A 144179-nucleotide genomic window follows, 5' to 3' on the forward strand; every position below is an offset into this window, starting at 1 on the left:
CCTCAACGACGTTAAAATAACTTATAATGTTTAATAATGCAATCTTTAAGATATGAACTGTTTAATTACAGGAGTGACCTAATGTAGTTTTTATTGTGCAAGTTATACTGCATTTGTTAACTAGAGTTAAAGCCAATAAAATATGATCCAAATCTTATAGGCAATTTAAAAATTCCGCACTTAATAAAGCAGTTAACATCATCTTAGGTAATAAACTAAAAATAGATTCCTTAGTTTTTATAGTAGCACCTAACAGTACAGTTAACATACTCAGGATAATTGGAAATTTATGCAATTATTAAATGGTTTGCGGTTACCTATAAAAAAAAAAATTACGTAAAGTTTTTATAACAGAGAAAAAAACTACGCATATCAAACAAGTGTTTCTAAAATTAGTGCCGCATCTAACTCAGGCCATTCTTAGAAAAAAAATGATCCAAAAAAAAGGTTGATCTATAAAGTACAGGTGGGTAAGGTGCGCGCGCGCCGCTCAGCGCTCTACGCCACTCTGACGGGCGGCGCACGGTCAAGCAGGTGCCGCCTTTGGAGGGGAGCACCTTACTATACACCTTACAAACTTGCATTTACATTCCTATATACCTTACTACATTTATAATAAGGTTGAAAATTGTGTAGCTAAGTCTTGCTACTTGTTGTAGGGCCCAACTCCTCTCCTTTTTATCGAACAAAAAATGAACTGTAAACGCGATCACGGCCGCGGCTAAGGTCAATGTTAGCGCTTCCTTCAGTGCACGTTCAGAGAAGAGCGCGTGCGCATCCTACCGCGCATGCGCCGTACACTACCCGCCCAGAGCCGTAATGTAATATTGTACCGAATTACCGCACTAACAACTTGAGACACTTCGATTCGTTCGCGCATTTTTTTGTGGACTATGAACAATTTTTTTTTCGAGTGTGTGCCTACACTAAACAAACTCACGCGCAGTGATTAATACATAACGACATTTCACCGGACGATCGATCACGCACAGCCGATATTTCGTTGGCGACATCACCGACCGATAATCGAACCGACGTCCCGACATTTTTTTTCTTATACTAATTTATTTATCCTCATTAAGTGTGATGGACGAGACCGGTCACATTTTTAAATATAACTCATTTATGTCGTGACTGTGGAACTTTGAAGAAAGACTGTGTTATTTTTTGAAAAAATGGAGACTTTGGTGTTGATTCCCCAAGACTTGAGCCTGGCTTTGAGGCCTGGTGGTGCGAGAGGCCGTGAGGCTTCTGTCAGCGTGTGGACTTCGGCTGAGCTGCCTCGAGGGTCACTGTTGTATCCCTTCCAGGGTACAATAAGGATCGATAAGCTACATGTTTACACATACGTGCCGGATCATGACGTAAGTTATAGAATTTAAGTTAAAAGAGTAACCATTTTGGTATCTTCTTTTAAAGACAACTTGAATGCATCATGTTTGGTAATGTAATCATTGCAATGTACGCTAGACAATATGCTTTAATTATTTCAGGATTACTTTGAAATGAACGGCAAGATAAAGTTATCATATCTGATGATATTTTTATAAATTTATTATTGCTTAATCATTAATTAAGTTGCGTTGCATTCTCAAGGAAAGTAAATATTTTCCCCGTATCACATTAACAAATTGAATGGTATGTAAGTTGTATCAATTATACGGTCAGTGGTTTTGAAGGGTTGATTCTATCACCATTTACGTGTAATTTATATGAATATGAGTGTACTACCCCATTTAAGAAAGTGGGAATTGTGCGGCTGCTGTAATATAAATTAAGTGTTTATTTAATTAGTCTTATTTCAATAAGTAAGTACACTTGACATTGATTTAACTTACTTATTTTTGTTATCATCTAAAGCAAGGGATTATTTCGTTTTTATTGAAGTTTTATTAATATAATACTCACCGTCTATCCATTAATCAACGATTGTTTACTTGTTGTGGCAAAAGGTATTTTTATTAAAATTCCGAAATACATAGTTTACTACCTAGAATATAGAATCACTGAAAATATCGGGCTTAAATTAAATTATCTAAAATTGCAAATTATCTGAATCTATAATGTTATAAAAGCCTTAAATGCGTGATCAAAAAATCTTCCTTATTGCCATCAACTGGAAATATCTAAGAAGTTGGTCCACTTCTCACAAGAAAATAAAGATAGCAGGAAGCCGTTCCTAATTAATCGATAATCAGATTACTAATATCTAACTGTTTAAAATGTCTTACAACACATTAAAATTATCGTTCTCAGCCTACTGTAGACTTTTCATTCATTCATAATAATATTTTGAATTTCTAGATATATTCGTTCTACTAATCACACACTTAATTTCTTGAACTATTAATTTGTTACCATATTAATATTAATGAAGTCAATAAAATCAGTTCCTTTATAATAATTAATATTGCTATCACAGGTGGTATCCTGTGGCTAAGATAAAATAATATAATTTGCAATGATAAATTCTCTCAAAGCAAGAAATATGCGCTTTGGTAACAGTTTTACATTTTAAATCTCCATTGATAGAAAAACATGTCGGTATTTCTTTTAATTTATAAATATGGTTTCCTTTTACGTAACCCAGGTAGATGTTTTTTTTTTTTTAATTTTATGCGTACGTATTTCATTAATAAAATTCTTATGGACCAAGTTAAGTATTTAGATATAATGGTACCTACTGAAAGAGCATTATTGAAAACTTATCAAAATATTTTACGAATAAGATTTTCCAAAATGCCTTAAAAAGGACATAATTAATTTTTTGAATCTTTTGTGTACCATATAAAACCGTCATGGTAACTTAAACGTGTTTATCACAAATTTGTATAATAAAACAATGTAAAAATTTAATTTATTTATATGGGAAAATAAATATACTAATAAATACATACATTATAATAGACAGTGATGACGTCTTTAGCATATTAAATGAAACCTAAACTTTATGTTAAGAGTTTCGTCTCTATTGTTATGGTAATTTTAGAAGTTTTTTAATGCTGAGAAATATTACATAGTTAGGTATGTTTCTTGTTCTTTACTCTGTATTCTGGTTTAGTTATTTTCAATTACGTAATGTTTAGGTAGATTTCTTTTTCCGGACATACAACAAAAATGAAAAAAAATATATACATGAAAGAAAAAAAAACTTAACCGTGCGCTAGGGGGCTACGCAACAATATACTTAAGATGATCAATTTATTTTCAGGATTTGAGAATTTAACGTCACACGCTGCATAATATACAGTTTTCTTAAAAATAATACCTGATATAAAATGATGCAAAACTGTATTGAATATTTTTCAAAATATGCAAATCAATATAATCAATGTTATATTTGTATTAATAGAACTTTATCCTAAAATAGGCAGATATAAAATTTTAATATTCAAAACTGCATATCTATGCGATTTACTTCAATTACCATAAAAGGCTTTGCATATTAACTTCTAGATAACGCTGAGCTCTATGGATGCAATCTGTAATGAACTCTGCTTGACTATAAACGCAAATAGTTTATAAATACGTTTATTTAAATAAGAATGATAACATTGATAGCTGCTAAAAGTGAAGAGAAAAATCGTAAAATCTTTGAGCATAGATTAAAAATGGATAGAATTAGAAGATTAACGGGTTCTATCTGATACAACTGAGTACCTTATCTATTACTTAGGTCTCTTACCTAACGCGATTTACTGAATTATTAGAAACAAAACTAATTTTTATTTAATACTTGATCATTACTTTTGAGAAGATTTAGTTCCTGTTTGAATCAAATTCTATTCTACAAACAATGAGTAAAGCTAGAGCAATAAGCCTATTAATTATTATACGAGGGATTATCGTTATAGTTACATACAAGATGCAACCCACTTTTAATAAGATTTGCTCCTTCTACTACTGTTTTTAAACTTTCTACGGTATTTCACAAAAAAAGTTATTTTGTTACCATTTTATTTTTTGCAAAGAACGTAAAAAGAGTTTTTCTGATCGCTGAATCGCTATGGGCAATGGGCATCATGATCAATACTCCAGCTTTCACGGTTCTTTCGTCAGCCGATCTTTAACCTCACACGTTCATGGCTCCGTGAACGCACTTTGCGTTACAGTTTTACAAGGAAAAACCATTAACAATACACCTTGATATAATGTGCTAGCTTGTATAGGAAGATGCCTCAAGTTTCTGTTTAGCTGTGTTATAAATGTATGCTTTATTTGAGGGTGCGTTTAAAATTATCGACAAAAGCACAGTCTTTGCCCACTTGTCAAGTTCTTTTAGCAAGAAAAATAAAATGAAAACTGCATCTGCTGGTTGTAGTTAATGTTTCTTTAAACTAAAGTCTTACTATAGTTCATTATTTTGAAGTCCAAACACGTCATAAGGAGCTAAACAAGTAAACAGATTTGAGCGGTAAGCGGTCGTATTCAGTTGTTTTTATTTGACAACATCAGAATAATGTTTTGAACTTAAAATTCTTTTTAGTCAATAAGTTTTCTTTCAGTGAAAATTGATTCTAAATGAATTTACAAGTGAAATATATATTGACTCCTACACACAAAATTAACATCAGTAATTAACGAAACAGAAGTAAACCAAGCTTTTCATTAACTTTACATGTTTGTCAAGCAATTTAGTGACGAAAAAAACTTAATTGAGGATGTAACCAAAATTGATGCTCTAGTTTAAATTAAAATATTTTAACAGCTTAAACATGAATAGAATTTTAGATCAATCTATTTGCCTCATTTTTATTGCTCGTTAGTGTTCATTAATACTAAGTGTATTGATTTCCCGCTGAGAACAGACTTCTCGTTTTGACGAAAACATACAAATCAAAGCTAAAATAGATTTTGCTTTAGGCATTACTAAAGTGATTTGATTTTCCTTAATACCTATGTTTGTTTTTCTTACGTAACTTTTAAATGTTTTTTTTTTCGTTTATTGTAGGTAAGGAAAATGTCTAGGAATATATTATAAAAGGTAGGTAAATAGGTAGGTATACGATATTGTTTTTAAAACAGGTGGTAGGTCATACCTACTTATCGTGATTTTATTGTAATACAATACGTATTAAGACTAACAGTCTGGTTTGCCGTTAGCAATATGTCAGTATTGTTATAAAGAACTTAGATATTGACTTAGGTTTTTTACCGATCTCTTTTTCCAAGTGTCTAAATAGAAATCTAGAATGATCAACTATGACAAAACTATACTGGCCATAGACAGATAATTTCTATATCTATCGCCGTATTTGAATCAACAGTAACCAATAAAACAAATAAACATCAAAATAGCACCACCAAAAAATGACTTCATACCTAAACAAATACCAATACAAAAATAACTATATCATCTACATAAACGTAGTTACAAAACCACCAAGTATGCAGTTAGAAGCAATACCGGATAGTCACGAACGGCGGTTACTCGATAATAGTTTTTACAAACAATTGTACAAAAACTGAATCATAGGATAACCGCATGATTGAAGCTTTCCCTGTAGTAGGGCTGTTAGTACGTGATAAAGTATTCGCAGTTATAAATAACTTGTTTGGTTTGAAATACTGGAGTAGTTTATTTAGAACGTCATTGACAATCTTCCGTATCTTTTGATTGTCTTCAAATATCGTCCACAGACTATCTTCTAGATCATTTTTGAATAGCAACGTTGTCAGGACTAAACCTTAAATCTGATGAAAACTAATGTCATTAGGATAGGTACTTTGCAATATATATTTACTTCAATTTCTTTAATAACGACATAAGCCGTATGGCGCTATTATAAACTTCTAAGGGCAGACATAGTTCGGTAAATCATTTGTCACGTATGGTACACATGTATCGATGGTCATATACCTACAGTCTGATGACATGTCCCTTCATAATCAACACTTCGAACTCAACCAAATCCGGGAAATTACCCAACCACGCCCTTCAAAAACCTCAACCAACCAGATCAATTAACGACATAATTAATCGCATTACATTCGGCGATTCCGGCATCAAGCATGTAATAGAAAATTATTTTATATCTGTAATTATATAGAAAAATACCTCGAGGCTTGGGCCGGAAGCTTTCGCACTTGGCACAGGTGTTAGAATGCACAAATGTTAACTTTCACTATGAACTGGTTTGTTCGGACCGTGCCGTGTATTGTAAAAAAGCAATTGCAGCGTTTGTTGTTTGTGTATGTTTGAGCTGGTAGAACTGGTAAAAAAACTAAACAGGGTGTATAAACTCAGGTGATAAAAACCGCTCATACAGTGCCTTAAGATTTTTCCAGAATTAATGTTAAGTGAAGGAAGAAAATTGAAACTAAACTGAACATAGAAAAGAGAACCAGTGCAGAAAAATCAAAAATGATAATCAAAGATTTGAATAATACTAAAACTCTAACATTCAAAGATGTAATTAGTATATAAGACAAAGATTTCCAAGAAGGAGTAGCTGCAAAAGCTGGAGACAAAATAATTAACATACCATACAATGTATTTAAGGAAGGAGATTGTACCAGTAGGGTGGGAACATTCAAGGAAGCATGTAGTTCTAGTACCTACAAGCTAAAGTATATCCAATATAATCTGGTTTAACTGTAGTAATGGCAGATGTAAGTATTGATAACAGCATTGTGTTTATAATTAATTTAACTTCGTTAGCGTTCATTGAGCTCTCTGTATGGGAATGTGGTTTAACTTAAAAGAGGGCGCACTTCTTCCTGATACAACTTTACGACTTTATGAGAAGAAGATCATATAAGGTTAGGTTAGTTTAATAATGAAATGTTCAGTACCAGATTTACTCATCAATCAAATAAGTATCAAAAAAAAAACAACAAGTCACTTTAATCAAATATACAGTTCTCAATATCTGCTAGAATTAATATAAGGCTACAATGCATAGGTACATGAAAACTAACATAAAACCTGCATGATTTTTAATATGGAAAAGAAACAATCTGCTCCTAACTTGGACCACACAAACTAGTAGCTTTTTGTGTCTTTCAACGCACGCGCCTTTATTAACCACACCACTTTTGTTCGTTACAAGAGTCTAATTAGGACTGTTTCATACATTTTGACAACACCAATTTATAACAGCGTTTATACCAAACTTATTGGAGCATGAAACTTCTAAATTATACCAAATCGACTTCTAATAAGTGTATAGTTGTGTATAGTTAGGTGTTGATTACTTGAACGATGGACTGCTTAATTGCGGAGTTAACGGTATAATTATAGATGAAGGAAAGGTGGTTGCTGATTCATGAATCGGTATGATCAATATGCCAGGTGGTTTGTGCAATGTGTGTTTTGTGGTAGGTCCTATATAATGGTATAGTGATGATAAAGCCATTCGTCAATCAAAAGAAGATTACGAATAGTCATACGAATACACAGAATTTTATAAAGTTCAAAATGATATCAGATTAAATAAAATTCTAACAAAGAAAATCAACGTAAATCATAGCACACGAGGAAACGAATTTGATTCGCTTCGTTATTGCAACAATGATAAAAGACAAAAGACGAGCGAGCCGTGGGAACAACGTCTGTATTCATGTAGTGACAAAAATGAAGCAATTACGTACGGCCGTTGACATTGCATGAGTAACCTTACGACTTGTGACCAAGGCAGTTGAGGTAACAGACTTGTTGTAATTAATCCTTGTATTGTGAGCAATATTTACTTCATTTATAATAAAAAAGATGATGGCGTTGTTAAAGGAATGTGTAAGAATGAGGAAGTTGTGTACAGAATGAACATTACTGATTCTCAGTGTGTCGAAGATTAGAATTTCTGGTAGAAGTGGTAGACTTTTAATTTAAGGGAAGATATAGACGACATATAAATTCAAGGTAGCATGACAATACAGGATTGGAATGTAGATTGAAGCCCACATGAACTTAATTTAGGAAGTTCAGTCTCCGAAAGCATAGAACTTCAAAACGAAAGACAAACAACTACAGACAGCAGTCATATTGACAGTTCCTACCAGTACCGAGGCGTCAACATCTGATCATTAGAAAAAAAAAACTTCCGACAAATCACACAACAATGGCACGCGTGGCAATTTTTTCCATACACACAAGTTCAGTGTCCAAACAATCGGTGAAAAACTGGCGTGTGACGCAATAAGGTGAAACACCTAATTATCTCATAACGAATGAATGAATGAACTTTCGCTTTTGTGTTCGAACAATGAGCTCAACACTCTCTTCTAGTGTGGTAATGCTGTTTTTACTTCGTATTATGTGTGCAAGCTATGATAAAACATAGTTCGCAATAGGCAATTGTCTTACCTTAATTTCCGTGTAAGGTCAGTTTGAAGTTACATGTGAAGATGGGAAAATTTTGAATGCATAATTTGGTATTTAAAGTGAAATTGGGATAAAAGAAATGGCTGTCAGAGAAAATAAAAATGATGGCAATCATGCAATTAACATTAGCCACAGACAAAAAAATACTCAAGGGGAAGCCAGTGAAAAAGTTCCACCATAATTAATTGGAAAGGCTAGACCTAAAAATATAGACATTAAAACTAATAATCCACAAAAAAATCCTTAAGCCCGTCAATCATGATTAAATGATAGATTATCCACATAAAATAAGTTTTACTAATACGAACATCATTCAAGCATTCTCATTAGAAATTCATATTCATATTATAATTAAAAGTGCCCATAAACACAGCCATATAATTATTGACGTACATCTAATTGATAGACCAAGGCGAAGTGATTTGTTTGAAATGTATGTATGTATTTTGAATGGTCTAGAGACCATAGAAATAGAAAATAGTTCGTGCGTGGCAGAAGCCAATCAATTTTGATGTGTAACTTATGAAGAGGCTGGTAATGCATTTGGCGATACGGATTCTTTAGTTAATGGAGTGAGAGTCGGAATATCGGTTAATATGTATTTGGAAGTTTTAATTAACCAGGCACTCAGAAAGGAAAACGATATGGATGGTCTCATTAAGGATGGTCCAAATACGACTAACCAAAATTCAAAATGTTTCGTTTGTTGCATCTGTACCTTTAGCGTTATTATTATTGAAGATTTTGCTTTTATTTATATGATTACATTCTACTGGATAATCAACCTTTATGTGGCAGAATAAACCTATCAAATCCATTAAATGGTCGGCCTTTGAATATACTCAAAGATTCATCACTGTTAACCTGCCCACTACAGCTAATCTTTTAATCATGGCATGACCTATTATTATGTAGCTATTTCTAGAAATAACTTTAAAATTTTCATTAAAACCGTGACCACCTTTACTACTTATTACAATTTGCAAAAATGAAAAACTGGTTTAACTCATACCGTCCTTCAAGGTAAATTATAACTTAAAGCTTTAAAAATAAAGTGTATAATCGTATGTTGGACAGTGACAGATGCCGGTCACCACTGCGTCTTGTGACTAAGTCTTCAGCTTGCCCCATTGTCAAGCTATGACTGATTTATGCGAAGTACAAGATTCATTTCATTCACATTTATTTAAATGTCCCTGGACGATTTACGTTGTCTTGGTGAAATTTCAATATTACAATGAGACTACCCCTCACTACTAGACGTTTGTGCTTTTGAATATACATGTCTTCACGGTAGGTCTCGGAATTTATCTAGGGTTTCACGTTACGGGTCTTCTTCAAAAACATGTCAATCACAATGAATTGAATATTATCGAATATTTTTTATTCATCAACTGCCAACCGAGATAGATGTTATTAAACACACCCATCTCGTTGCGCTGAAAATACAATAGCGAGATTACTCTAACGACTTTCAGAAGCGTTGTTTATCAAAAAGATACATTATTTACATTAATATCGATCCCAATTACGGAAAGCACTCACCGCGAAAATATTACATACCAATAAAACTTAGAGTTATTTTATAAGATTTCAAAATTATTCAACGCTTTCAAGCCGCGAGCGGCGATAAAATTTAATTAAAAAATCAACTACCAGTCTAGTATTTAAAATTGTAATGTTATATCGAAATCCATAAACTGCTATCTATAAACAAGTCCGTTTTGCATATTACAATAACACATCAAACTAAGTTTATGGCACGGGCTTTCAGAATGGAAAGCGTTATGCGAAAAGAAGCCAGGAGCGGTGCAAGTGTCCACTTCTTAGTATTCATGAGGATGGCGTTATGCTAGACATAACCATTAACATTTAGATCACGCAAGATGAATAAAATTCAAATTATACGGAAGCCTACATATTCATAGTTCGATAAAAGTCGATGGAATAAACAAAATCGGATGTGTAAAATGAATAGAATTTGGAATCGATCCATTATTAAACGTGGGAATTGTCGTTTAGATAGTAATTAACAAGCTTGTTATGTCGTTAATCTTATGGGTTTATTCTTAGCTGTTAATTTATGATAATAGATTCATAAGTCACGAGGGCGATGGTCTTAAATTTGTTTGCTGCGGAAACTGCGTCGGAAACTGTCTTCCTGGTAAACTGATGGCATCCCAAATAACTGTCAAAGTAAAAAATTAATGACGTTAATGTGATATCTATTAATGAGTATAAGACAGATAAGCAGCGCCGGCGCCTGCAAGATTAACTGATGTGTGACCGTTAAAATTTTATGCAAAATACAATAAAGAAAGTTGCTAATAAAAGTTCTATTTTTCTCTCAATACATACCTACTTAAGTAAGTATGCCCAGCAGATTTTGGAATACATTATTTGAATATCAGGTATTCATATAATGAAAGGAAGAAAAATACATAATAACAGTAAATTTAAGTCATTTCCTTCTATCATTCCTCATTTCATTAAATTCTTCAAATTATTCCCTTCAAATCCTACGATATTCAAAGAAAAAATTAATTGTTTTGCTTTCGCATAAAACATCGACATCCCCGCAGGATATTCAAACATTTGAATAACCAATCGTTCGCTGGTTAGTGATTAGATGTTCGCTGATAGGTGTCCATGGTCATACGCTGTTGTTATCATGTATTTTATGGCTATTCATAATAACTACCCCCATGAAATATTCCTATGGTTTGTTTATTTTAGAAGTTGTTAACAAGGAATTTTATTTTTAGAATAAAAAAAAATACTTCCATACTTTTTATACCACGTTAAAAAAAAAACTATCATCAAATTGACAAAAGCTGGTCATCACTATTGAATGGATAAATTAATGACAAGTACAAAAAGCTGAAATGGTTGACACAATTTAGTCCAGTTTTATCAAATTATTCAAAAAACTTTACTCATTCACATTTTACAAAAAAATGCACAGTGGGTCAACCACTTTTTAAACCTGGACAAAAAAAAAACATTTTACCAAATTTTTTTCTCGAATCCATCCATCGCTTCCTAGACTAGTTTCGCGTTATACCGTAGAGTGAGCATGTCCATCCTGTACCAGACTACATTATCATTTTATGTTTACGATCCAATACATTCACTTGTTTATACCTGCGTTTTCATATTCAGTTTACTCGGCTGCCTGCATAACGTACGTAGATTAGATATTAGACTGTGAATCCATTTATTGGTGCATTAAGAATGGTGGACGCAATTAGTTGTAATAAATAAAGTATTTACCTATGATATAGTAACTACTTAACGGTTTTTTAAATGCTTAGTAACTCGAAAAATCAGATAATATGTGGTAGAACGATTTGAGAATAAAACGTAGTTTTTAAGCCCAACATTTACAGATGCCTTCTAGCCTTCTACTGAGTACCTTGTCAAAGAGCTTCCTCAATGAGCTATTGAAATGGACCACCCATAGTTTAAAATATACACCTACCACTTTATAGGTAATTAAAACCTAACACAGCTATAACTAAAACAGAACCAGCATAATTCTATGTAGACAGTCATAAATGCACACTGTTACGACTGGCTCAATTAATCGCTCACAAATGACAGTTGCACAAAACGGTTTAATAATCATCCATCTAGCCTTTACATTCAATTACAAAAACACTTAACGATTAACTTGCATTGATCAGCTTTTATTCGTACTTTAATTAATTGAAAACAGATGGTTCCTTGTTAGCCTGCCTATAATACGGTATCGATATATTTAATTGAAAAGATTGTGGATCCATCGATAACTTGGCCCCGTCGAACAAATACAATGATAGCCCCGTGGTGCTCACCGCTTTCTATATGCCATAATCACCTATTGTTCGTTAAGTCACAAATAAGGACAATTAAAAATCTTGTAAGCATCATGTGTTAATATAGTGTTATTTCGCTTTTGTTATAAGAGCGCGAGAGTAGCAACAGGAGAAATTATACTTATGTATGAAGGGAAAATAAAATTATTTGGAGAAAGGCTTTTGATTAGGTACTTCTGCGATTTCCAAAAAATCTAATCATCGATAGTTTTACCTCCATTTTCATAATATTAACATAAATCTCCAAAAATTATTTTGAAATTTTGCGCTTTAAAAGAGGCAAAACTATTTTCCCATACATAAAACTTATTTATGGTCTTAGTGTCTAGTGTCTAATTGAATTGAACACTATAGCGGTAAAAGTTGAGACAGATGTCAAGGCATCGTAAATTCCGCATCATTAATATTTGCAAAGACTTTATTAATCCAATTCCCACTGGTCAAACACTTAAAACTTGTAGAAAAAAATTCAAACTAGAATTAATGAAATCTGACTTTTATTGGTCCTATTTCATATACCCTCAATTTTGATGCTATAAAAATTAAAACAAAGCAATTTCGCGATAGACCTATCAAACATCGTAAATCGGATGAAACAAATAACTCTTTATAGCGTTCATTTTATATGAAAATTCATTGGAATCATATAAATTTTAGTCATTATGTCTCAGTTTTAGAAGTTCTTAGAACGTTTAGATCACGATTTGTATTTCATTATCGAAGATTACAGTGTTTTATTTATATTGGTTAAATATCATAAGCTATTAAAGTCGGCTCATCGAGGTATATGGCTTATAAAATAGAAAATCTCTTGCGGTAGTCATGGATTGTTCACCAATGTTTGTTTAGATGATTTATTGGTGGTTTTTATGTTTATGAATATATGAAAGGAAGTATTTATCATTGTTGGATATTTAATCCAACTGGTTGCGGCAGATCAGCTCCAAACAGTTACTTAGTCACGCACGTACGTTGCTCTGTTTTAGACAAGAATATGATTTGAATTCTCTGTTTTAAATGATTAAAATATCAATATCAACCGGAGCATATTCAATCGATATCGACTTAATGATATTCATAAATAGGCGGACTCAAAGACAAATGGCGACCAATGACGTATCGTTCTAAAAAGAACTAATAACAAATGCTTTATGGCCATTTTTTCCTACATTGCAAATAACTTGTTTCTATTATTAATGAGAAAGCAGTAAAAATAACAGATTAAGACGCGTGGGAACGTTATAGTACGGATATTGGTTAACTAAAAGTCGCTCGAAGCCAAACACAGTGTTCCATTATACCTTATTTATGGCCAAAAACTTGGAACGTTTTGTTGTATTGTAAATTAAATCCCTCTTAGGCGCGGTTGGATTTAAAAATTATCACGTCATCAATCAGTAAGCGTTAATATGTCTTCTAGTTTATAATGGAGCAGTAAATGTAAAGTTCAAATTTAATTTGAAACAACTTATTACTGGTTGTCCGACTGATTTACAGTGTTATTTCGTTTTGTTTTATTTTATGTCCTCTGTCTCCACACCAGTTTATTGTGACATTAATGATGTTGACACATATACGTGGACACCAATTTTTAACTTATAAAATTAACCACCTAAAAATTTTACAAAAGATAAAATAATTCGATCGCTATGGAGATTTAAAAGATTAAAGCTAATTGCTATTCTTGGCTAGCATAAAATCAAATTATAGCTCGGTCATTGTAGTGAATGCTTCATTAGTGCTATAAAATAGATAATATACTACGGGTCATATAGGCCCCATGACGGGCAAAACCTTGCCAATTTCTATAACAAAAAATATTGCTCATAATATTATTATTGCTCATGATTGTTGTTAATTAGATCAGAGAGCACTTTGATCTTAGTCGATTGAAATACTATATTTTGTCAGTATTTATTAAAAGAAAATATATATAAAGAAAAAGGGACAGCTGTCTTTTTAAACTAGGTCTTCAAAATGGCAAAAAGCTTTCTTCCTATAACAATTTATTTTACAAGTTAATACAATTCCAAACAGATTCTTCTTACAATTTCAAAAGCTTGTTTATTATGAATTTAACAATAAACAAACACAAAGACATACCTCACACGTACAGTTTACTCGTTAGACTAGTTAGTTAGTTCCGTAGAGTTATGTTCGCGTTGCTATCGGTAGAAATGTTTGCAATAAAATATAATTATTTGCTGGAAACCAATTTGTTCTTTGCACTATTGAAATTGTGATTTGTGGTCATCAGAAACGGCGTACCGGAGCACTGTTATAAATGTTTAATGCCGAGAGCGGAACACACTAATTCAAGTTTTGTTTTGTAGCTATAAAGTTGATTTTCCTATAAACTTATTTAAGTAGCTAAATAAAAATTAAATTAAGTAAGCAATCGTTTATTAGGAATTACATTATCGATACTCTTTTTGATGTTCAAAAATGAGTTATTAAGCTCCATAGCTCAATCAACTGTTATAGTGAGATCATGTGCAAACATAATCGAAATACGAATCGATATCAATTTTATTTTGAAAAGAACTGTTCTATCGATTATTATCCTTGTTACTTTGTAACATATGGGGCTAAAAAAATACCATAGTGAACAGGTTTCACAAAGGTGCCCGGAAGTGTACAATCAAACGCATCGTTAGTGGAATTGCGTTAAAACCCATAAAAAAGGTGCATTATGTGAAGGTGCAAATTTGAAAAAGTTACCTCAAGAATTACCTGCTTAGTGGACAAAAAATTATATCAATGGCGAAATAAATTGACATGTGGATACAAAAAAAAAAAAACTTCCTAATGCGCGATATTGGGGTCGGTGAATAGTTTTTTTTTGTCCAGAAAAAAGGAACACTCGGAACAATGTGCAGTATTTTTATTAAAAGCTCAAAGAAAGGAAGAGTAATTAGTAAAACTATACTAAAATGCATTGCTAATGGAAGCAATATATCTATGTTAATTTATTGAGAATAATTTCAGATAGTTATACCAGCTTTCTCATTCATCACTTAGAATAACTGGGAGATTACTAAGTAGCTCATATGGAGTTTTTGCGCTTATTACAAACCATGTTTGACTGATCATCTCATTCGTAGCATGTTGATTAATTTATTGACGCAGAGTTTCTTTAGACAAATGTACTAAATACTTATTGTTAGAAAATAATATTCTTTCTTGTAGGCATACCTAACTGCATTTAGATACGGTTAAAGTAGATAACTTTTAAATTGAATAAAACAGTATTTTTGAAAACCTTATTCACACTTGGAATTTTCCTATAGAGTCCTCCTCTGTTACGTAATCAAAGTTATTTACTAATCATAATCATATTTTTTATGCCCTACTGAAGGGCTCAGGCCTTTTCTCAAACAGAGAAGGCCAGTCGCAGTTAGCGAATCCTTAGCAACTATGAAATTCATGCCGTATAAATCCTACATTAAACAAAACCAGTTATACAACCCGTACATCCAACATCACATTTTTATTCAGCCCTAAATCCCACAGAGCGTAAAACACGTAGACATCCAAACCGTTAGCCTATATTTTTAAAAACACATCACCGTTGAAAAGGTATCACAATTCATATATTTTCATTCACTTGCTATATGATACGTTGAATCTATATTGATACGTTTGATGGGAAAGCTATGGCAAGCTGACCGTGACGGTTTGAGTTACAGTCTCGGGGATATCGAGTCTCATGTCATATCTGTATGGGATGATACGGTCTGTGAAAAATGTTCTGTTGTTTTGAAGTAGGCGAATCTTTGAATGTTTTGATTATTTGATATTTGTATTTGAGTAAGTTATATATGTTTCTTCTACATGACTTCTATGTAATATTGAACTGCGAAACACAACACAATTGAAGTACTCCGAAGTATTTTGCGAAAGGATGAAAGTCGTATTCATACCCAAACTATCAAAAGAACAATACTTCAATAGGCTGTCGTTAGACAGCTGGACTGATTTATGTAGTCGGTAGTACTCTGACCACTGACACGGCACGGAGGTTTCGGCCTCAAGCACATAATGAGTCAATAAATTGAACTTTTCGATATAAGAGGACTCTTTGATATAAGCATGTGTTTCTAATAGAATAATAGACGATGTAGTTTCTGTGATTATATTCGACGCAATAAATCTGCCATTTCCTCCTTTCAAAATGCTTCAATTATGTCAATTATTTACGAAATAACCTCAAAACAATTCATCAACCTGCTTGATTGTTTGTAAATACTAATTTATTATTGCTCTCAAAATTTTGTAATAAAGAATGCAGTTACACAAATACTACTTAACGACGTTTACTTTAATTACGCAACATAAAATATATCATTATTTACTGCCTGATTTACTTAATGACGTTCTGCAGGCCATTGATAAGTTTTTGATAAATGATCCGACCAATCTATTTTGACGTAGATGACACTTTATAATCAAACATTTCCAAACTGCCAATCTACAGCTTTAATACGAAAATTAAATATTTATATCACAAAGTCGTGTTCATCTATAGAAATTACGAAAATAAATGAACTGTTTTCAAACGATGACTATAAAAGAGTGATAGAATATGAGCGGGCCCTTTCATATCGAAGCGCCTCATGATTCAACAAACTCAACTAGTCTATAATAGTCGACATCCAATATGCAAATATATTCATATAAATTATATATTTAGTAATTTATGTTAATATCCCTTGTGAACTAATAGAGGACGTCCGTTCCAATGGTTCTGAATCAAGAATCAAGTAGAGCCAAGTTGTTAAATTCTATGGGAACATATCGACGTGAATTTGGGCCCGTCTTTATCGAATCAAATCAAACTATTTAAAGGTATTTATTGGTGTAATTTTGCTTACGGTAGGTTTCCATCGGAAGTCGCGTAATTTGAAAATAATAATTAATTGGTCATTTACATTTTTAATTGTGAGAGAAAATGTTGCTCCTTTTACCAAAGACACAGTAATTATTGTTTGTTTTTGGCATGATAGGCAATATTGATATTATATGCAATGCTTTTAAATGATAAGTTTAGGAAACGAAAAAAATGGACCGTAAATATTTAATAAAGTAATCATAAATTAAACAAAATGTTCAATAGCATTTTTATTACCATATGTATATATATTATCAATCAACTCGTTAAAATACATTACGTGTAAGTGAATAAAATGTGAGTGTGATGGTAAATAACTTGGCTCAAATTAATGATTTTCATTTTAATTGAGCCAGTAGGTACGTGGCAAATACCCACACTGTTTATTGATATGCTTGATTGATTTCCTATCATTTTGACATCAAGTTAGCGTGAAAATAAGGCCACTTACTTTTTAAAAGATTCACCACTATCAACTTTCATATTTGATACATCATCTACACCACATCTCACCATTTATATTTTAACACCATCATATATAAAAAAGCGTTTTATAATCAATTTGATAATTCGATTTATGTTGTTACTATATAAAATTGACGCAAATATATTCAAATATAGCCTGTTAATTGTGAAACAACGAACGATTTTATAGACAGCTGTTTATACATCACACGGGCCTACACTGGCTATCAATCATGATAACGACTGCAACTATTAGATTTGTTACCAATAACCTGTAGTAAGTGTTGGAGTATTCCTCTGAGCAAACAAAAACGGTAATGGATGTTGTGTGTAGAAAGAATGTACGTGTCAATTGATAGATAGTTGTTAATTCTAATACGATTTGTCGTGACTATCGGGTGATGGGAAAAGGTTGAGAGGTGATTTGTGGCTGAGCATTAGGAGTTCAAAAGCTAACACGAGTATATGTGGGGTCAAATACATTAGCCACCTAGCGGGTATGAGTACATTTGTGTAAACCTTTATTAATCAAACTTATTTGGTGTTTGTTGGCCGGGTTCTGGTAGCCAGAGAACTATTATTGGTAGCGAATTTTTCGAAGCTCATTTGTAATATTAATTTTGCATATTATTTTCAGAGATTTTTATCTTTTAATACTACAATTTAGAGTATCATTTTTACACAACTGTCAAGAGTTGATATCTTCATTAATGTCGACGATCTCAATTAGCGGATTGTATCAGGTAAACAAGTCATAAAAAGCAAGTAATAATATCAATTTTATAGTCCATTAAAGCTGCAATAGAGCTACAACCAGAAAATATTTATCGTTCAACCAAAAAAGATGAACGAAAACGTTATTTTGTCGCCATTAAAAGAATAATTAATAAGAATTTATCTCGACAAAAATATATCGAACTTTTACTTTTTACTATCAAATTAATTGCTTTTCTTATATTTTCCGTACGTCGGAAGCTGGGATCTCGTTTTAACTTGATATATGTGTGAATTTTGGCATTTTACCGCAATGTATAAGTGTTAAATGACAGCATGGGACCCCATAAATTAAAGGTATTCTGTTCACATGTTATCAAACTGGCAGACATACTAATTAGCATAGGTTGTCAAAAATACAAGTTTTTGGGAGAAAAAATATGGTTGCTTCCATTAATAAATTAGTTTAATTAATATTTTTTGGCTTGAAATGTGGTCAATTATTTGTGTTGCTTGTTTTTTTAATATCATAATCAATTTTCTGAACATTAGTGTCACTAAATGTAACATTAGTGTCTTTTAATAACATGCGTCTTTTTCACTAACTCATCTGCAATTTCCAGCTTACTTAATGGTTTCCGCCTAACTTACGATCCACCATAAAGCAGTAAATACACACCATGATCCAGATTTTTCAGAACAAAACTAGTCCACGTTAATTATAGATTAAAAATAAAACATTTACTCAATCAACTTTACAAAACCAGATCAAATTGAGAGCAAAAATCTACCGATATCTAAACCCTACGGAAATCGACCGGCCGAGCATTACCAGTACTCGATCCAGTTAAGCGTTTATTACCCACACACATCCTCACTTATGGACGAGAACGCCAATAGGCATCGGAATTTATCGATAACTAGCTTGCACACCCGGCGTTGTCTGCTATTTTTTTAGTTGGATTCTTGTTTTTGTTGGTAAGTATGGCGTTTAGTATGTTTTAGTTAGATATAGACCAGTAATTGTTTATAGAAAAAGAAAATTAATAATTATTAAAATTGATTCGTCGTGGCGATTATCGCCCAATCCTTCTCCGTATGAGAGGAGGCCTGTGCCCAGCATTGGGACGATAAGAAGGCTGTAACGTTGGTAATGATATAAAATAGAAAGATTTCTTTTTTTCTCTTTTATGTCTCAAAATTTGTCGACAGTACAAACAGATACACTAATTTATTCAAAATAGATACTCTCGAAGCGCCGTCGCCATGTTCGAAATCTTCGCGGCGGTGCCAAAACGTTTGTTTTACGACCCGTTTTGGCAATTAAGAGAAATCTTACGAGTAGTAACAAGCTAACTACGACCAATTAGTAGTGTTACCAGCCGTTGGTATGCCCAGATGAATGGTTCGGCTTGATAGTTGCACCTGAATGAATGTTTATTGATCTTTACAATGAATTTGTGAGTGCTGTTTGTGATTGGTTATTTTCTCGCTTAGACTGAGTGTTTGTAGCGGTTTTGGAATTGGTTTGCAAATTATATTGTATTTGATGTGACTTTATAGGGTTTACTAGGAACTTTTTTGTAATACTTTTTGGTATCATATTTTTAAGGCGTCTGCTTACAGTGATACAGACGGTTAATATTTTTCGTTTATGTTAAGATAATTTATCACCTGTCTATCTTTTCCTCAACTATGATAGGGTCAGCTTCTAGTCTAATTTAATACAGCTAATGCGGCTAAGTAGAAGTACCAGTGTTTCGCATGGAGGGGCTGCCTAACTAATCTGAAAGTCTTCGTTCAAAGTTACCTTTTACAAACCCGAGTTATATTTTCAACTACTAAATGAATAATAAATCAACATATTCCCACAAACAGTTCCTCTTTTTGTCCACAATCAAGTAAAACACGATAGCAAGTCTCATCCTCGCGCAACCGTCTCGTTTTCATATCCCACCGCAGATGAGCACTCGAGTTGCACCGCAGAACTATACTAGTGACACATGACACTTTGTAATTACTCGACGAACATCTGGTTGGTGCGTGTACGATATTGATTTGCTTGTTTTTAAAGGTGTACCATGGTATAAGTATAATATGGATTATGACCTATAAGGAATAAGGATTTTGTGCAATACATTGATGAATGATGAATGTTTAGGATTCGAATTCAGATGCTCTTTTGTTTTTGGATTAGTATATCTTTGTCCTCTCAAGCCAGCGGTTTGAGGCCTTAGACATACACAGTAGTATATTTCTCTGACCCTTGAAGTAACTAATAGCCAATTTTAGTATCATAATGTTTGACGATCATGTATAATGTCCGATATAAAACAACCTGCAAATGTGCCTTAAGCCTAAAATCTACGTATTTTATTACACCAACCAGGTGTAAGAGCGAAACAAAAAACTCTAAATAGAGAATCGAAAGCATACTTATTAACCTAGTTACTTTTCTAGACTTAACACATAAATTGTTCATCAACCCGCCTATCAAACACTTGTAAACTCTTACGCATTGACGTAAACGCCCCCTAATGTGTTGTTTTCGATTGATTCGCCTTCGAACATGATCAGAATTACCGGAGTTTCAATATTGTAAATCAAACGTTGACCTAGTAACAATAAAACGATATCCTTACATATTTAGGTCATTAAAAAAATATAAGTATTTATGTCTTAATATTCGTAAACTGTAATCATCATGAAATACCTATGTATTTTTATTGGGTAAAAATAGTTTACTACACTAAATATCATTTTAATAAGTAAGTTGTGATATAAAGCCTTTTAAAATATAGTTCCTTACATAAGCACTCTAAAAACAAATTTCCAAAGGAAACCACAAAAATAGCTTCAATAGGTAAAATCCTATTATTAGAACACGTAGTAAATATATACAAGAACTATATACCTGTCAGTGTTTTTGTTTCACCTCTAAACGGTTTCATAACAGATTTTTTTGTCTTAACTAAAAACTGTAAACATGATTTACAATTGACAGGAGAAGTCAGCGGTTTGTAGTATGTAAAATATTGTTTTAAATTTTATTTTTATTCGTACTTTTAGTAGGTGTAAAAGCAGCTGTGTATTATAATCATAAAACAAATATTGACATGTATGCAAATAACAATAAGTTTCAATGACCAAATCAATTTCATTCTCGTTTAAAATTTTTTAAATGATTTCCCAATCCCTTGAAAGCTCAAAATGTCGTCATCCAAAGACAACGATACCTATGATTAGTGCAAAGTTTTTCTTTTTCTAAAGTATAAGAAATATTTATTGTGAAATAAAAAAAAAGAATTTTTCATTCTTATTAAATAAAAATAAATTTTTATTGTGAAAAAGTTTTAAAAAACCATATTTCTTCTATTTTTTACTTATATTACCATGTTTCTATGTGTATTTGCTTGTTCTGTTTTATGTTTTTATGCGTCACATACTATTTTTTATCACCACCAAAAACAACCACTGTCCAAATAAAACATTCTTACAAACCAATAAGCTTATTACCTACTAATGAAACAAAATGTACAATGATTCTAACTTACTAAGTAACAAAATAACTTAACCCAACAAACGAACGAACACGTTTTAAACATAACCTCTAACTGAATATTCAACTGGCAATAAAATAGCTTTTAAAAACTAGTAATTTTCAATAGACGTTAGTCGTGACGTGCCCGACCGTAAATATTGCGGCCGGTAATCGAACCTGGTACCGAACGCATCTAACTACCGGTTAATGTAATACGCTCCGTGCAGCATTACTTCTGATAAGAATTTCTGAAGCAAGCAAACACCTTTTTTCAATTAATAGCTTTGATGAAAATGTGTTTGTATTAGTTTGTAATTATTTTTGCTGTAAGTCTTAAGTTTCTTTGCAAAATAGATAAAGAAAAACTTTTAAAAGTGCATGTTTTGGTTAAAACAAACTTGTTCTTGTTTTATTCTTGTCACATCAGTTTTCGGCCTTGAATGTGCGAATCTAACCAAGGCGTCAAATAGGGCATCGGGGCAAAAATTTGCCATTAACTGTATATGTCAATAAAATAAAAAATAAAAATCAATGTATATTTGGCACAAAAAAAAAAAACTGGAAAAAGAATGTTGCGTGTTCCTAAAAGATAAATCTAAACTGTTGAAATTAAACTGAATTTAGACGAAGTAACTAATATGACGATATAAATAACACTAATTACTTCCCACTTCCTCCCAGCCTATCGATTTCACTTTTCCAATTAAATTGCCGATTGCCGAAATCAACACTTTTACATCAATACCAAATACGTAGAACATTAATCCTACTAATATTGTAAACGCGAAAGTTTGTATGTATGGATGTATGGATGTTTGTTACTCTTTCACGCAAAAACTACTGAATGGATTTTAATGAAACTTTACAATAATATAGCTTATACATCAGAATAACACATAGGCTACAATTCGTAAACATATTAGCTAGTAAAGTATAAATATATCTGGAGATACTTTTCAATACATTTCGCTATATTTAATCATTTAATAGTTAAATGATTATGCAAACCAGATTTTATATAAAGCATAGCCAATTTGGCAATATAGTCATTTGGTAAAATAAATGTCGATATCATAAATTTAGTCATAAATAAGTTGGAGACTAAATCGTCGGTGACATAAAAGAAATGATGTTGGTGTTATACAGGTGAGATTTAGAAGTCTAGGTTAGATAGGTTTTAAAAATACATCTCTGTAAGCGTTCGTTTCGATAAAGCGTAAGTGTACGTTTATTGTCTTGTGAAACTTGCCAATGACCTGAAGAATTAGTTTATGACAAAATTCAAAACCATTATAAATTCAGGAAACTATTAACACACTATTTAACATTTACTAGTTGAAACAGTGCTTAAAAAATGTGACTAAAATTGGTTTCTAATCTTAGGATATCCCTAATCTTCATAAATAAGATAAAGTTATCTGTAAAAATATACCGCAGTAAGTCCTATATCACACCTACTTACCCTTTAAAAATCTTACAGCCGACAGCTTAACAGATAAACAGAAAAAATGATAGTGTGATACAGATAAAAAATAAAACCATTTAAAAATTATCGCAGCGTTGACATTTCAAGAATTTGAAAAGTTGACTTACTGCTGCTCAATCTATGTCGTGGGCGACTTTTAGATAAAATAATTTATCAATTTCCTCTGTGTTTTATCGTGGTGTAAGTCGGTGGGATTGATCAAGTTTTTTATTAATTATTTTCTAGTTTAAATTCGGCGTTAGAAAACGCTTTTGGATACAATGAATTATTGACACAGATCGTCTGGTTGACGATTTATTATCTCGAACATAAAAAAGGCGACTTTTGTCATTTATTTTGTGTGAAAGGTGATTATTGAATATTAAAATACTTTATTTGCTTTTACAACTATATCGATTTTATTTTTTAATAATTGGTTTCCGCGTGGGAATTTGTGTAAAGCTCATATAAAGGTATTATTATTTTATAATCTCCGTTGACTAAGTAATTTGTTTTCACAAAACAAACAATAAAAACCTTTTGGATTTTTATGACTATCTAACTTAATTAATGAATGAAATTAGTTTTGTCATAAAAGAGATTAAAATAGATAAATGCCCTGTTAAATTAGCTTTATCTTCAACGGGAAACATTAATTGTAAAGTAGCTAAAAACGAGAAATGTTAGTTTTGACAGACAGCCAGACAGTTAAAGGTTGCAAGTTTTCTATTTTTTCCGTTAAGATTTTTCTTTTGTGTGTCACCTTGATAATATATCAGATACAATAAGATGTAATGTCCTATTAAAATATGTTGTCTGAATGTTGTAGTCTGAATAATTCCTAAAACATTGTTCTTTTATTTTGATGGGACCTTAAAATTATAATTTTGTTTAAGTTTCGCAATAAGTTACTAAGCCGATTAATTATACTTATATTTTACCAGCTATTCCCAGTTGTTCAATAAGATAAAATATAATGTAGCCGATATCCTTTCTCAGGCTCCAGTTCTTTCTTAAAAATTGATTCATTAGTTTTGGTATAAAAGCTGAATAGACTAGCTACTTTCGCATTCATAATAGTAAGGATTTTAATGCGTGAGAAAGCATTAACGAATACGTCAATGGCGTATCGTTATAATATTTTAACCACAAAAAAACTGGCTTCTGTTCACATAGAACTAACGAATGTATACTAATTTGATTATTTTAAGATCGACATCTGTTAATTAGCTTCCTGATATTAATGGTGAATAAGAAAATATTGACCAAGTCATAGGTACAAAAATATTTTTATTACCATATTAAATGGCGTTTAATTAATATTTTACAGGTTTTTAAAGCAAATATAAGTCAATTATGCGCATAATATCTTTATGGATAAAACTACAGAATCCAGTACGGTGGAATTTGGATATTTTTGATAGCAAAAAACCGTGGAAAATTGCAAGAATTTCTGAAAAGCTTTCTCAATCAAAAATCATCTCAGGCACACTTGAAATCAAAAACTCTGTACTATCAATTAAATCATTAAGTAAAAAGTCAAGTGATTTTTCTCTAAAGATAGTATCAAGCAATGCAAACAGTAGTTTAGGAATTTAACCCAACAAAAACGGCCATTAACTAAACGAGCTGATAAAATTGATTACTATTTTGACGGTATTCGGATTTCGTTTATCTGTTACCGACATCTAAGGAGCCGCGTAACTGCATTAAAGTAAACAATTTATTGGTACAGTCGCGGACTGAGGTGTTTTGACTTTCTTTTAAGTTAGTAAAATTTTTAATTTTATTTATAGTTAATTTTTTTAATGTTACTGTGATTAATTTCAGATTTAAATTGTTGTAATAATTGTTTTAGTGGATATCTATACCTATTTTTAAGCTGCTTAAACAAACAATCATGAGTCTGAAATTAGACTTTTAAAGAGTGTACCTTTGCTTTGTAGCCATCTTTCCGCCATCCCGGCTATATACAGAAAGAGCATTCAATATATACCAACATCTCTTACACCAAGGTAACATAAAATAAATACAAATTATATATTTACGGCCCTAATATTACAAACCCAAATAAAACCTCTGTGATCACCAGTAAAAACGCTATCAAAGTTATTTGTTGTTTCACATTAACTCTCTGTCACACAGACTTAACTGAATCGGTAGCTTAATCGCTTGTTAATTTGTTAGATCCGAACTTAAAAGTGCCGCTTTCTTGAATTTATGACTTCATTCTGGTCACCTGGTTAAATCCGATTCTTATTTTTGTCTAAGAGCCTATCATTTATGCTCTGTTAGTAAAGTTTCTGATAACGACGCTATTAAAGCTGTTTTTTTCTTTTTGTGTTTTTTGTTTGTGTTTTGGAAGTCGAAAATAGATTTTTCTAGTGTTAGCAATTTGTCTTCTATTTAAATGTCAGTGTTTTATGCATCTCGTTTTTATTTAATCCAATTCACTTATTTTAATAAATTCGTCATTAATCACTACGATATTTTCTTCACATTCAATTAAATTTGAATATACCGACTGCATTGATATATAAAAACTATATTTTTTATATTTTCGAAATTAATTAAGTCGGATAGATTAAGACAGGATTACAAAGAGAAACTACCACTAAAATTGATCGCAATTGATTAAAATTCCGTGTTAATTATGAACGCATAAACAGACAACGTATTAAGGCATGCACCACTTGTTTAGGCATGCGTCTGCTTACAACAGGGTTGTCATACTCAAAATTTAATATTTTTGACAAACGCCGAAAGAAAACTGAGAAGTTATTTTTATTAAAGTTTTAAGAATAGCATTAAAAGATACCAGCGCATTTAAAAGACTGTACAGGTTACATATAGTACATAGTCACATAGGACTTTTCGTACGTGATTTTGCTATGCACTAAAAATATCAGGTAATGATTTCCTAAATCAATAATCGTTTTAAGTTTTACCCGACTGTCGAGAAGGGTTATGTTTTATTATTTAAAATACAATGCTTAGTGGTATTAAATTATTTTATTGTAACATAAAAATAATTGTTTTCTAACTCGATGTTGTTTCTGACTTAATCCCCACATGTGCCAACCCTACTTAAGATAAAGTTTGCCCGATGTACCGATTGGATTAGCATATATAATACCGTTATCCGTTACGAATTCTTTGTCGGTCTTATTAATAAGCAAATCTATGAAACTAGTATCAGTAAGTGTCCAGTTTTATCTTGAAGCCTTCTTTGGATGGTGACGTAAGGAGTTGTTACCGAAGAAAGAAATAGAAGAAAATAATTTACTTATTTATTTATTATTTCAATGATACGAAAGTTTACCTTATTTTTTTGTTGATAAAGGTATAGAGAGGGGTTGTTTTTTTTTACATAAATAATTTTCTAATCTCCAGTTTGTGAAATAATAAATGAAACACAAATCAACATAAACGGTGCATTTTAAACAAATAAATTTAAATCAACAAAGCTCAAGTTTGATACAAAAAGTGAGATGCATAATTTTTATTTTTCATATTTTTTTGCATAACAATATTATTCTGGGTCACAAAACTAAAACTACTTACTACTGAGGTTTTAGTTTTTAAACAAGTAAAAATAAACTGTTAGCTACACAAAGTATGTAATTTCGTAAATATTAACACCAATTTTGATAGTTTTTTTACCACTTAGCAATTACGGTCGTTATGACAACCTAAATAATTTATAAGACTTATTCTTTTTTTGTTACCTGCACATCGATCTACCTCATAGGTAACACCTACCTACTTTATTATATTAGGATTATTAAAACGATACCCAAATTATATTTTTTTGTCTATAGATAACCACAATTTAATTTTCGGTAGCAGCTTATGATTTATTCTTAGTGTTATTAATTTTTCTAATTGGTTTTCGGTCGGAACTTTTTTTACAAAATGCAATGGATATTCTTGTAATAATACAGTATGCTTAGGAGACAAATAAAAAGTATTTTCTGAAATATGACATATTGCAAAAACTATACAAAACCTAACACGAAAGTTTTGCAATATTTTTTTTATTAATCACCATTTGTTATATATTTTTTACCAATAATTATATAGTGCAACAATGTTATATACGTCACATTAAATAACAATATTGAAACAAAATAAGTTCCTTTACAAGCTCTTCTATCAGGACTAAAAGAGAAACCAATAAAGTCCCGGTTTAATCCTCCGTGTACCAGATTTGGTTCATGTTATACGTCCTTTAACCAATATAACGACTGTTCTTTGCACTACATGGTTTTATACAAAAGTCATCTTAAATTCCTTGATGGTGAGCAGATAACAAGATATTTCTATTTATTTTAAAATAAAAACCTGCATGTATGATAAAATTCTAGATTCGAATGAAGCGATAGTACTTTACTATTAGTATTTTTATCATCGATCACATTTTGTTTTTTTTTTGGATCTATCGGGAACAACCCACTGTGCTCTGTATAGTGTCATAAATTAATTTCATCATCACCTCGGCCATAGGACGTCCACTGCTGAACATAGGCCTACCCCTTAGATCTCCACAAGTACCGGTTGGAAGCGACCTGCATCCAGCGTCTTCCTGCAACCTTTATAAGGTCGTCTGTCCATCTTGTTGGTGGACTTCCTACGCTGACAAATGACTTTGCCAAACTATAATTAGTTACCTTTGCCTATCTCGACAGGAAAAACAGTTGTAAGATTTATTTTTATTTTTAATACGCTTGTAAAACCTGTAGTTCGTCCACTAAAGTGATCTAACGAGGCCCGACTATCCGACAAGTAATTACTTCATGTAATGTCTATATTGTTTATTAAAAAGTAACGGTTCTTACACTAACCGGCGCGGACGCACTTTTTTATGCACGCCACATGAAATTCTGATGGGCGATAATGTTTTTAAAAATCGTTTCCTATTATACATATATCACGTTTAGTTATTTTTTTATTAGCAAAAAGATTAATACTCTTTGCTAGTGGTTATTTTTTAGCAATTTAGTAGTAGGTACAGTTATATTTAAAGTAGGTGGTTAGACAATGTCTAAGTTGATGAAAGAGGTGGAGCAGTACTGGATTGAAGTGTCTAGACTAGAGATTAACTCGGGTCTGTACGTTATCGATTGAATTACAAAATTAAAGCCAAAGGTATAACATAACAATATGAAGATCTGTGGTTCTTTTAATGCATTCATCTTTTTGCTAAACTGTAAGAAAAAGTTTCTAAATTCTACTATTTTAGGACAACCTCTCAGTTCAATTGACTAGATGTTCGCTGACTAAAAGAACGATTTTAACATAAACATTTTTTTCAAATAAAAAGTGATTCTAGATTTAAAATTAAAGTTTTAATGGCTTCACAGTCTACTCCAGTTTAATCCTAAGGCTCATCCCGTGATATATCTGCTACCGGCCGAGTTCGGCCCAGCAATTACGGGATAATTACAAACCTTACGGCTTCGGACGGAATTAAAATACTCGGACGATGTATACTTTTTGCTGTTGCATATTTAACGATTGCACATTCCTTTACACTCATATGTTGCGGAAAAAAAGTTTTTAATGCACTTAGGGACCCTTTGATTACTTCAAAATAAAGACGAGCATTTTGATAATTTTGAGAACGGGAAAGGATCTCCCTTAGACCTTCTTAGACGAAATTCTATTCGAAATGTAGCTGAAGAAATTTTTGACCTATTTAGGATCGATCATTTTAACAGGCTGCTTATCCCTCGTCCACAAAATCCTCATCATCATCATCCTAGGTTCATCAATTCCCTACCAAAAAGACGATCAAATTTTATAGACGGTACCAACATAAAGCTACACTCGAACAACATCCAAAGCCAGTGATTTGGCGCAATTATTACGTCGAAAGGGAATCCAAAAGTGAAAAAAGCGATAGAATTCGCCGAGGCTCTGATTAAAATTGTGACAGCTTGATTGTTCGGCTCCTGCGTTCCCTTTTTTGGGTGAAATGCTTCCAGTAGTTGAGATAAGATCAAATTGGACCATATATTACTGATTTGGACCTGGAACTTTATGATTGTGGTCGGCTTTTTTGGATTACCTGTTTGGTGTTGTGTGGTTTCGTGTGGATGTTGAAATAATTGGAGAGTGTAAGAAAGGTTGCTGAAGGACGGTTTTTACTATCAAATAATGGATATTAGAAACATTTTCGTAGAATATCAGGATAAAGAGATCCTGGTACATTTTCAGTTGGAGACAAGTAGCAGTTAGTTCTCATACTTACATGCTCTAAGTAAAGATCAACCAGCTTTTGCAACTACAACTTTAATGTTGCACCGAAATTGAGTGAACCATTTACTCCAAACCATATACGTACCTAAAGAATTCCTCAACAATAGTAGTTAATACCCAATAACTGAAACCGTTTCCAGTGACAGCTATATTTAATTAAATTCCAACAAGTCTTTATACGTTTTTGTGTATGCGCACCCAGACTGAATCACGACTGGACGAAACGTGAGACCACAAATAGATTTACTTGTAACACAATTTTAACGGTCTTCAGTAGATAATGTTTCCTAGATGTCTGTAGGGGGTGGAAGAAAAACTTTAATAGGTTCGTCTGTGATTTGGTGCCTATAGTTATGCTGAAATTATTAAGGAAAATATGTAATAGATTTTTGATACATTTTAGTGGAATAAATGCATTTGCGCATATATTGATGAGACAGGCACTTTTTTCTTTAGTTTTAGCTTTGTAGCTTGTCCTGTAGTCATCTTTGAGTTTTCGGATAGCCTATAGACTTAAAAGGCTAAAGAAACTTCCACTTGTATACAAATTCACAAATTGATGCTACGTTTACCGAAATACGTCACGACCTCAAGTGATAATGAAAATCCTGCAACACCAAAGACTTTAATAAACTCTACTACCTCAACCCATCAATCAAAGACCCCCTTACAAGAATCAACAGTAGCATCAACAAAGTGTTTATTTAATTAACCACCGTCGACAGGTGTGACATGGTCTAATGCCTACCCTCAACAATATCACACGTGGTATATCAGACCGTGACATATGTTTGCGTTTTGTCACGGTTGGCTATTTTTGCAGGAGGTGCTTTATGGCAGGTTTTTTGGAACCTTCTGTATGTGCTCTCAGGTTATCTAGTAAGTCCTTTTCTGCTGCAAAGCCATCTTCATCTTTGAGAAGACATTAATTTTGGAATCGTTTGGATTAGTTTTAGTGCAACGTTTAGAATAGCACGACCAATTCATACTTTGAAAGCAATAAATATAAAATAGCGTATTCTGTTTGGGCTTTGGCCATATACTTTAGCAGCTCTCTGGTTTTAAGAATATCTATAGTTGTCTTCGAAACAAAAATGTTCAACACAGACGGAATTAATCATTTGTTTGCTTCATCCACTTTCCTTATCTTTGTGTCCTTTCCAACCACCCTTACGACCTTTAATTGACCGTCCTTTACCTCCACAGGTGTGATATGGTCTACTGACTACCCCACAAGTACTGCACGTGGTATTCCCAACCGTGACATATGAGCATCGTCACGGTATACCACGCTACTTATTGTGTTCGGATTAGGAGCAATTTTATGGCTCGTTGCATGTGTAGGATATAATAAAACTATTGCCACTGTTTTATTGACGTGTGTTGTTTCTAAGAAGCTTTCAGTTGTGTCAAAGTTCTGAAAGCCTTCTTTTTATAATGAGTATCTATAACATACACATATGAAACTTGCTGCAATTTTTATGTGCTGTCTTTTATTTACATATTTTTTATGTAAACATGAATGCAATTATACCTCTATACAAATATATGTGAAGATGCAAAACGTTTTAATTTATCAAATCACTTTTGATTATTACACACCTTCTAAATATCTCACCACTTTCAACTTGCTATTAATTACTAAAAAACACGCTAATATAATCACCGATGACATCAATGACATGGTCCGACGCCCACCCCAGTAGAGCACGTGACGCTACCGTACCGTACCGTCATGCGTGCGGTACCGTCACGGTATTTATCACGCGATTACCGTGTAAACGTCGGTAAACGTGTTAACAAGCAAATTGCATGTTTTATAGTCACTTAATTGAATTATTGGGTTTATGATACGGTGTATTTTTTTTGGGATATAAAATATGGCTCGTGCTTCTGTTGAACTATCATGATGTAGCTTCTGGTATTTGAATCGTATTTTAGGTAGCTGGCTACTTAGTTTAAACTTCTAAGATACACAAATCATTTTCTAATCTGACACTGGAGAGACCAAATCAAGATTCACCAGTAATAAACACTAAAAAACATTGACTTCAAGCACATTCAGCCGATAATTTACTAAATAAAGCCGTTTACATTTCCCCCAGATTACCAGAATCAAGGTGTAGATTATAATATTGCTACAAAGATTACACGGTACACCGTAATGGGTACTATCAATCTCAATCTTCCTTCCTTCTGTACCGTACACTTTCCGCAGTTGCTAGTATCATTCATATCAGAGACAGGTCATTTTAAAACTGTCGAAAGTGGTGCATACAAAGTGGCAAGCTCACAATCATTGCAACCGGTGGTACTGACGAAATGAGATGCAATTTGAGACCATGACTGTAACATTTGGGACCTCAGTGCTAGCCTTTAGGCTATGTGTGGGGTAAGGCATAAACTTCAAAGGAGATATGCAAAAAAGAGGGGCCATGAGGTGAAGTCCATTTTATTCTCAAAATGTCATATCCTTAATGTCATAAATTATTTTTCTAATAATAATAACTGCCTTCCTGTCTGATCTTGGCACAGCAGCTGTAGACTACCTTTACTTAAATGAAAACACCATTGCCAATTACCATATTTCAGGCCTTTTAGAGAGTTTTTCGGACTCCGAGAGGCTCCATTAGGAGTTTTTCACAGAGGTTCACAGTAGTTGTTCCTTGCTAATACAAGACGTCCTGCACCACAAAGAGGCATTTTTCCCACCACTTCTAACAAGCTCCGGTCTGTCCCAGAACACCCATAGAAGCGTAAATCTCTTTCACATTTGAAATTAAACTAATAATGCTATTAAAATCGCTCCCTCTAACGCTTATAACATGTACCACAAGCAATCCCTATGTCCAGTTGCAGTAATACGCTGTTATTACAGTGCACCCGCGGCCTTCACGAACTTGTACCATTTTCGCAAATTGTTTCCAGCGCTAGGCACGTGCTCTATCCGTTGTTCAATTGTAGTTTTCCTTGAAATGCTACGTATGTAAGTACTGTTTGAAGTTTGAAGTTTTTGAAGGCTTTACTGAATGAGTAAGCTTTGGGATTATGGTGCTTATAGTTTGCTGAAAATATAATAAAATACATGTGTTCAATGTTTTGAATTGCCCAACCATGTCATGAAGTAGGAAGGTATACTTTCTCAAAATCACCTTCGCTACAGGATTTAGTCAGCATCAACTATGGATAAATATACCGTATACTTTTCTCATTATGTATCTTGTAGAAGCAAACTGGTAAGAATTGGGTCTCAGTAAATTAGAACTCTTGCAGATAAGCACTATTAGTGGCTCACCTGTTTTGGACTTAAGTACCTACGAAGTTTTCAACACATATTTTTTTTCTTCCACAATACTTAATAGCCGCCTAATTTTTTTTAGCCTACTCATCTAACACCTACACCTAAGAGTATATACTCAAAAAAACTAAGCATAGACACATGCTAAGTGGCAGACAAAAGACTATTAGGCTAGACTTATAGTAAAAAACAGGTTCTAGATAATTTGAGTCCTACTTTGCTATTAAGTAACAAAAGTTTATCTAAGTTTCAATTCGAAGAGCCATTGTGTTTTTGCAGCATTCTCAAAGATGGTTGTATCATGAATTGGCTGTATTATACAGGTATATAATAGGAACACTTGCTTACTTTTTTGGGGCCTTATATACCTATACAATTAAGAGATGCGGTACGATATAATAAAGGTATAAAAAGTTAGGTCTTATGTACTGGAGTCGCCATCTTGATTTAGGTGCCTAGTTTTTGTCAAAGTAATCTTTGCCTATGACCTGAATGTATGAGTTAAAAGTAAGTGATTATTCGTGCATCTGTATTTTTTACATACGAGTACCTGTCTCAAACAAAACCTCAAATGTGAAACAGCCGCTGCCCAAAAAATAACCTACCACAAAGAAAAACCGCGTGAACGTAATCCATTAAGTTCAAAAATTTTGAAATTTAAATCATTTGATAGTCTAACGAGCTTTTTTACGTGCTTTCTTTAGATATAATGACTTGTGCGCACGAACGCATTGGCGTGCAATTTGGTCGGCGTGCGGCAAATAATCGCTACGGGCGACCGCGCGTGCAATCATGCCTTTATTTAAGGTTGGTTCTTACTGAGTGTGTGGGTAATAAATTCGGAATTTATGCGCGTATAGCTTTAGGATGTGAGCTATATTGCCATGGTCTGTTAGTGTAAGACTGGAATATATTATTATGCTACCGTTTATTACAGTTGTCTTACGTACTTATTTTATGGTTTAATATCAGATAACTGGGCAGTTAGACCGATACCTTTAGAAGCGTCGTTATTTTGATTAGGTAAACTCAAATAACTTGAACAGGTTTTATTTTATTTGTGAGTTCACTTTCCTATGATTAACTTAATACTGGATTTGTAAAGTTATTTCTTAATACCTCAGAATTCCTCTGGTAGTTCGCCAACCAACATTGTTGGTCCCAAAATATGCTCGGTTAGTAGAACCAAACCTTTATCCCAAGTGCTGAACATGTGCCGTCAAAATGCGCGCCCGAGGCACGGACGCGCGTTTTGGCTTCTGTTTAAGAACTCTTTTGAAATTAGTGTATTATTTTTGATATATGCACTTCATGAATATATTTATATATTGGAGTGGCTTACCAATAACAAAAATGCCGTGAGCTACTGGAAGTAATTACTCATTGGCTTGGAGAATGAATTTAAATTTTACAATAGGTTCTCAAGACGAGACCTGTATTATTTTTCTCTCTCTTTCTTGTTATCTTTTTAATATTTAGGAACATACTAACATTAACTCAATTTGATAATTTTCTACCATCCTTTCTATCTACCCATCCGATATTATAACATCTGAAATGCAATATCTAAGTACAACTACCTAATGAACTTTCAAAACATCTAATTTTGAAATACAAACACACTAATCCTTAATATTCCCATAACTATTAACAACAACTACATTCTCAATATCTCAACCCATAAACAAAAACAAAAACCAATTTTCATGAAAGTCGTGATAGTCTCATTCTTACGCTAAAAGGTTCACAGTTAGCAATACCATCGTTTAATTTGAAATTTAAAACAGTAGTGGATGAGTGAGACTCGTTACGGAGATAAGAATTCAGTACAAGCGGCCGGTATGCCTGACACAACTGACGTTACACATCTGTTTTACTATTTATTTGTTAGGGAACTTGTAGAATACCTGTTTTGGCTGTGAGCGGTATTGTTGTTACTTATTATTTAAGACAGAGATATTATGTGTGAATGTTGTGTGTTATCATTTATATCGTAAAATATAGCATTAGGTGCATTTTTGTATACGTTCTGGCCAGTTAAGATTATCCGGAATTCTCGGGCTATTTAGGCAATACATTACTATTGAAGAAATCAAACTCAAAGGTATTAACTTAGGTTGGTAGGTATACTTCACATAAGTCTTTACAAGTTTTTATGGAAAGCCAGGCTCCAGTTGCACAGAGGTAGGATTGCCAAAAATACATATCGCGCAATCAACATTTTAAATGTAACAAATAAACACTCAGCATCTTGCCTTCCTAAATTCATTAGGTACTATAAAACTCATAAAAATCATTTACATAGAAATTAAAAAATATGCAAAAAATATCAACCCATTTAAAATTCATCTTCACCGATAAAATCGCAGCTACCGTCTGATCCAATGTGCAGGTCCCATCATACTGAGCGTGCGCAAAGCGAGCGATTTGACGCCTCAGGCGCAACCGCTTCTGTAGATCCGATCGTGATCGCTAGCGGTGCGCCGGCGCTGCCAAGCGAAGTGAGAATGGCTCTGGGTTATGTGACAGCGAAATTATGATATTGTTTATTGAGGATTAGGGAAGTATTGGTACGTATGGTAAGAAAGAAAGAAACGAGGAAAGGAACATTTATTTGCATAGAACATAGGTGGTACCAGTTTTTACGTACTTCAAGTAGCATACTTCAAGGGTAGTAAGTGGATTTAACATAAGTTACTTAAAATTGTAATGATTCATACAAGTATAGTCGTATAAGTAAAGAAGTAATTTTAATCAACAAATTCTTTTAATATAAAAAAATTGAGATAAGATGAAACCGTACAGCACATATTATGTTCGACAAGTTACGTAAAACGAATTGGATTATATATGTTGGATAGTTCAAAAGAGCTTTGAATTGTATAAATTATTTTTCTAGTAAAAATTGCACTAAAATTATTTTGTATAATTTATTAGTAAATTTTTAGCTCAATTTGTATTGTATAACATTCTCAGGACTAGATAGAAAACTGTATGTTTGTAATTATTTTTCTTTTCTTTTTAAAAGAGTGTCCATGGAGTTTCTTGCCGGTTCTTCTCCATGAGACCAACTCTTTGGAACCGTGCACCTAACTTTGACGTTTCGAAAGAGCTTTAATAGGCCTATTTGAAATAAAAAAATTTGAGTTTGAGTTTGAGCCAAAATTGTTTAGCAAAAAAACAAAACTGATTACATTACATCTGCTATGATTGTAATCAATTCAGAATGTCACCGAGACATAATAATCGGTGCTTTCAATACTTTCTCAATGACCATTCCTGGCCGATCAATATACGAACGCTTTTTAACTCCCTCACGATTGACGTCAATTAAATTTGATAGAGACCATTTAGGAGATTGATTAAAAATCGATACAGCAATCGATTGCGGCAATCGGTAATGAATTCGGATCGACTGACGACGAGACGTACGGAATTTTAAGTTGCTCTATAACGACTTGTAGGGCGTAGTTTATTAATAAAGTTTATTTTATAGCCATAACGAAGGTTTATAGTTCCAAGTAACTAACAGTATTTATCATAATTCACGAGGAAAAAATAAAATTGTAGTTTACTAATTGATATGGCGAAGAAATCGATTTGGATCGTAACCTTGTTTTTTTAGAGTTAATCGAGTTAGTAGCTTGTATCGAATACTTGAAGCAAGTTAATGGCGATTTCTATTTTCCATTGAAGCCCTTGCTTGCGAGTGAGAAGTAATATTTCTTATTGATAAATGTATTGCATTTGGCTGTTGATAAATATTCATACGTTTTTTAACATAAATTAGTAAAGCAATTAACTTAATCATCTTCACTTAGACTTGTGACATGGTAATTAATGATCATCGATTAACGAGCTTTTTAAAATTGCCAAAACTGTTATATTACACAAGATACTTATACTGATTTCTTTTATATCTTAACTGTAATAGAACAACAAATAACTAACATAAAAAGTACTAAATAGGTACATACTAGTCTTTAAAATCTACGGTTAAAATTGCTATTACAATCTGCCTGCACAGTGAGTCAGATCGAAAAACTGTGTCCAAAATTTCACCCTGTATTTATTTGGTTCCCATACACAGTGGTTAGGCGTGCATCATATGGATAAAAACCCGCCGTCACAAAGGACTGCAGACGGTTGCAATTTATTCTAAATAACGGGATCACAGATTTATGGGGACCACTATGCGAAACTGAGACAAAAAATCCGATTGATGTTTTGTTTTCCAACTGTATTCCGGTGTTTAATAAGTCGTTTTTTTGTATTGTTTTTTGTCGAAATACTGTAGGAGTTACTAGTATTTTTCATTGTTTTAATAAATTAAGATGATGTAATAATTAAACTGTGTATCGGAAATTAAAGGCAGGCTTGTGAGTCTGCCTTTAATTTCCATTTTAATTTTTGTAAAGACAAGGATCATAAAATAAATATATGTATCATTTTTTATATCGCAGTCTACCAACAAACAATAAAAATCTCATAAATCGATTTATTATCATTTTTCCATAAAAAAGTCAACACCAATCAATTTTTGATAGACGTTATTAAAAACCAACAGTTGTCGTTTTGATCAGATTTATATACAAAATCATATATTAAATATTAATAGACCGATCCGCGTACAATATCAGAATAAATTTGCATATTTATTGTACTTAAGCATAATTAGTTTGTAGCCATATCCAATTTAAGTACTATCTATTGAATATTCATACTTATTAACGTCGCTATGTGTTATCTAAGTTAGATAAGTATGTGGTATAAAACGATATTTACGTCTGTTATTTGTATTTTTAAGATTTGTTTATTTATGTAATTTTAATTAATGGCGTGTGATAAAGTTACTTTAAAAAAAAAGTTTCTTATAACATACTGATAAAAATCACTACCTTCAGAAAATTACTAGTTAAAACATATTATCAAAAACTTACCTACTAAATTATTTGGCAAAATTGCCTAATTCAGATGGTTCATATCCAAATTCAAGCGAGTCCTTCTATTTAAAATGCCTACAAATTAATCCTCACTTAAAGACTCAACACATCAAAATATAAGTACCTATTCAATTAACCAATTTCTCGAAAATAGCTGTACTTTATCTCATTGGCTATATCAGGCCCGTTAATTGCAGCATGGCGGATTGAATCTTGCGGCTCGGCGCACGTTCATATTTGTTGTAATTTTCACGTCATTACGCATAACGCAGCGGCGGCGGTTTGTTGAAAGCGAACATAGAACAAATAGAGCAGATACGACAGTGTGAAAGTAGTTTGTTTGCGCGCGATTATCGTGCTGTTGATTTAAGATTGTGTCTGGTTGTTTTGCGCTGTTGGTGTAAGAGTTATGCTGACGTTGTGTTGGTATTAAGCTTTTATACTACTAAATTAATACTAAAGCTTTTAATAAATTGCTTATTTTTATAATTTTGAAGACATGCAGAAAGTTTTCTTACAAAATGGTTTTACAATGCATTAATAACCAATATACAAAAAAGTAAAATGTCCGTTTTAAACCTACATTTCTTACGAGTAACCATAAACTTTTTAGACGCCAATCAAATCCAACTCAAACTTTTAATTAAGTCGCAGACTGTAAATATCTATTTTAGGCCGCAGTCTTAATTAATTTGGTCACGATTGAACTTATGATAATTTATCAAATAGTTACGGCAGTTATTAATCATATCGCGTAGGCATCTTTCTCTTCTATTTATCGTCTGTCATAATTTTGAATCTAGAAATCATTTTCGCTTGGGTATGATTTAAGTTCTCTTGATAATCAACATTTTTACTATACTTTTATATTGTCATAAAAATATATTCAACAGGTTATTTTTGTTACCCCATCGGCTTCAGTTTACAGGTCCAAAGATAATGCAGAAACTAATCTAAAGCATCTACATCGAGTCTTTAACGACAGTCGTATCTGCACCAACTAGTTTTAATCTATGACATTCAGGATTAGAGAAATGCACGGGCAATTTTCATCGCTTTATGATAATGTGGTTACGAGTATTGCGCTCAGAACATTTTACTACTAATGCCTTCTGATATGAACGACTGCTATCTTAAATTGAAATCCAGGCTAGATGCGAAGAAAGTTTAATATAATGTTCTAGGATTTTTGTTCTGGAAGCCTGGTAGTGTCTGGTTTGTGTTTCACGCTTGCTTGATTTGTGAGGGCGTTCAAGCCTTTTCATATTTTATGGAATTGTAGGTTTATAGAATTGATTGTATCACTGGTAGTTGCGGTAGTGTTGGGCAGATAATGAGATAGTGAATTTTGCTCTCTCGTATTCTTTGATGGCCATGAAAAAAGAAAGACAGAAAAATAAACAATAGCGAGTTGGCAGAAGTAATGGGATAAGGGATAACCCTTTCTTTGTTAATTTTAGGATCGTCAGGAAATTGTTAATTAAATACCTGTTCTAATAAATTGTTTTCTTTGTCTCCAGATCCGGCATCGTTTCGGGTTGTTTGACGAAGTATGCACGTCTGGTGGTGTGCAAGTCCGACACTGTAACTGGGTTCGGTTCCTGCGAGTGTCAGATAACTATGGACCACAAGTAAGGATACCACGCTTTAGCACAATGTCAATTCGCTGAATTAAATATAGATAGAGATTTCTAAAGAAATAATAAAAATTTTGCAATGTGATCTTTTTTTAGAGATTAGACAGTGAAATTATTCTCATATAATAAGTTATTTGATAAAAAAAAAACACTTGAGGTATCTAATTTTCTATATTCTCTGACTAAATCAATTATTGTACTATCAGGTAAACCTAGTCTGCACGAAGGTCAAGGGTGAACCGGTCTACGAGGCGGTGAAGCCCGTGTCTGCGCACACAGAGCTGGTGGTCTACTACCTTCCTGAAAGACCTGAGGAGATGTTCTTCGTGAAGATGAGGAATAACCTGTATAGACAAACGATGGACTCAATATTAGAAGGTAAAACTATGTCTACTCTACTATCATGTTTATTTTGCCCTTTTCAAAGTATGCTGAAGAGAAAAATATGATTGTGCTCCAATTCCTCTGTTATCTGTGATACTATTTTTCATGATGCTCTTATGTATTTGCTTCATATTCATAATAATTTTCAAGCAATCCGTCCATTGCTTCTTTTTATTAATCTTAGGTAAGGATATTTCTCGTTTCATCTAACATTATTAAATTCCTGAAACTCTGAAAATCGTGTTCGACAATTTGACAATCGCTAAATAGATGACCGACATTCAACCTCGTTGGGGCATTAAACCCAACTCTATTACATTATAAAACTTAACTAAAAAAAAAACCGCAGAAATCTTTAATACTGAATGACTATTTTATAGTTTTTTTTTCCTCAATTTTAAATAGCAATAGCAACATAATTTACCGTAGTCGGAGTATATTGAAAAGAAATTGAAAGTAATGTAGTGGATATGTGTAAAGCGGTATACACATGATGGGCACTATAAATCATGGTGAGACAGTTATTATGACGGACGAAGTATAAAAATATTAAATTAATCCGATAACTTTTTTCTCACCATTTGAGCGAAGCGACTAGTGATACTGTGGAGATTCGCAAACGATAAAAAAAAATTGTTTTGCAAATTCGTTGAAGAGCTTATTTTTTTTTTAAGTAAAATGTCGTTATCAGAAAAAATCTCTCCTTTTACCTTCCCTACTATTTTTACAAGCTAAAATACTAAGTTGTGCTTAGAATATTTTAAAAGCTGTGATTATAATATCCACGTTTCGTATGAAAACAAATTATGCAATAAAATGATAAGCATCAACAAATATAAATTATTTTTATTCTTTCTCTCATAAATAACACTGCATCTGTGTTATATCTGCCTTATCTACAATATCTATCCGAAGAACTGCATCTAAAATTAACAGTCTCGCTCATTAGTTAAACCGGCCCCTATTTTAATTCTCAATCACGGAGAACAAAATGACTCTTGGAGGTGCCATAACGAAAAATATCCTAGAAAGTAGCGTAGCGTGGACGTTACTGACTTTGGCCTTATAAGCTTTCTTTGGACTCGACCATTTTTTGTAATAACAAAAATCGTTGATTAATGTTTCAAAGAACTAGAACGCCTCGTTAGTTCCCTCGTAACTGGTGGTTTTGGTCATGCCCATCGTACCTATTTGACCTAGAAGAAAGATCCTGACCTGCCTGCATTATGGCATCTCCGCTCATCTTTCCTTACTCTGTGTTCCCAACCCATTTTTAATCCAAACAGCTATATTAACCAGATTAACCCTTCAATGCTACTTAGTTTATGCAATAATAATAATTATACGACACTATTAAATAAACATAAAACTGAATACCTGATATTGACGATTATGTTATCAAATCGATAAATAGTAAAATATTATTGCTTTTATAATTAGTTTCTTTATGAAGCAGAACTTAATTTTGTACTTAAGTTCTAAGTTGTAGTGTACGCATTAAGATTTAGCAAACTAGTTAATATATGTATGTAGGTTTACCATGAGGTATGGTTAAAAATCATGGGAATATTCATAAACTCCATCGTTAATATTTTTTTGTTGATATTCAATTACTTTTATCTAGTTCAATTAAAATCGGAACGATATTTTACACGTTAAATTAATTTAATTATAAACGCCAGATGAATTAATTTTGGAATATTAATTTAAATGTCAAAACAGAATAATAAAATAATGGGAATAATTATGTAAACTAAGTTTTCAATTTATTTAATATTTTTTTGTATAAATATTTCATAAGCTTCGTAATAACAAAAATACGGTTTATCATTTTATGTTATAACTAGCTGTTGCCCGCAACTTCGTCTGCGTGGGCAATATAGAATAGTCAAAATACTACTTATCCCGTAGGTGCATTCTTTCACGTGACAGTATAATTAGGATTAGCACTTAGCAGTCGCATAGATTCATTGATCAAGGTTGTGTTGTGGATGTGACCATTTATCTAAACAAAAGAAGTAAAGTTTGTGACGTTGTGAATATCTCTGGATCTAGTCAGCCAATTTGGAAAATTATTACCTATGGTGCGTAAGTAATTTTCACAGGAAACAGTTATAATCTATGTCTATATGCTTTGATCTCAGTGGCGTGCACTTGGAGAGGCCTATGTCCAGCAGTGGACTGCGATAGGCTGATGATGATGATGATGATGATATGCTTTGAGTCTGACAAAGCTGTCATTTGTACATTTTCTGCAGCTGCTGCGACTAATCAGAAGCCAGAAAGTCTGTCAGTCTTACCATGGATATCGGCTTGTGTAGTTGACTGGATTGAAGATAGGTAGATAGGTAGTCGCTCCAAGCAAAATATTGGTACTCAAACAGATTCGGTGACTGGAAGCCAACACCAACATAGTTGGGGAATAGCCGGATGGATGATAAAATGAGTCATCATCATCAGCAGGCGCATAGGGTAGGATAGTTTCACTACTGTACTGGCGTGTGAGTAGCGCGGGCGTCGCGAGCACGCTGCATGAACGTCGCGTTTTGCTGCCCTGCGGCATGTGTGAAGAGTGCAAGCGACGCGGCGCTCGAGTTGCGTTCTTACCCCTTCGCCTGCTATCCCCGCCACCCGCTAAACGCCTTAGCAGTTAAACATCAAGGAGAGCGGCGCGTGCGCGCCGCGACCTCGCTGTAGGTAGATGCCGCAGGGCAGCAAAACGCGACGTTCATGCAGCGTGCTCGCGACGCCCGCGCTACTCACATGCCCAAGGATCGCGCACGCCTAATGTGGGGGAGGCCTAAGCCGGGACTCCACCGAAATGTTTGCATTAGTTCACGAATAGGCAAAATGTACGTATCTGTGAGAGTCCACTTCATGTGTTCGTACTTGAAACCTGCAGTTTTGCCAAGATTTTCAAAATGTACGCTCTCAATTTGTCATTTCTTGGTGGAGCCAGCAAATCAAAAGAAACATAAGTGTTGTATACTGGGCGTCACTACCGCACACCAGGAAAATTTCGCTCTTGCGTTTATATACCATATTTTGTGCCACACGTAAACAGGACGACAGTAAGTAAAAAAAGTCCACCGAAAAACTTTCAAAGATCTGATGAACGAACAAATCAGACCTGACTTGGTCAACTGGGGCCAATCAGAGCTCTATGAAGCGATCATATGCTTTGGCTCCTACTGTTATTGTGGTTTCTGAAAATTTATTCACCTCATTCAACGATGAATGTAATTCTGATGGTACTATTAAGAACACTTGCTTAGCGCAGAAGCTGACGTTGGCAGGTCGACTCTTTTGACTTCTCGAATAGGATACCATTGGTTTTTGTGCAATGCACACCTGCAATGCATGCTGGATTAGGATAGGATACAGGTGGATAGGATTTGCAACAGAAAACAATTCTGTCTTTGTGATTGAATGACATCAAACGTAGTTTTATATAAAAGGTGTTTTTTTAGACTTGGCTCGGGTCTTACTGAGACTGTTCGTAATCGTGACCAGTGTATTTGCGATCAGAAGTTGAAAGTAAGCATGTCTCTGGTATGCGACGCGCAATTTGTACGTTTTCAGACGCATAATGCATTTTACGTGTGTATGGTATTAAATCGAGAAAGCTCCCATTTCTTATCTGCACTTTGTATCTGAGCTTGTTCTTAAAGCTACAGAATCCTACATTACCTACCTACCTCACGCTTAGCAGCGCTTGCGAAAGACAGATCCTCCTTTCTTCTAGGATTAAGTTTACATACTTTGCATCAGAAAAATAATGAAGGTCTACTTAATACTATTCACTCAAAGTAATTTGTTTTAAGGCCACCACATTAGTGGAAGAGAAGCTAAACTATGTTTATGAAAAAATCCTGATATAAACTCCATCTGTAACTTTAAAGGATAATTAATTGTTATACTAAAGTCATCATTTTTGACATAATATTCAAAAAATAATTTAGATGGCACCGTTTTAAATTTGGCTGAGAACTATTATTTTCCTTTCGTCAAGGTAATAATTATAATTGGATTTTGATGTGGCACGGCAAACTGACAAACACTATTGAAATGTCTATCGAAAAATTACACTACGTGTTAAAATATGGTGAATTACGGAAAATACACAACTCCATCTGTTGAAATAATAATCCTCTATAAAGAATGTATGGTAATTTATTGTCATTTAACACCTCGCTCCTTTGACAAATTTTATGTATTTTATTTAACACAGATTACCACAGATGGAGCTACTTTAACCTTGGCTAAACACAATTTTCATTTTTTTTTTCTTCCGAAGTTACTTATGAAGGTGTGATTTTCTATGTAAAGGTTAATAATAGGCCGATCAACTAATATAAGTATAACATTCAAATGTACAGTTTTGACATACAGATTGCGTGTCGTAATATTTTACATCTTGAATTCACAAAATTAATCATATCTTTTGATAGAGTGAATCGATTTCGATGAAACAAACACTAAGTAATACCCCAAGTTACGTAGAATTTTTGTATATAAGCATTGTCTGCATTGAATTCGTAGATTTTACGTGAATCCCGAACGAACAAACAGATAAACAGACAAACAGACAAACAGACAAACAGACAAAAATGATGGAAATGGGTTCTGTTAGTTATCCTTTAACATGCTGGCTATTTTTTTTTGCCAATTTCTTCAATGTACAAAAATTACTTTTCTACAGATTTATTATATGTATAGATTATTAATAATTCAATGATATAGATTAAGTAATAAATTCGATTTTTTTACTTCAGATTTTCATAATATCAGAATTTACAGTGTCAAATTGTTAATTGTGCAATAGAATAAAAACTGTAAGTTATTTTCAAGTATACGTAAATGACATTTAATTTTATTTAAAATAAAATCATGAAGTGGATAATTAAAGTAATAAAAATGAATATAATGTATTTAAGTGAACTGAAAAACTATAAATTACTTTATTATTAAGTTGTTGATAGTTACATTAGCACAAGTCTATTATAATTTATATTTTTTGTTTTCATATAAATTATTGCAGTTAATCTCTTTTTGTTTTACTTAAATCCTGTATAATAGTAATAATATCATACACATTTTTAGTACGTCGGATAGGTAAAGAAGACTTTATAAACAGAAATAGATTTTACTTTTGTCATTTTAAAATTAATTCTCAAGTATTTTCATAAAATTTAACCCTCAACCGCATGCATATTTTTCTGTACTATACCATCGTTTTTCTACACTTAGCAAGTATACCTAACTATGCATATTAACATGATGCATAGTTTCTTAGGTCAACGTCCGAATGACGTTATTACACCGTGCGAACTATCAGCCCAATAAATCAATATACATACATACATACATTTTACATCTATCAGCAATCTTCACAGAAACACGTCAAAGTGAAATGCTTAGTTCTAACTTAATTAAACAGTACTAAGTCACTTAAGTGGTTGATTTCACACGATTGTAAATTTACTCGTGTCGGTCGATTTAACGCTTTTAATTTAAGTAATAAAATTAGTACTGTTACTGTTGGTCACTTAAAGCTAAATTACACTTATGTGTAACAGGCCTTATTTGTAAATAGATGATACCAACTCAATTCTTCTTCTTATCGAGTGAGCAGCAGGTTTAATCACCTAACAAGCCCTAGTGTCAGAGTATTCTCAAATCCGCCTGACGGCCTCTGACGTGGAATTATAACAACGACTGCTACTGAGTAGGATACGCCGGCTTTACGTGTACTGATACTAACTCTCCTAGCAATGTGAATAATTTCAAAAACAAAACAGCATCAAAAACAAAATCCCAATTAATTTAATTCCACAATCACAGAACTATTCAATAATCATCGCATCAACTAAACACGCGATTATTCCAAAAACACACATTATACCATAAAACACACACACACACACACACAAGATATCGCGACATTATTCCAAAGCACGATACAGTCGGCACATCAAAGAGAATTCCTACTTGGATCGCGTCGCGGTTCGGTAGTCGGCGCTCCTGATCGCTTTTTTATAGTTAAGCTGTGCACATTGTGCTGAAATAAGTTGCTTGAGTATAAAAGTTAAGGGTTAAGTTATATAGCCCATATTGGTCAATTGAGACGAATGTAGGTTGGTCACTTTTGTTTACTAATTGAAAAACCTATTCTTCTATCATTTACCACTACTAAAATGATAGATAAATCGTACTTACAAAGAAGCTTTTCTAGACTATAATAAATCAAACGATTTTATTACCCAAGTTAAACTGTTTTCAAAAACGTCTTTTTACAGGGCTGACAATAAAAAAATGCCCATTTGTTTGTCTAACAAGACTAACTGTAGGCTATGCAAAAATCTACAGTTACACTTTAAACGTTTTCGAACACTATCAATATGAGCACAGCCTAACAGACCAGTTAAGTTACACACAGTTTGATAACGCGGCGGCTTCGTTTGTCCCTATATTGATCAGATCGCACAAGACCGTATTATGAATACTGATCTAAATAAAATCTTCGAATATACACAATAATATTTGTATTTTAAAAAGCCTTAGTTTTTAACAAAGAACTGAAAAAACTGGGTGATTTTCTAGAGCACATTAGTGATAGTCAACTAATATTTTTTGTGCCAATATCATTAATCTAAAATTTGAAGATTATTCAGTACTAAATCGACAACAAAGAATGGGGAAAGTCTTTTTTATGCTCCAAAGTAAAATATGAACATTCCCGGAGATATGAAATCTTTCTCTACTCATTTCATTATCAGTTTTCTATACCAGGTTTGTCATTTATAAAATTCTTTTCACAAGTCGTCTCACCATCTTCCACGATTTGTTTTATATTCACACAGTATCTTACTCTACAAAAACGTTCAATTTTCTATCTCAGGCCACGTAATTGAATAAATAAATTAAAATCCTATAAGGTTGTACATCACTACGCAAATAAAGTAGGCAAAACGAAGCGTAGACAGTCGACTAGCGAGAGATATTATCGTCCCCCATCTGTCCAGTCGCCGCTCCATATCTAGCATTTTCTATCCTCCCATCTTGAAATACACCTACCCTTACAACGGATAAAGAAACAACCTATCCTTGATCTAGAACACAAACACGCCGCTAATTAATCCATGCCATTCGACGTCACTATCCGAGATTTATTGCAATCCATTATAATTCCGCGGAAACTTCAATGCGAACAACTGAAGATCAACCTTCAATAGTAAAAGTCGGAATTGGGGACGCCAATTAAATCGTAGCAAAGAAATTTTGAGACGGGTCTCCATAAACATAAACTGTCCAAAGATCCATAGCGAAATTTACGGTTGTCAATAAAATTGGTTCATTAAAAATTTTTGCTTGATTGGAATTGTATAAAAACATTTGATCTGAATTATAAAAAGCGCCCACTGGCCGTCTAATCACCGTAAAATTCGGTTCGGAATTTTATCGTAGTAGACTTTGAGAAACTAATATCAATAAAGTGAAAATATTCAATTTTGAAGAATGATAATTATGATGTTGTGTGTTGACGGCGGGGAATTTATGAATTATGACGTGAACTGTCTTAAGGAAGCCGAATCTAAAAGATTTGTGGCTTGTTAGCATAAAAATATATTTTAATATCTGATAATGAAGCCTGATTGAGTGATATCTATAAAATTGATTGTTGTTGATGTTTCAACCTGTTTAATGCGTTCACCCTTCGTGAGAAAAATAAAGCTCTTTAAATATAGCGGCATTCGTCTGTGGAGTTGGAATAATTTTCAATTCAACAGATAGCTGTCGATAAAGACGGTTGAAAAAGTATTGGTGGGTTAATTCTTTTGATCGACAGATGATGGAGAGATCGTTAGTTAAAATTGCGCTGTTCTTATTCTTTGTATTTATAATTTTGTTTCTAACTGATCATTTTCTTCCACAGATTCACCGTTAGATCTATCCACATCCCTCCTTTCGAGGGTCCTCCTCCCAATTTCCCCTCCTTCTGGTGCAGAAGATGAACACAAGTCTGTATCGGGAGACTCCTTAACGTCATCATCAGCCGGTTCATCAAATGAACTCCTGGATATGACTCCAAAAATCCAAAGAAGACCAGCGAAGTCTGAGAGAGCGTTGCTACCTTGTGAAGTGTGTGGGAAAGCATTTGATAGACCTTCCTTATTGAAACGGCATATGAGAACGCATACTGGTAAGACATTTGCATAATCAAAAATATTTAATAGTAACTAACATTTTTTTTTCTTAATATCTGACCACAATAAAATTTACTTGTTCAAGCAACATTTTTGCATGTTTTTTTCCTGTATAATGAATATTAATTCGCATTAAAATAAATAACGAGTCGATCACCAGTAATTCGGGCACATCATTTAAAAATATTGATTTAATTTGCTCCTGATTAAATGAATTGGTATTACAGGTCTCAAGTCATGAGATAAAGCGATTTTATAAAAATGATTTTTTTTTAAGAAAAAAATATTAATCTCAGAAATATTACTTTGAAAATGCTTATTTATTTGTGACATACAAATTCAAAGAAAAAAAAACACCAGTAATGTCCTTGCTAATAAATATTTAAATTTATTTATAATTGCAAATTGAAAATAAATATTTTCTCAACTAGAACAGATTCTAAGTCCAGTGTAGAAATTAAATTAATTAATATTTTATCGCTAACTTTTTGCGTTTCTTAATTAAAGTAATCAAATCAATATGGGTTTATCGTAAATAATTTTTAACGAAGGAATGGACTACCGTAATATAGTATCTTGTCATTTCTTGTTACATTAACATCGACTAGATTTGTAGGATTTTATTGCTTTAAAATTTTATTATTTATATGTTCGTTTAGAAAACTTGTATTACAAACTTTATTGCTGTTTGTAAAATTGCGTCCAAACGCAAATCTATCAGGATCAGCATATAATCTCCTTGGCCACCAACTTCATCACTTAGCTTTGAAATTATCTTATTTAGAACTCTTTCGAAAAAAGTCAAAAACAACAAAGTTGTCAATCCTTCTAACTTTAGGTACGCCCAGAGTCACTTTACCAATGTGATACTTTTACCCTGCCCATACAAATAAGCAATTCGCTTAACATTTCAAATATCCCCAGGTGAAAAACCCCACGTGTGCATGGTCTGCAACAAGGGTTTCAGCACATCAAGTAGCCTGAACACCCACAGACGCATACACTCCGGGGAGAAACCACATCAGTGCCAGCACTGCGGGAAGAGGTTCACTGCCAGCTCCAACCTGTATTACCATCGAATGACGCATATAAAGGTAAGTTAGCTGATAAAAAACTATAGAAAAATTATGGTAAATTAAGAAAAAAATATTTATGTAAAGCTGAAGATTTTGTTACTTGAACGTGATAAAATCAGGAACTTTGGTCCGATTTTAAAAAAAAAATTCAGTGTTAGCTCATTAGTCGAGGAAGGCTATAGGATACTTTTTATCAGGGTTTGTGGAGAAGTTCCCACGAAACGAGTATAAAACCAGTAAATCAATTTTTGCTTATGCTTTACCATCTTGTTCAGGACATAAGTAATCAGCGTATATTTGATCCAATTACTTTTCATTTTCTGTCTGTTACCTGCACCAAAATACTTGATTTAGTCAAAATATCGCTGTAAAATTATCAAACTTAAATACCAGAAAGATTTTGTAAATTATACTTAATTTCTCCCAAAACTGGCCCCACCAGCCACCACAATATGATTTTATTCCACCATCAAAGAACTCTATTCCCAGATCAGTATACCTCCTTTGTTTTGGTCTCAAGTTATATAGTTCACACACAGTTCTGCGTGTGCGCAACCGGCCGTAGAAGTCATGCCCACCGGACCATAGACGTGGGAATAGGTCGTAGGTTGCGTTGAATCACTCCATGGATATCACTCCAGTTTTTTTTTTTTTTCTAATATGTTTGCACGTTTGATTTTTGCTTAGGGATCGGTATGAAGGACTGTATGGTCCATTTGGCTGAGTGTTGCATATTGAAACTATCTATTGGCTTTATCGGATGAAGATAGTTTGAAAAGCTTAGTAATTAACAAACATGTAGGTACACTTTTTCATATTTTTTAGTATTGCATCATAAAAGGGGTTTGCCTTTAAAAAATGCTGCATTAATTGATGAAGTAATTTTCTAAGGTTAAGGAACTATTAAGTTCAAAATATACCTCCGGAACTATATTATTCAATTGTTTAGGAATAATTTGATGATATCAAAAGTAATCTTTGTTTCTTGTGATGGCAGATAAATTATATTTTGGTATACAGTAGGTGTCTCATTTTCAAAATTTATTTGATTTCAACAATGGAGCTGTTTATTCAGAATTTGCATATTTTTTGTTTTAATTGACGTCAAATGGTATTGTTTGTGTCAAGAATTATGTATTATGGTTTTCAGGTTTTTGAAGACATTATTATTATTTTTATTCCCATTCAAAAATTAGGTGCATGAAAACCAGAATTATCTATACATATAATAAATCTGTAGAAAAGTAATTTTTGTACATTGAAGAAATTGGCAAAAAAAATAGCCAGCATGTTAAAGGATAACTAACAGAACCCATTTCCATCATTTTTGTCTGTTTGTCTGTTTGTCTGTTTGTCTGTTTATCTGTTTGTTCGTTCGGGATTCACGTAAAATCTACGAATTCAATGCAGACAATGCTTATATACAAAAATTCTACGTAACTTGGGGTATTACTTAGTGTTTGTTTCATCGAAATCGATTCACTCTATCAAAAGATATGATTAATTTTGTGAATTCAAGATGTAAAATATTACGACACGCAATCTGTATGTCAAAACTGTACATTTGAATGTTATACTTATATTAGTTGATCGGCCTATTATTAACCTTTACATAGAAAATCACACCTTCATAAGTAACTTCGGAAGAAAAAAAAAATGAAAATTGTGTTTAGCCAAGGTTAAAGTAGCTCCATCTGTGGTAATCTGTGTTAAATAAAATACATAAAATTTGTCAAAGGAGCGAGGTGTTAAATGACAATAAATTACCATACATTCTTTATAGAGGATTATTATTTCAACAGATGGAGTTGTGTATTTTCCGTAATTCACCATATTTTAACACGTAGTGTAATTTTTCGATAGACATTTCAATAGTGTTTGTCAGTTTGCCGTGCCACATCAAAATCCAATTATAATTATTACCTTGACGAAAGGAAAATAATAGTTCTCAGCCAAATTTAAAACGGTGCCATCTAAATTATTTTTTGAATATTATGTCAAAAATGATGACTTTAGTATAACAATTAATTATCCTTTAAAGTTACAGATGGAGTTTATATCAGGATTTTTTCATAAACATAGTTTAGCTTCTCTTCCACTAATGTGGTGGCCTTAAAACAAATTACTTTGAGTGAATAGTATTAAGTAGACCTTCATTATTTTTTCTGATGCAAAGTATGTAAACTTAATCCTAGAAGAAAGGAGGATCTGTCTTTCGCAAGCGCTGCTAAGCGTGAGGTAGGTAGGTAATGTAGGATTCTGTAGCTTTAAGAACAAGCTCAGATACAAAGTGCAGATAAGAAATGGGAGCTTTCTCGATTTAATACCATACACACGTAAAATGCATTATGCGTCTGAAAACGTACAAATTGCGCGTCGCATACCAGAGACATGCTTACTTTCAACTTCTGATCGCAAATACACTGGTCACGATTACGAACAGTCTCAGTAAGACCCGAGCCAAGTCTAAAAAAACACCTTTTATATAAAACTACGTTTGATGTCATTCAATCACAAAGACAGAATTGTTTTCTGTTGCAAATCCTATCCACCTGTATCCTATCCTAATCCAGCATGCATTGCAGGTGTGCATTGCACAAAAACCAATGGTATCCTATTCGAGAAGTCAAAGAGTCGACCTGCCAACGTCAGCTTCTGCGCTAAGCAAGTGTTCTTAATAGTACCATCAGAATTACATTCATCGTTGAATGAGGTGAATAAATTTTCAGAAACCACAATAACAGTAGGAGCCAAAGCATATGATCGCTTCATAGAGCTCTGATTGGCCCCAGTTGACCAAGTCAGGTCTGATTTGTTCGTTCATCAGATCTTTGAAAGTTTTCGGTGGACTTTTTACTTACTGTCGTCCTGTTTACGTGTGGCACAAAATATGGTATATAAACGCAAGAGCGAAATTTTCCTGGTGTGCGGTAGTGACGCCCAGTATACAACACTTATGTTTCTTTTGATTTGCTGGCTCCACCAAGAAATGACAAATTGAGAGCGTACATTTTGAAAATCTTGGCAAAACTGCAGGTTTCAAGTACGAACACATGAAGTGGACTCTCACAGATACGTACATTTTGCCTATTCGTGAACTAATGCAAACATTTCGGTGGAGTCCCGGCTTAGGCCTCCCCCACATTAGGCGTGCGCGATCCTTGGGCATGTGAGTAGCGCGGGCGTCGCGAGCACGCTGCATGAACGTCGCGTTTTGCTGCCCTGCGGCATCTACCTACAGCGAGGTCGCGGCGCGCACGCGCCGCTCTCCTTGATGTTTAACTGCTAAGGCGTTTAGCGGGTGGCGGGGATAGCAGGCGAAGGGGTAAGAACGCAACTCGAGCGCCGCGTCGCTTGCACTCTTCACACATGCCGCAGGGCAGCAAAACGCGACGTTCATGCAGCGTGCTCGCGACGCCCGCGCTACTCACACGCCAGTACAGTAGTGAAACTATCCTACCCTATGCGCCTGCTGATGATGATGACTCATTTTATCATCCATCCGGCTATTCCCCAACTATGTTGGTGTTGGCTTCCAGTCACCGAATCTGTTTGAGTACCAATATTTTGCTTGGAGCGACTACCTATCTACCTATATTCAATCCAGTCAACTACACAAGCCGATATCCATGGTAAGACTGACAGACTTTCTGGCTTCTGATTAGTCGCAGCAGCTGCAGAAAATGTACAAATGACAGCTTTGTCAGACTCAAAGCATATCATCATCATCATCATCATCAGCCTATCGCAGTCCACTGCTGGACATAGGCCTCTCCAAGTGCACGCCACTGAGATCAAAGCATATAGACATAGATTATAACTGTTTCCTGTGAAAATTACTTACGCACCATAGGTAATAATTTTCCAAATTGGCTGACTAGATCCAGAGATATTCACAACGTCACAAACTTTACTTCTTTTGTTTAGATAAATGGTCACATCCACAACACAACCTTGATCAATGAATCTATGCGACTGCTAAGTGCTAATCCTAATTATACTGTCACGTGAAAGAATGCACCTACGGGATAAGTAGTATTTTGACTATTCTATATTGCCCACGCAGACGAAGTTGCGGGCAACAGCTAGTATTACATAAAATGTAATAATAAATACGTTGACCATAATTTAATAGGTATATAATATTAATAATTTAATATTTAATAGGTATATCTAAAAAATAAGCATATAAAATAACCCCCTAACATACTGCCGGCCATAGTGCCCATCTCCAAGTAAGGCGTTTGATACCCCACTTCCATTTTCATTGTTAAAATGACATATGTCACTTCCTAAATAATCATGAAATTTAAATTATAAACTTTTCAGTACCTACTGGAAAACATGTCTTAGATAAAACACTGAAACAGATAAACAAGCATAATGAATAAGTAAGGTAACTATTATTACCTACCCAGTAATTATGGAATTCTAAATCGATTGCAAAAACATTCGCAAGATCCAATAAAAAAAAACGCTTTATCCTTGAGATCTAAACAATGAGGTCCATTACAGTTTTTTTTAAAGATAATTCACATGAATGCATCCTTTTTCATAGCTGTGACTTGTCTATGGTTATAATTGTTGTTTTTTTTTCTAGATCTCGCGTGCAATGTATTGTTGTAATCTTAGATAGTTCCGTGATGTGGTGTAATGTACAATAAAATTAATAGTCCTGTTGCATATAAAAACTTCTTACGTAGTACTTACTTAACATAGTTTGAACCAATTACATAGGTAATTTACTCTACGTCGGTTAAGCTAAATGGAAATGACAGCTGAAAAACTTTTGAATCATTATATATTTACGAAAATGGGATATCGAATTGGTAATGAAACTAATACAAAATGTAAGAGGTTGTATAAAAATTATTTCGTCTAAACACTTTCATTAAGACATTATACTGCTGCCCATTTCCTTTTATAAATGTCTCTATATTAAATTAAAACAGCAATTGTTCTAGTATATGATTATTAATCAGAACCAAATCAAAAAACAAAAAACATCAGTTCCCACGCAAAAAACACCAAGAAAACATACTAGCCTCTTACATAAATACTCCTCATAATTAAGTAAGTTTCTAAGTGATGATAATATACCAAAGTGCTATACTACGGTTCGGTAAAGCCTCATATAATACTGTGGAGTTACCGTGCTCACTTCCCATAACGCCCCACCTTAAGTTTTTACTTATTTAACTATGACCTCATGTGTCCGCGACTTAAGAAAATCACACAAGTGTACACGGTGGTTGAACACAGGGCTGACACAAACAACTTAGAAAAAAAAAACTAAAAAAATAACATAGGTATAAAAATCCTGTGTACTGAAAAAAGTATTTTTGTCTTTCATTACGCCATAATCATAAGTTTTTTATGTTTCCACTTGGCGCCTAACCAATATTTGACACTTTTTCCAAGTACAGTGTGACAAATTACATCAATAGCTTTTACTCTAAAAACATCATCAAAAACCCATACATCACCCATCACAATAAAACAAAAACAAGAAAAAGAAAAAAAGGCCAAACTCCCGATCTACATCCCTTATTTCTTAAGACGCACCTGCGGTCACAGGTAGTTACGGTAAAGTTAGGGCCAATAAATTGCGGGTCACCGTGAGAACTTCTGCAGTCAATGACTGTGACGCACATGTGATGTATCGACGGTATGAAACAATGCTGAAACCGTGAAAGGCGATCCAATAAATTTTAAGGATGGCTTACTTTCTTTGATTTGTTTTTGCTCTGTTTGCTCTTGATTGTTTTTTAATGTGAATTAAAGTAATTGATTTAATTTGGTAAATGACTTGATAAAAGATTTTGAAATACAAATGATGAAGGTTATCTTAATTGTTTTATTTTCAGTCTTTTGGTTACTTATGTGTCTTTTAATTCCCCCTTAATCTACGCCCGCAGATTTTATTAGGTAGGTAGATCCATTTTTATAACGCGTAAACCAGAATGACAAGATTTCATGAAAACAACACGGCAATTAATTCAATTTCAGATAAAGATCTTGATATAAAATCATACTTACGTGCGCAAACAAAAGACTCGAGTAACGATCGGATGGGTGCTATTGTTTAAAAGGGCGTAAGTTCCATACAATGAAAAAAAAATACATATTTTTTCTTTGATATTTAATATTTATTTTTATACCTATGCACATTGTTTCAGAAAAAAAACTGAAAAAAAAGTTTTTTTATTTTTTCAGATATTTTTTACAAATTATTTTTATTTCCATATTCAAATTCGGGCTCGATACTTACGACCTTTTTTAAAGGTGGCGTTTCAAAGGTTCACATACGATCGTGTGAACTATATGTCCACGGTCTGATGATCTTGGCGTCTTCAGCAACGTCTTTTGCTTACGATACGGTCCGTGAACTCATGGGAACCACCATTTTTGGATGTCTGTTAAAAACGTTTTTTAAGACCCCACCTAAAACGTTTTTGAAACACTGTGTATTAAAAACAAAGTTGAGCAATTTTTCACAAAAGCACACTAATAAATCATTTATCGAATCAAAATAAATTTCATTAGAAACTTGCTAATTTGTCAATTAAAAACCTAATACAGATTGAACCAATATCAATAATAACAGAGCAATTAAAACTAATTAATATAACCTGTTCAAATAAATTCAAAATTCCTTCCAATTTATTGGAATCAAAATCTAGATTAGCTATGTTTTGAACATGGGCAAGTAAAGAAAATTGATAGACCATCCTTTCTTCGTTCGTTCTTTGATCGATCGGCCATTCTACCTCGTAAAATGGATCTTTTCAGCTGTCAAGCGCTGAGCCGCTGAATTAAACTGGACAGTACTGGACGGCTAGTTAAGTATAGGAAAGCTAAATAATAATGCAGCCTTCACAATAGCTTGATGGAATCGAGTGATACACAATAGCAAGGAGTTTGGTAGGTATATTTTATGGGCTAGTTATGGCTTTGGCTTCTTATGTATGGGCCTTTCAGGATTTTGTTTATATCGGCTTTATGAAAATTGTGTGAAGTTTGTTTATGTTTTTAGTTTGAACAGCTCTATTCTCGACTTAACAGTACTTAATACTGTACATTAACGGAATAAAACAGAATGAAAACTTAAAAAATATATAATTTTAATACTGGTATCACGAATCAAATATGTGTAGTATAAGCCCTTACCCACCTAATATATTCTAAAGGTGTGTTACGTCGTTATATTGCCTCCAAGTATCACCTGTCACAAACCAAAATCACCTTTTTAAGAAAAAAAAAAGACTATCAGATTGTCGCATCATTGGTTTTCTGGCTATGATACACAAACTCTTTAGTGACGTTTTAAAAGTAGAAGACTAAAAAAAGATAGAAGGATGAATATGGATCCTTGATCGGTAAACTGTAATCTTAGCATTTGTTTGCTGATAAAATCGATACAGGTCTTTTTCGAAGTAGGTAACAATATTAGCTTACTTCTTGATGCAGGTTTTACGGGTCCTCCTAAAGTTACAAAAAAAACTGTCATCTTCATCATTATCTTGTCCGATTCCCTATGTAATTTGTGATCAGCGCAAGATATATTTCAAAATTATTCACTCAATTTATTTATGTATAAGCTTGATTTTGCACTTACTAATTGCTACCACCACTTATGGCCGTATAGGAAGGGAATTTGACATTACTTGTATGTGGCAACTGTCAAACTTCTATCCCTAGTAAGCAAATGAACATATAGGTTATTGGAAACAACCGTAAAACAGGATTGCCATTCCTCACCCTGGGTAAAACGGTCCTTCCTCAAGTCGCGGTCATCTGCGCGTGCGCTTGACACTTTTCCACTCGTTAGAGGTTCGTTATTTGTTTGTTGTCAGTCTGTCTGTTCGTCTGTCACAGTGTTGCGTCCTTACAATTGGTTGCCGCACAAAGCGGTGGTTTGTGGTCCATTTGATAGTAGTAAAGCGATTAAGAGTAATAGAGAGATGTTTTATTATAGAGCAATTTTATTTTATTCCTTTCAAAATCCGCTATGTGTAAAAAATATTAGTGTTGAAGTCAAGGGAACATATTTTTCTCTTTAATCTCTTGTTCAGTTGCAAAATAAGCAATATGACCTTATTTGTCGAAAACGGTTTGTTTTCGTAAATAAAGGTCAGGGAATAAAAAAATGCTTAACACAATAATATTATTACTACTTCGATTAGTTACCGCAATCGTTTATAACTTGGACCACACAATTTGAGTAACAAGGAGCCAATAAGATTGGTGGTTGTCTCAAATCAGAATGTGATTTGCGTTTGTCAGTACCTCCGCCGACGGACACTTGCCTACCCATTGTAGACAATGATTTTTTATATAGAAGCATTGTTTAACTACACTTCCTTAAACAGTTTGAATCTTGTATAATCTATACTAATGTTATAAAGACGATGTTTCTTTGGATGGCTATGAAACTACAGAATCGATTTGAAAAAATCATTCACTGTTGGGAAGATGCACTATCCACGGGGGTCATAGACCATTTTATCCGGTAGCTGGAAGGTGTTTCCACGGGACGCGACGATGAAATTGCAGGAAATATAACTTACTTATTACTAAAAATACCGATGAAGCATGAATGGTCTTGCCAGTCATGAATATGATATTAAAATAAATCAAAAGTGTTAAGTGACACCTTTAACGTCGAAATATCAGGTTTTTCACACTTACTGCAAAACTCAAATACATTTTTATGCATCAGTTTAAAATTATTAATGCGATTAGATCATTATCAGACCAACGATTTGTGAGCAATAGACAAACTAAACCCGATCCCATAAAGTAGAATCGTAATAATGACAGGTGGCATCTACGAGTATATTATCTATTGCACGTTTCCTGCACGATTTTTATAACGATATTCTAAACGAACAGGTGATACGATACTTAGATATTTTTTCGGTAATTTCAGATAAAAGAAGATTTATTAAAAACGTCAAAATCTAGACCACTTATTGCAGTTGAGCTTGGAAATAACTTAATTAAGTCATTTTAAACTGAATATTACAACTTCGACTAATAATTTCGATACTTAACGAGTATAATAAGATCTATTTTGTGGTATAATAAATTGATTTACAATAGAAGTTTGCCATCAAACTGGTCTAGGTAATAGTCTAGAAATAGTTGGATTAATCAAATTAAATTATTAGTAAGATTGATATCAGTCATATAAAGTGTCTCAATTGAGACACAGCTGTTAATTTTTAAGTCATTTGATTTTCTCCTATCCTGTCTAACTCCTAATAAATTAGTTAAACAATATTCTATAATGTGTTATTGTCAAATAAAATATATTTGGCCGGAATACAAGGTTTTACGATACCTTATGCTTTTATAATCTCATTAAAAAACTTATTGATGACGGGTGCGTTGTCTGTCGTGTGCACCTGCCCTAATAAGGGTCTTAAAAATCGGTTAAAAACGGTCTTTTGTGCAATGACTGGTTAGATAGTGAAAGATATTTTGATGTTGGACGTTTTAGTGGTCATTTCTTTTTGAGTTTATAAGTAGTTTTGTTAATTTGCAATTTTGTGTACTTTTTGAGTGGTTTGGTTAAAATTAATGATAGACTGATCCTGCTCTGTAACACAGAACAACTCATGTTGCAGTTTTACATAATTACATCTACCAAAGAATCCCAAAAATTACAAAGACGTACCTACGCATATTTCCAAAGATATTACACATTACATATTTAACTTTTTTACACCAAGCATCCCCAGTTTTCAGGTCTATAAACATAAATGACCTATCAATACAAACAAAAAAAACTAGCCTAATCACAACTCGATCATAATCTGACATAAGAACCGAACGGTAAAAATCTTTAATTGAAATAAAAAACAAGCTTAACCATAATTTGGCGAGAGTTACATTCCATACCACATAATTAGGCCCGCGTCACAAATTTATCTATATATCCATATCTATAAAATAAGAATCAGAATCATAATTCCACTTGTTTTAACAGGAAGTCGATTTAATGAATTTTTATTGGTTATCAAAGACTTTCGAATAATGAAATCTGGGCGTTATATGACGACTAGTTTATGTCTATATCTGTCGACTTTGTCGGGTCTGTTCATTTCGATGGAATATATTATAGTCTGAGAGACAGGGGCGTTAAGACTTACTATACCTAAGTGATAATTTTTGAAAATTAGTTTTTAAAATTGGAAAGCTTGAAAATTAATGTCGTAAAAGTATTGCAACTTTGCTATAATTAACACGCCTTCATACTAAATTGGTGGTTAACCATACATTTAGTAATTGACCGTCGCGTTGCTTATAATTTGAGAATACTATTTTAAAACTAAGCTTTTTACTTGTAGATAGAACTTCTGCTCTTAAGCTATTGAAAAATATTAATTTGAAGTAGATAAAAGTCTCAATAAAAAGTAGGTGCCAACATATTGAAATATAAATAATTTCTTATTCAAATAAGTGCACTTAAGACACATTGCTTCATCTAATTGACGGATTAAGTAGATAAAATATTTGTTACTCAGTCTCCGAGCCTATACTAAAGTAATTAACAGCACGGCAAGTTGACAATTTAAACTGGTACAGCTTTTTTTGATGTCGGTTAGAAATTGGGGGCCAATCTCCAATCGTTTGTCCGTATGCACATAAAACAAGCTTCGGAACAACCGTTAGAGGAAACATCTTAATAAATATTGTAATTATGTCGTAATCGCACCTAATTGTGTAGTGTTTTTGTTGACACATTTATAATTGTTGGTTCTGACTTCAATGCATTTACTTATTTCGGTCTACAATTTACATACATACTTTTAAATTAACTTAGTATTCTTTATTCACATACCTACTAAATAAAACATTTATTTCTACATAACCTAGTTGAATTTCTGCAAAAAAAATATCGGTAGGTGTAATTACGCTTTACTGCACTACATACTTTTTAACGGCAATTCAATATATTTCTTACTAAAAGTTTCCATACTTTCAGCCTAAGTCTAAGCTTTGCTATATACCATACATTCACCCATTATCTTGTCATACGATCACCAAAGTTATAGTTCAATAGTAAAACAGTTGTAATCACAAAATCACTAACTTATACATTTTAATGTTTCACAAAATGAAAGAGGCACACGTTTCTATGGGATTGGTTACGATTTGTATGAGAATATATGAGAAAGCATCGATTTATGAGTAACTGTTCGTAGCAAGATTTGTAAAAGGCCGCCTTTGATATCGGAGTCAGAACTTTATGTATTACACGGGTTTTATCGCGGTTATGTGATCAAGTATTAATAAATACATAGCTTTCGTTTTAGATCTGTTTCTTGAATAGATTCTTGTCTCTGTCATGTAAAGTAGAGCTAAATAATTTATAGTGAACCATCAAATAAGCAGCAATTTGTTTTCATCACTGTCATTATAATTACGCTGATAAGCCAATTAAATACACAAAAAAATGTGTAACTAAAGCAGTACATTCATATTGCCTACATTAAAGTCTCAACTTAAATTATATACAACGCCATCAAAGAACCATAATGGCAAAATCCGAGCACAAAAAAAACAAATGAAATAACAGATGTACAAAACAATTTCACCTCGCAATCATCAGTAGCTCATTTCATTTACATTACAATTATTGCACAAACGATCCGGGTGTATTTTTTCTGACCTACAGTGTACTAAGGGTGCGTCTACACGGTGCAAATAGCTTGCGCATGTTGAGGCATGTGCGCAGGGCACGAGCAATCGACTGTCATTCAACATCCTTGGCAGTTGTTACGATTAGTCAGAAGCCAGTAAGTCTGACGCCAGTCTCACCAAGGGGTATCGGGCTCCCCGGGTAACTGAATGACGAGGTCAGATAGGCCGTCGCTCCTTGTAAAACACTGGTACACAGCTGAATCCTTTCAGACTGGAAGCCGATCCCAACATAGTTAGGAAAAGGCTCGGGAGATGATAATGATGATCTAGCAACTCGCGCATGTACCAAAGCAGGCTACCCAACCGCGTGCTCTGTTATTTGCGTGCGGGTCACTTGCGCATGTTAACTCGCTCCAGCTACATGCACCGTGTAGACGCACCCTAACTATCGTACATCGCGTGACAATTGTCAGCCAGATACACTTGATTTACAAATAATGACCCAATGTTGTAACGAACAATCATAATTCATTTTAATCAAGACACGTGCGCCATCTTGGATTTTTTTAGGTTCTTTATAGAGTAAAGAAATGCGTGCAGCTAATACTTTCCGCTTGAGTTGTGTATGTGTAAAAAACCTTTTGCAGATGTGTCAATTATGGTAGATTTTCCTTATAATGGCGATCAGTGATTATGGTCCATTGTTATGGGACTCTGTCACGGTAGATTGACATTTTGTTATGCAGTATAATATGTACTTGGGTGTCTGCAATGATAATAATTGCCACTTTATTATACTGAGTACGTAAAGTCGTTAAGGTCAGATGGTCTTTACATCCGTATTTGTTAAGTTTATTAATAGTATTTCTTACTGTAACGTTTGTATGTGTAATTTTATTGTGGATCAGTATTGACTCATAGATACTTCCTATCAGGGACGCCATGCGATGTGGTTGCCAAATCGCCATAGTACAGATTGTATGATCTTTTATTAACGCTTCTAAATGATCAATTGTGGCAATAGAAGTATTTTTTTCATAACTTTTTTTCTTCATGATTAGTCATAGTCGCTTGATCTCAGGTATCAGACCAAACTATCTCCTGTCAAAAACACACTTAACAAATCAACTTATTCAGTTACATTCCATTTCACGTCACAATCAAAGCATCGACCAGTTGTGTCACCAACTCTATTAAAAAAGCTAATAATTAATAATACCACGAGAATATGTCTCGCCTGAAGATAACACGAGACAACTTCAAAATGAATATTCAAGATCTTGTTAATACCTTCGGCTGCCATTCAATCAGCCTAAAATGATTTATATGGCACAATATGCTGACCAAATTTCAACTCTATTACGAAGACAACAAGGTTAAATTTTGTAAGTGTTGATGTAGTAAACAGCCCTTATCAACCGCCCACGTATTTGTTGATCTTTTTTATTTGATGTCGTAATTATGGCGTTCGTTTGATATTAATTTATTGGGAGCTTGAATTATCGTTGTGTTTACAACAGTAGCACTTATTTTTACTGCATTAACTTATGTTACTTTTAAGTTCTACATTTGCTTAAAGGAAAAATAATCTAAGCTAAAAATAATGTAATATCTTTTTCCCATAAATTAAAACGACATACCATCACAAAATCGCATACAGATCAAAAGATACTCAAAACAGCTTCAGCAATTCTGAGATACTAACATCCAATACATACAGCCTGTCAAAACCCTTTCGGCTTTACCGCAGATCGATCAAAACTAGTTCCACGTTCGTTTCTGCTTACCCCATCTACCATACAAGTACATAAACAAGTCCATTCATTCCTGAGATTAAACGTTCATGTTTAAAAAGAAAAATAACGCTGGCCGGCACAGCGGTAGATTGCATCTGTTGACCGTCTGCACTATCAATCATTATTTATCCTTCTTTTGCTGTGGACTGTACTGATTAAATTATTCCACGGAGGTGACTTAATGAAATAGCCTGGTTAGGGAGGATTCACACTGAGGTTATTGACGGCACTATCTCTGTAGACCACTCTCATCTATAATATATAATAAAAAGGACGTTTTTTTCTGTTTGTTTGTGCCGTAAAAGCTCCGAAACTTTTGAACTGATTTGAAGAATTCTTTCACTGTTGCAAAGCTACACTCTTCCCAAGTCACATAGACTATATTTTATCCTTGTACGGGCACTAGTTCTGACGGGACGTGGGAGAAACCTCGGGAAATCGACAAATATTTAATATATGTATATATTTTTAATGTCGAATCTGTTTTCACCATATTATTTGAGTTGTGTAAAGATATCTGCAATACTAGAGGCATTGTAGATGCATTACCGTTCCTAAGATAAGCTGAAATTAATGGCGCGCATGTGACCTTTTAAGCGAAGTACTGTATCGCTTCTGATGTAGAAATTGGAAGTACCTTCTGGAAGTATATAATAGTAAATGAGCTCTATAAGCAATTAGCGACAAACATTTTAAATGATAATTTTTGAAAGTATGAGAAAAATCGTCAAAAGTCTTGGATTTCATGGAATTCAATTCCTAACTTTACCTGCTGTTCCCGGCAGTTTTAACCACACCCGGGAGAACTTTCTTAACCTATACTAAATATAGCCTTTAACACTGACCAATAACATAGCTTCCTTTAGGCCCGGTTGTTCGAAGCTCGGTTACGTCAAGGTTAGGGTTAAATTCTAGTTAAAGTAAAATTAACAGGGTTTAAATTCAAAAAGCGTTGTTGAACGCTAAAATTTCATAATAAAAACGTCAAATTAACCGTGGTCAAAATTGACATCGGTAAAATTTTAACTTTAACTTTATGGTAACGTACGAACATTCGGGCCTAAGTAAAAGAATTTTCGTAATCAATCCAGACTCAACTCAACTCAAACTCTTCATAAAGTATAACGTTAGTTTAGATATAGGAGTCTCAAAACATATTCGAGTTCCACTATATTCACATTCAAACCTAAACTATATCATTTCTAAACCAGTAACAAGAACATACTCCAACCAAAGCCATGCATTCATAAGTAGTTCAAATCTCGCCTTTTGTACAAACCTAAACGGTAAACTTGATAAATAGGACTTAATGCCATATACACAAATCATAGCCACTAGTGGACACCCTATTACGTCAAGTTATGCACACGCAAAGACACAATTGTGAGCGAACGGAGAATCGCCCATCATGGCCGTCTAACCAATAAATATGCATACATTGTCAATTAATAGCGTTTATTAAATTAATGGACGCTTGCTATTAGAAATGATACTGTTAAAGGAATATAGTTTAAGGGTTCTGCACCTGTTTTAGATTTATAAGGTTTTAAGTGGAGATGTATGATAAGATTTGAAAAAAAACTGTAGCGGCGTAAATGATTGGCACTAATTAATTGGTAGGAGATCCGATTAAGATAGTCTCATGATTGATACTTTGCAAAATCCAAAAGGATGATGAAAAGTTGTTCGTACTCTCTCATACCCAACAATTTACTTCTATGCTTCTCTTCGTTTGAAAAAAAATAGTAACAGGAGCCACAACCTGAAAAAAAAGACATTAAATTATTTTATGTAAATCTGTACATTAGGTACATACCTTAATCCCGTAAAGTAACTTACATAGTCTTAACTATTGAATTTAAGTGACCGTAATTTCAAATTACACTTACGGAACCCAAAACCGTCTGCAATAAACCAAAGTGAACCCGTTCCGAACCACGAATAAGGGCTTCATAATAACACAGCCCTCTAAGATATACTATGTACCAATTACTTAACTTCTTGTCTTGACAACGATTGGTCCGACACCACAATATTGATTAACTGAATCCCCAGATAATTGGCTATGTGGTTATTAATTAGTTCCCCATAGAATATATTAATATTTATAAGTAATTTTGTGATAGTACTCGGTTCATAACTTTGTTATTTTGAAACGGGTTTTCGCTTTGGGTTATTCGATTAAGGAATTGATTGCTCGTCTAGTAAATCAAGTGTTTGAACCGGTATTGCTTCTGTTTTGTGAGGGGAAAAATAAGTGAGATGTATTGGCTGGGAACGCTAATGTCCCTGTTTTTATTCTGTAAGGTTTTAAGCGTAAGTTGTTTTTGTCCGGTACAAAGTTTGGTTTATTTTGTGAACAGTAAAAAAGAAGTTATTGCTGGATTAAGATATAAATTAATTTAGAAAATAAAGGTACCAAGAAAGTACTATCATTTGATTTCAAAGGCTGAAAATCTAAGACATCTTTATGGCTGTTCTTATATTCTGAATAGATCAGGTGCGTATAAATTTTTTTCTTCGAAAAATTGAATTGAAATTATAAATGAAAGAGTAAAGAACTTTAACTTTGAAAATATTTTTTTGATTCATCATCCTTTAATGATAAACTGCAATTCCTTTAATAACCACTCAATTAAAATAGATAACAGAACACCGCACCACTTTTTACAAACCCACGCATATCCTGACTACCGAGAATAAACGTTAACGAGATCAATACCGAAATACCTTCTTCGGTTCTCTTCGGTTATTCAGCAACAATTTATTTAGCTAAATTAACCGAAGCACAGCGTATTTGCATTCGATTTCCATAACGCGGTATTGGCGTATCGAGACGCCATACGTCACTGTTGCATCGAGATACAACCCGTAAGGACTGCTTGATCGATTGTGCGATTCGAACATCGAGAATTTTACGGTATTAAAACGTTAATTTTAAGTGGTCACGGTGTTTAGGGACATGTTGTACATTTGACACGGTATTAATCATTGTGTGTTTCATTTTGTTGGGTTAATTTTAATTGGGAACATTTTATTTTGTTTATTTAATTAAAGTACCTAATATTTTCTTTGTGTACGGGAAGAAAACAGTCTTAACATACGAAGACTGATAACGTGCCTTTAAGTAATAATAGAAGTTTGATTTTTAAACTTAAAAAAAATAAGTAGGATGAGTGGTCGTTGAAAGCTGTTTGACAGTTAAAAGTTTAAACTCACCAACTTTAATAGTAAAAAAAATATATTCACTCAGTCAAAATATTTTCTTTTTTTTCCCACAAGAAATATACTATCGAAGCAATATCGTTTGTCATAAATAATCCAGGCTCCTTCATTATCGGAGTACAGATGAGACGGCCGGTTTTTTGCCAGCCTCGTGATTTATCCAAAGGAAATTGTCAGACAACTAATGGGTCTTTGTTTATTGATTTATATGTTGCAATATTCGGTAGCGAGAAGGGTCGGCATAATATCGGTACTCGTTTTTTTGCTCCCTGATTGAGCTACTGCATAATCCGCCCACAAGAAGATGGTTATACCGAACGCTCACAGCCCAACCCATTGCTGCCTTTTTAATTTAGAATCCTAATCAAAATTATAGGGTTCGTAGATTGGTGTGAATTAGCGAGTAAAAATTTAATGGGAACGCTTCTAGGATGTATCTTTATTAAGTTTTTTTAACGTACAGGAAATTATTTTAGAATTAATTAAAGTTTTTGATATATTGTTTTGGAAAGACGGTAATAAAGTTTAGAACAAAAAGATTTGATGGTTTCGATTTGAGAACTAAGTTTTATGGCATATAATAGTGTTATTTATGATTTTGAATACGATATATCACGTCTAGATGGATATTATTTGCGGTATTTTAAGATGATTAAAGAATCTAGTCATTACGGTAATTTGCAGCTCGGAGCTTTAGTTATAGCTGAGAGATTTTCACAACAAGTCATGTTATGTTTTTGGTTTAATTTAACTAATTACTTTGTTATTTCTCTTCTAACTTTACTTTACTCTCTCTAAACTTTATATTTCCACAACTTCTGACCAATCTGCAGCTACATTATTAAGTCACGATCATTTGAATGTCGTGCGAACATTGAATACTTTAATGATTTATTTTCAACAAAGTATATTTATAAGTAATAAAGCTCCCGTCGTAAAGTTGTTTTAGATCTTCAAATTAACTGATTGCATTTTAAAAACAGTTATTTTAACATTTATTATACAAATGGTATTGGTTCAACTTTCTCTTTAAATGTCGTGACAAATGCTCTAAAATTACACATAACAAAATACAGACGTAATTAATAATGTAGATAAGGCATTTAGGAAAGAGATTTCAAAGTGTACATTATTTCGAGATCGAAATGTAAAAATGTTTAATTGACAAACTGTATTTCCGATCGAACCGTTTATTATGCCATATCCGATGACTCACACATCTTTAGGTAGTCAGAAGCCAGTAAGTCTAACAACCAGTTTTACCTAAGGGTATTGCGTTGAGGAGGTCAGATAGGCAGTCGCTGTGACTGATTTATTATTTGAGATTTTAGTATGTTCTTCTAGGAAATTTTACTCCTCGATCCCTTTTGAGTAAAACGTGGAGCCGATTTAAATCTCTATCCACAAGGCCCAAAAATTAAATTCTCCATGCTATATCTCCGAATGCAAGCCACCGAAGCACCGGTCAGCTCAACCACAAAATTGAGCCCATCCACAAACCGACGACTAAAAGTATTAAAGTATTTTGAACGTTCAAATTGAATGTTTTGGTGACCACAAAATGATTTTGACCGTTCCTACCATAAAAACAAATGGTCATTTAGTAGTATGGGAAGCATGGAATGACGATATGGTATTCAGTTCTTCACGCTCACTGTTTTACGGATCATCAGTAGACAGATTTGGTTCTGACTGTTTTTTTATTGCGGCTGAGTTGAAAGGTGTTTTTTTGTGTGTTGTAAATGTGGTGTTAATTAGTAGCTTTTACTATTACAAGTACCTACATATGTAGTTAAAAAAATATTCTTTGCTTATCAACAATTTTCTACAGTACTTGCATATTCAGCTTATAGAGTTTCAAAAAAAATATTGTTGCCTTTAAAGTACATATATTTTGCAAAAAAATTGTAACGTCATAAAAATATTAATAGCATAAGGTGTCATAAACTTCTTTTGAGCTTAATATACCACGACACCAATACAGGGAAAATATGCAGGAATTTCTAAGTAGCCAACACGTACCAACTACTTTTACATTTCTTTTTCCGAATGTCATGCGACTACAATCGCGTCGCTCGTGCGCACATTACCACCGACCCTAATGTCTCGTAATGACTGCTTCGTAACGCGTGTTAGGCTGCTCGCATGCTCGCGACTAATGCCGGCGCGGTTAGTGACGGGCCCATTATGAGTGCGACAAAAAATGAAGTTTTATAGTAGCTGTGTATGACCTATAGTTTTGTTGGTGCTTCTGAAATTAGTATACTTTTATCTCAAAATATTTTGGACTTTTTACTGATAATTTCATCCAGTGAATTTTAGCGGCTTCTAAGCATATTGTCAGTTTGAAAAAAGTAGAACGACTTAAGAAGACTCCAATTTATATTAAATGCAGAGGTTCTGTGCCGAACTGTATTTCAACTCAATTTTCTTTATGATTTTGATACTTGCACATAAACTGACTCAAAATATCAAGACTCACTGATCCACTATTGTGGACTCAACAGGTTTGAGCGAGCATCGAGCATCCTTCATTATAAATTCATTTGCGCTCAATGTGCAATGTCATGACTTTGATTATTAATCGAGATGAGTGTTATTAGCTCTTTTATTGTTTAAATGTATCGAGTTTTTTTCTTTTTTTTACGGATCTTTATTGTGAGTTTTATGAGTCAGTCCTACAAGCTATTGATTTGGAATGAATTCGGTAGTAATTATTTTTCTGATTGGGGTACTAAAATTATGATTTAAGGTCTTTGTGTCTTATTTTATTTTTGAGCAATTGCTAAGTTTTAAGTCGTCTTTATAGGATTTCAAGCATAAACTGTTCAATCTTCTTCTTCATAGTATGAAGCTACGTATTATATTTCACTATTACTTCCTAGAAAATTAAATCCTTTTAGTACTTGACCGTGACTTGCATTTTATCTAATGGCTTTCCTGAGCGTGTGCTGTGAAGGACGTGATCTGTTCCAAGATGTGCATTCTTAGCAGTCATCCTATATGGACTATCCTAGTTTACTGTATTAGCTTACTAGTGGATCTTGAGATTTTATCTATTAATCGATGATGTGTGTTTAGAGTTCCATTTTAAGCACCATATTTATCGAACTATAGGCTTCACCTTCATTGGTTTTGCCAGAGCAAACCTCTTATGTTTTGAGATTTCATGAGCTCGACTCACTATTTTTTTAGTTTTAAATAAAAACTCCAAAGCAAGAAACATCTACAGCCCTACAGCCAAATCCTTTTCTGGAATTTTTCCCTCAAAAGATGTACATTTTAGTTCTTTCATATTCTAACTCCAAAATTCTTCTTTCAGGAAAAACCCCACAAATGCAGCCTCTGCTCGAAGTCCTTCCCCACGCCGGGAGATCTGAAGTCTCACATGTACGTGCACTCTGGCTCCTGGCCTTACAAGTGTCACATATGCTCTCGAGGCTTCTCCAAGCATACTAACCTGAAGAATCATCTGTTCTTGCATACTGGTGAGTTTTAGTTTTTTGTTGTCCACTACAATAAAATAATTCGTCATTCTATTATTATGTAGTAATTTTTAGTGAAATCATTTTTGGAAAACCGTATCAGTAAATTATTATATAAAAACTTACATATAGTCCAATCCCTTTCAAACAATCTTGATACTTTAAGTATCTTGAGTAGGAGTTATATTACTTTTGAGTTAAATACTTTCAATATGAGAGCTAGATTTTTTTATCATGTAAATTACTTGCCGATATCACTGATAAATGATGGTGTCTTACAATCAATCGCCAAGACATACTCTAGGGGATTTACTCCCCTAGAGTATGTCTTAGCATATATATAAAAACTCTACTTTTCTGGATTTCACGATTTTTAATATATTTTATTTCTTTTGTTACAGCCAAACATCAAAGGAACAGTGCAAGGGATGCTACCTGAATTCTGAAAATATAAATTATGTATACATTTTACGTCAAGTATTGATACATTAATACATTTTTCTTTATATTCAAGACTTTACTGTCTTAAGAAATATAAAAGTGTGATATTAGACTAATTAGTTATAAGTGTTAACTATTTAAGTTGTATTTATGATTTGCTTATTTCACTTTGATATTAAAAATAGGGGGTCAATGACATCAGTAATATTGGGGATTTTTCTATAATTTAGATTTTTTTACTAAGTGTAAATAATATTGTTGATAATGGTTTTTGATAACTTAATTTTGGGGTGTAAAGTATCTTTTTAAATTAATTTATGTTAGTGTTTTGGAAAATTAAATAAGCAAACATGTTTTTTTTATGAATGTATGGAGTAACATTTGTACGTTATAATTATTTTTAGCATTTGCTATTTATTGTAAAAGTTATAAGGTTCAATATCAAGATTATATTATTTTGATAACCGTATTATCGTAATCGAAAATTATTATGCCTTTTTTACTGGTATGTAGAAACTACTGAATCTATATTGTGAACTGTAAAATAATATTGTCATTATTTTTTAAAGATATTTGGCTTTCAGTAATTAGCAGCACCTGTCTACATAGTGTTATGTAGAATTAAAATAATTGTAAATAAATAAATAACAATCAAATAACTTAAAATATACCTACATTGTGTACGTATATTGTGATTTACATCTCCGTCCATTATTTTGTAAATATAGCATAAGAAACCTTACACGCAACGAATTATTAAATTATGAATATTATTTATATTTTTAGATAAGTATTTCAATAAATAAATTACTATTACTTAATCTGGATTTAATTTTTCGATACCCCTGGATATTCGATGATTGATGATTTTTGAGATAACTAATGTCTCTAGGTATACTAGAAACAGTTTATATCAATAGCACAAACAAATGACAAAAGTCATCAGATGACGATGTGTGAGAGATGACTTAAAGAGCTTTCACACTCGCAAATTCAGCTACGCATACAAGCTCGGTTTGTGTCGCGCGTACAAATCCGGGCAACATGGCACGAACCAGTCAAACTCCCAGTCAAATATTTTTATTTCAAATATACCTTTGCAGGCTCTTTTGAAACGTGACACTCCTCGTATGGTGGTAAAAAGATGATATTATGGATGGATCATGCATGGGACTAGAGAAGACCCGAATTAATGATGAATATGACGTGACTTCTGTTCCTGATAATGAGTGCCCTACATAAAATTGTGTTACTGCACAATTTTATCACTCTAATTGTCTTTGACTTACGTATATTCATACAAAAATAATAACAATAATTTCCACAACCAGTTATCTTATTTGATTTAGACGACATTCAAAATAACGATGGCATCAATCCTATTTGTATCCCAAGTTTCAAACCATTCAAAGTAACCTTACAAATCCATCGGCAAATACGAGGAGGCGTAACAGGCTAGAAGCGACAACTTACCCGACAGCACAATAAACTGTCTCCGCAAAACCACGCTCAAGTCAATACAGCCATAAAACATGACTTAATGACGTCATCATCCATACGTCATTACTTCCACTCACACACGCGTCATGTCGGACCAGCGTGGCACCGGCAAAACTAATCGCAATTTAAAACTATCTGCTTTATATTTAGAAGTTTCTCGAAGCGAGTGGGCGTTCTACACGCAAGCCCTCGGCTGATTTGCATAAAACAACTACACTGGAGTGTATTAAGACTTAATTGTTGCTGCCGTGGAGTGTCCGTGGCCTGTGGGACGCTACATGAACCACGGTCCCGATAAAAGCCATACCAACATTTCATTGCCGAGGAAATTCAATGTAGAACGTTATTTATTGTTAGATTTTATTATTACTTCGATTTTATTTGGTTGGCGATGTGATTTGTGATTGCGTTATTGCTCAGTGGGCATCCGATGGGATTGTAGGCTAAAGAAGTTGAGATAATATCTAAATTATAGACGTGTTAAATAATGTATATGTACAGTGAGGATAATTTTGTATAAAATATGAGTCTGTAACTAAATATAGATTACTAAATCAAGCATTGCAGGAGATAATAATGTTTTTTTCAAAGTTTCAACGCTGAGTTGAATTTACCAGCATTTGACTAAATTGTCGTTAAATACCATTAGTATACATATAGAAATAGACAGCGGTTTACATAAATTATTCCTAATAAGCTAAAAATATATCCAGACTTGTAAAACTTTAGTTTGGTTTAAATTTTAAATAAATATATATTTTTTACATCTAGTGACGCACATAGTTTATCTAAATCATAGTTTATCTATTATAGCTTAAATTAATTAGTTAACTGACTAGAAAAGACCACTAGAATCACAAGACATCCTGATAAATAATTTATATCAGTCATTTTGGCTGCTAAGTGTACCTACCTTATGTTATTCTTACCACAGGACTCTAAAGTCTGAAATCACCAACCCGTATTGAGCAAGCGTGGTGATTAATGGTCAAACCTTCCCTGTGTGAGAGGAGGCCTGTGCCCAGCAGTGGAATGGTAAAAGTGATGACGACGACGTATACCTACCCTAAAAGAGATTTCATCAAATATTGTAGAAATACAGCGCTCCCGTAATAACAGTGACTTAAGATAAATCAGTGCTCTTATTTTTACAGTAACATCATTACGACCAAAAAACTCAAATTGCACAAGTAGCGGAATCTCAATTAATTACATAAATAAATTGGTTGGTAATATAAAATGTTTTACATAAGCCGCTCTAGTAAATAGTGTCTGACATAATCATTAAACTTTCACCGCGTCAAAACTAATAAATTAAAGTTTATTGATTTATTTATAACGATCCTCTAATGACGATGATAAATGCTATTCACTTGGGCACTGATGTTTTTGTGTAATGATACAGTGTGTTTTTTGAAGTTGGTAGTTTTATTTAGGATCATATATGATGATTATGATCTTCTCTTGAAACTGTGATGTTGTGTTTTTCTGATACATACCAAAAATGGAAGTACATATAGGTACATATTTTGCAACATAATGTAGAGGTAGTTGACCATAAGCAGTGGTAAAACCACTTCAGGAGTTCGACTTAGGACTCGGATTTTTAGCAGTAGGTACTTCAAGGTACATTAACATAATAACAATGGTCAATGCTCATAAATAAAATTATTCAAACTATAGATTTATGTGAAGCTGCCAAAAATTGTAAATTGACAAAAATATTCTCGAAGTTAAAAACAATGACGTAATGACAATCATCACACGACACCGCAGAACACCGCGGTGCGGAAAACAAAAGACAACCACTCGACCGCGCGGTAGAGCGATGTTCATGTTAAAGGTTTGAGCGGTATTCGTAGAAGCCTAGAATATGAAAATCTCTTCACAACTCAGTAAGTAGCAATACATTAGATACTGCAATGCAATATGAAAATCGCTTCACAATCCAGTAAGTAGCAATACATTAGCTGCAATATTAGCATGATAATGTTCGCATTATGAATCTAAGGGCACTTCCATACGCCCACCGTTCAGTTAAATCAGTATTAGTTCTAGATAGTGGGCGAATGATCGCCAATTGAATTTGCAATCCTGTGCTATAACCGATTAAAAACAAAAAACTTTAAGTGGCAATTAAAGATCTTAGACATGATCATAGTCAATGCTAATGGAAGTAATGTCACGAAATCATACCTTTTAGCTTTATTTGCAAAATTAGTTTCCCTTGGCTACGCTTCCTTTAATAATCAAATATAACACAAATAAGCCTTCTTCTTAAAGTTATCTCATTTTTTTTGGGTAGGTGCAATATGTATATTATGTATTACCTACCTTTTGTTCCTCTCAGTTGCTTATCATATGAACACATTCACTCAATGTCTTAGCTCTGTTTTTTAGTTTTGCACTTCTAAACTACTGGCCTGATATTGAACGAAATAATTAAGATTATAGCTTGGGGATGTCCATATACACATGATGCTTACCATGTACAACTGTAGGTGTTAGAACCACAGATCCTAGATTTGAATAAACTATGTTTTACACTGGAGGTACTTCTTGGATTTAATCGGGACATTAGTAACTGGCTACCTTAATAAAATCAACTAAAATCAGGCCATATAACCGCCGATAGATAAAACAAGACACGTCAATCAGTAACATTATAAATCTTGTATGATGATACAATTATTAAGTTAACCTGCCGGGTGGTCCATTGCCTATTGGACCCATTAGACCACCAAAACGTTTGGACCCGGTAAACGATCACGATGTTAAAATTAAACTATTTATTATTAACTATTAGTACAATATAATTTGAAAGTATGGGCTGTTTGTGTGGGTCGTCTATTAATGTGATGAAGAGTTTGGTTTTCTTTTGTTTGTGTAGGCTTATAGGAAATTATTATATTGATTTCTCGCACCAAAGATGTTTATGGAATTATCTTCAAAAGAGGTACACTTGCGCATTTTTATTTCAACAAAGTTAATCTTCTTTCTTAACAAACTAAAGCGCGACTCGCAAACTTGTGTAAGCGCAGACAATACTTTTTTTATTTAAAATTCCATTTCACTTTTTATCGAACTTAAGACCATCATTAGAAGTATTGCATTCACTATCCAAACGGTGATTACAAAAAGCTCGATTAAACTAACAATTGAGATAGGCGCGGCCATACAATGCCATAGATCGCGCGACGGGAGTTGGTGTACCCACTACTTCGGCCTCCCAGCGTAAGATGACCCTCGCGTACTTAGAAAATGTTGGTAATAAAAGGTCAAGTTGTAATAGACGTTTACTCAGTCCTATCGCTGAACAAAAAATCTAATAAAGCTAAAGCAAAATAGAAGAGATGTTTGGATCAATATGGAGTGTTGTTCTGAACAAACTGCGTTGTCATAGACCGTAATCGAGGTGAGACGGTGGCGGCTTTGTGTTCGGCCGTCATCGGCTTTTTGTAACGCTATCTGATGAGTATTGCTCCCATTTTGGTCAACAAAAAACCGATCGGTCGCCGCAACAATCGATGAGTTATATGCACCTACTATGGGTGGGTTGGTAAGGATACAGTAGTGCGCTCAGATCCAGAAGGATCCAATTGAGCATAAATAAGTACTTATATCTTGTACTTTTCTATACAGTACTCGTTGTAGCCACCTAACCTTCTATTGCTTTCCTGGTAAGTTATCCCATTATATGTATTGTACGTAGTCATCAACTATGGAATGACTGATATAGAAATAAAAGCAAAAAGACACTCAGTAAGCAACGATAGAAATGTTAGTCCAATAATTCCTAAGTACTGTACCATAATTGAATAACAAAATCCATATTCAAATCTCCATAAAACGATTAGCAGAGTGTTAATTGAGGAAGCTTTTGAGCCATCAGATGATTTAAACGGCGTCGTTTTGCTCACTCGGATCGAGTCCTTAATAATCCCGATTAAACTTACGACCGCTGCTTGAATTAATCGATAATTGTTCATAAATCATCGATGTTCGATTTGCACAAAGCAGCATCAGGGTGCGAAGGTATAAATTTATCGTTCGAGAATAATATGGAGGATAGCGTGCTTAAGGTACATAAGTTGGGAATGAGCTGCAATCTTTGTTTATGATGTTGGCGCGAGAACCGGGCTTGGTAGGCCATTGGGACCTAATTGTGTGACTTATTCATGCGCTGAGCTGGCTAGTAGCTAAGCAGTATCTTCGTTACTGTTTTGTTGTAGCTGTCATGCGTAATTCGATGTAGGGGTAGATAAAAATCTAAAGGCCCTTGAATGATTTGCATTTTTAAGCAGTACGGACAGTTGAGGTTAAAATGGCACAAATTGTAATTGGAACGTCAAACACCCAAAGTAAACCTCGATATTTTCGCAGGATAAACAAATGGATCTAAAGAATCCTAACTGGATCATCATCAAGTCGATAGTGGACCACGTAAAGTTTGTACTTGATTTTTCTGAGAAATCTACTCCTATAACGATTACCACATAAAGACGTATTTATGTAGTCCTACACAAATCTATATTTAACCATCTGTTCCACGAACCATCAAGAAGAAAGAGGTAAACAAAAAATTCTAATCTCCAACAAAATTGCTTCCGATCCAAATATATTAACACTAAACAAACAAAACTGCGCACAATACGAGATATTATTGATCAGGGAGATCAATATTATTCGAACCACAAGCAAATATGATAGAGGTGTAATTTCATCTAATGCTGAAACAAAAACTATTACGATTTACCATCGCCACATTGCGCCAATCATTACAGAACTGTTCAAATAGGGGTGTTAAACTGCTATAAAACTGAAATACTGCCCTGACTCCAAAAAATATCCTTGGTTTTTCAAAGTCGAAGTTTCTATTATCCTGGACTAGTCGTTCGCAGCCGTTCTGGATTCACTCACGTCCCTAGAGAACTGAAGCTCTTACCGGAATGAAATATATGTAATTTAGCTATTTAACACTGAAAGAAATTTTAAATAAGTTCAGTAGTTATTGAGCCTTGAAAAACAAACAAACAAAAATATTTCCTCTATATTAGATTAGTACAGATAACTGAGTGTTGTTGGTATCTGCTATCCCACTAACAGAACTAAGTTCGAAATTCATTTGCAGCTGTGGTCAACCAGGATATTAAACAGACCGCACACTTAAGTCTTAGGAAAAAGATTAGCCAGTTATCGAATTGGCGTACCCGTAAGTACCAACATATCGACGGAAGCACTTAATTACTGTCCCTGATGGAAGGTCTTTTAATGACCCCCATTCATATTAGCTAAGGCATCTTTATGAGGGCTGTAACCTGTTATTTATACCTCCTTTCCTCCAAGTAGGTATTATAAAACTTCGTTATTAATGCGTAAATTACTCCTAAGAAGCAGCCTAACCGTTGAAGATTGCTTGTAAGAATAGACAGTGACGTAAAAACCGATAGTCACGATATGGGACAAAAAATATCGATAACAATGAAAGCACAGCCCTACCAACTGATCACCCTGAAGTAGGCTAGGCTAGGAGACGCGTGCCGGAGCAAAAACAATTTCGCTGGAACGGAACACCAACTTATCTATGCGGTTTACCACACCCTATTAACGGGATATAAGGTCCAATTTCCTTTAGCAATTTCTTTGATGGATTGTCAAGAAGATAGCTCACGTTCGAATCGTTGTTTGTAGTGCTGATTATTTTACAAGTGGTGTTCGTTGCAGGCTTTTATTTTCTTTGTGTACCTTCAATGTGTTCTGGTTTATGATACAGGAATTCGAGGAAACTGCTAGTGGGTGTGGTTTGTTTATATTTTGTACTTCCGTATATATTTTTGAGGATATTTGTGAATTTATACTGATTACTGTCAAAGATCAGCTATATATTTGCTAAGGCTTAAAAACGCAAAGTTGATTAGAATAAATTGCATGTAGGATATACAACGAACTTGCATAAAATGCAGTGGCAAATAAGGGACAATTTAAATACCATTTAAATTATCTCTCATACGTCTAAATAGGTGACAATCCTGCCATTTCCAGTAAGTCAACGACCAGAAATTACCAACAATGTAATCCTAATTAACCTAATTACAACTAAACAATAACTAACAAACAAACAAAGAAACAAAAGGAATTTCCCCTAGCTACCTACCAATCAAGCAAAAACTCGCCCATTCTACAATTTAGCTATACAGATCCATAAGTCTAATCTACCGATCGTAATGTCAGCCGCATAAAGGAAGCGACCGACCGTTGGCAGGTGCGTAGTCACCTGTTCCCGCCACCCTTCCCTTCCCCACTTCGTCTTCCCCGCGACCGTTAAGTAATTCGGATACATTGACGTAACGTCTCATTATTGGAAGGGGTTACCGGAAAAGGTGGTGATGATTTTTAGTGTTCTACTATGATTTTGTTAGATGGAGTCGTTTTGTGTCTTTGTATCTGTGGTGTATGTTGTGTTTTATGGTTTTTGTGGGTTTGTTTAAGGATGTTGAAAGTTCTGGGAATTTTAGAAGAAATTCAATGAAATTGGCGAATTGTGCTACTGATTTTGTCAGTTTTGAAAATAATTTACAATAATATTTCTTTTCTTTTGAAAATTCCAAATATTTATATTTTTACGGTTGCACATTATCTAAATTAATATTCTTACATTCGTCAAAGTTCTAGAAGCTGAAGAATTCCTGTAGATTTTGAACTTCGCCGTTTTTCTATAGCGTTGAAGTCTTTTGTATGGAGCTTTACACGTGCTACTCGTGGCTATTGTAACTCGATCGAGCGCTTTGCAATAGCTATGGTGGCGCCAAGCCATTATTCACTATGTTATACTTATAGAGTTATTTGTGTGAAACTAATATGTGAGGCTGATCAAGTTAGGTTAATAATTGTATGTGCCGTAATGAGTTTAAATATTATAGCGTTAAATGTGTTCATTTTTTATAAAGAAAAAAACTTACTTATTTTGCACGAGACAATTCAAAGAACATTACATTCTCATCAGTATTTATTAATTTCGATGGTAAAGCTCTTTAAAACAGCAGTAATTTTATTTCATTTATAAATATTAACCACCATTTTCTCCATTACCTAAATATGTATGATTACGAAGACATAAAACAGAAAACTAAATTAGAACTGCTAATTGTACTAACGCAAGGATGGACTTTAAAAAATTACATGCCAACTAAGCAGATGGTACAACGACAGTAAAAAGAGGCGTGGCCTATTCTGAGTCAACCACACGTTAATGTCGAAACGATCGTTTAGAGTACCTGTACACTACAAACTTTTAGTCGGCCGATAGTCTGTTCGGGCTCATCAAATAAATCAGTATGAAGATGAGCAGCATCGTGCCGAAACGGCGTCTGTTTGTATAGTCCCGAGGCAAGGTCATGTGGTGGGTCAGCGCTGAAAACCAGCGCTGTTGTCTCGTGCCTGCGTGTGCGTGACACAGCATTTATGCTGAGCGCTGCCCCTTTTTCACGCATAAGTGACGCAGCTGCAGCGCTTTTATTTTTGTTTTACTGTTAGTTTTGTCCCTAGATTTATTTGTTTGTATTTGTGTGTGTTTCGTTTTCTGCGTCATTTGTGTGTAAAATAAATGGTTTTTCTTTCTTTCTTCTTTCTTTCTAGTACTCACACGACTGAAAACATTGATTGAATTCACGAATTTCTTAAAAAAATAATTTCCGTGTTCCACATAACGACTGCCAAGGCGTTGTCTGAGGTCAGTCTAACCAAGGGGTATCGGGTTGCCCGGGTAAATGGGTTGAGGAGGTCAGATAGGCAGTCGCTCCTTGTCAAACACTGGTAATCAGCTGAATCCGGTTAGACTGGAAGCCGACCCTAACATAGTTGGGAAAAGGCTCGGGAGAAGATGTTCCAACTGCCAGCTGACTCTATGCGGATACTTTTAAACTTCGTGTCTGCATACTAAAATCCAACAAAAGGATTTCAATAAAACATTTAGTTACAATAGTCTTCAAAAAAAAAGGTTTTATTACCAAAACAGTACATACAGCCACCTTAAAATATCTATCACGACTTACGAGCTTTCTAACAACATGAACTGTAAAATCGAATGAATGTCCAAATGGTTTCTCTTTTAAATTGAATTTGTATCGATAAAAAACCAAATTTTAGGCTTTCAGAGATTCTGAAAGGCTCTATTGGCTGGCTGAATCCATTCGAGTTTGCAATCAATCTGAAAAATTCCGCCGTGAAGTAACGGTCTAACTGTAAATTGGATTAAAAAAATTACGTTAAATGCAAGTGTCAGAGGTCATTTCAATTTCAGTATGAATGCACATTTTGATCGATATTTTTTGGTGGCTGAAACTCGTTTGAAGTACCAGTATTTTCCAATTTTTGAAGACTTTTTCGAGTTATATGAAAAAGTTAAATGTGGTGGATTTATCTGGTCTAAACACCCCTCTTTAAATCGTTGTGTCTATTGTATGATTCAGTTGTTGAGTAACTTTTTCAGGCTGTAGCAATTTGTTGCTTTAAGTGGATTTGTGACCTTTCTTGCTATTCGCTGCTCTTTTGTAAGAAACCTATTAATTTTCTACTATATAGATATTGTTCAATATAAACCACACCAATGCGTCCCAAAAATACCCTAATCTGTAATATTATTATTAAATTACACGAACCTAAATAAAAAAAAGAGAATGACAATCACCAAATATGAATGAGCTGAAAATATCTTTAATTGCCAATCCGCCTTAAGCAAGTGTCACAATTACCACCTTTTCTATTAATGAAGAGGCATGTTTCTAGCAGAGTACTCCCAAAAATAAATATGATTTATAATACATCCCTAAAATGTACCAATCACAATAAAACAGTAGGTATTCATAACACCAAACTTAGAAAATTTCCCAAACAAAACTCAATACTCACCTCACTACTCGTATAATGAAACAAACGTTAACCACACGAGCTAGGGTCGCGGGACAGGTGCTCTGCGCACGCGCCGACCGTTACCAGTAGAAAGTGCGCGACCGCGCCGGCACGCGAATACTGTGACTACGATGTTTCAATTAAAATATAGATATTTCTTGATGAACTTTTGGATAAAAATGAAGAGAAGTGGTGATTAACATTCAGAGAAATTGTTGGTGTAAATGGAGTTTTAGTTTTACTTGTAATATGTTATTTTTTATGTGCCTTGTTTGGTGTTTTGACTGTCATTTATTAATGGGCCAGGCATGAAGTAAAGAGCCGGCAAAAGAGTTAGTTTACTTGTTAAATTGGTCTTATTTACAATTAAAAGTATCTAAATATGTATGTTAAGAAATTTTATAACTACAGCATTTATACTTCAGGTTTGTGTATTTATACTAAGGTTGTTTATTTAAAATAACTGTCTCGAACACATAAAGTAAACATTGTATTGATTGATACTTGTCCTATACATGAATACATACAGTAACAGAAACTCAACAGTCCATAACGTCCTTGCGAGGGAAGGTCGTGGTTCACAGAGGGTGGTTTCAGCAATGATACTTGAGCACGTGCCGATTCCACTTCAGTGCACCTCTAATTGTTTTATTATAACTGGTTAAAACATCAACGGTTAAATAATAACTGTAACATAATGTGTTTCAGAGCTTTGCAAAGTTTTTTTTCTTTTACATTTTAAATTAAAGATTTCAATAATGAAAAACATTAGGTATATCATAAAAATATTTCATAAAAACACTTTGCTACTGGACATAGGTACTAAGATTTAAGAAAAGTAAGTAGGTAAATGTTGAGACACACATTATTTAAATCATTTTTTTTAAACATACATTTTTATTTTTTAACATTAAGCACATAATAATTTCCATTTATAAAATTACAAACTACCAAAACTAATCCTAAAAGTCTCACAAAACAAAAACCTTATAGCCACCCTACCAGCTTACTGAACTCACTAGTGTGATTAATGTCTGAAGGAAATTTGACGGGCACTGTTGTTTTATCTACTTAACTGCACGCCTTCACGTTTTTTGTAACAGCCCAACGCAAATGTGGAGCATCGTTAATGCTACCAACATTATGAAGAGAGATTAAATTGCTCGTACTTTGTGGCGACACGTCAGCTCGTCATTGACTTGTGAAGTTAGATTGTTTAGTTTATGAAGTCGTGTGGATTGTTTTGATAATATTAGTTCGTAGCGAAGAACCTCCACCTCTCGGGTCGATCGAACGTAACTCTTGGCCCGGTTGATTCGTGGATAAGTGATCATTTCGTCTGGACGAGTTCCTGTTCTTCAGAATGCATGTTAAATGGTTGGGTACCGGCTGTCATTTAGACATTATTGGCAGTAATTAGAAGCCAGAAAGTCAGTCTTATTAAGGTGTTCACAGCTTGGGTTTAGGAGATCAAATAGACAGTTACCCCATGTAAAATAATAACTTTTGGAAATGCTTTGGCATGTAATGTAAAAAGGTCCTTCTTGTGTAAGGAACTTCAACAACAGCGCAGTATATGCACTGGATTAAAAATAATAATATATTACAATGTAGGCTCAAATTAAAATCATATTTCGAGTACAAATATTCGCTACATATTATTTTGAACACTGTATCATTATTTTGAACACATGGCTTATAATGACTGTGTTTTAATGCTACATTTGTAATAGGATGTACATTCTAGAAATTGCAATCTCTGAATGAGTTACACAGCGTAGTGGATTCAGTATGGAATGTGTATGGATAAAATGTGCATAAGGTTACGTGCACAGTACTTAAATATTCATATATTTTGAAGGCATAAATGGTGCAAGTGGATATTTTAACGTTTGCGTTCTATAATAATTAACGAATACAACAACTGTCTAAAAACCTCAAGCTTCGGAAGGTACCTTATACTCACCCTCCATTTTTTTTCACATCCATTTTTGCACAAATGCGTAAAAAGGCGAGCGGGAAGTTTTTTCATACCCGTTTTTAAATACTTGAAGGTACTTTTATCGATTATCAAAGGTTCGTTTTTGGATCGATAGCAAAAAATCGATGTGGGTACGACACCGAATATTTCGAGTAAAGTCACAGTTTTTTACTATCGGAGACCTACGACAAAGCGATGAATTCAACAAAAATCAAATTAAATCGTAACCACGATCTTTTTGGTGTCCAGAATACGGTGTAACGATTTTTTCCAAGTAATTTACGTCGCTCGTGCTAGGACCACAAAATTTCCGTTCGTCACTGTTCATTGGGTGATCTTTAGCGATCCGTAAGTCTTTAGCAGTTTGTAAGTATGATTATTTTTCATCAGCCTAGATATTTCCTAACTATGTTGCGGAGCTTATGAATTTCCTGGAGTATTACAAAATATAGAAATGTTTAACATTTGTAGTGATAAAGATATCAGCCAGTAGCTAACATAACACGTCTTCATTGTAAGCTATGACATACTTAATTTATCTGGGCCTCCGTTTTAACTATTTTATGTCTGCTCATTCTTTAAAAAGAAGAAGACCATTTATTTAATCTAAAAAAATAAAAATAAACATTATGTAAAACACAGTTATTGACAACAACAAAAAATTAGCCCATAGATGTTCTATCTAATAATCTGTCAATTTAACCCTACAGAACCATCCTAAAATCCAACACTATTATCATTACAAGAAAAAACGCGAAACACAGCAAGGTGCGTCGCACGCGCTGCGTGACGGACGAGCCGGGGTGCGCACGCTTCAGCTTCCAATAGACCGTGGAGATAAAAGGTAAGTATCCAACTTTAAATAGTTTTGTGGTTGCTGTAAGTTGGTGTATTTGTGGTAGTCATAATCATACTCGTAAGAGGAACTTAGTACACTGGTGTCTGGTAAAAAAAAGAAATGCAAGCATTAACTAATTTTCTGGAAGTAGGCATGTAAAAGTCGAAACTTTTTAAAAAGATATCCCCAAAATCATCAGTAGGTTATCATCTCCCACGTGCAGCCTGGAATAACAAAAAATGTTTTATGGATGAGAACAAAAATACATATCGGGTGTGTCGTTCATAATCACATTAAATGAAATGCGTTAATATATGTCGATTAACACAAATATAAAAGAAAAATTCGTAAAAATAAAAAAAAAAGATTTTTTCAAACAAAGTAAATGGAATAAAAATGTACAAAAATTAGAACACCAGATAAGAGTCAGTCATTACAAACAACTGAAATTCTCCCTTGATAACTGACAGCTGTCAACTGATCAAAACATACGATACTCCTAACTTTATCTCTGCTTTACACATGATGTTGTTAATTATAAAAAAACGAAAAATTACTCCTGTGGTTAGACCACTGAATGGATTAGGTTATTTTTTTACAATTCGCCATAGAATATCATAAAGTATATGCGATATGATTTAATGTGATTGTGAACGACACACCCGATATATTCCCCTTTCCATATCTAGGCCAACGTTGAATTCAGTTCCACCGATATGTGGGTGAAGCTATAGTCAACAAAGATGTTCTCCTAGTTATTACAACTAAAAAATCTGCTTCTCCATATAACAGTAACAAGTAAAGCTAGCCTTATGGTGCCTATAAAGGTAAACACACCAAAAACAGCATACCTAACCAAACACTCGAACACATTTCAAACATCAAAAAACTTCGACAATCCTCCAATAATTTATCGACAGCAAAAACTAACCTACGATTTTTACCACGCGATGAATAAATTTCGTATCAATAGGACCTTATGGTCCATTGAACATGTGTCGCGCACATGTTACTATAATGATACATACATATTCATAACAGCCTGGTAATTCTTACTGTATAACACCTTTTGTCCCGTTTTTTATTTCACCCTTTATTCGATAGTAGCGAACAGTGGTCCAATTGGTACAATCGGTACAGGTACAATTAGTTCTATTGTGGAGAAAGATGGATTAGTTCGGGTTTTTGTTGGGTTTGCTATATGAATGGTGTTTTGTAACCTGTTTGTGATAGACGAACAAGTGTGTTGATAGTATGAGTAATAGTAGTGTATGAAATATTTTGACTGTTTATGTTTTCACCGGGAGTCATGGACAAGTAATTCGATTAGCAATGCCCGTTTTGCGCTTTCACAAAATTCCTAAATAAATTGCGAGGAATGCACATTTCTCATAATCTTACTTTATAAACTAATTTACTTCAAGGTATGATCTACATTGGAAGCTCTTGCTACTTAAACAATAAAGTGTCGAATTTATCAATTTGCATATCTAGGCGGCGACTAAGAAAAATATAATGTTCTTTCTCATCCAGTTATCAAGAAGCCGACTTTGATCTACCTATCCAATAAGTCTATATTACGATACTGGAATTACATGAATAATCCATTAAAAACAAAATCAAAAGCCGAGTGACATTAAAAAATCGATATTGTACAAACGAATATAAATAACGATCCTTTTTCTTTTCGATTCCGACAGGAAATTGTTTCTTAGCAAAAAATAATATCAGAACAACATTTTGAGTGCTACCAATTCTTTTACTGTCGAAATACTGATGAAATTATACGACGATTTATCTGAAGCAGATTCTTTGCAATCCATTGCTGAGTTTGTCTGCAAGTTACTAAGATTAGTTTATAGATAGCGAGCAATGTATGTTATGATATTTTTTAAAATCGTTTGTTGTGATTTTTTGAGGTTTTGTTATACGTTAAAGAGTAACATAAATCGTGTGTTCGTGTGAACTGACCACGCCTGCCAAATGATACATACTCGAAGTGATCAGTAGGTGAACGATAATTATTTTATTAGTATACAACACCTTTTCGCCTATTTCTCTAAAATGATTTACTGTTTATTTGTAATTAATATCTTTTAAACGATTTGATGGTCGTTATTTTTGATTACCTTTTTTTGGTCTAGATTTTTAATATCGCAAGTTTAATGAGCTTTTGCTGATTTTTAAGGTAAACCTGTTGTAAATCATTTGTCGAAAACTGTAATTATGGTTAATTAATGACTTTAATTAGCAGACGAACTACCAAAATTTCTCTTTGAATAAATGATTATACCGGAGAAGTTTAAAATTAATGAAAAAATAAGCTAATTTTGCGCTTGTATTCATTAATTACGCTGATTGAAAAACAGAAATCTAAAGCGATCTTGTTTTTCAATTTATTTATTTAATTTACCTATTTAATATTTTGTGATCAATAAAATAATAAGATAAACGAGTAATTAAAGCAAAGCAAATGCAAAGGAAGAACAACTATCATCAGTCTCATGATTTCCAAGAAAACTTTGAATTAAAGTTGACGTCTTTGTAGACTTATAAAAATAATTTCTTATTCATCTAGAATTCGGTCCTTGAGATTCATTAAGAAAAGGCCTATTTAATGCCACTCTCTATTGCTACTGTCCACCACAAGGATCACACCTGGCTGTGTCTAACATGGAATATTTGTAATAACAACTGGTACCTACGTATAACGTTGAACCTAAGGGTTCAACGGTAGCTAGACTGTCTCATATCACATTTTTTATGATAGATTTAGACCAAGTTAACACTTTATACCTACTTCAGCGTAGGTAGGTAGCTACAAACGAAGAATAAGTTCATTTTCCCATTGCTCTAATTAATAAACTATGTACTGCGTAGGTTCACTTCCTAACACATCAAAGAAATGATAAATAAAAGTAAACAAAGTCACCGTGATCGATTTCACGTAAGATTTTTACCTTAATTACAAACTACCTACGCATAAGAACCGGACATTTACCGCTCCGATTATCTTACTCGAACTATTGATTTATTACTTTGCATTAAAATGCGGTATAATAAAAATGATGGAATTAGTCTTGTATTGCTTTCGTTTTGATAGTTTTAGATATTTACTCTTAGCGTAAACATTAATTAAGCGTACGTAGGTATTAAGAGGACGAATTGGAATTTTTGGCGCCAAGGATGTCAATTTTTCTCAGTAAATACAAAACGGATCAAAATACAACTTGGTTACCTGAAAGTTCATGATATAAACCTTATTTTGTTAGTTGTAGAAACATGATTAGGTAACTTTTATAACAGAGAAAAATATATCAAACATACCTCTTTTTAAAAAGAGATTCACATATTATGGGCAAACGGGACCGATTAAAGCCTCTTAACTTTTTTAGTAGTTGAGTATATACATACTCTTTAAAATTGTAGTAGGATTTTTTATCAAATTATCATTTCTAAATAATAAAATTACAAAACCATTTTGTCGCTTACGACTTTTAGTTGTAAGCTAGCGCGCGTATTGTTATCCTCGCCCCGCTCAGACGCTCCGACCCCTTTTGGCGCCTTAGATGCGCGTGCCGGTTATGGAATTATTGTTGACCACTTCCTCGCCTTAATGTTTTGCCCTCATCTAGCTGCTGAATAGTTAAGGCAAATAACTATCTTTCCAGCAATATAATTTCTCACATTTTTATTAAATAAATAATGTCGGGACATATGTAACAGTGTGTGAAATAAATCAGCAAAAACATCTTGTAAAATTTTGGCTTCAAAACGAGAGAATCATAATATAGTAGCTACTTTCCTTGCCTATGCACGCTAATTACTGTGTGTGTGCGTTTTGGCACTTCATTGAACAGGAATACATTGCGCTAATATGTAGAGGTTATTTATCACCTTTGCCAAAATGTCTAATTAATTCTCTGAACAGAAAAATAGAAGAATCAAAATCATCTAAACAAAGAAGTCAGACATCAAAGAAACTCTTCACAGGTGGTCAAGCATCCATATTCAACAAGAATTTTGATCACTATGAGGATAAAACCAAAACTATAAATATTACAAAGGTATGCATAAACGAAAGTGGAATCACTCTCGTTTTAATTGAACGATCAGTAATAATAATTTTACGCGAATTATTTTCATTCAATTAATTTAATTGAATTCCAATGCAGATCATCAAAGACGGGCGCCGCCATTGATCAATTAAAAAGTTTTTTGTTCAATTATTTGAATGTTTGATCGTTACTTATGGGTCAATTAATTAAAATTGAGGCCTATTAATTTATAAACAATTATGTGTAATTATTATTTTGGTTATTTTAAAGGCGCGTGCTGAGGTCCCAATTACATTCAATTCATTTTTTAATGCACTTTAAAAACTAATGTTTCAGAGTCACCAAGGAACATAACATTATTATCTGCCTAGCTGCTTTTCCCAACTATGTTGGGGTCGGCTTCCAGTCTAACCAGATGCAGCTGAGTACCAGTGTTACAAGGATCGACCGTCTATCCGAACTCCTCAACCGAGTTACCCGGGCAACCCAAAACCTCTAGGTAAGGCTGGTGGTCAGACGTACCGGCTTTTGAGTACTTATAACGACTGCCAAAGATGTTGAAATGATATCGCTACAGTACAGTACAGAAGAAACATAACAAATTTTCTTTAGCAAAAAATGCCTAAAAATTCTCCATCAATAAAATACATAAGGTTCAAAGTCAAAAAACTAAAATGCCTTAACTGAATGGTACTGACTCATGCATCAAGCTCGTGAACGGATGCCATCCGTCACGACCGGGCTAGTCATTGCAAACTGCAATGCTGAATTTATAAGTCTTATTCTTTATACAGAACTTAAGAAATATTGTGTTTAATGATTTTGAAATATTTTTGATTGGATCTATCAATAGTGAGAGAAGTGTCAGACTTATTCAGATAAAGTACTTACCTAGACTACGTTTTGTTTAGTATTAGAGAGTCTTAACAAGAAGGCTGAGTTAGATTTGTTTGGGATATTATAAATTGCATATCAAATAAATAATTGCCTATCAATAAATACTCATCATTTATATTCTTTTTTACATCAAATAACTTACTTCACTACAAATAAACTAAATGTCTAACAAAACTCAAACTGCAAATAATTCGAAATTATACATCAATATGACATTACTTTTTTCTTATAATGCAATACAGTTAAATTTATTCTTGTACAAAAATACTACATGCAAGCATTAAATACTGACTGCACAGCAAATTTTCCATATTTCATAGCAAAATAACTATCCCAGTCGCATATTAACCAGTAAGTACAACAAAACCTGTTCATCATATTTGTCTTAATTTTCAAGAAGCCATGCTCGGCAAATTTTATGATAATTATAACAAAAAAATCCTGTCACATTGCATTATTTCTAAAAACAGAACAAATTAACTGAAAAATTGAAGCTAGTAACGAAAACGAATCGCTGCAAAACCGACTCCACGTAGTCTTGTTTGCCCTACCCCTAGAGTGCAATTCAAAACCGCGTAGGCGCGGAGGGGCGAGGCGGCCTGCGAGCTGAGGCGCAGGTAGTTTTAACGCTCGCCGACGCGGCTGAGGCTGGCCGGCTCTGCCGGCCAGTAAGCCGAAGCTGCGGTGGTGAGCGTGAAAACCATCTGCGACGATAAGCTCGCATGGGACCGCCGGAGCCCCGCAGCGCCGGAGCCGTGACAGAAGCCATGCTGCCATGCATTGCTGCAAGTTGCATGCTTACTTCCATGTTGCATGCCTGCTTACATGCTGCATGCCTGCTTGCATGCTTCAGGCTTGTTTGCATGCTTCTTACAGGAAAATGAAAATTCCAAAACTATGCCAAAAGATGATTCTGACTATAAACATTCTGAAATATGATAGTTCTGCCTTTTAATGACTACTTATATGAAGTGTATGCCAAAAGGAAGTACTGACAATGACTAAAAAGTGCCTATTGGGCAAACAAGGAAGCGTGGACGCTTATTAATAATTCAATATATTACAATTTTGTATTTAATTTTATATTTTTTTGCTGATCTCATTATGTGGTAATTAATAAATAATAAGATGACTGTGACTAATAAAATGCTGTTTTATTCAGAAAAACTGCTGTAAATAATATAAAAATAGAAGCTATATTTAAAAGAAAAAGAGTTAACATGTATAATGTGCATTAAGATTGTTAGCTGTGCATTGATGAAAAAGCTTTTGCTTTAGGAAAAATCGCTGTACGCTGCGAAAATAAATTGTAGTGTGTTTAGTGATATTTTGAGTTGAATATTTTGCTGTGCAATCAGTAATTTTGATGGGAATTCGGAATCTTATTGCATAGAAAAAGGATATTTTTTGATTTGCGTTTAAATACTACCCGATTTGTTTTGAAGTATAGAGTGGTTTACTAGAAACACGGTAAAAAAGAAAATAAGAAGTTTTCTAATTTAATTAAGATATCCCTTGTATGTTGCTGAGAGTGAATACCTCGTATTTACCAGTTAAGCATTATTTATAAATATTTGATATCTTACATTCAAAAGTTACACATAACTTTTTACAAATCATATGTCAGCCTATTGCCGTCCACTGAACAGCTAAGGCCACAAATCTTATAGTGGATACCAATTTACGCAAACGTATGTAGTGTATACAATTTTAAATACAACAATAAAAACAACAACTTTTTTCCTCCGACTGTAAAACATACAACTCCAATGATACATCAACATACATAAATCTGTTGACAGTGTGGGCTTTGAAAACCGTAACTAACAATATTTTAGCGAACAACTACAAATTTATTCTTCCATATGGACGGGCGTGGTGGTTACTATAAGGTAGGATCTCACCTGCCATTTGGTTAGTAAATGGTCTAAGTTTTAAGTGAAAAGCGACTTTTAACCGACTAGCTTCCACGTACAGTTTAACCCGCATTCCGTGGGAACTACCTACATATGGAACCTGGACAAAGAGTTGATTATGTCAGTCTACAGAGTCTACCTATCTCCATGCTTAATCTGATCTCGGCCATTTAACAGTTCTAAATCCAAAAAATATATAATTTATATCTACCGGCCACTGAGACCTATATTACTGATATCGTACTATAACGAAAATCTAAAACTTGGGTGTACTTATTTGGATTAAAAAAACATTAACGTTGTCTCAGATGCTACAAAAGTAAATAATAACGTTTTCTGTAATACCAAATAAAAGTTAGTAAGTTAATTAAAAACTGATCATTTAGAATTAAAAAAAAAACTAACTTTTAAAACGTCGTACAAGAATTTCTCAAAAAAAGACTTTCCCTCCAATATCTCGTAACTTAGACCAAACAACAAGCCCGCAGGCCGACAACACCTGAGCTGATCTATAGCCACAACGGTACTGCGGGCCAAATTGTTACTTGCAATAGTGTTTTACTTTAAATAATACTTGTAACTACCAACATTGTTTATATGCCATTCCTATTGACATTTTTTACTTCGTATTTCTATGGAAATTTAGAAATTACTGCAAGTACACTCAAGCACGCAAGGCATGGAATGGAAATGGAGCTATATTTTATAGAAGTTGTGTTTAGCGAAATTGGTTTTGAAGTTTGAACAAATTAAAGGAAACTACCTTTAATTTGTTTAAAACCTACATTGTTACCTTTAACATTGTGTAAAGTTTAACTATGTTAGGCAGTGGTATTTATTATAGAATTTATTACAAAGTGTTGCTGTTCTTTTTAGTTAGTTTAAGTTAGTTTATGGTCGTATTTGGTTATCGATTTTAAAATCCAGCATTATTTCCAGCTCGATTTCCCAAAACTCTTCATTAATTTAGTTTACCTCTATAACACTTTCATTACGATAATCTATGCAATATTAGAACCAACTTTTCACTTCTTAAATCATACAGTACCAGCATACAAGAAAAAAAAACAAAAAAACATCGATAATTCTAAAGATCGAACGCGATACCATCTGGTGTGCGTACATTCCGAAATAATTCTAAGTCTTGGCGCGTGCCTTATATCAGCTTTCATCTCTCAGTAATAACTACTCATTGTACTTAATACTCGTAAAAAAATTCGTATCTCCACATTACTGCTTTACCGTAATAGCTGGGAGCTGATTTCGGCGTCTATTTATTAGTTTTCGTTTTTTTTCTAACCATAGGTTTGACCATATGGAAAGATCTGCGTAGGAGGTTAATATCGGGCTTTTGTTTTAAGAGTTCTATCCTGTCTATTATGATGAAGAATTGGAGATTGTAGGATAAGGTTCAGTAAATTAATAATTGTACGATTGCCTGAAGATGTACTGATGTTTATGGTGATACATGTCGTGTTTGTTGAAATGTAAATCATTATATTCTTTCGATGTATAACGAAGTATTGTATTTTTTTAAATATATTATGTGGTTCATGTACTTCACTCTTAGCTTTAGCAATTTCTACTTTAATTTTCATAAGTCAAGCATTAATGGTAGCTATACCATCTAACCATAAACAAAATCGTCGTCTAGCACCATCATCAAACTTTCCTTAATTATAATGTTCGAATTTTATATTAAAACTATTAATCATCAATTTTCCGTTACCATAAAAGCAGCCACATCTCAATACCGTCATAATTCAGTAAAGAATGAAGTCTGTAGTGATGTACCTTTGTCTAATTTGTGCCATCAAGCAGCTATCCGAACATTTATAAATTACTGCCTCTAGCAAAACTCGGTGACCGGATAACGTACCTTTAAATTCCAATCAAACAAAAATAAACTTTAGGTTAGGTTATTTTAGGGTGCAGATTTGGTTGTGATGTATCGCAGCATTTGCATTCTCAAAATCATTGACCAAAATTAAGGCAGTTTCCGATTAATAAGAGCTATAACAATTTCGCCTGAAGCTTACTGAGACTTGGTCATTATTAGATACTTCCTCTCCGTATTTTATTATTTTTTTATCGCTACACTAGAACAGTATAACTGCATTAGCTGTTAAATGTTTTGACATCGTTAGACTGTTCAAAATTGCCGCGAATAATTTACTCGTGTGATTAACTGGACTTGTTTTTGCGAAGATTTTATTTATATGGCGTAATTATTGTTTTGGTATTGAATTTGTTGGTGATTACTACACGCTTCTTTTTAGTTGCTTCATAGTTTTGTTCTAGATGTTTGTTTACGGGAGCTTTACAATTTTGCGGTTGTTCACTTGGTTCTATACCTCCAACGTTGTCATCGTCATCTAAGCCCTTAATACCTTCCTCAAACCAAACCAGTTCTTCAACATTGTAACAAACACCACCTCGCGTACCATACCAAGGCACATATTTCTCAAATTCATCATTACCGTCTCCATCCTCTATCATTGCCACAGCAAACATTTCATTACGATAACAGGCAACAGAAGCCGCAGGACGATAATGACAGGATTCTTCGAATTTTTGATTGTCAATATCGACTGTATTGCCTCCGATGAGAGCCGAGAGTCATATGGTCCTGCAGCTACCTATCTTATAATTTAATGTTCCCGGCAAATTGCATACGATGATGAAATGAACCTCGGTGGCTGTCACGTAACGTCATAATGAATCCCTCCCAATAATTACACTCGGGTAATATCCTGTACAGGGACGAATTGGATGTTATGAATGGTGTTCTTTTACATGCGTATTGTCATAGTTGTTTTGTGGTTCATTCAAATCATTGTATATTTTATTTACGAAAGCATTTTTGCCGTAGTTTTCGAATGTTGCCACTTTATTTTATGTTATTGCCACCAAGACCCTGTTATCTCTAAGTACGAGTGTTCCTAATTATTCTTGAATCAACATCTTTAGATATTTTGTATCTCAAGATCTTTGTAGTCTTACAGCTTTGAGCTAACTTTCCTGATAATAATACTTCTGGATCTCAAATTCCTCCCTGGAAACACACCAGAAACCTGTTCACTCATATTGCTACTCTCATTCATATAAGACTGATAACGTTCTCTGTTATTGAATAGATCCTATCTGCAGGATCTGTTCATGAAAGACTTTGTACTACTGTTACCAATTAATTATTATTTTCTATTCTATATCTGGACCCATGGAAAAGGGGATTATTCTCTGAAAAATCATTATCATCACCAAATACACAGTTATCAAGCACTATAGATTCATTTTAAATACTATAAAAACCCCCTTAGTTTTTTGCAAAATTCCTTTTACATAACTAATCAACCTCTGGAAGAATAACATTTTTGCTTCTTGTTCGATCAATCATTGTTTCATCAATGATAAACGCAAAGAATTTTATTGCTTCGTAAAAGAGCAGCCAACAGCCAACTACCAAGGACTTTAAAATCAAAATATCCATACCGTACCAAAAAACAAAACAACGTGAGCAGAATTTCTGAAACTATTAACTTAGGCTGTAACATACTCATACATACAAATGGTCATATTATTCATACCATACAACCAAAATTCGGTTGCATTATGGTAATAACGTAATAATGCGCTGACGATTTACTATACCCTTGTCCAATGGTAAATTGGGCAGGTAACCCATAAATTTGTAACCAAAATGCTTAAGGTTATGAAAAATTATGCTTTGGACGAGTAAGGATCCTCTTTATAGGTGATTGATTTTACTAAGTTAATAATATATTGAGCTGTGTTGAAGCTAAGGATCAGGTCTTTGCACTTGAACATCAAACTAATAATGTGTTAGCAATGAGTTAGGAACCTTTTGTAAGTTTAAAATAATAAAAAATGGCGCGCAAACAAAATTTTGTGATGACCTCAAAATATTAGTCAATATTTAGGAAAAATCTTCTCAAATCTAAAGCAATAAAATAAATTACTTGGTTTTCAGATTATCAATAATAAACACATACTCCCCAATTTCATCGTCTTCGTCACCCCAATATCAACACAAAACACCAAACGAAAAACAAAACCTCATCTGACTAATTGGCGTTCAAATTAATAATGATTGAGACAAAAAATGTTCCGAGAACTACATTTGAATCCCCAATTAGACCATAAAGGCCTTATCATGGACCCATTAACCGACAACGAACGCGTAGGGAGGTTTATGAGTTTTACTACACAAAATCGTTGCCGACCATTTGAAACAATCCGAGGTGGATTTACAACCAATTAGCTAAGTAAATATAAATGGCCTGATTGTGATGTGGGCGATATTAGGAACGGGAAATTGACTGGATGTAATTTCTTCAATTGGGGTCCTACGTTATGGGGTATTGTGCGAAGGACTACATTATGTTGGTGCTCTGCCCTTGGTCGGGTTATTAGTCATCGTGTTTGCTTTTTAGATATAGGTATAACATTGCAGGAATGCGGAAATGTTACAGAGGTCCTAGAAAGCGTTTTGACGATGATGATGGTCCTAGTAAACTGAAGGCTTCACAAATAAAACGGGCGACCTTTAGTTAGAATTTCTTGTGGATACACCAGGCTTCAAAATTTGTAGTCGGCTTAGAGGTAATATCTACAGGGTTCAAAGAGGGGAAAAAAGAGAAACATTCTATCTCTATTTGCGTAGGCATACAAGCAGAAAATCTGTGTCCATATTATAGTTCGCTAAATACTGAACAAATTTTGAGAATTTCTGATCTCTGTTTTAAATTCTAAGTGTATTGAACTTTGAACATACTAATTAAATTAATCAAACAAAGTCACTTCTAAAAGCAAGTTTATTGGAAGCACAATGATTGATGGTTGACATACGGTAGCATTTTGACCTGATCTATTAAAATTGGAAAAAGCTTTTCTGTTTTATGTTCCAATAATTTTAATTACACTTAAGATAATACTGAGATAGACCGGCCTTTTAAGTTGAGCGACAATGTAAATTTGATTTCTTATTTTATGGGAATAAATGAATTTGATAGATGAGCTCATTAGTCTCTGGTGACTTGATGCATTTTTGAGGTCCTTGACTCGAAATTATAATGAAAAAGTAATTTAACTTATTTTGGTATCAATATTGAAGAACTGCTCTGTAAAAATAAGATAAAGAAAAACCAATGGAAAGATACAAGAAAGATCTACAGATTAAAAACAAGCTGAATTAATGGCAATTAATTAGAGTATAATATTCTGTTAATTTAAATGATGTCAAGTTTTATTCAAACTTCTTAAAATATAGTCTAAATGACTTGACTAATTTCTGAAAATGGCAAAAACGTAGTCTGACAAAAGTAATTGCGATAGGTACATTCTTTCTAGATCAACAATATGACTTGCACATGCTTAACGATTTTAAAATGGCCACTACTTATTAAAAACAGTTACTTTGAACATTAAGCAACACCGCACAAGTACTTAAGTTAGTCATTACCGAAATGTGTTTTAGTCTAAAAATTCATATGAAATTGGTATATTTTCCTACATTTTTCCCACCTTTGTGTTACACTAATATCTCTCGCGACAAAGCATTTTGTTTCAAATTAAAAACACGAATAGAGCATTTCTTTCTTAATTATACATTCGTAATTCGTATATGGCGATGCTGCGATTTAGTACTTTAGTTATGTAGCGTACACAGTCATAAGCGACAGTGATATAAGAAAAAATACGGCTGGCACCACTGTCGCCAATCTTGTTGACTTTTGTACTTGGTAACTGCTATAACTTCATTGGTACATCTTATTTAGTTAACTTGATATGCCATATATGTTGACAAAACTTTTGTGTACAAGCGGAGTATTAGGTCAAAAACACCTCACAAACAAAAAAAAAAAAATCTTTTACCTCTCAACATTCAGTGCATGTGGTGAATCCTGGGTGATACTAAATTTAGATTTTTCTGCGGGGTGAGAACTTGACTGTTTTGCAAAAGGTTATTGTCGATGACAGCTATTTTTCTTTTTCTCTTAAGTTTCATCCATAGATTATTTTTGGAGGATTACATACTTTGTAGGTAACTCATGTCTTTTGTTTTTCAGTATGATTTACCAAAATTGATATACTCTCTCTGTCTGACTGTTTGTCCGCCTTTCACGCCTATTTTCGTACACAGATAGCCTAGTTTTCATAAAGTTGAAGGGTGTAGTTCCTTTGAGACGCTTAGTAAATGAAACCGCGGGGAATACCTACCCATGTCATAAAATCGCTTATCCTGCGTTACTATGGTGTGTAGTTTCGTTCATTTCACGAATGATACTAAAACGCGTGCGTGATGCTGATGGTCCAAATAGACCAGATGTTGATGAATGTCGGCGACAATTATTGTTTTGGAAAAAAACCACTATTACTTTGTGCCACTATTTCGTTTGTTATTCGTGGGTTCCGTAAATTTAATGTTCTATGGAATAAGTTCCTAAGAGCTTAGAATAGAGTCTGCTAGGGCAATTCAGTCAGTCAGTGCATCTCTTAGAGTTTATTAGTTAATGAAGAGGGACAAAGGAGTTACAAACCCTGGAATGTAACTCCTGGAAAAGACCTTGTTGTTCAGGGTTGCGCAACCACAGCTTTTTAATAAATTACTACTAAGCATAGCCGTGAAATGGCAGTCGATCGACTTAATACATAGATAAATAAATGTATATGATTTCCGTGAGTTATAGGATTTTAGTACCTAATCGTGGTGAATTTTGTCTATACAGCACAATCTTTGATTGTTGTGAAATATGCTCCTCAGCCAATAATATTCCGTACAAAATCAGCAATTTACCACACAACTTACTCTAAAGGTACCCTAAAAACCGGTGGCTTGCATTGGTACCAGCTGTGATTACCATAATTTCATCTTTCCACGTGTCTGAGGTCCCCACAAAAACTGGCACTAATCACAGTACGCCGCGGTACAGCCGCGCACTAAAGTGTTATTGAGTCTAATAGATTTTAATAATATGCTCCAGTTTTATCTGCGCAATTTGCAGCGTCTATTAATATGTTGTTGTACTAAAAAAATAATTGAGGAAAAGGTGTGGACATTATTATTTTAAATGACGTCAGTGTCCGGTAATAGTTAACGAAAGCTTTATGGCTTGTACCAATAAAGTTAGCAAATAATTGATTGGTAGTTTATTGAGTCACTTAAATATGGACTGCCTATTATTACATCCTTCTGTTCAATGCCTAGGATGCATAAAGTATTGCTTAATATTAATCGAGATATTACATGACGTTTAGGAAATTGTTTTGTAAGACAGCGAGATTATTTAACTATATTTACAAAGAAGAAAGGAATCATTTCCTGACTGTATGTTTATTTATTAATATTATTTATACTGACAGATAAATTAAATCAATGTTGTAATAATCCCACAAGCCCGTTTTGATTTCTTTCAAACTTGAACAAAAATCATAGTTTTACAATTTTCTCTTAACTTTTGTCCTCGCCTGTACGTTACTGCAGTATTCTCCTCCTGAGGGCGAACGCCAGGGCTACTGTATGGAATAATAGCTTTTTTACTCCTTTACATTGTCTTCAATCGACTGTCATATTTTGTTACAAAACACACATATCGCCTGAAGATATTTTTCTAATGTTTAGCTCAGTTATACTGAGTCATCATAATAAATCTTTCATTTATAATCTAATCACTTGTAAATAAGTAAAATATATAACTCTGTATATATTTTTGTTGTAAATAAAGGCGTATCACTTGTGGGTTTCATTTTATCATAAAAAAATGCAAGCCTCCGTGTTTCGGAAGGCGTTTTAAATTAGCCAAATCTGGCTGCGTTGAACAAATCTTTGTCGGTCGTCTTTGATAGTCAAGAAAATCTGACAACCAGCCTTACCAAGGGGTATTAGGTTGCTGACTAGAAGGAGGACGTCAAATAGGCAGTCGCTTCGTGTAAAACATACTCAGCAGCATCCAGTTAGACTAGGTTAGACTAGAAGTCGACCCTAACATATATGGGAAAAGGCTAACCATACTTATTTTTACATTGTAAGCCTTATCTTCATTATCATTATCACAGAGAATCTAATCTCACTTTACACACGTTCGTATCATAAGTGTAAGCAATCTCAGGCCTGCTATTAAGTCAATGACTCGACTTAGTATCCATTTACTTACTTTAACCCTTAACAACATACGTGGGGGAGCAGGGTCCCCCACCAAGCACTTTTTTGTAAATATAATTTTTATTGTCAACGTTACGCGGTCGCGGCTCCTTGTATTCTCTGTACTGCCCGAGAGGTCGCAGGGTGCGGAAGTGCATCGGGCTAACACCTTTGGTTTGCGAGGTACGTGTTACAACGGGACTTAGGTCCCCCACGAGTGTAGTTACGTTACAATTTTTTTATTATTATTTTATCGTGTTCTTTATTTTATTTATAGCAATGGATAAAAAACTGACTCCACAACAGATACAAAATCTGTTAAATGATACAGAGTTGGAGGAAGATAGAAATGAGGAGATTTTTTTCCGGAAGAAATACTGGATTTGAGTGATATGGAGGAAGAAGCTAGTGATCATGACACGGAGAGCGAAGAAGAACTTGGCAATGATTCTGAAGACGAGAATAATGTAGATCAACAGACTGACAACAGCTCTAATGCTTTTTACGGCAAAAACAGATGAAAGTGGGGGAAAACACCGCCGCATATTTTCTTAGAAGATTGAAAATGTTCCTAAAAATTGTTGTAGACTGATAAGAAACAATATTTGTTGTGATTTTGCATATAATTCAAAATTTTGAAAATGTTATATTTTATTTTACTTTTTAGTTATATTTCTGAAAGGAAAAAAGACAAATTTAGTTTAAAAGTTTATTTTTTCATTTTTATTTTTGTTTCCAAACTTCGTTCTTTAAATTTGTAGCCAAAAAGGCACTTATTTCGTTAAAATATCAGAAAAGTGAAATTTATGTTGTAAGTTTCAATAAAAATATATATTTTTTAATTTTTTATTAAGCGTTTTATTTATTTTATATAAAAAAAGTTCATTAAAATTATTAATTCTCAATTAAATAAATACCGAATTCATAGGGGACCTAGCTCCCCCACGAGTGTATATATGTGGCTTGAAATAACGAGTGGTGCCAAGGGTTAATACAGTCACATTAAGTCTGTAGTGTGAAAACGACCATGTAATACATGGGTATCAACATCAGAATATTGATTTCTGAACATATTTTTAAATATGCTAGCTAATGGCGGCGCGCAATGATCGAAAAGATATTTTGTAATTCAAAAAATATTCGACTTATGGCATATGGAATTACAGCACCTAAAGGTATACAACAACATTTATATTTTGTCGTAATCCAATGTAAAAACCAGGCAACCATTGACATGCTAGGAAAGTTCATCAGTTTCACACTTTCGCCTTTGCCCCATTTCGTCACTATCCAGCCCTTATTCTGCTTTTTGTGTTTGAAGTCATCCAATTAAAAAATCTTTAGTCAGCGCAGCATGTACTCTTCCATATTGCTAGTCTCTATTTCGAGTCTTTACAGCTCTCTCATCTTCTTTACTTGCCTCATCTGATCGAATATTTAAACACCCTCAAATCTTATCGCATTTCAAAATAACTCTTACTTTGGTTATATTTTTAACAAATGAGGATATTTAGTCAGTCTCTAAAGTTGAGCAGTGCTTCCTAACTACGTATATAGTGAGGGTCCTCGCGTGCGCTGGTACGTCGCTTGCAGCGTCAGATAGCTACCGATAGCGAGTGCGCCCGGGGCGCGACATTAGCGCGCCTCATCCCGCTCCCAGTTATTACAATCACTGTGACACTGTGACCATACATTGGTGAAGTTTTTGTCAAATAAAGATTTTTGTTAGTCTATAATTTGGCAAGTTCTTCTTAACTACGTATAGAGTGAGGATCCTCGCGTGCGCTGGTACGTCGCTTGCAGCGTCAGATAGCTATCGATAGCGAGTGCGCCCGGGGCGTGATATTAGCGCGCCTCATCCCGCTCCCAGTTATTACAATCACTGTGACACTGTGACCATACGTTGGTGTAATTTGGTACTAAGACCAGACGTTAGTACCTATAATTTGTTACGGGGTTTGATACTATTTTTTGACAATTTATGACGATGTTAGAAGGATGTTAGGCTCTAAATATGATATCATTGAAAATTAAGAGATCAACTCATATTGAAATATTTTGTAATCACATCAGTTCTAGGTTTTCTCTCATTTTCCTTCAGTAACTATATACTGACATATGAGTACCTGTAAGAAAAAAAATAAATACACTGACTAGCATTAATTGCAAGCTATTTATTGAGGGCAATCATATACATGATTTCAAGTTTTTGAAAATGACGAATAGCTTCAAAAAGGCAAATTCAGAGTACATGGAATTGTTCCATCTCCCAGAGAATTGTGGCCACCGCAAGGAGCGTACATTATGATTACCTATACCGGGAACTGGCGATAAAAAAATGAATGTTGTTTCTTTGATTACTTCACAACTCAGGCGCAGGATGATATTGTTAATTCCATTCGATATGTTCGTTAATCGCGATCCCCGTTTTATTTTTAAAAGGTTTTTAAGCGTAATGCAGGTGCGTTTCGAAGAATTATAATTTATAGAACGTGGTTGTTTGTTTTTAGGTTCGAGTAATTTCCCATAGATATTTCTTTAAGTTGTCAACTGAAAATATATAAATCTTGAATGAAATAACAAAAAGTCACAAAATAGAGAAGGTCAGTCGCTCCATGTAAAATACTACTCAGCTGCATCCTCTGAAGACTGGAAGCCGACTTCCAAAAAGTTTTGAAAAAATTATGATGAATGAATCATAAATCAGGGAATACCAAGTAAACTTTATTGACTAATGATAGTAATGTCTTTAAGCTTCTAGTCGTACCTATATTATCAGAATTAATTACAAATTGTAGGTCGCACTCTTAATCCAGAAAGCCTGAAAATACTGTCAGTGAAGCCTGATTGCTTGCGATAGGAGATGTGCCAACTTTATGGCTTCTAAAATAGCGTAAAAACGGCTTTTTTCCTTTACGGGGTACATATTTCGTAAAGAAGTATATAATCTGTTAATGTAAGATTGTACTGTCAAAGTCGTGGTGGCCTAGTGGATAAAGGACCAAGCTCTTAAGTATGAGGGCGCGGGTTCGATCCCAAGTCAGGCAAGTGCCAATGCAACTTTTCTAAGTCTGTATGTACTTTCTAAGTACATCTTAGACACCATTGACTGTGTTTCGGATGGCACGTTAAACTGTAGGTCCCGGCTGTCATTGAACATCCTTGGCAGTCGTTACGGGTAGTCAGAAGCCTGACGCCAGTCTAACCAAGGAGTATCGGGTTGCCCGGGTAACTGCGTTGAGAAGGTCAGATAGACAGTCGCTTCTTGTAAAGCACTGGCACTCAGCTAAATCCGGTTAGACTGGAAGCCGACCCAAACATAGTTGGGAAAAAGGCTAGGAGGATGACGTCCTGTCAAAATGTGGTTTTGGTAAGTAACTAAATTGTTGAGTATTAAACTGTATTTTTGTACAGCAATTTGATGATACTCTATCTCTAACGTTTTATAATACCTACTTCACAATAGCTGATTTTTTCACACGCTACATTTCAAGAGCCACCCAAAGCCCTTAAATTCCGCTTGTGTGTTAGCGCTATAAATAAATTGTCTTATCTAAAGATATTACACAAAAGCAGCGTAAGTTAGTATAGAAAAAACACAAACTCCATAATTATAACAAAAGTTATTCTGTAGAACACAGCTCTTTTTCTTGTACAATATTGTACTTATTTACAACCACGTATACCAAAAAAGTAATTTCCTTATAGAAACGCTTACTTTGTAGGCAAAACAGTAATCTCATTGAGTTGGGTACAAAGTAATCAGGCGTCAGGTCTTTGGAAGTAGCTCCGCAGTATGATACGAGCATATCTTCAATTATCGTGCCATACTTAAACACACCGCGAGCTTACTGGTTTTGCATAGATTATGTTGGTTGCAGAGGGGGCATTTCTTTATGACGCTATGCCTAGGCAGTACATGTGTTCGAATAAACTGAAATAAAAAGTAGAATATAACTGAAGATTGTTTTGACATGATTTATCAACAGGCAAATGATTTTCTTCGCTGGTCATACCTTGGTGTTTAACTTAACTAAATACTTAATTATGCCAACTTAAAGGTTTTTTTTATATCTATAAAGATACACGTACACACGAGTACACGAGTACATTACCTAAAACACTAATTTTTGGATGCAAAATATAGTGTCCGGTGTTTGTAATTAATACTACAAAATTAACTAATTAAAAAACTGACTTTATTTAATTGACGTAGGTATACAGGTACGATATCTCCCAAAAGAACATGACCCATCTTCAACTCAAAACTTAATCTCCACCCAACTTTTTACGTGCACTCAACCGTCAGTGATCAACTGCCTACTAGATGTGATACTCGATTGGTGATCGTCGATCGCTAATCACCGCTACTCTGACGGCCTAAGAAGCCATTTCCTGTGTTACCGTCTAATTTAAAGATCTTTGATTTTATAAGCCGAGAGCTTGTATGGTTTACTTTGACGAATCGTATCTAGCATTTGGTTTTATTGAATCTAGTTATTTTATTGTATTGTAAATGTTTGAGTGGCGTGTGTCAATTATTGGCTATAGAATTTTATAGCTGACAGACTTTTTTCAGCGTTCGAAGTTATTTTCGACTTATATCAGGTATTTAACTTGTTGCCACGTTGCGTTGAAATTGAAATCTAAGTATAGACAGGATGCGTAAATAAAATTAACAAACCAGAGCCTAAAATGGTCTTTCAAAATACGTTCATTTTTTAGGGTTGTTTGTTTGTAAAACTTAAGGCTCCGAAAGGCAAGTATGATAAAAAGATGATTTAAATCAGTTTCGCTTCTAAAAACTAGAAACATCACGTGACTGATACCGTTTGAACCACACACGTCAATAAATTATACATGTATAATTGCAGTTCCATACTCATATCGACAGGTTCAGCTAAGAGTACCAGCACATTGCAGACTAAACAGTCAACCGATATTTAACCCGATGGTTTGCAATTTTTTTTAGGAAGAAAATCTTGTTTGGAATCAAAGTTTTCAGTCGATATGTTACCGGCTAAATACCTAATCTGAACGTAAATGTCGAACCTGTGCCAGATCTCTCTCAGATCGTGTCGGACTACCGTTCCATCGAACTATGAGAGTGAAGGAATAGTGAGTGCACCTGTGTCTGCGCAAATGCTTGTGCACTATAATATGTCCTCCAGAGCTGGCTGATCTCCTTATATGGGAACTGCCGCCATAGTCGAAATCAGCCTTGGATGCCATTATTACCTGACCTTTGTATTAATTTCCATACTGATTTTTGAGCTCAAATCAACTATCAGCCGACTAAAAGTTTGCAGTGTGCGCTCTAAGGCTTATTAGCAACATGTTGCAACCTGTTTTCTTCAATTAACTCTAACATGTAGTACGGGAAGAGCTTCCTGATACAACCTATATTTTTGTCTCACTTCTAGCGAGGAATGTGAAATATAGGTAGGGTTATGGTCTGTTAGAAGTGTGTTTTTATTGAGTGTTAGTAGGAAAGTGTTAAGAGAGAATCCTGTGTTCGTTGACTAGTCAAACTCCTTGACTGTAAATTGATTACACTTGATCAATGAATACATTACAGGTTAATTCCTTATCAATCTCTTCCAAAAATATTGTCGATTTTCACAAAGGATTTACCTAATTATTGATACAAGAAGAGATTGGCAATTTTGATTACAATTATTATCGTCCTCATAATAAAGAAATTACCCAAAGATATAAATAATTAAAACAAAAACATTAGCACCTTCAATATTGCTTCAGTTTAAATAATGTACCTAATTAATTCAGAATAAATACTACATTATCACTCTAATTACATCAGTAAAGTTCATTCAAGAAGTCAAATAAATATAACCCGCCACGATTAAAACGTCTTTTAAATAAAGATTAAAGGATCAATATAGGACTACTTAGAAGGATCCGTTAGTCCACTTGATTATGTATAACTTCATACTAATGAAAACCTAAACGATGATTCCTAAGCCACTAGACCATGGAGAACAAAATGACTAGCGGAGGTGCCATAACCGAGGGCTGCAGGATCGCTCGAAAGGATACCGCGACCCTGGTAGATAAAAGGCTTAAGAAGGAACATGATGGGTTTTAGTCAGCATAAGTCTGACAGTCCCTCACGCTAGTAAACCACAGCGGGAGGAGTCATTTGATGATTTCCCATCATAAGAGGTGCCAACGAAAAATCGCCTGAGAAAAAAGCGCGCTAAAATGTAAGTAACGTTACTGTTTTCGCCCTTATACGCCCTCTTTGGATGCAACCATGTTCCATAATAAGGTAATAATCGTTAACATATGTCTTTATTTCACTCGTAACTTATCATTTTGGTTATACCCATCGTACGTATTTGATCTAGAAGAAGGCACCTGACCTACCTGTATCATGGCATCTCCGCTAATTTTTCCTTACTCCGTGAACTAGACCCTTTAATAGAGCAATAAAAACAATATTTACTTCAATTGCTTTAACATTAGGAGCATAGAACTTGTTTAAGGAATGCGCCATTCCACCCACTTAATTTTTATCAACTGTATTAATTACAATATTATTTCGCTTAAGATAAAACCAATTGCTCCAATGAAGATAATTATGGAAAACATTGTTGCAAATTATTTTGAAGGAACGATTTTTAAACAATGTTGCTTCTTTTCAGTGTTGTAAATTACACTGATTTATTTAGTACATTAATGAAAATTACGATATAATTACTGATAAAATTACAGGAATAGCTGTAACTGTATTAGAAGAATAAGGACTTATTTTTAATGTTTGGGATATGTTTTGGATGGATTCGTAACAGAAACACTTGACAAAAGAAAGATGAAACTTCAGTAAAGGAACAAAAACAAATCTTTAACAAAAACAATTTATCGATATAGTTCCCCGTTAATATTTAACCTACTATTGACTTTTTGAGTGGGTATCGTCCAAAACTTTGACTCAGTACATTCTTGTTAAAATTAGCAGTATTACCACATCATCCACGCACGCTTCACCTCCCATAAAATAAATATAAGGAGACCGAAGCTTCCACTAAAATCATGCCATCAAACTCGATCTTTAATTAATATACAATCGACGCCGCGGGCAATAACTAGCATATAAGTAAGTAGACACACAACATTGGTGATCATTTTACATCGTACGAATACAGTGCCCTAATAAAGTCGACTTCTGATAATCACATAGAGACGCATCGGCTGACGCCAATAAAACGCTCAATCAATCAATCGCTGTCTGCGCATGCGATCATTAATGTTGCTAGTACTTCGCTTCTTGGATTAGGCTAGGAAAGCAGCGGTGAAAGTATTTTTGAAGTTCGTTATAAGGATAAAATACTGTGTCCAAGTCACTGGAAATCGAATTTCACTGAAAACAACAGTTAGGTAAATTAAACATAGAAAGACTTATGGAGTTGTAAACGATCTTTTAAAGAACATAAAAGCTCCATCGGCAGAGCTGAAGCTCTTTTTGTTTTTCACTTGGGACTATTTTCAATAATATAACCAGAGACACATTTTCTACGACTGGTATCAAAATAAATGAGACCAGACCGGAGACATTTTTTAAAGCATTACAATTTGTTGTCCCAGCATCACTTAGAAAAAAGCATTTAATAAAATATAATTTTGAAAAAATCGCTGATTAACTCGCTGTTTTCAAAGCCACATCGATACCAATACCGCCACCTACTCATTGTAATTACTACTCTAGTTACAAAAAGTTTACATATACCATCCGGCACGTTTTATTATAAAAATCTGAGCCTATCTAATGAAATCGATACTAACGCAATATCGAGCAAATGGCTACTCGGATCGTGAAGAAATTACTATAATCATCGGTACGATGCGACTCGATACAGCTACCGTCTACTCGGGTCCAATTTTGAGTTTACTGGTCCCTGATTATATGGTTTTGTCACTTTATAATATGGTTTAGGTTGGTATTCGTTTGGGTATTTTGAGGTTAGATTAGAAATGTTTGGGTTTAATTAGCTGTAGATTTTGTTGAAGAATGCTGAAAAGTGGTGTACTTATTCCTTTATTTGGTAAATTGATAAATATGAAAAATGCCTAAAAGTATAAAATTGATCAGCATAAGCTAACATTCAGAGTTTTCGGGAGTACTTACATAATTATTTCTTTGCTCCAGTGAAGAATGCTTAGAAAATAAGAATTATTCTTGCTATTTTTTTTTTCTCTGTTGTCCTACAATCTTCGTGAACAACTTTTATTCGCTGTATTTTATTTACAAAAACAAGACCAGACAATACATGTACCAGAAGAGTATTGTTACAACGCTGTAGACTTTTTGATGTAATTGAAGAAGCAATATCGAGACGTAAAAGCAATTTTAGATTTAGATCAAAAATCCATAAACTAGCCTGCGACGAAGTGCAGCTCTACTCGTAGGATAGTTTAGTGATGGGAAACTATACTTGGCTCTATGGAACAGGTCGATAAATATCATGTACCGAATGAAATAAAAGAAGTGTTATTTTGATCTGCGTTATGAAGTAAAATATTTGTTACGTAGAATTGATCGTCAAAAACTATTAATTAGGTACTAAATCTTGAATGACAAACGAAATTAAGAGATGGCAGCCGGAGACTAATTTAAGTCTAAATTAACCAAAAATGTTAATCATTTAGTTGTAAGTCAGCAACAATTTCACGGTAAGCACATTACTCTATAATAGACAGAATGAACTTTAATTTAAACCATTTATGAAAGTTTTGGTAAATCCAGAAACCAGAATTGTGAAGTGGTAAATTCATTCTAAAATTGATTAGATGGCGTGGCATCACAAATACACCAGAACCAACAACAACACTTACCAGCTATTAAAAATAACAGTGAAAAATAGCTGTTACTCTGTTCTTTCGTAACACACTCCAAAAGAGATTCAATTACGATACAAGCCGTTTTATTTTACTCTCGAAGACGGGAGCCGATCATTACAATAATAATTGTATCACGAACGATTAATTTATTAACAGCCGATCCCTATAATTTATCTATCCGCTGTTTTACATACTAGAGATACGAATTTGACATTACTTGTATGGAGCTTATGCATGGAGTAAGAAAAGCGGAGATACCATAATGGAGGTAGGTCAGGCGCCTTCTTCTTGGTCAAATTCGTACGGAGGGCATGACCAAAACGGTCAGTCACGCGTGAACTAACTTTCTTTGAGAGTTCTTAGAGGCATCTGTCAACGATTTTTGGTACCTATTATAAAAAAAAAATCGGGTCCAAAGAAAGCGCATAAGGGCAAAAACAATAAAGTTCCTCGTCCCCCGCACACTCGCATTTTGGCGCGCTACTTTCTTAGTTAATTTTCCGTTATGGCACCTCCACTAGTCATTTTGTTCTCCTATGTCAATATTCTATCTCCAGTAAGGAAATCAATCGATGGATATAATATAGGAACGATAAAAGTTGAGTGCCCAACCTTGTTCATACGTCTGATGGGCTCTAGATTTATGGCTAGACTATATTGGTTAAGACCAAATTTGGCTCGTTTTAATAAGATTTTAACTATATTTTTGACGTGGATAGCTCGGGGGATTGACGTGCATGTTAAGGTTGGTTTTCTTCTAGTAATTAAATTAACTGTAATTGGATTTGACCGGTTTTTAACAAATTGTTTTCCCATTTTGTGCTTGTACTTTTTAGTTGCGACAAACAGTTATTATACAATTTACTGATACAATCGACAACTATCAATGAAAAATATTTAACGATTATCGTCAAAAATTAAACATTGAACTAAAATCTTCATTTAATATTAATCTGAACATCTCATAAAACACAGAAGTCATACACAGGTAGTCAAACATAGCTTACCGACTTACCAAATTACACCTGACTACTCAAATATTTTTTTACATCACAAATCAAGCACATATCACCTTGATAATGACTCGGCGATGCGTGTGCGTCGCTAATATGGCCCAAATCTCGAGCCACGATAACTGTAGCGGGTTCTAAGCAAAAAAAAGATGGCGGCACACGGTCCCACACGCTTGTAATCGAGTTTGAAAAAGAAATGTGTGTGTGTATGTGTTTTTGGATATATGTCCATATTAAAGAAGGGATTTTTGATTGAAAATTATAGCTGTTAAAATGACCTATGGGTACAGTTGGGAAAGCTCTTCCACATACATAGTACAAAAAAAAATAAAAGTCTTTTTCCTAAAAAAGTATGATTCCAGGAATCCACCTGCTTGATCTCCTACATATTTTTCAGTAACTACAAATATAAAGTACGTAATTTAAATAAAACATTTACAAATTAAACTATATGAACAACAATGTAACAATAATTTCAATACCAACCAAAAAAGTAAAATTGAAAACAATTCACCTATTCGATTATGCGAACAAAACCGGCTGGCACGGCTAGTTATTGTAAAAAGATTCCAAATTCTTTTGTAGTCTGCCGCCCAGGCAAACAGTAGCTACATTGAATACAATACAACACTTATTTATAGTCAAAACTGTCTTGGCCATAGCGTCGCGTTGAAACCTGTTGGGAGGACTGTACACTGGGTCTGTGGAGCTACTTTAAAGGGAAAGTGATCTTGAATACATTCAGAAAAAAGTTTTGCAGGCTTTATGTATAAAATCTTTAACTCGTACTAATTCAGTAGGTAAGTTAAGGCTTTTCTATTACTCTTAAGTAGTAGTTTGGCATCATCATCAGCTTATCGCTTATTGCAATGGTTGATACTTCTCTTCTCTTTTCATGTTTTATTTTTTCACTCTATTCTATCTGATGTCATCCCATCAAAAGTAACATTCATTCTAGCCATCCATCATTTCTTTGGTCATCCCTTTCTAATACAGGCTACGAATCAAGGTACAAAAATTATATTTGCCAACGCTAAAATTCCGTAAAGTCTAGTTAAAAAGATAGAGCTAATTTTAGCTGCATTAATGACATTGACATAATCAAAATGATCAGTTCTAAAACTGTTACTCAAAGGGGTTTCCCAGAAAATTATTCCAAAATACGAATACCCTTTACTCCAATGTGTTCGGTCCTCTTAATGTTTATATCATTCGCTCCTTTTGCGTTTAAAAAGATCAGAGAAATAGCTGCGCCCGATGGTTTTGCAGCAAAAAAGGGATCAGTATAACGGTCCTAAAGACCGCAAGGTCAGCTCCTAACGATTTTTGCATTTTTATTTTGGACCTCAGAGGCATCCGCCGGTAATATAGCAATAAATAGTTAGCTTTTTTGGATTATTTTGGAAGTTGCATTTGTGCAAGGTGTTTCTCTTCAGTTGAGACTGCTGTGTGTAATTAATTTTGTTGGGCAATAAGAATACTTACTGTTAATTTTTTGTTTAAATTAATTGAGCTGTTTAATTTTGAACGATTTAATAAATTAAATAAATATGTAATGGTTTATCGTAATTTTTACTTTTTTCTTATCAAGGTGGCCCCTAGAGACGCTGTGTGATGGTTTGGTAAGCTATAAGGCTACTTTGAAAAAACTTTCTTGTTGGCGTACCTATGCACACATATTCGATGTTTCGTCTTGTCTCGTCGTTTATCTCGTCTTGATGTTTGGGTTATTGTCATAACAACTCAATTTGTTAGAATGTTTATCAGCGACAATTTTAGTTATAATTTTGTGTTTGCCTGTTATCAAGTACCATATAAGTACAAAATATAGTACTACCAAAAATTCCATTACCAAATATGTACTTGACACTACTTCAACCAAAGTACCAATCACACTAAACACCTACAAATACCAACGTATTATTATTTACCAATTTACTTTTCACTCCACTTACATCGCAACTGTAAACCACATACAATCACGAGCCTTCCATATAAAGATCAAGTGTTCATTCAATACCTCGTTGGCGCATGCGCGGTGATCTCGTGCGCATCGCCTCACAGCTTACGAAATTACTAGAGCCGTCAATCTAACGCTATCGCCTGTGACGTGTCTATCGCATGTTGATTTGATCTCTTTTTATAACTGGTGCCCTGGTACCGCTTCATTGATTTTGGTAAAGTGATTTCGAATCTTGTTTTTGGTCGATTTCGTAGACGTATTTGAGTTGAGTTCTTGTCTAAAACTCCTCAGTTTCTTCTGGAGCCCTCTGTTGACCATACCCGCTTTGACTCTTTCTTTCTCTTTCTCTTAGCAGGCTTCTGCCTCAGGGGCCCTGTTGAGTTATTGTCTCAACCACTCTGTTCTTTCCACAGCCCTTTTTTGACCAGAGTCATCGTAACTCTTCCGACCACAATCCTGCAGCCCCAGCAGGCATGTAGGGGTCTCGCAGAGTTTGCTGTCTGCCTTTGAGGAGCGCCCTAAACAAAACAAAATGATTAAGGTCTAGCACACATGAGCAAGAATATCATTCATACCTAGGTTTTTATTGATATTGAATATGATAGGTGCCAGTCGGGTAAAAAAACAAATAAAAAATACGTTGCCCTAACTATAACAAGCTTCAACAACAAGACTGTTGTTTTGCCCAAAAACATTATGGCCGAAAAAAGATTAAACCAAGATAAATCATCCATGCATAAAAACCCAAACCGTCCATTGTCAATCGATTATAATATTATTAGGATCAATGACCATGTGATACCAGGCCAAAACTCTAGTCCTAGACGTATAATTTGTACCACACTTATACCCAAAAACAGCTAATATGTGCTTATAAAAAACTCGTTACCTTTATTAAGGGTAATAAACAAGGGTATGGTCCGGTACCATAATGCCGTGGTCATTAGGGTAATGTCAGGATCACCGACACTGTGTCGCCTCGGATTCTCGTTTTATTAATGATTTGAAAACTGTAATTTTGTACGTTATGGCAAAAAATGGTGGCATAAGTGACTTTAATGAGATGATCTATATTTATGAAAATATTGTTATATTGGCCAATACAGATGCTAAATTTGATCCAGATAAAGATAAAGGGGTGGTCAGAAAAAATACACTAAAATTAGATATCAGTGGTCTCGAAAAACCAGGCAAATATGAATGGCAAATAAAATATGTATTTTAAATCAAAAAAATACATAGGGAAAATGAACATGCACAAAAACTCATGTTTTGATGCAACACAGACCGTCAGTAAAATCATGAAAAAAAAAACTATTATGCACCACGTGCCATCTAAACCCTTTGTGAAGAAACCTCCACGGCCGATTTAAAATCAATAATACACTCAAATAGTTCACTTTGACGAGCACAGTGAGAGATCGATCAGTGATCTATAGATCTTTTGTTGCATGGAATCGATCTCGATTTTTGATTACGTCGCAAATGAAACGGTCACAACTATACTATAGATGTGATTTTTTGTCGTTCTTGGGGTCACTGAGTTCCTGATTGGATTTTTTTTGGAATCACAGACTTTTTGGAATTCAGAGATCCATCAAAGGATATCATTGTGTTTTTCGGAATTGAATTCAGTATGTGTGAGTCTTTATCCTGAGCTAATCGCATGGATCCATGGGGTCAAATGCAGTTTCATAAAGTAACGGTTTAAAAAAGGGGGCTATTTCTCAAACACCATGTTGTTTTTACTTAGTCTAGTGTTATTTTTCATGGTCCAGTGCAATGGTATCTGCGACATTGTTCCATTCATACACATCGTCACAGGGAAGTCGCCCAAAGAGCGAGTATGATCTTTCTAGCCTTCTCGAATGACGTCTAGTTTTAGAATTCATAGACATAAGTAGCTTGAAAGCTCTTCAGCTGTAGATTCTGTCAACGTTTCAACATTTTCTACCGTCTTTATCAAAAATCTCAGTCACTAATATAAGCACAAGAACCCAAAGTGATTCATTAAGTCCACGAACGAGATAAAGTTAACAATAATTAATAAGGTCCAACAATTAAAGTTGTCATAGAACATTTGTTTGATAACTTACAATGGAGTGAGTAATGATCGACCTTGCAAGCGTGGTTTATCAAGATTTTGTGGTTCATGTCATGTGGTAGGTATCAGGGCTGTGGGTAAGTTAGGAATGTGCTGTATGATCTTTGGCTGATGAAACTACTACTAGCCAATTTTTTTAATTGTTTTGACTTGAAATGAAGATTTTGGTGACTTAATACAGAAAACTAGTGTTAACTCCTGAATATTATAATGATGTAAATTAATTTTGTTCACCAAGTTAAAATAAACTGAACTATTATTGTTTGTCTTCTTCTTCTTCCTCCTGCCCTGTTCCCAATTTTATTTGGGGTCGGCGCAATATATCTTCTTTTTTCCATTTTTCTTTCTTCCATGTTTCCATTATTATTTGTATCAGTTTATATTTAAGAATAGCGTTTAATAATGTACCTACCTACTACAAAGCTAAGTTGTAGCGTCGAAGTAATCATTTAATCGAATGTCAAATAATTTCAGTACTGAGATAACTTATGTGACAACCCTGCAGGACGATGAATCACGCGCACGCGCATAGATCGATGATAGTAGTGATAGATTATTATGTGTAACGTTGTGGCTATTTTAATTCAGTCTTAAAGTGGTCCCAGTATTGACAATTTCATAACAAATATTGAGTTCACCAAAGTTTTACTTCAATGGAAAGGATGGTATATTTATGGAAATAGGTGTAAGCTATTAGAATATCAAAAGCCTGACTAGTCGCTCCAGACAAGACAATTCTACCAACTCAATACCTGCAAAACCTACCTTGATGATTGGTCGGGGCGCTTTTGGCCTTTAGAGTTATCCGCGGTTTTTAGATACTACATTAGGTATATTTTTTGTTTCATTGTCATCAGCTTCAATTGCAACACTATAAATGGACGTCACAGTTATACTACACGTGCTGATATTAGGAGCTAAGACAGGTTGACTGACCAGGATACTCCCCATAACTGTGATTACAAACCGACCAGTTAGAACTTCATCATAGATCCCTATAGATACGCTACTATCTGCAAATCATCATAGATGATCAAGTTATCGATATTAGATCGAAGTAATCTATAGATTAATATCTCCTTTCCATATGACAGCCTGAGGGGACAAGAGGCTATTGCGTGCTACTTTGTGGGTACCATGTGATCTATATTTAGATGCGGGCTACTACATCTTCATTTGGTAGGAAATGAATTGCATATGGCTGTGCTTGCTACATGCGTTATGATGCTACCTAATGTTATTGGTAGTTTTGCAAAGTAATGGTTATAGCATTTTTTTAAGTGTGATGTTCAAGACATTCGCTAAAAAGAATCAGTCTTTCCGATTTTGGAAAAATACTGTACCTTCCCTATATATGTATATGTCCACGAAAGGCATACATTTAAGATTTGACGATTGCAATTATTTTGAAACAGTTAAGGAAATTCCACTGAAAAAAATGATTATTATTACCTACCTTTTTCTAGCTGGATAGAATAGTATACTATAAGCCAGTACAAATGTCAAGAAGGCAAACAACAAAAAACAAAAAACGTCGCAAATCTATCATTGTTGACCAAAACTTGTTTTTTCCATCAAATACCTCAATTTATATAATTTTATGACCTTCACTCCAGCAAATGTTTCTCTGTATGCATCCCTCGCGGCTAGAGGCGACAGATAGGTCCGCATAGCAATGTGTGCTGCCTCGCTCCTTATGATTACTGATCAGTGTGGCTCCGAGCCTCGTGTATAGAGCTGATTAATACGTCAGAGTTGCACGGTTCATGGTGTGAGGAACTGTGGATCTTGGGTAGAATTTTGAACATAATTCACTAGTCTAAGATTACTTATTCTTGGTCCTATCAGGCTTTAAATGCTTAATTGAAATATTTAAGGTATAGATCTTATAATTGGGTGGGTATTTTGGTAGAATTAAGGAACTACCTCGCAATCTGCTAGTTGCAAAAGGATATTACTGTATCAAGATTTTAGCACTCTACCCAAACTAACAAGGACATTGGTGTTCCAAAATGTAGTTTGGTATCTGTTGAAACTGCTTTATTTACGGTGAGTTGCACCATTTAACTTTAACTATAAATAAACCATTTTCAGTTGTCAAATCACCGGTTGTGGTTTGGTTTTCATCGTCGTTAAATGGTGCAACTGGGTCTGATAAGAATATCTTCCACACTGCAAAGACATCCCCAACGAAGAGGTATTTATATTTTACTACGTCTCGTAGGACCAAAACAACTTCATACAAAAGGAGCAATCCACAATACCTGTACCAAGCTATCCCCTTAGGGTGTCCCTACATTTTGTCTCAGATTAATATGTCCTACCCGTGCCGCAGTAACTACTGTGTGGGACTGCCCTATGAATAATGACTTTGCAGCATGGTGGGTATCTGTAATATTCTATATAGGCACATGTATACTATACGTAGGTACAGTTACCGGCACGGATGTCGGGCTCTCGGCGGAGGAGTGGGGATCGCTTTGCGCACCCGTACGCATAAGGCAATAAGGCAGTAAATCGCTTGTGCGCAGGTGAAGGTCAGGGCTCGACATCCGTGCCGGTAACTGTATTAAGTTTGCAACTTGGTGGTTGGGGCCTTTATTGATGATGCGTTTCTTATCAACGATGTAGTGAGTGCTCTGTGTTGAAAATTATAATCGGTATTGAACATTGATACAAATAATAGACTAGTACCTATGTAATGTAGGAATTGTTTAATGTACACCAATTTAATATCACATTTTCAACTTTCAAACCAATTTTTGTTTATTTTGAATAATTGGGCAACAAAGTACATTCAGCAGAGAATAAAATTTTAGGATATTCCTAGCGCCATCTAGTGGAAACTTTCACAATCATTAGCACGCTCACTGCACGCAAGTCTTCAAGAAGAACTTCCGTGTAATAAAACCAGATGGCTCTAGTATAACTTATTTGTGATTAATTTTTAAAGAATTGATTAATAATTCCAGTATCACTGTGCTCTTTTATTTTATTATATTTTTTATACTTAAAATACCTTAATTAAAAATGTCATGAAATGAAATGAGGATTATAACGCCATCTACCTACAACGTCTCAAATGTTTATGTAGTGAAAGAAGTTGGGTAGTACAACTAAACACTGTTAGATGGCGCTTTTATCAAAAGTAACTACGAAGACGTGTTCTCTCTTCATTCAAACTTCAGACAATAAAAACTAGATGGCGTTGTTTTGAGTTTTACTGATTAAGTTATAAAAATGTGAAGCTCGGTGATTCAGAGGCAGTAAAGTATCAATGGCCGATTTTATTTTACTTTTATCGGTACCCATGTCCATTGAAATGTTCTTCAAGATATTTGAATAATATTAAAATACCTTTTTTAGTACTTATGTAGTTAACATTATACTTTGTTATGTGTAGGAAGTTAAGTAAGTACCTAATTGTGTTTCAGAGCAAATCATGGAAGTTGTAATAACTTAAGTGCTTTAAATTGTTAGTAATTACATAGGATGATTTGTAACAATTAGCAAGTTAATATTTTATCTTACATGATATGAGATCATTAGATCTAGATAGTGGTAGGTAATTGATCCATGGCAGCCTCTCATTTATCGACGTCTATTATATCTTACGTGGTAAATACGGAGTGGTATGATTTGATGTTTATGATTTCTAGATTATCTCATGAAAGTAATTAAATACTTAACAACTTATGTTGAATGTTGAACTTATTGTTGAATAGCTAGTCGGTTTTAGCTTATTTTGCGAATACTTTTTCTGATTTGGTTAGTGATATGTTTTATACTAGGTTCTCTCGTTGGCTATCGAGTAACCATGTACGTACACCAAAATCTTCCTAAGATTCAATGTTTATCTGTTCGTGATATTTTATGTTGAAAACCGTATTCAGAAAATCCGTTCAGTACCTACCTAACTACTTATGTAAACTGTTTTTGAGTTTAAGGCATAAGAGAGCCAGACAGCAAAATATTTATTGTTACGATAAAACGTTTCGGATGGAGAATATTCTATGGAATTCTATGAAAAGATAAATTTAATGCCGATGTGCAAAACGGTACCTAGTAGTTACGTAAAATACTACAGCAGAGTTTATTTGCCTCAATCAGAAATCCTCTGATTCAGCATATGCGTCCACAATTGCTCCTGAATATTGAATCCATAATCCTAAACCCCGCGATCGTAGCATTCGCAGTTAATAGTAATGTTCGTCAATATATGAGTCTTTGACTAGCTTCCCATATCTCAAAATAGGTCGAAACGGTGAATCACGGAACTGGATTCCAAAATGTGGTAACGGTGCAATTCCGTCTAGTAGACATTGTCTAAGAACATACCTTACTGTAAATTTGTTAGAGAAAACATCATGAATTTACAAGTTGTAAACAGGTTTGTTTTGAATGATTTATGGCTTAGCATATAGCTCTTTCTTTGTTCCTAGAACCTAGAGCAGTTAACAACTTAACAATCAACCTGATGCATAAGTAAAAAGCAATTATTATAATTAACTTAACAGCCATAAAATACAACGACGCACAATTACAACATCACAATGTTAAGTTCATTGCCACGAAGACGAACGCAACTACCTCTTAGATCACTCATAGTACCGTAGGCGACCCACTTCGACAGCCTCTTGCAACAAGCTTACAGTCTCAAACGACAGCTCACCGCGACCGAACGCAACATGTTTCTCGAAAGTTTCCTTTTAAACCTCGCGGTTATGGCGATTCTCATAATCGCCCTAACCCTCGACTACGTGACCAAGTTCTTCAGCTACTGGTACGTCCGCCACATACCCTACAAGTCGTCCATCCCATTCTTCGGAGGCGACTACCACAGAGTACTCGGAATTAGGAGCAGTACCGAAGATGTCAACATACTATACAACAAATACCCTAAAGACAAGTATGTCGGAAGACTCAAAAGCAGAATTCCTGACCTGATAGTGAAAGATCCCGACACACTAAAGAGGATGTTGTCAACAGATTTCGCACATTTCCATAGCCGAGGTCTCTGCTTGGACAAATCTCAGGATGTTTGTTTACGAGACAATTTGTTTTATGCCGACGGAGAAAAGTGGACTCTATTGCGTGAGGGTTATGAATCATTGTTGAGTACCATGGACTGTTCGTTGGAGAGTTTGAGTGACTGTTTGCCGGGAACAAATGGTGATGCTAACGTTCAAGAGACGTTGGTAAAGGTATTGGACAAAGTCTTCGAGGATTTACTTCTCGGGAACGCCGGAGGGTCAGTTATAAAGGACCTGAGATCAGCAATACAAAAGCGTTCAGTGACGGAGAGATTTAAGAGCTATTTGAAGGACATTTTTCCTTCTTTGTATGTAATGTTTGGTTTGGTTACAATATTTGGAGAGCCTTCAAACAAAACCAAGAATGAAATCGAACAATCGAAAGTGTTGTCTCAAATCAAGAATATGGTCAATGCTTTTCAATCTGGAGGCAAGGACAAGAAGAAGAAGCCTCACTCTGACGTGGAATTTGCTTACTCAGTTATAGCATCATTCATAACCGAGGGGTACATGCCTTGTTTGACTGCATTAACTGCATTGATTTACGAATTGGCTTTGAATCCTGAAGTTCAAGAGAAATCAAGGAATTCCGTCTCTGTACACAATAGAGACGAGTATTTGGACGTGGCTATAAAAGAGGCATTGAGGCTGCACCCTCCATATTCAATTATTGCGAGACAATGTACGAAGATGAATCACCCAGAAGGTGGTTTCCTAATTGATAGGAAGGTGACAATTAATGTTCCTGTAATGGCTTTGCATAGGGATGAAGAGAACTATGTCAATGCCAATGCATTCAATCCTGATAGATTTTTGGAAGACGAAGGAGCGTCTAAGCATTGTTATGCTTATTTGCCGTTTGGAGCTGGACCTAGAAAATGCATAGGTAAGCTGTATAACTTATTTCCTTATTTCTTTCTCAAGTTCCTATGTTTTTATGTTTAGATATCATAGCAGTAATGTGCATTGTAATTTTATTCACACGATCTATGACCTCTACTGTAATGTACAGTTTTCAAAAAAAGCATAAAGAAAACGGTACCCCGTGTCACATTGCTTCAAATAAGCGTGCGTGGAAAATGAAATTATAAGAAAATATTATAATATAATTTATAACTACAACGTACAATTTTTATAACATTTTATATTATATGCATGAATGCACCTTTTGTTTAAAGAGCATGAAATTGCAAAAATATTAACCGTATTGTATATTAAATATTTTAATTCATGTTAACAGATTTATTTGCTAACGGTACCTAGCAATGCAATTAATGCTAGAATTCTCAGGTCTCAGTTTCTTAGAAAATATGTGTTTGTTTTATTTCTAAGATACTTATAATACCTAGTGTCTTTTAGTAATTATAATTTACGTTCTTGAGAATTCTTATATCTAAAACCATTTTGTTATCATTATATTTTCCTTTCGAGCACTTCCATTTTACAAGGCAACTACAAAATGTTACTCAATAATAAGTTACCTAAATTTAATCTAACCGACTTCCGAAAAGTATCAGTTAATTAACTGCGGGCTAGGTACCGTTTAATTTGCAAGCGATAGGTATAAAATTGATCTACGAAAACCCATCTATTGAACGACCATGACCATGATAAAGTAAAGCTGCATACATTCACTTTATGGTAAAGATAAGCATCCTACTTATTTACAAGAATAACTTAGCAACCATATCTCAGTAAGAGTACACAGACAACTTTTAGTCGGCTCATAAAACTGTGTGAAGATGAATGGTAGTACGCACATTACAAAGATCAGGTATTTAGCCGGCTGAAAACTAACTGTTATCAAGATTTTCTTAGAAAAAATGTTTAAAAACCAGAAAAATAGGCTAGTCATGTATTGTCACCAGAAAATGTTATCCTAATCAAAGACCGGGAAGTGGGACAAATTAAGATTCCAAAATTTTCTTACATACATAGATAGTTACAAGTAAAGCTAGTAGTGCACGAGTACTGTTACTTAATTTCATAGCTATGGTATTTCTATGGTGTTGTATGGGTTTGAGCGTCAAAGCAATTAGTGTGTGTGTTGTATGGTATATGAGTAGATGCTTCTCTAACATAGTAACGGTAGTTTTGTGAAGTTATTCTGTAAATGTTTTAAAGAATAGACCGGTTGTAAAAATAAAACGGTGAATGAATGATAGATGGCTGGTAAAGAATTAGGTAGATAGAATATTCTTCAATGTAGAAGCGACAGAACATTTGACTACTACAATCTGTAAAGCTTTAAAAGACTTTGAGATTCATTTTTAAGTATGGTTTGATGCGTCTGTACACCAATAGGACAAAAATTTTAGAAGACAAAAATATGCGATCTTATCGCCAAAAAAGCAATTTCTTCCAACTTTTGGATGAAGTTGATTTGTTTAGAAATATAGTAGGTACGATTACCTACTCTAGAAATAGTTGGAACTCACTATCAGCATTAAGTTACGTTTGAACGCTCTAATCTCAGTAGTGGTCCGATTTGAAGTAAATAATACCTACTTTAGTGTTAGACAGCCTATTTATTGACGAAGATTACTTTTGATCTGGGTGTGAGAAGTATTTCTGTTAAATGTTAAACTTCGCTGTTTCGCTGGCTAAAGTTAGTTTATGATTATTAGCAAAGTATGTTAACACACTTGCCAAGTTATAAACAATGACGAATAAATTCACTTTTTACGGATGTGCTTGTACATAAATGATCTTTAAATCAATTCTATGACACTTTAGAAGCAACCTGTAACTTTCCCGAAATCAGGGTTAAAGCTATGATAAACAAAACTTTCTAAATTCATTGACAACTTCAAGTGTAGTTGAGAAGTTAGCGACCGCAATATCAACGTGCTATTTATCATAATAACGTATGTGACCTCGATAGGAATATAAACGGAGAAAGCCTACTGCAAAATGTGTTTCTAACTATCTTTTGCTACTTATATCACTATAATCTTCATTCATGTTTGTTCTTTGCAAGACGCCAAGTTGACCTGTGTCAATATGTAAGGTCTATTTTCTAACCTTCTGTGCTTCGGATGGTACGTTAAACTGTAGGTCCCGGCTGTCATTGAACATCCTTGGCAGTCGTTACGGGTAGTCAAAAGCCAGTAAGTTTGACACCAGTCTAACCAAGGGGTATTGGGTTGCCCAGGTAACTGGGTTGAGGGGGTCAGATAGGGCAGTCTCTCCTTGTAAAGCACTGGTACTTAGCTGCATCTACTTAGACTGGAAGCTGACCCCAACATAGTTGGGAAAAAAGCTCGCAGGATGATGATTTTGTCAACTTCTACCGTAGCCGTAGGTATCATATAAAATTACGACCTACTTTTGTTTATTTTTAGAATCTGAATATTTATTTGTTGAACTTGTATTAATTTGTATTAATTAAAATGCCGGAAAAGCCGGCCCCATTATTGAATTTTAATATCAATATCATGCAAAGTTCAACGTACCTATTGTTTTTAACCTTAAAAGCTAATATATAACTATTTTACCTTCTTTGTCTGAAACTACGAAAATATAGACTTATACAAGCTGTTGATGTGCCAAATTCAAGGACGTAATTAGGCTAATGATTTTCGACCAAAATCAACAATAAAATTCTTAGATAATTATTATTTTTATTATTTACGGAAATGCATCAGTCTGACCTAGTCATATTTAATGTCGGCGCGTGTGTTACTGGTCTTAAAAAACAAAGCATACGCAACGATTATACATAAGAATCATTCATAAAATTGGGTTAATTATGAAATACTATTAAATTACAATTACATAAAAGCACCACATATCAGCTATTTACCGCACACGATACTTTCAATTCTCTTATTTATGGAGAGTGGTGGATATTTTACAATTATATTTACATTTACTTACATATTTACAAAAATAAAAAGGGGGGATTATTAAAACAAAGTATCAAAATATTCATCCGCATTGCTGTCAGCGAGGATCGTGCCCAAAAGGCTGGCTGTATTGCCACGCTGGATGGCAATGCATGCATATCCTTTGGCCGAAGTATAGGCCAGTCTTTTGGTCACGAGTGGACTCCACTTTCAATTGATTCATTTAAGTATTTTATGTCAACCTTGAATTAGGCACGGATGCAAATCAACAGCTTGTATTAATTTTTTGATAAGGTTAACAGTAATTCTAATTTTATATTAGCCTACATTTCTAATTTAGATGAAATGTTATGAATAAACATGAGATATATAAAAAAAAAACTAGTTTAGATACTTTCCATTGACACAAAAGTTCCATTCATATCAAATTCCAGTTAGTTTAGCTTAGAATCGTGTAAAATATTCTTCTAACCAAATGATTTTCTTTATTTCAGGAGAGCAGTTGGCATTGAAAATAATAAGAAATGTAAGCAAGGCGATACTGAATAAGTATGAGATTGAACCATGTGCCAAAACGCCATCACAGCTTACCATGGTCGATCATAACTTCGGCAGAATTGTAGACAGAGATATTTGGCTCAGATTTAAAGTCAGAGCTTAATTTTATTAATTAGTATTTTTATAAGGCTTGTATTTTGCGTTACAAACTACCAAGGTTATAATTTTTAATGTACCGAATACAGGAAGTTTCTTTGGACCTTTATTTAAGGTAAAATCAACCGTAAGATCTTTAGATTGATAGTATTCAGTGATAGGAAAAAAGTATACAAATTAGGTTACCTACTATTAAATGTGGTGTTCAGAATAATTTTATTTCTAGTTTTTAGTTGTGTGCATCTTTTATTTCTATCAAGCTCAATTAGATTTAAGGTACTAGAGGTAAGATTGACTATTTATTCATGACAATTTATATGTATAGTTGTTTAACACTAGAAAGACCAGAGTGGTCAAATGACCCCAATGAAGTTTTTGATCAATCATATTTCCAAAACCAAAGCATTGAAATCGCTGTGGTTTTATGACTTTTAATATTTCGTCATTCTTTACATTATTCTGATGTGTCGATACCGAAAGCAAGATAAATACGTATTAAAAATTATCATCTACCTAGAAAGACCGCAGTGGTCATTTGACACCACTACGTGCGTGCTTTGTAAATTCGTTGAATATACTCGTATTGTGGGTAGTTAAATTAAAATATTTGCATTGATGTTCATTCAAAGTGCTTATGTAATGGTTTCCCATATTTAGGGAGAGATGAAGGCCATCCACAAAATCAAAGTTTAGGCGAGTGCGTTGTATTGCGACTAATGGACTCATACTTGAATAGTGGTCGAAATATAATAACTGATATTTTTTTTACCAGTGTAAGTTTATCAAAAAGCTAATTGAAAAACGTACATCAATAGTTGGTACGGTAAACAAAATACGAAGAGATATTCTAGCTACTATAAAAAAATGCAACCCTCAGTTTATATGTAACACATATTCACAACTCTGAAACCTGCGCCCTTACAGTTTATCAAGGAAAACCTTCTAAATTAGTTATGATTCTAAGTTCACTTTACTCTTATGTATTTGTTGATCCAGAAGAAGCAAAAAAGAAGCCGAACACGGTGAAGTTTTACAATGCTACGAAAGTTGGAGTACCTGGATGTTATTGATCAAATGACCAAGAAATATAGTGTCAAAGCACCTTCTGCTCGTTGGCCCTTACAAGTGTTTCATGATATTATGAATTTGGCAGCAACCAATTCTTGGATTTTGTACAAAAATCCGAGAAAAAAGGTAATTCTTGACTTGGCAAGGGAGTTTCTCGCCCGAGATACCCACTCCCTGATGACGCCATCTAGGTACTTCACAGCCCGATAATAGCATACCCCAGACCCTGAAGAAGAATGTAGCGAGAAGAGAAAACGGTGTCACGTCATTGTTACGTGCAAAAATGCAGACAAAACCAACAAATCTCGTATTAGTTGTAAAAAGCCTTTGTGTGGTTCTTGTAATGTAAACAAGGAGCTAAAACATCAAAAATGTGCCAATTTTTTTCATTTTTACATCACATAATGGATGTTTAATTACTATTAAGGTCTTTTATTTTCTATTAGATGCTAATCAATAAAAATTAAAACCATAATACACGAATAAAACATTACAACCCATGAATGGGTCATTTGACCCCACTTGGTCTTTGTAGGTAGTTCAAAATTTCGGTCTTTCTAGTGTTAAATTCTATCTTGAAAATACTTCAATTTGTGTGAGTGTGAAATATAAAATAAATAATTATTATTTGAATTTTATTTCACTCATATTGCTTTGAAATGTCACCATCGAATGAAAAACTACTCTAAATATTAGTCCCACTATTTTACAAAAGCGCTAGTTATCTTTAAAAAATTGCCGCAAGAGTGAACATTTTTTTTTCTTTCTCTCGCTCAAAAAAACCTAAAACAAAACACCAACACACAAAATATCAAACTGCGTACACATACATACATACATATTTCGATGCGTGCAGCTTTCACACAACACGATTCAATTTTCATTTTTTTATAATCGTTCAAGAGCGGCTTCTGAAAATCAATACGATTGACAATGACAAAGGGTGGTTCCTAAAAATGGACGGTCCAAAAGGGTGAAAGGGAAATATTTCCCGTAGCCCATCGGCAACGGCTGATAATGGAGTCTGTCATAGAGAGGTGTGCTGTGACCATGAGTTTAGGACTACTGTGGATATTGTAAGTAGTTCACCTAAAAGAATGTGTAGTTAAAAATAATAAATGTTTGCATTATTTTTGTATTTCATGCAGGGAAGCTTCTGTTTATTGAATTACTTTAAAAATCGTCCATTTACAGAAATATAAACATACTAAAAAAACGAGTTAAGTCCATTGTTTCATTCACATATTTTATTTCGTAAAAATCACAGACTAGCATTTATATTCGATAGATACATTAACTAACGGCGTGGTTTTACGTCCAAAATATAATAATGTATCATTTATCACACCTCCATGTTATTCGCATTCATAAACAGTAAATTTTTAATTCTACAGAAATAGAAACGTATATTGTGTCTGCTTTTTACATAAGACAGCGAAATTGATTGCTGGGTGGCATCTTACTTTCTCTTAAAATGAGGTTAGAAAAATGTTGGTCAAAATGTTGGGCCTCTAATAAGACTCTGATAAATAACGGGAAAACGTTTTTTGTTATTTTAAGCTCTATGCTATTGTAGGTTTTATTTTCGGTAATCAAATTAATTTGAATTCACTAATAATGTGCAAAGCTGTCAAACGGAGTAACAATCAGTATGTTATGGGTAGGTTTGTGATAAGAAATTAATCTTATTTTACATTATGACCCTTGCAGACCTTTTTAATAATGCAAAATCATTGAATATTTAGTTTTTAGTCCACCTAGAAGTGACAATACACTGAAATACAGGAAACACTTTTTTTAACTTATTCTAAACTTTATATCAATTGGTTCAACTTAATAAGATATCTAGGTTTACCATAAATATCTAGTTACCTAACCATAAAATATCTAATAAAAGTAAAGTACTCCAATCTAAAACTAAAATTCTTGCCTAGGTACACTAAACCTTATAATATTTTTTTGTCACAAGAGAATTTTACTTAACTTTTCCTTCATAACCTTCACAAACCATAATCATAAACAAAAAATTAGAAAACCGGCTCTAAATATCTCATAAAAATCGGGCGTCGGGATTATCCTCAGTAGTCCCCTATTTTATGGGGAACGCATGCAAACACATTCTGATTTATAGCTATCGTATGGTATATGCCCCACTTCCTATATTATACCTACGGGTAGTGGTATGGATTAATGTGGTGCCGAAATACCTTTCTTAGGATATAATATATGATAAGTGTGAATCGATATCAAAAGTGTTTTGTATCGATTTGAAAACAATAGGTTGAGTCTACTATAGCTATAAATCAATACAGAAATTGTATTGGCAGCAATGTAGTTGGGTTGGTCTAGGTTATAAAAACCGCCGCTCAAATGCGAGTGTGTGGGTTTTATTCCAGGTCAGACCGTGTAGTTTTTGTCACTTTCTAAGTGTTATGCTATGTTTGATACGAATAACTGGCTAATACTGAAATGATGAAAACTGGACTTATTCTTTCTCTTCGGCTCGCATTCACTACCGGTTTCACCATAACACACATAAAACTAGAATTTAACGACAAGTTGTCTATCTAAGTCTGAAAAAAATATTCAAATCGGTCCAGTAGTTCCTGAGTTTAGTAGGTTCAAACAAATACCTAAACAGCTTCATAATATACTTCAGCTCCATAATATACTTAAAACAAATATAATTGCAGTTATAGACAGTATCATTTCAATAGAAGAAACCGAGAGACACTCACACATAATATTATTTAATTTATAACATTTTTTTACTTTAAAAAAGACTATGACCCTTGAATTTGTTTGGGGGGTTTCTTCTCAGGGATCAGTCAGTTAGAAAATACCGACCCCAGCGTTCTTAAAATTACGTTTAAAAGTGATTTTATGTCCAACTTGCAAATTAAACGATTTCATTTCATTTCCGATACTACTGTGAATCATAACAGACATACAAAAACCAAACAGATCAACACAGACGCCCCTGAAAACTACAACTGAAAGATAAATTTCACTTTCAATCAAGTTTAAACGTCAACACTGAGAAATGATCTTGAAAACGGTCACAGTCTAACAAAATTGGCAATACAACGTTTTTGTATGCAATTTGTGGGTCGCTGATGTTACTACATCGGGACAAAAGAACACGTGAATAGTTAGACCAATCGTGGCCGCGAAATTTTCATATTATTGTTGCCAATATTATTGTAAAATAGCTTCCGCTCGCGGCTTCGCCCGTGTTCGTTTCGCCCGTGTTAGCTTATGTGTTAATTCAGGGTAATAACATACCAAATTTCAACAAAATCGTTTATGTTGAACTAGTTAGGCTACTAGCTACTGAGGGTACTTGTTACTTACTAGGCCCAGATAAAATATACTCTATGTCCTTTTTCAAGCTCTAGACTATCTGAGTATCAAATTTAAAATCATTTAAATCGAGATAGCAGTTTTAGCGTGGTAGAAAGACAGCTATTTTTACATTTACGTTTAACAAAAGTTTTTTTTACTCTTGTAAATTAATAATAATTATGAATCCAAAAATACTTAAATATTTCTTCAACTAAGGGCTGTTATTTTCAAAATCCACGTAACCTTGACAACCAATCTCGTAAGCTTGCTATAAGCCTTTACGCCAAAAACAAGCATGATTAAAGGGTACTTCTCAAAATTAAAATCTTGACAGAACCCGTATACAGCGTCATGTCGCTTAAATTATTTACGTTTTATTTCCTTAAACAAATTATGTACACAAATGAGCAATCGTTGTGAAGAACGCTTGCTACATAGCGTGGTGCAAGTAATGAGCGAATCTTTTGTACCGTTGCAATCCTTATTTAAACTGGTATTGTGTTTTGATTAAATTGAATTTACTCAATACTCAATTTTTTATTAGCATTAGGTACACATAAAAATAAATAAAATATTATTCAATGGGACGTAGGTCTGGATTTAATGCGACCTAGGTCTTGCAAAATAATGAAGGTATTTGTTTTTTTTTTTCATTGACCATCAAAACAATAGGAGTGAAATTCATTTTTCAAATATAAATGAGCATGCAAAATCTGTACCTACTCTTTATGAGTACTGCTCTTGAGAGTTTGAATACTTTTTTGTCGTTGACCTCAGTAGGCTTCCGACTCCATCCATTTCTACCATACCCATCAGGATTTCACCTCCATACTGGTCTAAATAAAACATACATGCACCAGCTATTTCCTTACACCCAACACCCATCCACCTACAGCCATAAAATGGCGTCGATCATAAAAATATTTGATTAGCTTACTCCCTACACTCGCAATCCTGAACCTGAAACATTTATCAGCCTCACGCCTGTCTGTTACATTATTTAGAGTAATGCAAACGTAATTTATGAAGTAGGTATGATGAGATGGAAGTAAGTGAAGAGTTTTAGTGTGGGATTATTTTTGTGGAATGAAAGGCTTTTAGTTGTAACCTTTCTGCTACAACGTAGTTTACGAAACCTGTAGCAGTAGCGTTAAGTTTTGGGGTAAGAAGATACTCTGACGTAAGTGTATTTCTGGCATTCGGAAATGATCCATATCAATGACTGACTATCCAAAAATGGCCGTTCCAGCCCGTCCCAGTCATGGTGTTTCCGAAATCAAACTCTCTGAACTTTTGTATGCATTTGAATAAACAATGAATCTGGAATCTGATTTCAGACACCCTCAGCTATTTTGCAAGTGATGAAATCATTTCGAATAGAAAAACATTGCATAAAAATTTAGCATTTAAAGTCGTGGTGGCCTAGTGGGCAAAGAACCAACCTCTCGAGTATGAGGGCGCGGGTTCGATTCCAGGTCAGGCAAGTACCAATGCAACTTTTCTAAGTTTGTATGTACTTTCTAAGTATATCTTAGACACCAATGACTGTGTTTCGGATGGCACGTTAAACTGTAGGTCCCGGCTGTCATTGAACATCCTTGGCAGTCGTTACGGGTAGTCAGAAGTCAGTAAGTCTGACACCAGTCTAACCAAGGGGTATCGGGTTGCCCGGGTAACTGGGTTGAGGAGGTCAGATAGGCAGTCGCTTCTTGTAAAGCACTGGTACTCAGCTGAATCCGGTTAGACTGGAAGCCGACCCCAAAATAGTTTGGGAAAAGGCTCGGAGGATGATGAAAAATTTAGCATTTTTCTCCACTACATTCAAACTAATCCGCAAAACAAAAAGCCGCACCAGACATCTACTTACACAACAACAGACGATACCACCCGCATCACAAACATGGCACCAAAAACAAAAGGTGCGAACGCACTGTCGAAATAAAACGAAAAAGTTTAAATAAAGCTTAGCACACAAGGGATGAGCGCCGTTGTGTACACGCGCGATATCCCCAATTCTCTACAGGTGGCACGTATTCTGTAAAGTGCACTTTGTTTCATTGATTACGGGTAAGCACGTATTTGTCAAACTGAAATTGGTATATCCTCATATTTTGGGGTTAACTGGCAGTGTTGGGAATAAATATTTTGTATTTATTATTGTGCTGTTACATGGTAAATGTTTTTAACAGTTTTGTTAATATCTATCAGGAGATTTTCTATATTTTTTTGTTCGTTTGTTAGTACCCTAAAGGCTCCGAAACTATCATACTGATTTGAAGAATTCTTTCACTGTTGGCAAGCTACACTCTTACCAGAGTAACATAGGTTATATTTTATTTAGATACGAGCAGTTGCTACCACGGGACGCGAGCGAAACCGCTGGAAACGACTAGTCTAGAATAAAGAAGGAAAAGTTCTGTTAGACAGTCACTATGCTCTGATGCATAAATACTTTTAATCAAACATGTTACTGCATTACCATGCAACTTATACCCTATTAACAACATCATCTACCAAGACCAAATATACCTTTATCTTCTAAGTTAGTTCCATTAACTTATACAATGCCCTCGAGGGCTAAGTTGGGCAAACTTAGATGGTGCTCTCCGCATACCCCGCGATTTATGATTGTAGCTTGATGGAGCATTTTTGAGACTTACTTACATATTTTGCTTTGTCATTGTAAGCTAATACATCCTTGAGTTTTGATATTGGATTGTGTAATCATGCTATCAAGACTTCATACTGGTATATGGCCACCAGATACTGTAGTAAAACGAACAGTTTGTAAGACTTTTGTGTTCCAGAACTATCCATGCTTTCTGAGGCTTGAAAAGGTTTTGATTAAAGCTAGCCATTCTCGCAGACGCCAATCAACGCAGGCCTAGCTTGTAGATTCTTTGTTCTGATTGGCTGCAATTGTGGTATGCATTGGTGAATATGCCATCTACCTATTTTCTGTAATATTGCAAAAAAGTCTCTCCTACCTGGGTAGGTACAAATTGGCGGGTGCCAATTTGTCAAATTGTAACTTAACCTAGCTCGTTCATGTAACAAATAATTTCACACATTAAATTGAACGTCCTAAATCCAATGACCCATTATATCTAAACGCGACAGTACAAATGATTGTAACAGGGCCATCATTTTGTGGTCGCCTATGACTGACCACGGCAGCCACAAAACAACTGCGCTTATTTTGTGGGAAGCTCTTGTGTTACGTTTATTATGTTATTCGTATTAGATTTGAAGGTTTTATTTGAATATTTTACAGGTCCTTGTATTTATGAGGCTTAGGACTGCTATGGTAAATAAATAAATCATTGATGTGTTTTGCCATCTTGAATAAGCAAATCCAGGAACGGAGACAGCGAGGTCAAACAATAAAATGGAAGTATTAAATTTGAATTTTGAAGGCGTTACTTCAAAATTCTATTGGTTTTGAATTTTAAAAAAATACGTGAAAAACTGATCTATACCTACAACTTTTTATCTCTGTTAAGTTAGTTAAACCATACGTATACAAAAATAGGTATAAAAAAAGAACACAAAATAAAATAAGAAAGACTAAACATATCGAAACGATTACCAAGTCAGTTCATTAAACAGTACATACAATAGTGACTGCGGAATGTGCATAAGACTTACAGTTTTATAACAAAAACGATTTGTATTCTAACTCCCCGGCTTCCTGTAATACAGCGGGCTAGAAGCGCGGGGTACTGCCGTTAATGTCTAGTAGAGTTGATACTAAAACCAAGAACGTATTATTTGTGATTTTATATATTTTTTAAATTGACACTTTATTAATACGTTATCCTGGTCATTGTGCGTTTTGACTTCGATAACTGTTATGTATTCCGTTTCGAAAAATAATTAAAAGAAATCGTCATGTTCGTTCCAAGTATTTTATAGAAATTGCTAGCTTCTCTTACTACTATTAACTTGATCTTACAAAAGACCAATTCAAGTTTATTGTTCCTGGGGTAAAACCAGATTTTATTTCTTCCTTCCCTAGGACCCTACGTAACAAAAAAAGACTTGATTATTTGTAATTCTACATTCTATTAAAAAGCAGGATATCAAAATTGGCTACCTTAACAAAAATACTCGAAAAGTGTTTCGACAAATACACGTAGAAACAGCAATAGAAACAAATATCGGAAAAGTAGTTAACTAGTGATGCAGTTCTGGCCACTTAACTATATTGGTTTCAGACAACTGCTTTGTAACTTATACCAATTCCATTATAATGGAAACTTTATTATTCCTTGTTCGGATAACTTTTGTATGGCTCCCTAGAGGCAAAGATTTTGGTAGATAGATGTTTTGTGTAAATTAATTATGGTAATTATGGCTTCATTTTGCTTCTGATAAAAATTAATTATATGTCTAAAAAAATGAATTTACACTAATATATTAAATAGAAAAGGTTCAAAAACGACTGAACCAGTTTGAAAAATTCTTTCAATGTTAGAAAGCTACATCCCTTCCCAAGTCATATAGGCTATACTTGTCTCGGTGCGGGCAGTAGTTCCCTTAGAACGCGGGTGAAACGACTAGTACGGAATAAAGTAAAGGGTACTCGCGTAGTTTGTAATCTAGCACAATTTTAGGAACCCCGGTAATAGGAACCTCACAAGAACCAAACACAACATCAGCCAAACACGATATTAATCAATAACACATCAGACAGAGACACCCGAAGATTTCCATACACATACACCATAAATGACGTACGCAGCACCGTAATAGATGCAGCGTTAAAATGACATACCGATGCACAAAGTGAACTCACTCAAAGGATGCGCTCGAACGGTGCTTCATGTTACTGAGACGCCGTGAGTACTACAGATCAGGGTTTGGCCTAACGATGGTCCAAGTCTTAGGCGTTGGAGGATGGTTTGACTTTAATTTGAGACATTATGTATTTTATTTATTCCTGAGGAGTGTTTTTTCTTTTATAATCGAAAGTACCAAAAACGGGCAAACATATCCAAACCAAATGTTTAGGCTGTGTATGGATTACTAAGCAGATGGCTTATGTGAAGTTTGCTCAAAATCGGTCAATCGGTTCTTCATTTATACGTAGCGAAGCGCGGATGGAGTACTACTACACCATAAATGACGTACACAGCACCGTAATAGATGCAGCGTTAAAATGACATAACGATGCACAAAGTGAACTCACTCAAAGGATGCGCTCGAACGGTGCTTCATGTTACTGTGACGCCGTGAGTACTACAGATCAGGGTTTGGCCTAAGATGGTGCAAGTTTTAAGCTTTGGAGAAGGATGGTGTATTTTTCATTTTGTCACATTTACGTATAAAATGTTCTACAACAGCTTGCTTTGTTCAGGGGAAAACGACTTGCTTTGTTCTATCTTAATGAGGTTGGATGTTATGAATGTACTCCATGATGGCATATTATCTCTGTGTGGATTTTCTTCGGCTTCTAGTTCTCCAAACTTCCATGATTACTTTACTAATACCAGCTTCTCAAGAGACATTGTTGTTTATTGACAATATTATCATCTGTAGTTATGTACACAAAATGTGATTAGGTAGATATTGGATACTATTTAGAGTAGCCTTCCTTGTGTTATGTTATGTGGTGTTTAATTTAATTTATTATCAAAACCAAACTAACCATCCTTGTCACTGAACCTTTCTACACCTTGTTGATTTTTAATTGCCCCTTTCTCGCTACCGCTTATAACTTGCACAACCTAGCGTATAAATGGTTTCGCGAGCTGAGTGTAACATGACAGTCTTCAGCGCTTCACCGCTATACGTATTTGCGTATGTCACTACAAATTCACTGTTTCCGTGTAATCTAATAAGATTCATATGAATATTAAAATCCTTATGCGTATTTTGGGTTTGTCTAGACAATAATGTGAAGACAGTTAGATCTTCTTTGTGTTAACAAGAAAAAATAAAACAAATGCTAAACGAAATAGAGTCTTTGAATTCTTTATTCGGATTTTGTGCTAAGATTTCAGTACACCTAGTTACAACGTAACTGGAGTTAGCACTACGTCACCAGAGTTAGGGTCTAACATTAGCAGTTACTGCCAGTAAATGGCTGAACTTGGCGGCAGACTACGTTGTATTACTTTGAAGGTGGGGTATAAGTTGCAGCGGATCTAAAGATTTTAGGCTCTTCGCCTACGCTTCCGATGTCTTTGCGGGCTTTTTTTTTAAAATAACATACTATACAAACGAAACGCATTTGTATGGTGCAAAAACATTGGTCCTAAAATGTCACCTTGTAAAATGACAAAATTCAAAATACCAATTTAAAGAATGAGAGAACACTAGTTGTTATAATCATTATTGAAGCTACTTTAATGCGTGTAGTCTTATAAACCAAAGTCCAGATATAGGTAAAACATTTTAAAATTGCGTAGGTACCTACGAATAATTAGGAATATTTATATTTCCCCGCTGTAAATAGCACCTTACCCCAAATAAAGGAGGTCTAGATTAATCTAATATGTATTTAAACGTATTGTATTGTAATCTACGGCCTGTCTCCAATGTTATTCTAGCTTAGGCCGCTTACGGGGCCTCTGTCAATTTCGATCCAATCTATTTTCTTAGGACCTTGATAGCAGACATCAAGTTAGGATAAAGAGCTAATTATTGGATCTTCTTTTAAGGCTATTATATGTTAATTATTTTGATAATATTGAGAAAGATCAGAATGCTTTGAAATGATCCTACAAAGCAAGTTGTCAACATTAGGTCTTCGCATTTATCAAAAAGAGCGACACATCTATATTTGAACTTTATAGTTTGAAATTGATGAGCAATAAATTCCACTAATAGAATTTGATCAACAATGTAGTCTAAAAACAAAATCTAAACTTGGCAACAATTCTAATTTGATTATTGCTTTTCAGTAAACAGGGTTCGCGTCACAATACATGACATTGCCTATCTATACATTGGTTATGTCTAGCCTTTTCTCAACTATGTTTGGATCTGTCTCCAGTCTAACCAGACGCACTTGTATTAACGTTTTTACATGGAGCGACTGCCTATCTGAAGAGATCTTCAACCCAATTACTTGGGCCACATTACTTTTCTAACAATCCTTTTTCTAACGTAAAAAAAAAACTGTAATTAGGAAATTCTTCAAACCCAGTTAAGCTTGCAGCCCCAGTAACAAAGTCATCTATTATCCTGGATTTGAAATTAGCCACATACGAATTCCCTTATTAATCCGAAGGGACAGGTGATCTTTTTGGCAAGATTGATTACGGTCAGCATGGTACGAACGACGTTGGGGTACCAGTTTAATTTTTATGCTAATCATCCTTTTATTTGCAATTTAAGTCGCGTTAATTTTAAATTAATTTGCTAAGGGTGGAAGGACTGGAAACCTTTTGTTTTAAATTGGATGTTGGATGGGTTTTTTACACGCTTTTTATTAGCTTCACCTGTATGTTTGTTTGTAACCGACTTCTTTGGGCGCGATTTTGACCCACTTTAAACGGCCAGATTTCGTTCAAACTTTGTAGATTTATTGAGGACCGATGACAATACACTAATTTGATAAAATTATTCCATTTTAACCGACTTCCCAAAAAGGAGGAGGTTACACATACACATCGATTACTCCGAGGTTTATAGACCGATTTACGTGATTCTTTTTTTGTTCGACTTGGAATAGCTGCCAGTTGGTCCCATATTCATCAGGTCAGGATCTGATGATGGAAACCCTGAGAAATCGAGGGCAACCTTCAAAACTTGTAGGCATACATAGAGTAAAAACTTGACACTTAGGTGTACGCCTAAAAGCACTATTCAACTGTGAAGATTTGGAGCTGACCTGATGATGAAGACCAGAGAGGGTCGAGGGAACTCGACAACTGAATATGTAAACTACCTCGTGTTTGGGCTTAAATTATTTGTATTGACAAGACCTTTGCAACAGTGAAGGTTTGGAGCTGACCTGATGATGGAGACCAGAGAAAGTCGAGGGAACTCGACAACTGAATATGTAAACTACCTCGTGTTTGGGCTTAAATTATTCGTATTGACAAGACCTATGCAACAGTGAAGGTTTGGAGCTGACCTGATGATGGAGACCAGAGAAAGTCAAGGGAACTCGACAACTGAATATGTAAAATACCTCGTTTGGACTTATATTCTTTGTATTGATGAGAACTTCCCACTTGTATGGATAGTGACAACTATTCGTATCACTTTAAATAAATAACCTTTTTACAAAAAAATTAAACCGAGTTCCCAAAACACTAAAAAGCAAAAAACTAATTTTAGGTGCATCGGCCTAGAAGTCGGTGGCAAAATTAACTTAGTAACATCCATTAGACACCGACTTCTAGGCTTTTCAATTTGCAAAATATGATCTTTGTTAATTTATATAATTTTCATCTGTAGTCGATAAGGTAAGAAAATTAATTAAAATTTTCTAGAATTTTTCTCTACAGTCGATAAGGCAGGACTCGATGTTAATTTTTATTTCCAATAATTATCTTTAGCCGTTTTCTCTAATATTGACAAATTTTTGTATACTAAAGAGAATTTTAATTCTACAAAACAAATAATAGTTTGAAAACAAACTAAAAAGTAGAAAATAAATAATAGTTTAAAAAAACTAAAAAACACGCTTTTTATAGAAAAACGAACTAAAAAATAGGAAATAAATTTTAATGAATTTAAATTAAGAAAACAGTGTTAAAAATTTCAATGAATATAAATTAATAATAGTGTGAATACAAAAAACAAAATATTAAAAAAAAGCGTGGGGTGCTTTTTAAGATATTATCGAAATGAAAATCACTGTACTCATATCTGTCAATAAAATATTTATAACTATTGACACCATGCACCCCACGTTTTTTTTTAAATATTTTTTTTTGTATTCACACTATTATTAATTTATATTCATTGAAATTTTTAACACTGTTTTCTTAATTTAAATTCATTAAAATTTATTTCCTATTTTTTAGTTCGTTTTTCTATAAAAAGCGTGTTTTTTAGTTTTTTTAAACTATTATTTATTTTCGATGTTTTTGAAAGGTGTATTGCGCAATGCTCGTTTATCAGTATTTGTTACATATATGAGACACTGAAATCGAATAAGAGTTGAAAAGAAAAACTAAAATACAAATATTATAACAACTTTATTAACACATTTTTGTAACGAAGCTTATACAATAATTTATAAAAAACTAACAAAAACTCGTAACAAAAATATAAAATAATATCACAGTCTATGTTCAGCGCTTTAGTGTTTACCATGGTGGAAGCCCCAGTCCTTGTGGTCTCCATGACCTCCCTTCTTGCCATGGTCGTGGTGATGATGATGATGTTCATCGTGACCGTGATGGCCATGATGTCCCTTATCGTCATGACCGTGATGGTGCTTGTCATGGTGTCCGTGATGCCCGTGATGATGCTCATGGTGTCCATGTTCGTGGTGACCGCCCTTCTTGTGGTGTCCTCCCTTATCTTCGTGGTGTCCATGGTGATGGCCATGCTTATGGTGCTTGCCTTCCTTGTGGTCGCCGTCATAGAAGTGATGGTCCTTGTGGAAGCTGTCCTTATGGTATTTCTTGTGGTAACCATCAACGTGTTCTCCCTTATCGTGGTGTTCATGATGGCCGTGTTTGCCGCCCTTGTGGTGGTGTCCATGTTCATGGTGGTCGCCATGGTGGTCGTGCTCATCCCAGTGCTTCTTGTGGTGACCGCCATGTTCGTGATGGTGTTCTCCTTTGTGGTGATGTCCATGGTGACCATGATCGCCCTTATGGTGGTGGTGGTGTCCATGGTGTCCTTTGTGTCCCTTGTGTCCATGGTCATGGTGATGCTCGGCATGGTGGTGATGGCCGCCTCCTTCTTCATGGTGACTGCCCTTCCCACCCTTTCCACTGGCTGCTGCCACAAGATCCTTCTCCTCATCTAACTCCCAGCAGTAAGCCGAAGCTAGGCACAGGAATGCTACTGCTACTAACAGTTTCATGTTTGTGGGTTGACTGTGATAATCAACTATTGTGGAAGCTATTTATAGTTAACAATTTGTTTGGAAGATGAGGAAAGCGTTGGGTGAGCGCGCAATATTTCAGGGTCAAGAGTAAGCGGCATCCGCTCCGCGACTGTAATTTGACAATCTTCAGTCTTTCAGGCTTCCGATTTGATGAGTATGTTTCAATTAGATGTTCTTTTTTTCATTTTGCAAATGGTTTAGATAAATCATAAAATAAGACTTCTTTGTGCAAAACTTTAAACGCCTTTTTGTGTCTTGAAAATAAATGTACTTGTCATCTATTTTCATGAGATTTATGTATAAACATTTGTAGCCAATTTCTTATAGATTAATTTGATACTCTCATGACGCAAGTATAATATTTTGATCTGAATATCTGGAGAGCTCAATCCAGATGTTGGAAAACTTCCAAAACAAATAGTTACTAAATAATGCATTTGTAAACATTGCTATATATCGTGATTACAAGTAGTATCTATGCCAGAATTGGCTTAATGCTAGATTAGATTAATTTTGAGTAAGCTCTGAATCAAAAAAGGTATGTTTTCAAAATGCATTAGGATATTTTCATGGTTGATTTTTCAGCATTTCCAGTTTATGAGAAAAATCAAACCACAAAAATTGAAGCAACAAATTATAGTCGAGCTTTCTACAGTTCAGATTTCAATGTTTTCATGTTCATGTTTTTTCAATGGTTTATTTTTTTGGAGTAGCCTTAAGGAAAATAACAAACTTTGATCATCTTTAGAAAGGTATAATTTCACCACATTTTAGTTTTTTTGGTAATCTCACGTAATAGTCAAATCAAATCAAAAATCATTTATTCAAAACTTGGCTGCTATACAGCACTTTTTACTGTGGCGCAACAAACTCCCCAGCAAAACATGTCTATCTGTAGGTTAGTTAGAAGAAGCTTAAACATTGATTGATATATAAATTTGTATACAATGTAAGTGGCAATAATTCAAAAAAATGATTAGCTTGAAAATTTAAGCAACTTTGAGATGAATCTTCCAGAATTATCCAGTACCTGTGACTCTTCTTTGTAACTTTGTTTCTTATTCATGGTAATAAATTCAGCCATTTGACATTTCAACGGCAGCTCATAATTGACTTTCTTATAGTAGAAGTGTGGGTGTTAAAGACCCTATAGCCTCTAATAGTTGCTTCTGCGTAAAAATTGTCCCCAGTTATTTTTCTTTGCCATCCTAGTGGTCGAAGGGGGACAAGGAATAATAGAGAATCTGTTTATATTAATACTTGTGCATTATAACAGCGGCCAAGTGCGAGTCGGACTCGCGCACGAATGTTTCCGTAATTTTATAAAACGAAATTTGTATTTGATTATAGTTTTCAGTATTAGAAATACATCATTTGTAAAAAAATCAGCTCTCGGGTCCCGTTTTACCCTTTGGGTACAACCCTAAAACCACCTGCGTGTCGTATTTAGAGCATATGAAAGTTACCTGTTGTACACTATTATTTGTCAAAATCGAGCTCAGTGATTATTCTTAGAGGAATTTATATGAAAAATCGCCTCATTCTTAGTTTCCATTCAATTGTATTGGGGTTGGCTTTCAGTCTAACTTGCTGATGTATAATATTATTTATCTGCAACAACACTGCAGAGGCAGTAGCATCTAACTCCTAGAATGGGAAATGGACAATGCAATTTGTTACCAAAATAATTATGTGGACACCAGATGTTATGGTATGGATATCTGGTTTGAAGGAATGAAGATCATCATCCCCATGATCCTCCGAGCTTTTTCCCAACTACATGTTGGCGTCGGCTTGAAGTCTAACCGGATTTAACGATGATACGGCGAAGGATGAAAATAGTACTGTAAGAAAGTTAATGTGCATGATGGCTAAAGAGATGCGAAACGATCGTGGAAGCGATGACAATGATTTAAGAAAATGAACATGTGAACCTATCAGTGCAGTTGTATGACAGTATGACACATATGCATCCATTTTATATATTTGTTTGGTATCATCCACACGTTTTCATTCATTCAAATTTTAAGATAAATAACCAATATTGTTGTGTTGATTTTTAAACCACTATTGACTCCTACTTTCTTAACTTTTCTTTTATAATGTTGCCACTGTTATTCTTATTTTCTTTTGTTATCTGGTTTTGTTTGCAATTTTAGTTCAAGTTTAAGGTCATTTTGTTGCTACAAAGATATTTTGCTGAGCAGGAATTGTGCAAGCAAAAGTTTCGCTTTCGGTTACACATAAGTTTTACGTGCTTAATTTATGTGAATATATGTTATGTAAAGTTATATTATGTACATCGAATTAATAAAAATCAGTATCAGTGGTAAAATGCTTTGAGTCGAGTTATTCATATATCATTCTTATTTTCTAATTAATGAAGAATTTGCATGGGTAAAAAAACGAATCAATAAAGATATAACAGTTTTAATCGCACATTTTTGTAACGAAGCTTATTCAATAATTTATAAAAAACTAACAAAAACCCGTAACAAAAATATAAAATAATATCACAGCATAATAATTTTGGCATCTCAATGTTTTCCATGGTGGAAGCCCCAATCCTTGTGGTCGTGGTGACCTCCCTTCTTGCCATGATCATGATGATGATGATGGTGTTCTTCATGGCCGTGATGACCCTTGTGTCCCTTGTGGTCTTCATCGTGATGATGCTTGTCGTGGTGCTTGTGGTGACCGTGATGATGCTCATGGTGTCCATGTTCGTGATGACCTCCCTTCTTGTGGTGTCCTCCCTTATCCTCATGATGTCCGTGATGGTGACCATGCTTGTGATGCTTGCCTTCCTTGTGGTGGTCATCGTAGAAGTGATGGTCCTTGTGGAATTCGTCCTTGTGGTACTTCTTGTGGTAGCCGTCGGTCTTCTCTCCCTTGTCGTGGTGCTTGTGGTGACCGTGTTTGCCGCCCTTGTGGTGGTGTCCATGCTCGTGATGGTGACCGTGGTGGTCGTGCTCATCCCAGTGCTTCTTGTGGTGACCGCCATGTTCATGGTGGTGTCCCTCCTTGTGGTGCTTTCCATGGTGTCCATGCTCGCCTTTGTGGTGGTGGTGATGTCCTTTGTGGCCCTTGTGTCCCTTGTGTCCATGCTCGTGATGATGGTCAGCATGATGTTCGTGACCGCCTCCTTCTTCATGGTGACTGCTCTTCCCACTGGCTGCTGCTACAAGATCCTTGTCCTCTTCAGCTAGCTCGCGGCAGTAAGCCGAAGCTAGGCACAGGAGTGCCACTGCTACTAACAGTTTCATGTTTGCTGGTTGACTGTGCTGTTCCGATGTTATTGTTGCTATTTATAGTTAGTTCTTAGTTTGGATGATGAGGAAAGCGTTGGGCAAGCGTCGCAACACTTCAGGGACAAGATCGAGACAGCCGGTGGAGCGTTACACCGATTGCTGGGACACTACAAATTACATTTTATTGTGATTTGATACAGTTGTGTACACTTATTGCAATTGTGTTTTTGATTGGCTTTTAATTTACATACATTGGATGTTTAGCTTTTTCTATTCATTTATCCTCAGTCTAAACATTTCAAAAACTGCAAGATTTAATACTGTTTACCTAATTTATTTTGTTTATTTCGACTCAGGTCTCAGACGTGAGAGAAATCGATGAACCGTAAATAAAGCGTTGCTGCTTTGAGTTTTTTGTCTCGGCTACGCTTAGTTTAACCGTATCTTGTACCATAAGTCGGTATGATGCGCCTATTTGAACTGAATACCGTATCGTTTAGATTGGCTCAGCAACTATCAAGTGTAAGTAACTGTAATAGGCCTATATTTTTGGAGCAATATCTACATAATATTACATTCATAAAACAGTTATAATTAAGTGCCTAACTTGTAAGATGAAGTATTAAAGTAAAGCTGTTTCTATCTCCATGGTTTGGTTCATTGTCGTTACTTGGATCAATAATTCAAGTATTAGAAAATAAAATTTTCTGCAAAATTCAGCAATATATAAAATCATATACGTACGGCCAAAACAGCAATAAAATTCGAAAGAGCTATTCAATACTGACTGCACCGAATACCCCTATTGTAGTCAAAGGGGTTGTCAATAAAAATATTTCTACTTCGGTCCAGTTCAATTTTTCCGGTGCTGCATAAAAAGAACAATCTGCATTTCTCTGTCAAAATTTAATCAAAACAGCAATACGGATTGTCCGCAGTCGGTACCCGGTCACGGGTGTATTCTGGGAATCTCAACTGTAGGTAGTTGCTCCTTTTATTGTGAAGCTAGTGGTCTTTTGGTAGGCATTAGCTTGGTGGTTTACAAATTAGATAGGATGGTATATAACGGAAAAAAAATATAGGTAGGTATGTAAAAAAATAGCTATACCTAGAAAACTATTCTTCTTTTATTAATTACTATGTTTGGCCAGCCCCATGGAAACTAGTCTGCTGACCCGGATAAAAAGAACCTATAGCCATGAAAAACTGAAAGATGTTTTCAAATCGGTTCGGTAGTACTTGAGTTCCAGTAAACCAACTCTTCAGCTCCTTAGTACTAGAGATATAGATAGAATTTAATTAATATCATGCTCTATAAACATATTTATATATGAAAACTTCATTTGAATTGAATATTACAAAGGCCAGTGACCTCAATATAAGAAACGATAGAGTTAACACTTCGATTCGATTTCTGACGTCATTTAGTCTAACCACTATAGTTGGTCCATTGACGTATGTTCTTTACAGTTAGGATAAAAAAGTCTAAGAAATGTTTCATCGTGAAGGTCATTGACTGTTTTATTTGGAGCTTTATAAACGTGTGAATATTGTGTGTTTGATAATATATTATTATGTAGTTTCTAACGTATTTAGAGTACCCTGTAGAGTCAGGCGACAGTTGACCCCACGGTTGACATCTTGTTTTTTTAAAGAAAACCCTGATTTCAACCAACGCTTTCATTTGGTTTGATACCGGCTAAATACCTGATCATTATAATGTGCGTACTCCCATTCATCTTCATAATGATTTACGAACCCAAACACATTATCAGCCGACTAAAAGTTTGCAGTTAGTATATAGGTATTCTTAGTTGTGAGTTGCTTAGAGTAGGACACTTTTTTAACCTAGAGCTGTGAGATCTGTTTCTTCAAATAGAATAGAATATCAATCGGTCATTTACTTTCTAACCTTGATCTAGTAAACTTAGATAGGTGGTCTTTTTGCTAAAATACTGTCAGTTATATTTTAAAGAGTTTCTTCCGCCGGATTTTGTGTTTTCAAGGCCGCGTTGTTATTTTATTTGTAGTTTATGTTTGTAACATAAATAGTGTGCAAAGGTAACTTGTGTCAAAGCACACAAATTACATCCGTTCTGTTGTTACGGCATGTCAACGTTGTGTAATTAAATATGGGTATATGAAGGAGAAAATAAAATATTACTCAGTATTCATTCGCTTTATTTGAAAATTCATTTCAAATTCACTTATCTAAGTTTGCGTATATTTTTACGCAATAATATTTCAACTGTCGTTACAGAATAAAATTGAGAGTACTCTTATTTAAAATCACATATCTAATGTTATATTAAAGAAAATAGAATTTGATTTAATATTTATTAAAATACATATAATTTCCACAAAAGCATCTTAACAATAGTTACTATCAGAATAAGGCCGTCGCTCAAAGAGGCTTCGTCCAACGACCCTTTTGGGGGCCGGGGACACAGCGCACCCTACCGGGCAAATATTTTTAGATTCTTAATACACTTTGTATTTCTAACTAGTACTACAGTTAGGTAGAGTGGGCCTTTATTTTCTTTAATGGAATATCCGATTAGTAAGGAAAGGATGAGTTTTGGACGTTCGAGTGTGTTCTCGAAAGGGGAATAGCTATTGTTATCGTCAGTTTGGGTATTGGGTACTCTGAATTAGTTCTATAGTAGAAGAGGGGTATTTATTTTGGTACTTGAAATGGATTTAATATATTTAGTGTAGAAGTTAGCAGACTGTTTTGTTGTACTATACTACAGTTTATATCTTTTTTGTGAGAGACAATTGCTAAACACAACCAGAGAACAGTGTTCTGATATTACACACTTTTGTAAGAGCTGGGATAAGATAAGTATCGTTTTCATACTTTTTTATTGAACATGAAAATACTGCGAATTATGCTCAGACTGAAAGATGCTCATTTGTTCTAAAACCAAAGAACTAGCAAAACCCTTTTAAAAATGCTTACTACAAATTAAGATTTTCGATTTACTACTCATTATTTTAAGCGAACGTATTTAAAAAGTGACATGTTAGTCAAAATACGCAACAATAAAAAATAAAGGCAATCTAAATAAATACTAGTACACTTAGTACATAAAGGATTTATGTAGCAATAAGCGAGAGTTATGTTCACAATGTGAAACTATCATAGACTGAATTACTGAATTGATTAGTTTAGCAACCACAGACATGGCTTTAATTCAATAACTTAGTATCTATTGTCGAATGAAAATTATGTTTTCCGTAATACAGTTATGTTTACAAAATAATTAAATAGTTCGTACCAGTGGGATCAATAATTGTTTTATTCTATGAAATTCATCTAAATTGAATGTATTATGGTGAAGTGCTTTTATGTATATGTCACCGTAAGATTACAAACATCGTTAGATTACAATCTATCTCGAGAGATTGTAAACTGTCGAATTATTGTGAACGGTAACATCTGATTGCAATTTAACGCATTATTTTTCGCTATATTATAATCTATCGATGAGAAATTGTCAAATTGTCAACTGTCCGAAAGCTCTCCCTGATTGGTCAGTCTTTTTGTAAGATCGACCAATAATCCGTTCTGTTCCCATGGAGTTTCCGTAGAGTTAGGAATGAAATAGAGGTGTCAGTTAAATAAAATAAATGCTCTTCAAAAATTCTTCAAGTATTTATTATTTAGTACGAGTATGTAATTAATATTCCTGACATATGGAGAGAACAAATTGTAACGAAATATTTATTCTTCAAACACAAATTGAAATTGGAAACATATTGATTTCTGACACTTACGCGAATATTAGACATTTAAATAAAACTACTTTTACGGATTTTATCGCGGTTATATTATATTATTTAATCCCGACGTTTAAAACCGACCGCGATAAAATCCGTAAAAGTAGTTTTATTTAAATGAAATTGGAAAATTATAAGAAACAAAATAATTAGGTAGTTTGTCTTCAAACACAAATTCATTCCTAACTCTACGGGAACTCCATGGCAACAGAACGGCTGGTCGTGATTGGTCGATCTTACAAAAAGACTGACCAATCAGGGAGAGCTTTCGGACAGCTGACAATTTGACAATTTCTCATCGATAGATTATAATATAGCGAAAAATAATGCGTTAAATTGCAATCAGATGTTACGGTTCACAATAATTCGACAGTTTACAATCTCTCGAGATAGATTGTAATCTAACGATGTTTGTAATCTTACGGTGACATATATATGGTTATGAAAATAATATACATATAATAGGTATACGATTTTTAAATAATAAACTCGTATTAGTTACACTTCTCATAACTCAAAAATGGCTGAACAGTTAAGATGAAATTTATATGGGAAGTAGCTCAAGCCCTGGAGAAGGATATAAAAGTTTATGTCACATCCGGCTACGGCACGCAGTTAGGTATCTTGGGAAACCGCGGGCAAAACTTAGTGTAGGATATAAGTAGTAATACAAAATTGAAGTGTCTAGTAAATCAATTTTTAAAATCCAAATCAAAATTCACAATTCGCACCCATTTTTATGATTCAAGAAAAAAACTGTAACTCGATATAGTTAAGGTTGATCGGCTATAAAAAGCCCGTAAAACTGTCTGTTTCGATATATTGAAATAATAAAACCGTTAGCTGTACTATAAAAGGTATAATTTTGCGATTTTTCCTTAAATCGTTGATAGATTGCCTGAAATATTAAATTTTGAATCTGGCAATCACGTTTAGCTATTCAATACTGACTTTTTATTCAAAACAGAGCTTCTTTAGACCAATACAAATTTAAAACAATGGCTGATGAAGTTTCAGCTATTATGAAAGAAAAAATAAGTGCAGTAAAAACTCTTCAGTATTACTTGTTTATTTGTATGTTTAACATCAATGGAATGCAGGTGAAACCGAGGGGAAAAACTTGTCTTCAACATAGAAGTACAAATATAGGAGCACCAAAGCTTAAAATATCAAATTGTGCTACAAAAATGTATGACAGCCACTTACAACGTACAGTATGCCCAGGGATTTTCATTGCAGATATTCTTTAAAAAAAATCAAACATACTGTTGTATTCTGTCCGAACTTAAGTGACTCGGTACAGAAGTAGATATATACT

General features: G+C 34.2%; 4 protein-coding genes across 4 annotated transcripts; 2 read left to right on the forward strand and 2 right to left on the reverse strand.

The window, feature by feature from the left end:
• Window positions 1–682: 682 nt before the first annotated feature.
• On the forward strand, window positions 683–70137 carry LOC110373368 (zinc finger and SCAN domain-containing protein 21). The gene is made up of 7 exons (XM_021330631.3): window positions 683–1364; window positions 39279–39389; window positions 39602–39773; window positions 47716–47982; window positions 48911–49080; window positions 69058–69223; window positions 69622–70137. The coding sequence occupies exons 1-7, from the start codon at window positions 1176–1178 to the stop codon at window positions 69657–69659; spliced, it is 1113 nt and encodes a 370-aa protein (XP_021186306.1). The 5' UTR covers window positions 683–1175; the 3' UTR covers window positions 69660–70137.
• Window positions 70138–116451: 46314 nt separating this feature from the next.
• Window positions 116452–121775, forward strand: LOC110373339 (cytochrome P450 6B1). Its single transcript, XM_064037645.1, has 2 exons — window positions 116452–117777; window positions 121234–121775. Exons 1-2 carry the CDS (start codon window positions 116547–116549, stop codon window positions 121398–121400), a joined length of 1398 nt encoding a protein of 465 aa, XP_063893715.1. The 5' UTR covers window positions 116452–116546; the 3' UTR covers window positions 121401–121775.
• Window positions 121776–134947: 13172 nt separating this feature from the next.
• LOC110373352 (histidine-rich glycoprotein) lies at window positions 134948–135814 on the reverse strand. Its single transcript, XM_021330613.3, has one exon. It carries the CDS (start codon window positions 135801–135803, stop codon window positions 135069–135071), a length of 735 nt encoding a protein of 244 aa, XP_021186288.2. The 5' UTR covers window positions 135804–135814; the 3' UTR covers window positions 134948–135068.
• Window positions 135815–138254: 2440 nt separating this feature from the next.
• On the reverse strand, window positions 138255–139134 carry LOC110373362 (histidine-rich glycoprotein). The gene has a single exon (XM_021330624.3). It carries the CDS (start codon window positions 139091–139093, stop codon window positions 138365–138367), a length of 729 nt encoding a protein of 242 aa, XP_021186299.2. The 5' UTR covers window positions 139094–139134; the 3' UTR covers window positions 138255–138364.
• Window positions 139135–144179: the final 5045 nt, after the last annotated feature.

This window comes from Helicoverpa armigera, chromosome 13, assembly GCF_030705265.1.
Source record: "Helicoverpa armigera isolate CAAS_96S chromosome 13, ASM3070526v1, whole genome shotgun sequence".
In the NCBI taxonomy this organism is placed as follows: domain Eukaryota; kingdom Metazoa; phylum Arthropoda; class Insecta; order Lepidoptera; family Noctuidae; genus Helicoverpa; species Helicoverpa armigera.

What these genes read in the sequence shown, in the direction of transcription:
- LOC110373368 (XM_021330631.3), top strand. Translation starts at nt 1,176, where the DNA reads ATGGAGACTTTGGTGTTGATTCCCCAAGACTTGAGCCTGGCTTTGAGG. An exon ending in GCATATGAGAACGCATACTG is followed by an intron (nt 47,983 to 48,910) that starts GTAAGACATTTG and finishes AAATATCCCCAG; the next exon opens with GTGAAAAACCCCACGTGTGC. An exon ending in TCATCTGTTCTTGCATACTG is followed by an intron (nt 69,224 to 69,621) that starts GTGAGTTTTAGT and finishes CTTTTGTTACAG; the next exon opens with CCAAACATCAAAGGAACAGT.
- LOC110373339 (XM_064037645.1), top strand. Translation starts at nt 116,547, where the DNA reads ATGTTTCTCGAAAGTTTCCTTTTAAACCTCGCGGTTATGGCGATTCTC. An exon ending in TGGACCTAGAAAATGCATAG is followed by an intron (nt 117,778 to 121,233) that starts GTAAGCTGTATA and finishes TCTTTATTTCAG; the next exon opens with GAGAGCAGTTGGCATTGAAA.
- LOC110373352 (XM_021330613.3), bottom strand. Translation starts at nt 135,803, where the DNA reads ATGAAACTGTTAGTAGCAGTAGCATTCCTGTGCCTAGCTTCGGCTTAC.
- LOC110373362 (XM_021330624.3), bottom strand. Translation starts at nt 139,093, where the DNA reads ATGAAACTGTTAGTAGCAGTGGCACTCCTGTGCCTAGCTTCGGCTTAC.